General features: G+C 40.8%; 2 protein-coding genes across 4 annotated transcripts; one reads left to right on the forward strand and one right to left on the reverse strand.

Moving 5' to 3' along the window:
• Positions 1 to 32,544: 32,544 nt before the first annotated feature.
• On the reverse strand, positions 32,545 to 83,364 carry LOC124605442. 2 transcript variants are annotated; one of them, XM_047137118.1, is made up of 5 exons: positions 83,154 to 83,364; positions 82,748 to 82,897; positions 49,408 to 49,514; positions 46,856 to 47,102; positions 32,545 to 34,141 (listed from the first exon to the last, which is right to left on the reverse strand). In XM_047137118.1, exons 2-5 carry the CDS (start codon positions 82,869 to 82,871, stop codon positions 34,104 to 34,106), a joined length of 516 nt encoding a protein of 171 aa, XP_046993074.1. In that variant the 5' UTR covers positions 82,872 to 82,897; positions 83,154 to 83,364; the 3' UTR covers positions 32,545 to 34,103. The 2 variants fall into 2 exon arrangements, with proteins under 2 accessions (XP_046993074.1, XP_046993072.1); XM_047137116.1 differs by having other exon boundaries at positions 32,549 to 34,141; positions 46,856 to 47,105; positions 83,154 to 83,355.
• Positions 83,365 to 83,423: 59 nt separating this feature from the next.
• LOC124605441 (RNA polymerase II-associated factor 1 homolog) lies at positions 83,424 to 93,825 on the forward strand. Of its 2 annotated transcripts, none has more exons than XM_047137115.1 (2): positions 83,424 to 83,798; positions 91,620 to 93,825. In XM_047137115.1, exon 2 carries the CDS (start codon positions 91,758 to 91,760, stop codon positions 93,564 to 93,566), a length of 1,809 nt encoding a protein of 602 aa, XP_046993071.1. In that variant the 5' UTR covers positions 83,424 to 83,798; positions 91,620 to 91,757; the 3' UTR covers positions 93,567 to 93,825. The 2 variants fall into 2 exon arrangements, with proteins under 2 accessions (XP_046993071.1, XP_046993070.1); XM_047137114.1 differs by having other exon boundaries at positions 83,424 to 83,787.
• The last annotated feature ends 50,354 nt before the right edge of the window (positions 93,826 to 144,179 follow it).

A 144,179-nucleotide genomic window follows, 5' to 3' on the forward strand; every position in this document is an offset into this window, starting at 1 on the left:
GTGCAAGCTTCTTCATCTCCCAGTACCTACTGCAACCTATACCCTTCTGAATCTGATTAGTGTATTCATCTCTTGGTCTCCCTCTTCGATTTTTACCCTCTACGCTGCCCTCCAATGCTAAACTTGTGATCCCTTGATGCCTCAGAACATGTCCTACCAACCGCTCCCTTCTTCCTGTCAAGTTGTGCCACAAGCTCCTCCTCTCCCTAATTCTATTCAATACCTCCTCATTAGTTATGTGATCTACCCATCTAATCTTCAGCATTCTTCTGTAGCACCACATTTCGAAAGCTTCTATTCTCTTCTTGTCCAAACTATTTATCGTCCATGTTTCACTTCCATACAAATACTTTCAGAAACGACTTCCTGACACTTAAATCTATACTCGATGTTAACAAATTTCTCTACTTCAGAAACGCTTCCCTTGCCATTGCCAGTCTACATTTTATATCCTCTCTACTTCGACCATCATCAGTTATTTTGCTCCCCAAATAGCAAAACTCCTTTAATACTCTAAGTGCCTCATTTCCTAATCTAATTCCCTCAGCATCAGCCGACTTAACTCGACTACATTCCATTATCCTCGTTTTGCTTTTGTTGATGTTCATCTTATATCCTGCTTTCAAGACACTGTCCATTCCGTTCAGCTGCTCTTACAGGTCCTTTGCTGTCTCTAACAGAATTAATCATCGGAGAACCTCAAAGTTTTTATTTCTTCTCCATGGATTTTAATTCCTACTCCGAATTGTTCTTTTGTTTCCTTTACTGCTTGCTCAATATACAGATTGAATAACATCGGGGAGAGGCTACAACACTGTCTCACTCTCTTCCCAACCACTGCTTCCCTTTCATGCCCCTCGACTCTTATAATTGCCATATGGTTTCTGCACAAATTGTAAATAGCCTTTCGCTCCCTGTATTTTACCCCTGCCACCTTCAGAATTTGATAGAGAGTATGCCAGCCAACATTGTCAAAAGCTTTCTCCAAGTCTACAAATGCTAGAAACGTAGGTTTGCCTTTCCTTAATCTATTTTCTAAGATAAGTCGTAGGGTCAGTATTGCCTCACGTGTTCCAACATTTCTACGGAATCCAAACTGATCTTCCCCGAGGTCGGCTTCTACCAGTTTTTCCATTCGTCTGTAAAGAATTCACGTTAGTATTTTGCAGCTGTGACTTATTAAACTGATAGTTCGGTAATTTTCACATCTGTCAACGCCTGCTTTCTTTAGGATTGCAATTATTATATTCTTCTTGACGTCTGAGGGTATTTCGCCTGTCTCATACACCTTGCTCACCAGATGGCAGAGTTTTGTCAGGACTGGCTCTCCGAAGGCCGTCAGTAGTTCTAATGGAATGTTGTCTGATCCCGGGACCTTGTTTCGACTCAGGTCTTTCAGTGCTCTGTCAAACTCTTCACGCAGTATCGTATCTCCCATTTCGTCTTCATCTACATACTATTCCATTTCCATAATATTGCCCTCACTTACATCGCCCTTGTATAGACCCTCTATATACTCCTTCCACCTTTCTGCTTTCCCTTTTTTGCTTAGAACTGGGTTTCCATCTGAGCTCTTGATATTCTCCAAAGGTCTCTTTAATTTTCCTGTAGGCAGTATCTATCTTACCCCTAGTGAGATAAGCCTCTACATCCTTACATTTGTCCTCTAACCATCCCTGCTTAGCCAGTACAGGAGACATTTCCCGGAGGTAAAGGGCTGCCGGGGCGAGGGACTTGCCATTCCTCCCCCTCCTAATGCCACGGTGGATAGGAGGGCTGTACTCTACCTGCAGTCAGGCTGATAGTCCGATCATAGGCTTGTGCCACTAGATTTCACTTTACCGTTTTTTGCCATACATGTTTCACTCAAGTGTATTAGCTATCTTCAATTATCCTCTTCTTTGGACTGACATTAATTGCATTTTACTACCTTACTGCCCTGCACTCCACTTAACTTTATTTGCGATTCCCTGCAAAACAAATTGCTGTTATGTTAATTCACTTTTGTTACTCATATTGCAATGACTGTATGTGATTGCCAGTCGTTTTGTTAGTGTTTCGTTAGCGGTTCCTGGCAACGTCATTGTCCTTATTTCCCTCATCGATGTTCTACAATTACATCTAACCCATACGAAATGTAACTGATAAAATGTTCTTTGTAGATCATTATCCGTTTCGCAGATTATGGATTGTTTGTCAGTAAATAACGCGGTCCAGTCACATTAATGTGACCATCGCCTACGTTCGACGTTAACATGCGGTCACGTACCGTCACCACAGTAAATATCGAAATTTAGGGAATGTCATAGTTTTCATCAAGTACAGTAGATGTAAAGCGCTAAGAACAATGGATAGTGCTCGCTGTTTGTTTGGAAGTAAAATGTGTCCTTAGATTAAAACTGATGACTGTGCTGTATGATGGATATCGATGAGACGAACGATGTGCAGCTTCAGAAACACTAGCACACTGAAGTTCTGATCAAAAAATATCTGATCAATGCCGGATGGAAGTACTTTGCTACAGAAACATTCAAACCTAACCATGTTCAATTATTACTAAAATAGTAGAGCTTATTTTCAGTTTGCTGGGAACTAACGTTTCCACTAACAGAACGTCAGAAACAAAACTGCCCACAAACACCCTAACAGCGACTTACAATATGTCAGCTTTAATTTCTCCTGCATGATAACTTCTACAAAGTAATATGCTGCGACGAGACATACTACTGAACACGTTCATCCATTCGAAAAGTATTAGCTATATTAACTGCAGCCTATTTGGAGAGGCCCCCCATGAACCATGGACCTTGCCGTTGGTGGGGAGGCTTGCGTGCCTCAGTGATACAGATGGCCGTACCGTAGGTGCAACCACAACGGAGGGGTATCTGTTGAGAGGCCAGACAAACATGTGATTCCTGAAGAGGGGCAGCAGCCTTTTCAGTAGTTGCAGGGGCAACAGTCTGGATGATTGACTGATCTGGCCTTGTAACAATAACCAAAACGGACTTGCTGTTCTGGTACTGAGAACGGCTGAAAGCAAGGGGAAACTACAGCCGTAATTTTTCCCGAGGGCATGCAGCTTTACTGTATGGTTAAATGATGATGGCGTCCTCTTGGGTAAAATATTACGGAGGTAAAATAGTCCCCCATTCGGATCTCCGGGCGGGGACTACTCAGGAGGACGTCGTTATCAGAAGAAAGAAAACTGGCGTTCTACGGATCGGAGCGTGGAATGTCAGATCCCTTAATCGGGCAGGTAGGTTAGAAAATTTAAAAAGGGAAATGGATAGGTTAACGTTAGATATAGTGGGAATTAGTGAAGTTCGGTGGCAGGAGGAAGAAGACTTTTGGTCAGGTGAATACAGGGTTATAAATACAAAATCAAATAGGGGTAATGCAGGAGTAGGTTTAATAATGAATAAAAAAATAGGAGTGCGGGTTAGCTACTACGAACAGCATAGTGAACGCATTATTGTGGCCAAGATAGACACAAAGCCCATGCCTACTACAGTAGTACAAGTTTATATGCCAACTAGCTCTGCAGATGATGAAGAAATAGATGAAATGTATGATGAAATAAAAGAAATTATTCAGGTAGTGAAGGGAGACGAAAATTTAATAGTCATGGGTGACTGGAATTCGTCAGTAGGAAAAGGCAGAGAAGGAAACATAGTAGGTGAATATGGATTGGGGGGAAGGAATGAAAGAGGAAGCCGCCTTGTAGAATTTTGCACAGAGCATAACTTAATCATAGCTAACACTTGGTTCAAGAATCATAAAAGAAGGTTGTATACCTGGAAGAATCCTGGAGATACTAGAAGGTATCAGATAGATTATATAATGGTAAGACAGAGATTTAGGAACCAGGTTTTAAATTGTAAGACATTTCCAGGGGCAGATGTGGATTCTGACCACAATCTATTGCTTATGAACTGCAGATTGAAACTGAAGAAACTGCAAAAAGGTGGGAATTTAAGGAGATGGGACCTGGATAAACTGAAAGAACCAGAGGTTGTAGAGAGTTTCAGGGAGAGCATAAGGGAACAATTGACAGGAATGGGGGAAAGAAATACAGTAGAAGAAGAATGGGTAGCTCTGAGGGATGAAGTAGTGAAAGCAGCAGACGATCAAGTAGGTAAAAAGACGAGGGCTAATAGAAATCCTTGGGTAACAGAAGAAATATTGAATTTAATTGATGAAAGGAGAAAATATAAAAATGCAGTATATGAGGGAGGCAAAAAGGAATACAAACGTCTCAAAAATGATATCGACAGGAAGTGCAAAATGGCTAAGCAGGGATGGCTAGAGGACAAATGTAAGGATGTAGAGGCTTGTCTCACTAGGGGTAAGATAGATACTGCCACAGGAAAATTAAAGAGACATTTGGAGAGAAGAGAACCACTTGTATGAATATCAAGAGCTCAGATGGCAACCCAGTTCTAAGCAAAGAAGGGAAGGCAGAAAGGTGGAAGGAGTATATAGAGGGTTTATACAAGGGCGATGTACTTGAGGACAATATTATGGAAATGGAAGAGGATGTAGATGAAGACGAAATGGGAGATAAGATACTGCGTGAAGAGTTTGACAGAGCACTGAAAGACCTGATTCTAAACAAGGCCCCAGGAGTAGACAACGTTCCATTAGAGCTACTGATGGCCTTGGGAGAGCCATTCATGACAAAACTCTACCATCTGGTGAGGAAGATCTATGAGACAGGCGAAATACCCTCAGACTTCAAGAAGAATATAATAATTCCAATCCCAAACAAAGCAGGTGTTGACAGATGTGAAAATTACCGAACTGTCAGTTTAATAAGTCACAGCTGCAAAATTCTAACGCGAATTCTTTACAGACGAATGGAAAAACTGGTAGAAGCGGACCTCGGGGAAGATCAGTTTGGATTCCGTAGAAATGTTGGAACACGTGAGGCAATACTAACCTTAAGACTTATCTTAGAAGAAAGATTAAGAAAAGGCAAACCTACTTTTCTAGCATTTGTAGACTTAGAGAAAGCTTTTGACAATGTTAACTGGAATACTCTCTTTCAAATTCTGAAGGTGGAAGGGGTAAAATACAGGGAGCGAAAGGCTATTCACAATTTGTACAGAAACCAGATGGCAGTTATAAGAGTCGAGGGGCATGAAAGGGAAGCAGTGGTTGGGAAAGGAGTGAGACAGGGTTGTAGCCTCTCCCCGATGTTATTCAAGCTGTATATTGAGCAAGCAGTAAAGGAAACAAAAGAAAAATTCGGAGTAGGTATTAAAATTCATGGAGAAGAAGTAAAAACTTTGAGGTTCGCCGATGACATTGTAATTCTGTCAGAGACAGCAAAGGACTTGGAAGAGCAGTTGAACGGAATGGACAGTGTCTTGAAAGGAGGATATAAGATGAACATCAACAAAAGCAAAACGAGGATAATGGAATGTAGTCGAGTTAAGTCGGCTGATGCTGAGGGAATTAGATTAGGAAATGAGACACCTAGAGTAGTAAAGGAGTTTTGCAATTTAGGGAGCAAAATAACTGATGATGGTCGAAGTAGAGAGGATATAAAATGTAGACTGGCAATGGGAAGGAAAGCGTTTCTGAAGAAGAGAAATTTGTTAACGTCTAGTATAGACTTAAGTGTCAGGAAGTCGTTTCTGAAAGTATTTGTATGGAGTGTAGCCATGTATGGAAGTGAAACATGGACGATTACTAGTTTGGACAAGAAGAGAATAGAAGCTTTCGCAAAGTGGTGCTACAGATGAATGCTGAAGATTAGATGGGTAGATCACATAACTAATAAGGAGGTGTTGAATAGGATTGGGGAGAAGAGAAGTTTGTGGCACAACTTGACTAGAAGAAGGGATCGGTTGGTAGGACATGTTTTGAGGCATCAAGGGATCACAAATTTAGCATTGGAGGGCACCGTGGAGGGTAAAAATCGTAGAGGGAGACCAAGAGATGAATAGACTAAGCAGATTCAGAAGGATGTAGGTTGCAGTAGGTACTGGGAGATGAAGGAGCTTGCACAGGATAGAGTAGCATGGACAGCTGCATCAAACCAGTCTCAGGACTGAAGACCACAACAACAACAACATTTGGAGAGGGCAGACGCAGTGTTACCTAACCAATGAAAGTAACGGTTTTGCGCCCTACTTTACTGACTGCTAATAACATTATGAAAGATTTGAACGACAGCAAGCATACTAAAGGCAACAAAAAGTGTGACAAAATGTCTTCAAACTTACGTTCTGTGATTAAATGCACGCTGAATGTTTTTTGTGTCTTTTTTAATGCTGTATTCTACAGACTTGCATTAATGTATGGAATAACACAAGGTTGCGGCTAATTACTTTTATTTATATACATTCTTTCATTTAAATATTTTTATTGTAAAAACGGTATCTACGTTGTTGCAAGAAGGAAAGGTTTTATTATCTAACATATCTCAATAACAGTCATTAATGTGACGTATTTTTATTGGTCTGTTTAGTATGATCGCTCCATGGATCGTTCAGTGTAGGAATACCTATGACTGAGCATTCAGATGCACAGAACAAGATTTTTGATGCGAAAAGATTTTTATTGTCAACACACATTATCTCCCAGATCGCGTGGCTTTTTGGTACTTACTTACGAAAAATAACCGTTCTTACTTACACGTATTTCGGTTGCATTCGTAGCAGCCCAAATTATTCAGTACTGTCATTACCAATAAATAAAAGCATCAAATGGGACGAATGCGTGTAACATTGAAGGCAAAAAAGTAAATAAAGAGCGTTGTATTTGAATCACGTAACAATTCCGAATTGATGTTGGGAGAATGCTCACTCCATAGACATTCATACTCTAAGAATCCGTATGCCGATTTAAACTAATAAATTCAAAAAGCTGTGTTCAAATTGTATCCTTAGACGCAAGTAAGATTTGATTGACGCCAACATTTTAGAAAGTGCGAGGTGAAATGATCGTCAAAAGCTTATTGTTAATACTGAATTTAAGAAATGTAGAAATTTTCATGTCAGAGATCATTTACAACTAAGAGCGACATTTAAATATTCTACTTAAAAGAACGGCATCACATAGTACCATGTTGTCAAGGCAATATGGCTACAACTAAGTGGCCGTGAATTTCCCAACAAGTGCGTGGCATTTTATGGATACTTAGTCAATTCTGAGCGAGTGAGAGGAGACTGTTACAATAAACTTCGTCCAGGAACAATAGGTAGAACACACATTCTAAATGAGGCGTGCAAGTGAGTCTGGCACGCATGCATTTCTGTGCTCTCAACTGCGTCATTTGTAAAATTCAACTCAACATCGTATATGGAACTTATACCAAGTTAACCTTGTGTTAGTATTTTAAAATTAAGATTTCCATTTTATTAACCAATCTTTGCAACCATGAGTTTTATTTTATTAACCGAGCCTTGCAAAGAGAAGAAGAATTCCTCCTGCAAGTAAAGTCCAAAGAGTGCCTTTCTAAATGAAGTTCCTGTGCATTATGAATGCAGCCGTTCGCTGTTTCACCTGTGGATCACTTAGAACAATAATGGGTCATATGAATACAACGAGAAATGTACTTTGTACTCGAAACTTCGGAGAACATTCTCAGTTTTACATGAATAAAGTGAGTCGGTCAATATATTTCACCCGAGAATGTTTTCAGCGTAAGTAAGAGGGTGAGGGAAGTTACTCAAAAAAAGAATATTCTCCGATTTAGTGTGAGTAAAACTAGAAGAACATCTCACAGCGGATAACATTCTCCGTTTTTTGAAGTGAGCTCTGTAGCATCCTTTGATCTGAGTAAGTTCTGTCGACGTTCCGTTTTATTGACTTTTGGTACTAATGGCGGAATTTATGTTGCTTGGAAGGCAAAAAAAACATACGCAGCCAGAAGAAGTACTGAAGAGAGAAACTTTAAAAATTACAACAAAACAAGTTAACAATAAAAATATTACTCGCTTGGCGAACTTTCTTCTAGAAAATCATGAAAGAAGAGGCGGGGTGAGCTTTCAATCAAAGTGAAAATTAAAATATTTTTGTTGTTATTTAGCAGACCCCAAGTTTTCAGAGTGATGTACGAGAAGACCAAACACCAAACAACTGTGCCAGTGGTATTTCCAGATGTTCATCCTCAGCATGAATCTTATATTTCGTTATGTTAGAAATAAGTAGGCAGATCAGAAAAATAAAATAACTGGTATATTACAAACGTAACGAAACGAAACCCACGGGCGACCGCTTACATATTAAATACTTTACTCGCGAGCAGACCATTAAGCGTAGTATTTAACAAAATTATCTCGTATTAGAAAACAGTCCCGGTTTGGAGTAGATGCAAATGTCATGCAAGCTTAAGATTTTGTTCGCATAATGTGTTTACCTAACTTCAATAACAAAAAAGTTTCCTGCATGACGAAAATTCGGTAACATCGCAAGAAAATGTATTTTCGTTAACTGCCCGTAATCATCTTAACAACTCGTAATCACACATGAAAGTAAAATCGAAACGTAGTGCAACTCTTCCAGAACACACTGACAAGGAGAGATCTCTAGCGGTGCGATCGATTTTTTGAAACTATCTATATGTGATGTAACTTAAAATCCCAGGTATCACACACTGCAGCCAATAACCCTGGCGGGCTCTCGTTTGCGAATAACTGTCGAAAGAAAAATCGCAATTTTATGTGATACTCAATAACGTTAAAAAAGATGCATAACATGTTCTTGTTGAGTGGTATAATGGATAGAAAAGCAGCTTCACATGCAGGAGGTGGTGAGTTCGAATCTCACCTGATGTAAATGTTTTTAAAAGTCTTTATAGAGATCACTTGGATCATTATTTTTATTCAGTTAATTGGTTTATATGTAATTGTTTATTTCTATTCCTTTGTCACATTACTTTAATCACTGCATGAATTTCTTCATTTGTTTCATTTTTTTTACATCATTCTTTTTTCAATCGGAGTTTTTGTGAATATGAATTAAATTATGTTTACTTTTTATAATATTCTATTATTTGAAAATTCCCGATCTATCAGTTAAAAAACAAAAGATGGAATATTCTATTTATATTGAATGTGCAATGATGTGAAAAATGTATTTTTGTTACCAGATGTGTATTTTTTTGCACGATAATCGTCGTACAGACATTTAAAACATAACCTAAATACCTATTGCACTACACGCAAAACGAATTGAATATGGGTTTATAAGTAAATCGAAATTCACGCAAAATGAGAAATAGATATGATGAACGCAATAATGTGGACGAAAAAATAGGGTGATAAAACAAAAGAAATTAAATCGAAATTAATACACAGTACATATCCTTTAGTGTGCAATAAATACGAACTATGTCACGCATCATGAAATTCAATAAAAGGAAATTCCATGGTAACCAGTTCACAAACAAAGCAAGCCACACCGTTGAAAGTGGTCTCTGTATCAGTTCTTCAGTGCAGAAACTCCCACGTGGCACGCTTCCTGGTGATTCAAATTTTTGTGTTAACAATGACGCTGTTTGTAGTGGATTTGTTGTTGATGATGTGGGCATCTTATCTTCTTTGATATAGGAAGTGACGAAATGTAAACAATGTGATGGTGTAGGCTCTCTGGAAATAACTGAACAACAAGGTAGCAGGAAGGGTTTAGCGTCAAAATTAGTTGTTCTGTGTAGATCCTGCAATAAATCTACCTCAAAAAAGACTTCGAACATTGTGCATAATTCACATGATGTGAATTTGAAGTTAGTGTATGCACTGCATGAAATAGGAAAAGGAAAAAAAGGCTGCTCAAACGTTTTGTGGTTTGATGGACCTTCCTCCTCCTCCCAGTAGGTTCAGCAAGTACATAAAAATACTTTTAGGTGCCTTGACGGTTGTGTCTAAAGCATGTATGAAACGTGCAGTAGAAAAAACTGTAAATATTAGTGGAACCAGAGACATTGCTGTTGCACTTGATGGGACATGGCAACGTCGACGACATCATTCCTTGAATGGTGTTGTAAGTGCTACTTCTCTGGAGAATGTAAAAGTTATTGATGTTAAGTGCTTATCTAAATACTGCCACACCTGCCATGGTAACACTGAATGATATATTGAACATCAGTGTTCTAAGAATTATGATGGTTATAGTGGAAGTATGGAGCGTGATTGAGCTTTACAAATATTTCAGGTCGGTACCCGTTTATAACGTTAGATAGTACCTAGGCGCTGGGGACTCTATAGCTTTCAATAAAATTAATGAGTTCAATGATTAACGTGATACCTTGGTAACAAAACTGGAGTGTTGTGGATACGTGCAAAAGAGGATGGGTGCTAGATTGAGGAAGCTACGAAGAGAAATGAAAGGAAAGTTGCTATCTGATAGAAAATCTCTGTCTGGCCGAGGCAGATTGACAGAAACTGAAATAGATCTTCTTCAGAGTTATTATGGACTGCCATTAGGTGAACTGCACCTCTGAATGATGTTACAGCAAAGAGAAAAGCTGTATGGGCCACCTACTTTCATAAGTTGCCGACAGATGACCACCCTGTTCACGGACTTTGCCCTAACGGAACAGATTCTTGCTATGGTTAAAAAAAATTACCAAAAAAAAAGCAAAAGAAAGTGGTCAAATATACCATCATAAGCATTCTCTTCCTGAGCCTGTTATGACTGAAATAAAACCAATTTTTAGAGACCTGAATGACCTTGTTTTGCTTACTAAATGTCTTCATGGGGGCACTCAGAATATAAATGAAAGTTTCAACCATTGCATATGTGAAGGATTACCCACTAATGTTTTTGTAGGACTAAATACATTAAAAGTTGGTGTACTAGATGCAATAATATGTTTCAATGATGGAGTGATAGGAATGTCGGAAGTCCTGAGAAATTTAGGCATAACATGTGGCTCTAATATGGAAGATAAATTGCTTGTGTGTGACAGACAAGGGTGGCATGAAGCTGAAAGATCCGCTCTTCAAGTTACCAAAGAAGCAAGAAGTGCTAAAAGGAATGCCAAAAGGAAGCTTGAAGATGAAGAAATTCTTAGGATGAAGGCTATGCTTCAGGAATGTTCTGAGGCACAGTTTAATTGGACTCGTATCTTCATTTGCAATTTCCTGCAAGTTGTACTTTTCAGAATTCAGGTACAAATATTTTCTAAAGTTTAAAAAACACTGCTCTAATTTTTTCTGTAATTTGCAATAGTCCATACTTATGTAGTAGGCCTACGCTTATAGGAAAAATAACATTTTTATTAGGAAAAAATTATAAAAATTAAAATGTAAGATCTAATATTTTTTATCCTTGTAATATAAATAATAGGTGGAATTAAATAGGTTTAGTACCTCAGCCATCATGTCGTGCATATCTGGTAAAAAATTGGTTTCCTTCAAATGTATAACTTTGGATTAAATAGTACCTCAATTTGAGGAAGCATTTTGAAAAAAAAAAAATGCATCAGTTTCTTTGTAATTTTTTTAATGACCCTAAACAGGGTCAAAAATATTCAAAATATTTCTAATTTGTTTAGGAAGTGTGCTGCATTTCCTGATATCAACAAAATATCTGTAAAACATATACATTATAAACAGTGCCTGAAAGAAATAGGTGTTGATTTTTACATAATATTGAGGCGGAAAAGTAGCCTGTATCTTAAAGTTGCTTCACAGTACTCAAGGAAATAAGGAAAACTTAGTGATTTGAGGGAAAACTGAAGTATTTCACGAACAGTTGCTGCTATTTATGTAAATGAAGTGTCAAAAATTTCATCTCTTCAAGGCCTAGCTATTTTGCACATAAATTAGTGTGATATTCAACTCGCAAAACGGCTTCCTTCGACTCAAGCACTAAATTTTGAGAACAGAACACACCACGAAGGCAAATGAGGTGTCAATAAGATCATGCTTCTTGAATAAAACTTGAAAATTAAAAAGAGAAAGACATCAGTCAAATATTTTGTAAACTGATTCGTCCAAAAGAAATAAAATATGTTAGAGAAACATTTGATGTGCCTTTGAATGATGCATGAAATCATGTACACCAAGTAAGGGGCGTCAAATTTTTATTTTATTTCTTATTTTTAGTCAAATTATTTCACAAAACGTTTGACTTTTTTCAAAACTTTCGTATGCTTTATTTATGCAGACTATTTAGATTAATTGAAACACTTGGCATTAACACTGATTGCTGATGAATTACTTTCCCGACAATCAAATATAAGTAAAATTTCGTGGTTGTTCAGTGTGGTTTATTGCGAATTTAACTTAAAGTGTATGAGCTATTGGGATAAGTATGTAAACATTTAAAGTACTTTGGCAAGACCTTACAAATATACTTTGATGTTCAGTACAAAGACCATAGTTAAAACGGGGTACACAGAACAGGTAATGGGATTTAGAAGACGCAGTCAAAATATAAGTAATTTTCCAGGTACAAATCCACGACTCAAAGACGACTAAGATTAGTGTCCAAAGACGCTACCACTACACCATGGGCACCTCGTACCTCCGGTCAATTAAATTAGTCAGCCATGCTTCAGCATTTATCAGCTGCTGGAAGTTCGTGGTCACTTAAGAAACTCTCGTATTTAATTCACTAATGAGATAGTCGAAACTGTTCAAACTTGTATATTCGAAGAACTTGTCTGGTGAATTTCATAATTGATGATATGAATTATGAGATTCTCCTTGAAGATTCCTCCCTTTGTAAATTTCATGCACAGCGCTCCTTTATCGCCTTATGCCTCTAACAAGGGAACCTCCCCATCGCACCCCCCTCACATTTAGTTATAAGTTGGCACAGTGGATAGGCCTTGAAAAACTGAACACAGATCAATCGAGAAAACAGGAAGAAGTTCTGTGGAACTATGAAAAAATAAGCAAAATATACAAACTGAGTAGTGCACGCGAAGATAGGCAACTTTATGGACATTCCGAGATAAGGAGCGCCGTGGTCCCGTGGTTAGCGTGAGCAGCTGCGGAACGAGAGGTCCCTGGTTCAAGTCTTCCTTCGAGCAAAAAGTTTAATTTTTTATTATCAGACAATTATCAAAGTTCAGGCACTCACACATAATCAACTTCACTCTCCAAAATTCCAGGACCAGATTTGCTTGGACATATGCAGGATTTGACGGTCTACACACGGAAAAATTTGAAAACGTAAAAAACACATGTTTTGACAGAGCACAGGGAAAAGTGTGCGAGTGTGAGACTTTTGGATTCATTTCTTGCAGTTTATGTGACAAACTCTTATGTTTCATCACTTTTTTGGGAGTAATTATCACATCCACAAGAAAACCTAAATCGGGCAACGTAGAAGAATCTTTTTACCCATTCGCCAAGTGTACAAGTTAGGTGTGTCGACAACATATTCCTGTCATGTGACGCACATGCCGTCACCAGTGTCGTATAGAATATATCAGACTTGTTTTCCTGTGGAGGAATCGGTTGACCTATGACCTTGCGACCAAAAGTTTTCGGTTCCCATTGGAGAGGCACGTCCTTTCGTCTACTAATCGCACGGTTTTGCGGTGCTGGCGCAAAACACAGACACTAATCTTATTACAGTGAACAGAGACGTCAATGAACGAATGGATAGATCATAACTTTGCTAAAATAAAGAAAAATTTTTCGCTTGAGGGGAGACTTGAACCAGGGACCTCTCGTTCCGCAGCTGCTCATGCTAACTACGGGACCACGGCGCTCCTTATCTCGGAATGTCAATGATGTTGCCTATCTTCGCGTGCATTGCTCAGTTTGTATATTTTCCTTATTTTTTCATAGTTCCACACAACTTCTTCCTGTTTTCTCGATTGATCTGTGTTCGGTTTTACAAGGCCTATCCACTGTGCCAACTTATAACTAAATCTGAGGGGGGTGCGATGGGGAGGTTCCCTTGTAAGTAAAGCTAATTTTGTTGCCTTACTCTGGAGCTACAATATTCTACGGTTTACCGTCGCCTTCTATTAAAAACAGCTGTTGCGGGAGATTGTCGCTCGCATGCAGGACACTGGAGGATATAGCCCCATGCTACTGTTTGTAACACGAATGTCGCAAAATGTTGCCCGGTGTCGGTCCCTTTTGTCGCTCAAGCAGGACTGGCAATTGGCCTTCTTTTAGCGTTAGCCTTGGCATCCCATAAAGGAAAACGATAGTACTTCCAAATAGCACTGACTCACCACCTTATAGATATATTGTGTTACATATGCAATTAAATTATTTTATACCGGTAGATACGATCTGTTCTTCGTGAGTCCTCTGTCTTTAATACTACAGTTGCTGGCAACAATGAACTGAATCGTCGCTTCTACAAATACCGCCATTTACCGGTATACGCTGCAAGTTAACACCACGTTTTCCGAACTGATCACCTAAAAATCTTCTATGTTTTTCATGCAGATTTAACGTCACAGGTGCCAATAGACGTTTAAATCTTTTAATGCTTATGTAAATTAAGCATTAAAACTGCAAAAATTACCCTTTGAATGGTGCACTTTTTGTTACCTGTCCAGAATATAATACTTCCGACAATTAATGTTGTCTGATAACATGTGCAGTTAGAAGAAACAAGTTGGACAGTAGCATTCACTGCGTCATTGTCGAACAAAGTGCTCGTCAACTAAACCTTCATTTGAGTGTTTCATATGAAATCATGCCATGAAGCAAGCCTCATACAAGGCTCACTCCCGGATAGGCAGTTTCATCTTCGATATCACAGGACATTTAAGGTTAATTGCTCGTCATCTTTCCATGTCAGTTTCACCTTAGCAGGTGCTCGGAAGAAAGGAAGGAAGGAAAATTAGAGTTTAACATCTCGTCAACGAGGAGGTCGTTAGACATAGAGCACAAGGAAGGAGGATACAAAGGCGCCCCTCTAGCATTCTCTTTAAGCTGTAAATCGGTCCCCAGGCGGTCAATAACACTGACAACATTTCCTGAATGCGCAGTAATATTGAGCACCTAGGAGTCAGATGGAGAGGTTCCGCAATAATACTGAGAGCTTCAAGAACTTTGGAGTAATTTGCACTACTTTGAAACATCGGGTCGTCTGTGGGCAGTATTGATAATATCCTTGCCAGTCTCTCTCGTGCTACGCGAAGGAGGTTAGGTTTGTTGTTGTTGTGTGCAAAATAAGTTCAAAACAAAACGAAAGGCCACTTTTTTTGGGGTCACACTGAAAGAGATTGACTGTCGAAGCCATCCCACCACGCTGGGCGAGCTTGGATCGTCGTTCCTTTTGAAACTAAATCCGTTTCCGTTGAGACACTACAAGATGTTATAGCAAATTTCATTGTTCGTTAACGCCAGATCTCTACTGCCAGCGATTGAAAAGATTGTGAGCTGACTGCAAAGTCCACTTGCAGAGGACGATTTTGTTTATGCACGCTGATATGAACTGTACAGCATCATCTGTAAGCAGCTTTTGTTAAATACTTTTTCGAAACTTCTTTATAAAATTCTTACAGGTTTCACAATACACATATAGTTTGATGACTTTTATCGATATTTGTTTTCATGTTATTTACTTTTAAAATCCGTGAGTCTTTTGTTGGAGATCCTGTAGATCTAGAGCCTACATTAATTTGATTGCCAGTGAATGAGAGGCGTCTGAGATGTCAAGACGTATTAAGCTTTTCCCCGAACTCCGCCGCCTAATTGGTAGCAATGGGAGAAAAGATGAGAAGATTGACCGTTCAAAGATAAAGAATAATCCGAATATAACTTAAAAGTGGAACATGAAAAATAAATATTGTACGTGTAAGCACCGATCACGGAATCTGTGAAAAATACAAGAAGAAGGTGCCGCCGACTTGAGTGATTTAAGACACATGTTGTTGAAAAACTGCATTAAAACTGGTGCAACAAGAACTACAATTTTTTTCAGCTGCAGTCGTCTAATATTTACTTACCGAAAGTGTGTTGGAGACCGTGAGTCGATAACCTTGGTCATTTGTGTACTGCGTCTGTTGTTGTGCAGGATGTTTGTCTACAAATATCTAAGGTGGTCTGTAATGAACTCGTTCATGTAATTAGCGAGAAGGTGAGGCAGCACAGAATATCTCATCAGCGCAGCATTTTATCTAAAGCTGCTATCTTGCCCGCATACCGCCAGCAACGTTCTCTAGCTAATGATGGCGTACACGATCTCGTGGAAAGACAGCAACAGCAAAGGGCAACAGTGGATGAGTACAATCTGCAGTGTTCGCGATCTACGAACAATGAAGCGGTTAAGTGAAGTGGGTTGCCTCAGTACTCACCCAAGATCAAAACTTGGTACCAAAATTTAACGCAACATTCGCAAATAGAACATCAGCGACCTTGCACGTCTGCTAACCACCAAGTGTGTGCTAGCACGACGTAGTGGGTGTCGATATGATGCGGTGTGAACCAGTCATAGTGGGAACATTGTACCCATAATCTTAGACGGTATATTTTTTGATGTCCAGGTGGTAGGCAGTTCCACATTTATGAACAATATTTCGATTCCTCAGCATACAGGTATCGACTAAGTATCAGCGATAATCGTTCGAAACTATTGACGAAGGAGATAAAGTAACTATTGAAATAATGTTCGTAAAGCCGCAACCGATCGTATTTCAGTGTAACTGGCCTATCCAGAAAGTAAGGTCCGATCGGTCGCAAAATGGAAATGTTTTATTTGCAACAGTTAACTACACCTTCCAGCTACTTCTCTACATAGTCGTCTCTCTGACTTAGAAATTGTCGTAGCGTTGTACCAACTTTCCAATACCATCGTCATAGATGATGATATTTAGTTTTTGGGGCGCTCAACTGTGCGGTTATCAGCGCCCGTACAAATTCCCAACATTTTTCTCAGCCCAATCTCGCCACTTACATGAATGATGATGAAATGATGAGGACAACACAAACGCCTAGTCGTCTAGAGGCAGATGAAAATCCATGACCCCGCCGGGAATCGAACCCGGGACCCCGTGCTCGGGAATCGAGAACGCGACCGCGAGACCACCAGCTGCGGACCCTCGTCATAGAAGCAAGCCGCTTGTGCTTCCTGCCAATTCTCCAAGCTGGTCTACAGCCAGAACGTTGTCTTTCATAGCTAGCTGTTCATGTGAGCAGAGATGAAACTCAGAGAGAGTCAATTACGAGCTCTATTGTGGGTGATCAAACACTTCCCACTGAAAATGCTACAGGAGCATCCTCATTGCGCCTTCAGAGTGCGGCCGAGAAATGCCGTGCAAAAGGAATCGTATGACAGTTATGTTATGCGGTCTGCATGACATCAGGCGAAATCTCACATCAGGCCCTCGTACTTGGCGGGAGACACTATTGTTGCAAGCATCTTTACGTGCTCACTGTGCGCCCAGAACTGAAAAGAGCGACGTGACGCGATCGACGGGCATACTAGAGACACTGACCAACACACCTGCGCAAAGCTTAATCGGATTTTCACTGAGGCTTCCATTTCGCACCCCATCGAACCTTACTTTCCGAATAGCCCTCGTAATTGCATGGGGCATTTCAGTTTGGAAATATAGAATTCAGTATTTCGATATCCGTAGTGCCAAGAGCGTGTCGAGAATACCAAATTTCAGGCATTACCTCTCACCACGGACAACGCAGTGGGCGACGGCCTTCATTTAACAACTGAGAGCAGCAGCGTTTGCGCAGAGCTGTTAGTGCTAACAGACAAGCAATACTGCGTGAAATAATCGCAGAAATCAATATGGGACGTACGACAAACGTATCCGTTAGGACAGTCCGGCGAAAGTTGGCGTTAATGGGCTATGGCAGCAGACGATCGGCACAAGAGCATTTGCTAACAGCACAACAACGCCTGCACTGCTCTCCTGGGCTCGTGTTCACATCGGTTGGACCCTAGACGATTGGGAAACCACGGTCTGGTCAGATGAGTCCAGGGGTCAGTTGGTAACAGGTGAAGTTAGGGCTCGAGCCTGGAGCAGAGCCCACGAAGTCATGGACCCAATCTGTCAATAAAGCTCTGTGCAAGCTGGTTGTGGCTCCCTAATGGTGTTGGCTTTGTTTACCTGGAAAGTGACAGTGTCCTCCGGTCAAATTGAACCGATCACTGACTGGAAACGTTTATGTTCGGCTACTTGGAGACCATTTGCAGCCGTTCATGACCTTTTATGTTCCCGAACAACGATGCACTGTGTCACCAGACCACAATTGTTCGTGATTGGTTTGAAGAAAATTCTGGTAAATTTGAGCGAATGATCTGGCTACATTAATGGTATATAATGGAGAGGACAGGTCATGCACAAAATACTGCACCGGCTACACTTTCGCAATTATGGACAGCTATAGACACAGCACTGCTGAGTATTTCTGCAGGGGACCGCCAACGACTAGTTGAGTCGATGCCACGTCGAGTCACTTCACTACCCTGGGAAAAAGGAGGTCCGACACGATATTAGGAGGCATCCCATGACTTTTGTCACCTCAGTGTATAAAGCAGTACATACAGTTGGTAAACACGCCAACATACAAGGCGATTCATGCTTCGATTAAACGAAGAATTTAAACGTTAATTCTCTCTGTGTGTTCCCCTCACCTACTCCTACCCATCCCCCCCTCCTCATCCCCCCTCTTCCACCCATTACGGTAAGTTAAAGGTGCTTTCAAGCATTCAAAAAGTAACGAGTCGGAAGTTGTAAAATTAAATCCGCTGATGGGATCGTAATACAATTGCCTACGGAAGAAGAGCAATTTGGTCCTAAACTCTCCGCCATGAGGACAAGGGCGCACATCCACGTGACGACAGAGAGAGCACGTGCATGCGTCGACTGTCCACTGCACTCTGTCGCACTGAAAAGTGTGAATTGGGTGCTTCAAAGATGAATAAGGTGTTTTAGTGAGTTTTCTGACAATTCAAGAAATGCGGGGAACGGAAGTTCATCCAAGAATGGCACAAGGATACAAAGAGCACCGCACGTCTATTGCAACGGTCAAGGCGTGGCAAAGGCGATTCAAGGATGAACGGATGTCGCTGGCCGATGACGCACGATCTGGAACGCCACACCGCATCACCGCCGATACCATTGTCCAGCCGGTGGATGCCCTTATTACTGAAGACCGGCGAGTTACGGTGGTAGCCATTGCCTCAACGATCGGACTGACCGTTGGAATTGCAGTGCTCGCCATACACATGTGCATTCTCTGACGAATTTCCGTTCCCTGCACCCATTCCCCTGTAACGAAACGCACTACGTCCCTTTTCTCTTCCTCTGAAGCCACCATTTCTCTGCTTCCGCACTACTGATTCCAGTGGAAGTTGACGCGTGCATGTGCTCGTTCTGTCGTGACGTGGGTGCGCGCCCGTGACCCTATAGCGACAAGTTTGGGGCCTCAACGCTCAACTAGCGACTACATGATCGTCTGTAAGCGGTGGCATCCATTAGGTTTGGCTCGTTTCTTTTTTAACGCATTTGGTATACGCGAGGTCGCGCAATTTTCTTTCAAGCCACGCACCCTCTAAAATGGTTAAAAAGTACAGGGTCGTCAGAAACAGCCTGAAAAGCTTGTAAGGGTGTTGCAGGCGAGATTGTGCTGAGAAATGACTGATAGGAAAAAATTCGATACGTTGCGCCGTTTCCGTATTATTTAGCTTTGATTTTAGCCAATCAGGTCACTGCTCGCGCAAATTCAAGCGCTTACACACGCTAACATGCGGTAATGCGCAGGCGTTTGTAGGTTCCGTCAGTTACCACTTGTTCAAATGCTCATTACCAGTTAAAATCTGCCTTTTTCGTAAGCGATAAATTTAAGCTAGTTGAGCAAGTGCTACATTTGTTCGGTTTGAGGAAACCAAACTGCTGCAATTTGCGCGCGACGACCTGATTGGCTAACTTCAAAGCTAAATAACTTGGTAACGGGCCAACGTAACGAATTTTTTTTTTTTTAACAATTATTTCACACCACAACCTCCCCTGCAATATTCTTATAAGCTTAGTTTCAGTCCAGCCTGTATGCATAATCGATGTCCAAAAAGGTTTACGGTTATCACCAATCATATAACGCCAAGTACGCCTTTTGGTGCAGAATTTCAATGAAAGGTTGCTTTCTACCAAGTTGACAGCACCCCAGCTCACACCTCTGTCTGGTGTCAGCCGTGGGTTGGTGATCATAAAAAGCATCGGGATGATTCCTCTGAAAGGGAACGGCCTGTTAACTTCCACTTGTGCTCCGTCTCTAATGACCTTGTAGACCAGACGTTAAACCCTTATCTTTCTTCATTTCTTCTGATATGGTGTGGCTTTACTTCACGATCCTTGCTAAGGACACAAAGCGGTGCACAGCAACACAAACGGTATAACACTATGCCTAGCAAGTTACGTTTGACATGAAGTGGTAATGTTGTGCACATCTTTCATGGAATTAAAGTTGAAACTATTTCTTCAACTGGAGAGCACGGATGGCGCCTGTTATCATTAGGAACCAGTTTTACTCAAATACTCGAAAAGAAGCACAATAAATGAATGTCATCGTTCATGCTGTTGCAGCTACTCAGCTCTGGATTGGAAAACATTTGTTCGAAGAGATCTGACTCCTGACAGGTCGGGAGGACGAAGACGAGAGGTAGACGGAATCAGAATAAAGTAGTGTATGGACTGATCGACTTCAACAAGCTCGAGTGTATAATCTGCAAAAGGACGACGACAATGCTGGTACTGAATAAAAACGTCATGTTGGACGACAGGGCTGGTGACGAATAAAAACGTCATGTTGGTCTCCTGGAAAGGGGAATGCAGAAATAGAAAGAGATAGATAGATAGATAGGGGGATGGGGGGAGGGAACTTACAAGAACAGTATTCGACATACACGCTGCATAAATCTCAGTTCTTTGCGATTCTATTGATCTAAATGTATTCCGTCACCTTTGGTCGAATAATGCATATCACCAGGACAGACACTGCGAATCACAGCTTTGGAAGTTTGGTCACAACATTGCCTGGTAAACTTTTGGAGCCTGTTACAGTTTAAATACACTACCTGACCAAAATATCCAGATACAATTAGTGGTCTTTAATATGGCGTGCCAGTCCATTCCAAGAATGTTATTGTCTACAAACCAATGCCCTACGAAGTGCTGCAAGAATACTGCTTTATGACACAGTGCATTGTTTTGCTAATTCAAACTATCACCGTCTCCAAATTGTTCCTGTACTATACGCAGTACACGTGCTTCCGTAGTGTTCTCTTATGCGCAATAAGGATACCTCACCTCAACGACGGAAAATACGCCCATATCGCAATACCACCTCTTCTGTACTTCACTGCCAGCACTACACATGATGCCAGGTAACGTTCCCCGGATATTCGCCCGAGCCCAAACCATTCCATCGGTTTGTCGCAAGGTATGGTGTGACTGATCACTCCAAATCATTAGTTTCCAGTCAACCATATCCCAAGCGTTTATGAGCAATGACTACAGCAATGTATGACTCATGATAGGAGTTGTTCGACCATTGTAACCCTTTTTTTTTAACCTCCTATGCAATATGATAGCTAGACTGCTGGTAGCACTTTGGAACTCTCGAGTAATTCCTGCCACTGATTTCATGCGATTTTTTACAGTCACCCTCCGCAATGCTATATGGTCCCTGTTCGTCAGAACATTAAGTCTGCCTGATATTGGTTTAGCTGTAGTTGTTCCTTTGCTTTTCCACTTCACAGTCATATCACCAAGAGTCGACTTGATCGATTCGTTACTCAGGTGACATCCGATGACTAATCCACATTAAAAGGCACTGAGCTCTCCTGACCGACCCTGTTAGTGCTTCTCTGATAACACAATACTCCTTGCTGCTGGTGGGTTCAAATGGCTCTGAGCACTATGGGACTTAACATCTGAGGTCATCAGCCGCGTAGACGTAGCAACTACTTAAACCTAACTAACCTAAGGACATCACACACATCCATGCCCGAGGCAGGATTCGAACCTGCGACCGTGGCGATCGCACGCTTCCAGACTGTAGCGCCGGCATAGGGGAGTCCCGAAGCTTTGTATCAGACAGTGTACAAACGCCTAATGATAAGATGGGATATTAATATAGAATGAACACGTGAACTCATTAACAGGTAGGGCAAATAGCAGACTTGTTGATAAGGTTCCGGGAAAGTGCGGTGCATCTCTGAAAGAAACCGCATACCAGACGATAGGTGCAAACAGTTATACGAGGTGCAGAAAAAAAGCTGATAATATGCCAAAGAAGTATATGGAGAGTCGACATAGCAAGTTCTTTAAACTAATTTTAAATTGGAAAGGCACCGTTGTGAAATAGCAGCTAATCACAGCTTGGAGGTTAACAATCGCAGAGATGATAGCAAGAATTTTGTGGTCGTGGCCATAATTCTCAACAAAGCAGGAATTTTGGGGAGCGTGCGCCCGTCATTTCTTTGAAGATGTCGGTATTATAGCGATACTGAAATTTGAGCATTTACTATAAAAATATGTGATTTGAGGAAATAAGTGTATTCAAATATTATTTTCCTGTTTTCTTTTTCACTGGTATGTGTTTAGTGTTACTTATCTACTTGTTCGGATAAAAGTGTTGCGGCGTAAAGTCTAGCGCCGGCACGCCAGTCGGAAACGAGAGAGCAGAGAGGGCTGTGAAGAAGACGTCAGCCAATTGCACGCTGACTGACCCCTCTCCAGGACGACAACGCGACGGTAGCGGCCTCTACGCGCAGAGGACGTAAGCGCCGCGCCGACTGGTCGCTGCCCACTTCTACAGCAGCATCAACATTAGGCACTTCCAGGCGAGCAACTTACAAATTGTATATACTGAAGAACATTGTTTATATGCATGTCGCCCTTTGCTTGTGACATTTATGTGTGATTGTCAAAGTTAAGTATTGTCATTGTTCATTTCGTAATAAAACTCATTAATACGATTTGTTTGAATGTTGTCTATCGATCGGAGAAGGCAGGTTTCCTAGACACCCCATATTCGACGAGTAGAGGTGGCAGGATTCAACAGAAAATTCAAGCTCTCCATACATTAACAAAAATTAAAACACGTGGCCTTTAGACTTCATTGTTAAAAATATTCCACCTTAAGAGTACCACATGCCGACTACTTTACTGCCGTGCCGTTTAACTATTGCAGCTTATCTTAACAAGTTAATATCATTCCATTACTTCTAGCGTACTTGATCGATAGTTAAGCTTTACCCTTCAGTGTGTCTGCGAATTTCACTGATTTCTTTTTTATATGACAATACAATGAAGTACCTCTCATATGTTGTTTACAGTATAGTGTGAATAACATATGGCAGTTGCTTCATTGTGATGTCATATAGAAATCAGCAAAATTCACAGGCATGTGTTTCTGGCGTGTTGGCATCACAATGAAGGTCCTTACATAGCAACTGAAGCCCTGATCATATATGCTTCACTTTGTCATGCTAGGGCGGCGATCTACATTAATCCAGAACGGAAGTACTACTTCAAACAGCCAAGATCGCTATTATAGAGCATCTACTGTGATAACTGGTTTCAGCAAACTACTTTGCCGTCATCAGTAGTGCAGATGATCTGAAGATGTAAACAAGTCACCACAATAAAGGCTGTACAATGGCGATCTTGGCTGTTTGATGTAGTCCTTCTATTCCTGAAGCCCTTACGATGAAGCTGTGACTTTCAAATATACATTAACATGCTATCGAAAAGACAGGAGCTGATTTCATTATTACGTTTCCCAAGAGCAAGAACTTGGTCAGTTTTAGTATACTCATAACCGAAAAAAACAGTAGTCCAAAATTTTTTTTTTTCAATTTTAAGAAGAGTAGCTTTCGTAAAAGGAAAGCTAGTGCTTAAATCAATGAAATAAATTTCTTTCAAACATTACATGCGGAAGTAAGACAATAAGTTTTACATAATCTGAATACCTATTGCTGATCGGGGCCCCGCAGTTCATCAGTACTTAAACCAATCGTGAAGCTTTACAAAATTCAGGTGTTTCAGTTTTTTTCAGGTTAGACGTAAAATCGTTCCTATAGAGTATCACATGCTGACTACTTTAGTGCAGTGCAGTTTCACTATTCCAGCTTATTAACTTAACAAATTTATGTCAATTCCTTTACTTGTAGTGTAGTTGATCACTGTTTTATCCTACAGTACATCTGCGAATTTCGCCGATTTTTTTTGTAGATGACAATACAATTAAGTAACTCTGATTTGTTGTTTACCGTACAGTGTAAATAACATATCGCAGTTTCTCAATTGTAATACCATATAGAAATCAACAAAATTCGCAGGTATGTTTTTCTGATGTGTTGGCATAGCAGTGAAAGTCCTTACATAGCACCTGAAGATGATGAAGCTGTGACTTCGAAATGCCGGTTTGGCATAATAAAATAATGCTGTCGAAAAGACAGGAGCTGATTTTATTATTACGTTTTCCAAGGGCAAGAACCCTTGGTCAGTTTCAGGTGTACACATGACCAAAAGATATAATGGTCCAAAAGTCATTTTTTCGATTTTAAGAATGATAACCTTCATAAAAGGAAAGCTAGAGCTTAAGTGAAAGAAATAAATTTCTTTTAGACATTACATTCACACTGTCTGTGGACGTAAAATAATACGTTTGAAATAATATGTGTACATATTGCTGATTGGGGCTTGCAATTCATCAGTACTTAAACCAATAGTGGTGTGTGTCCAAATTCAGGTGTTCCGACTTTTTCAGCTATGACGTAAAATCGTTCCCACATTGTGCCTACGCGTCATCACCGATTTCCCCAAAATTTGTGGTACATGCAGGGCTTGACCAATAACGACAGTGATAGAAGTGGGAGCTCCAGAGGGCCAAGCGTTGTCGGGCGAGGCACGAGCCATTTATGTTATCATAGTTCCCAGAAAGCGGTTAGCGCAGCGGAAAGGGTACAGATTGGTATTCCACAGGACGTTGAGTCGAGTCCCTGTGCGGAAATTTTTTCTTCCAATTTTTACACTGCAAATAAACCGAAATACTTCTTAATATATTTATAATATTTTCGTAACAGGCACGGAAAGGAAAGGCAATGAAAAATTTGCAGCTGCAAATAAATTTCCAGCTAGGCATTGTACGGCGTACACGAAAACTTTGTAGATGAAAACGCCGCTTATTTACATGGTTGTTTTAGTTAATATAGAAAAACTAACATCGTTTCGATTCGTGAAAGGTTTTCTCTCATCACACAGTTTGGCAGCAAACTTGGCGAGCGTAGTTGGTGACATACAATGGAACGTACACTGAGCGATAGAATTAACGGATCACTTTTTCAAAACCCCGTAATTCCCACCGATTGCGAACGCTTTAGTTTGAAATTTGCCTCAAAAGTGCACAGAACCTACCTCTGTAATGGCGCAAAAGCGTGGCGCCCAGCGACGTCACCCTCTGGCTCGACGGCGCTTCAAACAGCAATGTGTCGACATACGAAAAAAAGGTCACACCTCAGAAGTTCATGTGAGGTGCAACGTGGGTTAATGGTGTCACTTTGGCACCAAACTTCATCACAATTCTGCCCAATGCCATCGCGCAGGTGTTACACGATGGGGAGGTCGTCATTTCGGTTGACGTCGGATAATAAGAGTTCTCTATTTACCTGTTTGATCGGACGCTTTAATTATAATCGGTTCTTCGAAAGTTATTTGCACAGTCCTCGTGGACGCTGTAAGTACAATCCTTTCTTGGAAATTTATTTGCAGTCCCAGATGTTCTTTTGCCTTTTAATATGTGTTATAAAATATTAATAAACACAGTATATTGAGGATTATTTTGGTTTATTTGCAATTTAAGTAAACACTGAAAATAAAAAAAAATGTTTCTCTAAATGAACACGACACAACGCCCCTCTGATTACTGTACGTGCTCTTCCCCGGTGCCTGGAAACTACGATAACATAAAACGGCTCATGCCTCACCCGATCCGTGTCCAAAATGCTATTTTTTTCTAAACATCTGGAACTCCCACTTCTAGTTTCTGATCGAGCCCTGCATATATCATAAATGACAACGAAATCGATGATGATGATTAGACGTGGTCTCCTTCTAAACTTCAACCCTAAGGTAAACAAATGTCCGCTCAGCATGCCCTGCCATTAGTCGTCATGTGCAGTGTGCCTACGCCAGATGTAAAGACGCCACTGGAAATAGGCTGTACTTAGTGTGTTTCGTTGTTATTCAGGAGTGAATGACACAATGAGGCACGCCACAGCATTGAAAGTATTGTTGCCAATCACTTTGTTAAATATTTAACCCATGCAGTTCTTGTTTCATATCCCTATCGGCACACTGTGTTTACTTCGGGTTCCCAAAAACCGGTTTTCGTAAACCGATTTTCCTATACCGCTTCTGATTGGTCACGTACACAATCCAAAATCGATTCTGAGAATGCGATTCTAGCTGCTGGATTTCCACCTCTACAGTCGATTTTCGCTCCCATCTAAACGCACAATCGTTTTCAAAATGTACTTTGTTTGTGATGTTACGTCTTGCTTTTAAAAATGTTCGGCTAATCTAAACGGAGTGACTTTTTGTACACTAATGGAAAAGTAGAAATATTAGACTGAGCAGGAAGATGTCAACCTCTATATGTAACTGATGAGAAACAGCCATTTTACTGACTAAATCGGAAATTGGAACAGCTGACTTCCAGTCGCCATTTGTGTAAAACAACTGACGGTCGAAAAACAGCTATTTGACTGGCCTAGCAAAACCGCTTCAAACCGTAACAGGTAAACACGACAGCGAAAAGCGGTCTCCCGATTTCGGATTTCGTCTTCCGGAAGTTGTGCTACACGCAAAGGGTCTTTCTGACCCGCCGGGCGTGCTCTTGAGGTCTTGTTCGTATGCGCTGTAAAAATGTTTATGCTCTATTGAAACACATGTGCGGGAAGCCGCTAAAAGGCAACGAGAAACTGGCGTTGCTAATATCTTCGAGATTTTATATGAAAAAGGCCGCTGGGATAGAAGTGCGGCAGCAGGTTAAATACGCCAGTAAGGCGATATGCGAGGCTGCAGCACAAACGTAAAAACCGTACGCTACTATACTTAATAGGGTGTGATACATTCCACGAGAAGGAGAATCCAGTGTGACAACAAACGCCGAGGTATGCTTTGAGCAATGTTCTCTCCCAACGCACGACGCACGGATCGCTTGTAATCCATCGGTCGCTTCCACCTCGTCACACACGAGCGATTTGCCAAACAGTGTCAACCAGTATTTCGAAAGCCACTGCCATAATGTTCTGCTACGGAAAATGAACTGCTATGTTTAGCAGCAGTGGCAGTTGATCTTCGTATGTCCACTAATGCTCGCACAAATATTGATTAAAAAATGGAACTGTTATTAACTAAACTTGTTTTAAACGCTTTTCTTGGGAAAAATAAGAAATTAGATTTTGCACTGAGGTCAAGAATGGTTGTATTTCGCCAACATGTGCGGCAGCAGGTTAAATACGCCAGTAAGGCGATATGCGAGGCTGCAGCACAAACGTAAAAACCGTACGCTACTATACTTAATAGGGTGTGATACATTCCACGAGAAGGAGAATCCAGGTATGCTTTGAGCAATGTTCTCTCCCAACGCACGACGCACGGATCGCTTGTATTCCATCGGTCGCTTCCACCTCGTCACACACGAGCGATTTGCCAAACAGTGTCAACCAGTATTTCGAAAGCCACTGCCATAATGTTCTGCTACGGAAAATGAACTGCTATGTTTAGCAGCAGTGGCAGTTGATCTTCGTATGTCCACTAATGCTCGCACAAATATTGATTAAAAAATGGAACTGTTATTAACTAAACTTGTTTTAAACGCTTTTCTTGGGAAAAATAAGAAATTAGATTTTGCACTGAGGTCAAGAGTGGTTGTATTTCGCCAACATGTCTGAATGTTGTCAATTCCTTTTTCACTTGTTATTCTTGTACTTCAACTGAAAGTATAGCACATAATGCTTTTGCCATCTCGATCTGTCTACAGAAATATTAACTGCAGCGCTATACAATTTTAATTAAAATGTTCAGTTGATTTCACGTTTACCTCATTCCTGCTCAGAAGTTAAAAACTTAAATAATACATCTAGTGTCTAATAAACAGGACATATCTCAATATCATCAGACGAAGACTTGTGTCACGTGACTATTACTGTGAATTTCTACTTCTACAGCACAAACTTCAAAAAGCTAATCACAGCAAAAACTGAGGGTTGTCAATGATTTTATATTTGTATTTCTTCTTAACGTACGTGGCAACTAGGGTTTCAATTTCACTTTTCTGGGCGTTTTTGTCCAATGAATGACAGTAAATTCTATAGTAAAGTTCTTACTATAGGAAACAAAACTACACAATCACACTTCACTACAGAAACGAGGCGCAGTCGGGCAGCCATACTTCCACACATGTGACGTATCATATTGCACGGTAATTCCGAACGATCAGCGATTGATCGCTGCGGTCTGCGACGGACTGCTGCGATACGTGGCTCCTGGGTGGGGACATTACGATGAACAGGGTTATAGCAGACACAGATGAGGCCGCACTATGGATAACAAGCAGGGTTCAGAGGTGTGCGCAGGTAACAGTGTTAGCGGCTCTATTCATTTCAGTGAGGGCGATTAGAGACAGCGACGCCCACCTGCTGCAGCGCAGCGTACAGTTGCTTTCTCACGTATCCCCGCAGTGGATTCTTTTCACAGCTGTATCCGGTCTTTTGTGAAGAAGCAGGTTGGAGCCGCATCCGGCCACACAAAGCGCGCGCCACGCGGCAATGAGCATACGCGCGGCGGATTATTAAGCCGTTTCCATTCACCAGCGCTCAGTCCACGCCGCCCAACCCGTCTTCCATTATTAGACAGGTAACAGGTGCTATAAAAACACACGTTCCCATTCACTGGCTGTATTGGATTTCTCTGAACAGAGAATAAATACAAACGACCAGCCGATAATTTTGGTCGCATGTGTTCAAAGTTAGTAACCTCTCTTCCGTATGACAATTAAAAACAAACATAATTGGACTCTGTTACCCAGAGTCATACTTATACACGGCTATCTGGGTGCCTGCATCATAAAAATTTAAAACAGGGTACATAGATTTTATTTCAATTCTATGGTGTAGCCTCTCTCATAACAGTAAAAATGTAGAAGTAATTATTTTGTATGGACCTATCTAACTGAATTTTTTGACAGCATTCACTTTTCAAACCATGCATGCCCTCACATCAAATCGCAGTGGCACTAAGCCGGCAAAAATTCTGGTCCTTTAAAAATTAATGGTTAATGCAATATCGCTGGTTTGAAGTTAGTTTAATTTCCCATACAGCTAATTTCTTCCATACCTCACTCATTCATCGAAACAATTTTATTTTTTTACATCTTGTTGCCAGTTGTGCATTCTTGAGACGCTGGAGCTTGACAGAACCATTGTCACATACACTGAAGAGCCAAAGAAACTGGTATATGCATGTGTATTCAAATATAGATATATGTATACAGGCAGAATACTGCACTGCAGTTGGCAATGCCTATATATAACAACAAGTGTCTGGTGCAGTTGTTAGATTGGTTACTGCTGCTACAATGGCAGGTTATCAGGTTTTAAGTGTCCGCCCCTGGTAGCTGAGTGGTCAGCGCGACAGACTGTCAATCCAATTCCCGGCTGGGTCGGAGATTTTCTCCGCTCAGGGACTGGGTGTTGTGTTGTCCTAATCATCATCATCATCATTTCATCCCCATCGACGCACATGTCGCCGAAGTGGTGTCAAATCGAAAGACTTGCACCAGGCGAACGGTCTACCCGACGGGAGGCCCTCGTCACACGACATTTCATTTCATCAGGTTTTAAGTGAGTTCGAATGTGGTGTTATAGTCGGTGCATGAGCAATGAGTCGCAGCATCTCTGAGGTAGCGATGAAGTGGGGATTTCCCCATACTACCATTTCACGAGTGTACCGTGAATATCAGGAATCCAGTAAAACATCAATCTCCGATATCGCTGAGACCGGAAAAGATCCTGCAAGAACAGGACCATTGATGACTGAAGAGAATCGTTCAACGTGACAGAAGTGCAACCCTTCCCCAAGTTGCTGCGATTTCAATGGTGAGCCATCAACAAATACCAGTATGCAAACATTCAATGAAACAGCATCGATATGTGCTTTTGGAGCAGAAGGCCCACTAGTGCACCCTTGATGACTGCATGACACAAAGCTTTACACCTCGCCTGGGCCTGCCAACACCAACTTTGGACTGTCAATGACTGGAAACATGTTGTCTGGTCGGACTAATCTCATTGCAGATTGTATTGAGTGGATGGATCTGTATGGATATAGAGACAACCTCATGAAACCATGGACCCTGCATGTTGGCAGGGGACTGTTCAAGCTGCTAGAGGCTCTGTAATGGTGTGGGGCGTATGCAGTTGGATTACCTGCATCCATTCATGTCCATTGTGCATGCCGATGGACTTGGGAATTCCAGCAGGACAATGCGACAACCCACACGTCCGGAAATGCTAGAGTGTGGCTCCAGGAACACTCTTCTGTGTTTAAACACTTTGCTGGCCACCAAACCCTCCAGACATGAACATTATTGAGCATATCTGGAATCCCTTGCAACATGCTGTTCAGTAGTGATCTCTACCCCCTTGTACTCTTATGAATTTATGGATAGCCCTGCAGAACTCATGGTGTCAGTTCCCTCCAGCACTACTTCAGACATTAGTCAACTTCATGCCACATCGTGACGTGGCACTTCTGTGTGCTCTTGGGGGGCCTACATGATATTAGCAGGTATACCAGTTTTCAGTGTAACTTTATTCGCTAATGAGATACGGCAGGAAACACACACTATGTGTGCGTAACATGTGAGATATACCTTACTGATTTGTGACATCATAGCAAGGTATTGTGAATACTGTGGGAAATCCAAAATTTAAATAAACAAGTGTGTTTTTCTGATATGAATGTATTATTATAAAAATAGACAATAGTTCTTTGTTTATAATAACTATTTTACTAGTTGGAAACAACTCTACAAATTTTTTGACCTCCTTTCAGCAGCATTGTCATGGCTGTATGTATCATTGTAGCATGATACAAAGAATGTCATCAAGTTGACAAAACAGTTATAAATGTAAGTGCCATGGTGGCCGTACCAGTCATCACAGATGAATGATGACATAGTACCAAAGAAAATTTACAACTGTAATAATATGATTTTTTTAAAAAAATTACATGTAATCTGTTATTGTTGACTTCCATAAAATACAAACTAATCCCTATAAAAAGTGGAAGTGCTAAACAAAAGTGTGTGTCATTCTTCTAATCTCATTCATTAGTTAAATCGTGAATTGGATATTAAAAAGATATATAATTTATTTAAAAACCTTCAATTCTGAATTAGAGACTTCTAAAATAACATTTTTAGAGGTTAGTTATAGCAAAATTCTCCCTCGTATGACCAACACCACAGCTGCAGCCTAATGGTCTGTAGATCCTAAATATGTCCCTGACAGTACGTCTAAGATTTTGTATTCACATTTGTTGGCTTCATCAAATCACAATCAAACTGTCACCTTCCAACCTAACCTAGACCTTGAGTACGCTACAAATCAGCTTCTTGCCAAAAGCTAGATTCCGAAAATTTATGGAAATAAAACAGAAATAATGTCAGTTTTCTGTTCTCTTTTTGTCTGCATATGTACAGCACATCACCATTATGTAATGGTACAAAGCCGTTGTCCAATATTGGTAGGTTCAGTTGACTCACTTTCAAAATCAACCAACTTGCATTTGGGAGGGTGGCTGTTCAAATCCCTATCTGCCTATCCATATTTAGGTTTTCATTGTTTCCCTCCATCAGTTAATAAGGAATCATCCTAGCATTTGATTGAAGTACACATCCAATTTTCTGCCACATTTCCCCCCAATCTGTGGGAGTGCTCTGTATCTAACGACTTTATTGTTAATGGCCATTAAACAACAGAATCTACTTCCAGTCTGTCAATTTGTTTATCATTATTCATATCCTGCACATAAGATTAAAAACTAAATAGCTGCACAACAGCTTTTACCATTTTATGAAACCATTGCTGTTAATGGGCCTCACTTATAATGGAATATGTGGTTTGGGACTGTGGTCAAATTTTCCACCATACACAAAAGTGTGTTTCGTCCTGTCATTCAAAATAGTTGTATGTGCATTTCTAAAATGGCGCAAAAATTCCAATGAACCTTAATCACCTGTTATCTAAAAATTGAAGATGCATGAAGTAAATCAGACTCCAAAAACTTAATATCACCAAGCAGTGAAAAATATTCAGTTATATAAAAATGTGGATAATATTATGTATTTGAGAGGAGTGAAGATTAACTATGACCAAGACTATCAACAGAAGTGGTAACGAAAACATTGATATGTGCTTCAGTAAAATTACTACCTCATTACTGACCTTTTCTGTTAAAGTAACAGCATAGCAAAGCCATTTTGTAGTCTTAGATGCGATGGCAGAAATACATTCTAAATCAATAATATTATATTTGCTACTAAATATAGTTTTTATTTATCACTAAACTTCATGGCAACTGCAGTTTGAAACATCAATACACTGCACAAAACAAAATGTAAAAACAAGCAAAGCTCTGTGTGAAATACTTCACACACATATGTTTACAAGTACCAATTAGTCTTGTTGTTCTGAATGTCCCTCATTATGCCTTTTACTGCACACCTCAACAGATACAAGAGTTGGACAAAATAACTCTGTACACCATGCTGGCTTCTAACACATTCTGAGCACCGGATACTGATGTATGGAAACCCTAACAGTAATCAATAATGTTTTCTACCATTACGTGCAAAGAAACTGTTTCAGCTCCTAGACAGATTGTGACAGAAGACAACTGGCTCTTAGTTGTTTTACAACTGAGACCAAGTGGCTCCATAACATTCAAGCCTGTTGATTGTGGAGGCTACGATGTGACTTCATTATTATTCTCATCCAAAAACCTACATGAGTGAAAAATTTATCTTCTTGCAATCCCCTCTGGCAAAAATCATCAACAGAACACATGATGAACATGTATACGGCCATGAACTTTGATGGTGACCAGTTTCTGGTGCATTATGATTTGATTTTAGGTTATGATATGTTCTAAGGTGCTTTGAAACCATCAGAGATGGCACAAAGGCCGAAATCAATTGTGAAATTAACTGGACACAATATACCTTACAGTTATATGGGAAGATGTCATTACATACATACTGTGTAACAGTTGCACCAACCAGAATGAAAATATCTCTCATGCATGTTATGTTTAAGTAGTGTCTGACATACTGTTTTCATTGACACTGTGTTCACCTGATACATACAAAGTTCAGCAGTCACATTGAAGTACCAGTGTTTTTCTTAGACAATAAACATAACCTCCTGTCAATAAGTTTAATTTACCTGAAGTTTACTTTACATCTCGCTATTGCATTTAGTAGATAGTGTTTGCTCAGAAACTCTATTCTGTCTTGACACTAGGTACAGTAACTAGCTAGTAGATTTATGACAATGATCAAGGATGCATCAACTAAACAAGCACTGACAACTTTGTCTTAGCTGAAAGTCTTGTAAGATTCAAGACGTCATCTCAACTATCACATACATACTGATGGCTAAGACATGCCCAGAGGAGATGTAAATGCATTAGAGATGAATCAGAAAACAGGCTCCAAAGTAGAGGTGCTTATATCAGAGTTTTCATATTATTTTGTTAGATTCCTGGCCAAATTTTAGATGATGTTCCCAATGTAATGATTTCTTACACTATTCCATGTACAACGCATTAAATTAATCATCTCGTGACTTTTTCCCCATTGCTATTACCTGCATCTACAGAGAAACACTCATTCCACAGGAGTTCGTTTCTCTGATGCTATAACTAACTTTTCCCTTAGCTCAATCTTACATCCTTTACACACATTTCAATGGTCATGATCACTTGTACTGCTGAGTACATCTTCAAGTTCAACAGCTATAATTTTCATTTTAATATGTCTTCCTAGTTTCCCATAAGTTGATTCACGTTCAAACCTTCTCACAAGTCAGCTGTCTCTTCTCAACTCCAAATTCTGCTCAGCTTCTTTTCTGCAGCCTCAGCGACAACCATTTGTGCTTACACTCTTCTCAGTACCTACACAGGCATGTTGCAAAACAAGAAAGAAATTATTCAAGATACAATCAGGTGTGTGTGTGTGTGTGTGTGTGTGTGTGTGTGTGTGTGTGTGTGTGTTTCTATTAAATTAGCCTTACATGTTTGGTCAGTGAACTCCCACGACTGATACTTTTTCTTCTCTTAAATGCTAACAATATTTCAAAACAGAAAGGTAACAGCATCTACCAACTCTTGTGGCACTTATTAGCTACAGCTTAACGACCCAGTGAGAATAAATTCATTAGGGGTGAGACTCTCACTAAAGGTTGAATGAGGGTTAGGGATAGAAATGGCAGTAGCCTGGTTGGAAGAAATAATGCACCTGTCACATGAAGTGATGTAAGGAACCACAGAAACTCAAACCTGAATGACTATGTGATGGTTCAAATTACACTCCTCCCTAATACGTATACTAAAGCAATAAAACAGTGTGCTAGAAAATGATTAATTGTTTAGTTCTCGCAGTGCTTAGTGGTTAACCTGTTAGACGTGGTGGGTGTTGCGGCGGTAATGTGTATTTGGCTATCTACGTAGTTGTGTGTACTTTCTACCAGAAGAAGGGACAGAAAGCTCAAGAGCTAGTGTTCACTGTTTTCTGTTACATGTGTCTATGTGCTACACATCAGTCAGCTACAGGCGTGTGGTTGGCTTTCTTGATCATATGTACAAATATACTTTTCACCTCGAGATGATGAGAAATATATTTATGATACTGCTACTGTGATTTCTTCAAAGTATTAGTAACAGTTGCAGATAACCCGTGTCCAATAGAAATAAAATACTGATCAAAATTATACAACAATAATGTATCGTTCCCAGTTATTTATTCATCTGCAACCATCATAAATTGGTCAATTTTGAGTCTTCTGTCTGAGGGGCTTTGCACCATCCAGAACAGCCTTTGTATTATGCCAGAAAAGAGTGAGAAATTTGTTTTTACATTAGATAAAAGAATAATTCTTTCAGTGTAAAGGAAAGCAAATTGAAGCCACAATAATTTAGTTCAGGATGGTGGTAGTCATTTGTTATTCCTAGCCTACAGACAAAGTGTAAATATGAATCAAACTACTGTGATACACTTTGTGAATGTTATGAACTTGTCATATAAACACATGAAAGATAGACGGTTTGTTCAAACCTAGTGAGCATTTCTCTGGCTACAGAATTTAAATCTTTATGGTTAATTTGATCTCTCTTATTTGCACATTTGTACTTACACAGTGCTACAAACTATTTTGTAATTATTATTATTATTATTATTATTATTGTTGTTGTTGTTGTTGTTGCTGTTTTCGCAGAATAATGTCTGCTACCCAACATAAAACAGTAGAAATAATTTGTGCCAAACTTCCACTATAAGTATGCTGTTGAACAATGGCTCATTCTTTCAGAAATAAAACACTGTTGACAGCTATAGAACTCTTCCATAACACGAACTAAAGAAAATCTTTATTGTGCAGTTTTTAGTCATCTTGCTTGTGTAGTAATGTATGTATTGTTGCTTTTGTATTCCATTTGCTGCCAACTGTTTCGGGTGCGAAGTTAGCCTGAAACTTTTCAAAACTTTTTGAAATGGCAAATAATCATAAAGATACAATTTTCTCTGACTTCCACATATTTATTAACACTGTTGGCCTGTGCCCTCGGCGGGTGCTCACTTTCAAATAAATTTTTGTACCTGGGCAAATATATTCAGCTTGCCTCATGACACATTTCTTTACCACAGAGAAACCCACTTACTTATAGACAATGATGTTACAAGTATTATAATATGTTGTAAATATTAAGAATAGAAGACTGACAACTTCATGCATACACTGACATAATATAAACACAATTCTGATGCTGCACAATTCATGAGAAAGAAACATGTTGGTCAAAATGTCTTCCATGAAAAATGTGCATATGCACACCCACCTCAGCTACACACACTACTGTGATGTGACAACAAGATATGTTGTGAACATAGTGAAATAAAATTTGGTGAAGTATTTAGCCACATTGGAATGAACCTCGGCAATTTTGCTTCTTACATTAGGGATTAGGTACAATACGCTGAAAAATGTAAGCAGCTAAAAAGTGTGCACAATTACAATGGCTATCCAGAATGAGATTTTCACAGCGGAGTGTGTGGTGATATGAAACTTCCTGGCAGATTAAAACTGTGTGCCCGACCGAGACTCGAACTCGGGACCATTGCCTTTCGCGGGCAAGTGCTCTACCAACTGAGCTACCGAAGCACGACTCACGCCCGGTACCCACAGCTTTACTTCTGCCAGTACCTCGTCTCCTACCTTCCAAACTTTACAGAAGCTCTCCTGCGAACCTTGCAGAACTAGCACTCCTGAAAGAAAGGATATTGCGGAGACATGGCTTAGCCACAGCCTGGGGGATGTTTCCAGAATGAGATTTTCTCTCTGCAGCGGAGTGTGCGCTGATATGAAACTTCCTGGCGGATTAAAACTGTGTGCCCGACCGAGACTCGAACTCGGGACCATTGCTCAGTTGGTAGAGCACTTGCCTGCGAAAGGCTATGGTCCCGAGTTCGAGTCTTCGTCGGGCACACAATTTTAATCTGCCAGGAAGTTTCATATCAGTGCACACTCTGCTGCAGAGTGAAAATCTCATTCTGGAAACATCCCCCAAGCTGTGGCTAAGCCGTGTCTCCGCAATATCCTTTCTTTCAGGAGTGTTAGTTCTGCAAGGTTCGCAGGAGAGCTTCTGTAATGTTTGGAAGGTAGGAGACGAGGTACTGGCAGTAGTAAAGCTGTGGGTACCGGGCGTGAGTCGTGCTTCGGTAGCTCAGTTGGCAGAGCACTTGCCCGCGAAAGGCAATGGTCCCGAGTTCGAGTCTTGGTCGGGCACACAGTTTTAATCTGCCAGGAAGTTTCACAATGGCTATCCTCTACGTACTTTTATCATTCACAAGAAATGTAATGAAGTTATCCATCTAGAAAGTCATGTATGTTACCACACTGCTTCTGGGTTTCAAGCAGGTGCGTCAGCCCCAGACTGAATCTGCCCAGTGGATTAATGATGAGAGCTGGTGTGCCAGCCAGCTTGGGTGTGGTTTTAGGCAGTTTTTCATGTCTATGTGAATACTGGGCTGGTACCCACATTACAAATCAGTTACAAGGTTTGCAAACACACACACACACACACACACACACACACACACACACACACACACACACACACACACACAGAGAGAGAGTTGGGTCACACAAATTCCACCCCGTGGGGTAAAGGGGTGGTGACAGGAAGGGCATCTGGTCACCCTCTAATCCACAGTATCTTCTTGGTCTAAAAAGGCTGTTCCTGCACTGTCTAATAATTAGCTGCTTTATGTGGGAGGGTAAGTTTCAAGAGCAACAGAGTGGCCACAGGAAGTTTGATGATCACCATTTTCCCGTGCAATTGGCACAGCATTTGTCACCGAGGGAATCCTTAAGTTTTGTGCAAGAATGCTGAAGATATATTCATCATCATGAATTACTGTTTAGGAATTCCTGAGTCACCCTATGCTATCCTCCCATGTATGCATTTTGTGATGAAAATGGATGAAGTTTTATGAGCTTTTTTGATGTTCTAAGCTCCCCACTATACAAATAGCTGATTTACTTTGACCACCAACCCTACCAGAACAGGTACAATAAACACTCTCGGATAGCTACATTTATATGCAAGCCTGAATATGAATAGGATACATTGAAGATGGGCAGTCTGTGCCAGATTATTACACAAGCAATGGCAGTTGTGTCAAAATTCAAAATCAGGCAGGGCTTCTCATTATAATCTTTGAACAACAGATAGAATCACATGTATTTTATTGAAATATAATGTAAAACCAATCAGCAAACCAATGAAGAAAATTAGTTCTGTGAGACAGTCTGTCAGTTTTGCTCACTGTGCCAGTCATCATCTACAGATTCACCATAAAAAGAACCAAAACCTTGACCCGTAAAACAATAATATATTCTGTTCACATATGTTTTCATATTTATCTAATCACCATTTCTCATCTAAATTGGAAAAATGATAATTTTCATACCTTTACAGACAGGAAAATTCCAAATAACATTGGTGTTCTTATATTTTATGCCACTAAATGAATTTAGTCTGTAGAAAAATAACTGAAAAACCTATCAGAATGGAAATGACTTTTTTCTGTTGGCAATTCCATTCTGATTTGCTACAGCGTAAATTACTTTCCTAGTGTGTCTCAGGATGAACTATATTAAAATTGATTACAATTGTGCTGAGATGTTTAGTGAGTGATGAAGGAGAAATGAGGTGTAACAGTTCCATACATAAGGGGTGTTCAAAAAGAAACAAGCCCGAGTCTGAAATGCACAAACTGGTGACAGGAGAGTAAAATCGTGGCGTGTGTAATGAGGTGTGGCTCCAACCAGAGCGTGGAAGTTCACAGCCTGTTGTTACAGGCCATGCGTGCATGTCACTTGCCTATACAGAGCTAGCAGCAGCATGTATCAATCACCCAACATTGTCAGTCGCATTGCAAACAGTGACATGGAGGCATCAAAAGACAAGCAAAGAGGCAGTGTTTGTTTTCTGGCAGCAGAAGGAGGAGGAGGAACAGCCATTCGTTGACAAATGTCACAAGTGTACAGTAAACACTGCATGTCCCTTGCAAGGGTCAAGGTGTGACACAAGCACTTCAGGGAAGGATGGGTGTCATTAGCTGATGGTGCTTGGTTTGGAGCACCACACTGCATTACCGAAGACATTGTCCAGCTGGTGGACGCACTCATTACCCAGGACCACCGACTGACAGTGAAAGCCATAGCTGCCGTGGTTGGATTGATTGTCGGAAGTGTTTACACCATCATGAAGGAACAACTGCATGTGCACAAAGTGTATGACCCATGGGTGCCCCAGTCTTCAACCACACCAGGAAGTATGTTGAATGGCTCACTGTCTTGCTCATCTGCAGCGCTATGCTTGGGAAGGGAATGTGTTCCTGGCACGAGTGGTGGCTGGAGATGAGTAATGGTGTCATCACTTCAAACCAAAATCAAAATGACAAAGTCTCCAGTGGAAGCATCCAGGGGCACCACCAACAAAAACAGCCAAGGAAACCCACGAGTGCAGGAAAGGTTATGCTGACATTCTTCTTTGACAAAGATGGCCCCATTCTGATTCAATTCCTGCAGCACGGGACAACAGTGAGTCCGCAACGTTAACCCGCAAACCTCAACCACCCTTCACCAAGCGATCAAATTAGAATGACCAGGCAATCTCATCCGTGGGGTCATTCTGCTCCATGACAATGCAAAGCCTCATATGGCCAACACAGTCACAGCACTCCTGCAGAAATTCAAATGGGAGGTTCTCGGCCACCCTTCATACAGTCTGGACCTCTCCCCTGTGATGATGCCATTTTTGGTCCCCTTAAAAAGGCACCTCGGACGACGACGTCCAGCTGTATGTGTGGAACTGGTTAACATTGAAGCCCCGAGAAATTTATGAGACAGCCATTCACCACCTTGTGTCATAGTGGGACAAATGTCTCAACAGCCAGGGTTAATACTTCTAACAGGTACTGGTTTCTGTAATTATGCCTCCAGCTCATTTCTTTTTGAATGCCCCTTGTAATTTACTTGTACAATATTGAAGAAGGAATTCTCACATTGAACAATTGTCTGGTGATATGTGTTGTTCTTTGAATTATTCTTTATGTTTAATAGCTATATTGTATCATAATAACACTGCTACTTATGATGGTCTCTTTGTTAATAGCCCAGTTGCATCCTCTTCACTCTAGTGTGTATCTGACTTAATAGGCAAAGCATTGGAAGCTGAAGCCTTGGAATGGGGCAATATTCTTGTTCTAAACTGAAATTGCAAGAAACTGTGGAGCACTAGACATTGAATACAGCCTTTGTTCCCGAAATAAGGGCTGGGTTTAAGCATTTTGTTATGTGGTTACAGAGAACTTCATAAATGTCAACTGATTTTACTTGCACATCTGTTATAGGAGAAGGAAAGGAAGTTTGATTGAAATGTGCTACCAACATCAGGGTCTTTAGAGATGAGGACCTCTGTAACATATAATGGCAGAATTATAAACATTTAGGCAATAATGAAATTATTATACACTTACCAGATTAAAATGTTAACTCTGTATGTTAATAATACTGTGACAAAAATATAAACTTGGGAGCATGTGAGAAGAATTCTCCATAAATTCTCGTATTGGAAACTTTTCCCTTCTCACTTCCTGAAAACAGAATGTTGCTAGATGACAATTCTCAAAGACAAAGAGATTGCCAATTTGTCAATTTTGGTCTTCATGGCAAGTAATAGGTTTAAGGGATTTTTAATGGTGAAACCATTCTGACACATTCATTTAAATCAGTTGCACTACCACGAGAACATTTTTATATGTTCTAAAAATATAAAATATGTTGCAGACTGACAGACTGAAAAACTTCAGGTTCAAATGTCCCAAAAAGTAGCAACACATACACCATGCCTACATACCTGCACCATACAATTTTGTACTGTAAATAGATGGAAAAAATATGGATGACTGTAAATGCTTAGACATATCACATAGGAACAGTGGGAAAGAAAATAGATACTGTGTACACCTGCCAAATAATTTGGAGCTGTCAACAATGTTTAATACTGTTATGCCAAGCACATTATTTTTTAGGTGCAATGAATTCAGCACATAATTTTATGCTTCCTTCCAATGTATAAACGAAATATGTATCACAAATTTCAAAATTATTTTCTCTTCCCAGACACATTTATTCTATTACAGTATGACAATAAGTCCATGTAGCACTTCCAACTGCACTAAAAGATGACAAAAAGAAGTTCAGAGTTTCATGCTATACCAGTGGTGGGGGTCCTTAGGAGAAACAGTGCTACTCCACTGTGGTCATTCCAAAAGAAATGCCATTCGACATATCGGGGCAACCATCCCAGCATTTGCCTGAAGTAGTTTATACAAACTACACTCCTGGAAATTGAAATAAGAACACCGTGAATTCATTGTCCCAGGAAGGGGAAACTTTATTGACACATTCCTGGGGTCAGATACATTACATGATCACACTGACAAAACCACAGGCACATAGACACAGGCAACAGAGCATGCACAATGTCGGCACTAGTACAGTGTATATCCACCTTTCGCAGCAATGCAGGCTGCTATTCTCCCATGGAGACGATCGTAGAGATGCTGGATGTAGTCCTGTGGAACGGCTTGCCATGCCATTTCCATCTGGCGCCTCAGTTGGACCAGCGTTCGTGCTGGACGTGCAGACCGCGTGAGACGACGCTTCATCCAGTCCCAAACATGCTCAATGGGGGACAGATCCGGAGATCTTGCTGGCCTGGGTAGTTGACTTACACCTTCTAGAGCACGTTGGGTGGCACGGGATACATGCGGACGTGCATTGTCCTGTTGGAACAGCAAGTTCCCTTGCCGGTCTAGGAATGGTAGAACGATGGGTTCGATGACGGTTTGGATGTACCGTGCACTATTCAGTGTCCCCTCGATGATCACCAGTGGTGTACGGCCAGTGTAGGAGATCGCTCCCCACACCATGATGCCGGGTGTTGGCCCTGTGTGCCTCGGTCGTATGCAGTCCTGATTGTGGCGCTCACCTGCACGACGCCAAACACGCATACGACCATCATTGGCACCAAGGCAGAAGCGACTCTCATCGCTGAAGACGACACGTCTCCAATCGTCCCTCCATTCACGCCTGTCGCGACACCACTGGAGGCGGGCTGCACGATGTTGGGGCGTGAGCGGAAGACGGCCTAACGGTGTGCGGGACAGTAGCCCAGCTTCATGGAGACGGTTGTGAATGGTCCTCGCCGATACCCCAGGAGCAACAGTGTCCCTAATTTGCTTGGAAGTGGCGGTGCGGTCCCCTACGGCACTGCGTAGGATCCTACGGTCTTGGCGTGCATCCGTGCGTCGCAGCGGTCCGGTCCCAGGTCGACGGGCACGTGCACCTTCCGCCGACCACTGGCGACAACATCGATGTACTGTGGAGACCTCACGCCCCACGTGTTGAGCAATTCGGCGGTACGTCCACCCGGCCTCCCGCATGCCCACTATATGCCCTCGCTCAAAGTCCGTCAACTGCACATACGGTTCACGTCCACGCTGTCGCGGCATGCTACCAGTGTTAAAGACTGCGATGGAGCTCCGTATGCCACGGCAAACTGGCTGACACTGACGGCGGCGGTGCACAAATGCTGCGCAGCTAGCGCCATTCGACGGCCAACACCGCGGTTCCTGGTGTGTCCGCTGTGCCGTGCGTGTGATCATTGCTTGTACAGCCCTCTCGCAGTGTCCGGAGCAAGTATAGTGGGTCTGACACACCGGTGTCAATGTGTTCTTTTTTCCATTTCCAGGAGTGTATATAAAACCTAAATCAACAACAAGAGAAGGATAGGGTGCTATTCCCGTATAGAGGTGGTGTTGAATGGCCTTCATTGGAAGTTGGCAAAACCAAACAGACACATATTCACACATGCATAGCTCATGCACACATGGACACTGTTGTCTCTGGGGAAGCCCTGACTGTGAAGTGTCTGTGGTGAGCAACACATATTTGCTGTGGTGAGTATTGGGGATACAGAAGTGACCTGGGGCAGGGAGGGGGAGTGAAAGCACAGAGACATGAGATAACATGCTAGTGCTGCCTATGGGAGTAAGCAGAGATGTGGTGGCGCACCTCTTAAGTTATTTGTGTAATCATCAGCGGAAAATTTCCAGATTGGCTAAAATATGCTGAACTTAAGCCTCTTTACAATAAGAAAGATAAAGAGATACCTTGAAACTATCAACCAATTTCACTTTCGCCGGTTTTTCCAAAAAAAATTTGAAAAGGTTGTGTTCAAGCATCTCCTTAAGCATCTGACTGCAAATAACATATTGTCCAAGTCACAGTTTGGGTTCCATAATGGTTCTGATATAGAGAAAGCTATTTACATGAATAGTGAAAACGTATTTAATTCATTAGACAACAAGTTAGGGATTACTGGCATTTTCTGTGAGCTGTCAGAAGCGTCTGACTGTACGAATCACAATATTCTCTTAAGTAAATTAGAATATTATGGTGTCACCGACAGCACTGTGAAATGGTTCGAGTCTTACCTAACAGGAAACAAAAGTTGTCATCATGAATTACTCGTGCAGTATGCAATTGGTCTTCATCTGATTGGGAATTAATTACATGTGGTGTTCCTCAATGTTCCATATTGGGTCCATTGTTTTTTCTTGTGTGCATTAACAACCTCTCGTCTCTTACATCACCAGATGCTAAGTTTGTTTTGTTTGCAGATGTTACAAACACTGCAATAAGTTGCAAGCCAGGTAAAGATTTAGAAATGTCTGCTAGTAATGTCTGCTAGTGCAATTTTCACTGACATTAAGTGGTTTAAAGCTAATTCACAGTCATTTAACTTTGAAAAGACTCACTGTATGCACTTCAGAACCTGTACAAAATTTTCTCCCAGCATGTGTATAACATATGAAGACATGCAGATCGAAGAGGTTGATAGTGTTAAATTTCTGGGATTCCAACTCGAAGATAATTTCAGTTGGGAAGGGCATACCACAAATCTGTATTTGCAGTGAGAATGATGTCGGATGTAGGAAATATAAATATAAAAAAAAAAACTTGCATACTTTGCTTACTTTCATTCTACGTGTCATACAGGATCATATTTTCGGGTAACTTGTCAAACTGAGCAAAAGTTCTTAGTGTGCAAAAGCGTGTAATAAGACTAATTTGTGGTGTAAATTCAAGAACATCATGTAGAAACCAATCCAAGGAATCTAACCAATGCTCAGTATATTTATTCCTTAATGAAATCTGTTGCAAGTAGTATATTTCTACTTTCAGGCAATAGTTCAATACATAAAATCAATACTAGGAATAAGAATAATTCACATAAAGACCTAAAATCACTTACCTCGGTCCAAAAAGGGGTCCAATATTCAGGAACACACATTTTCAATAAACTGTCAGCAACCATTAAAAACTTGGTTTCAGATAAAACACAATTTAAAAAGAGTTTGAAAGTCTTTATGATAGGCAATTCCTTCTACTCTACAGATGAATCTCTTAACAGAGACTGTTAGATCAGCTTAAGTAAAAATGTCTGTTAGATTTCAGTTCTGACAGCACTTGGTCACAACAGTCAAGATTAGGTATTTTGTATATGATAAATGTATTAAAAGTGCATAACTAAGTTTCATTCTGATGGTGTACTAATTCTGTAAATATTAGCAGTTTCAGTTTACTGTAATGTATTCGCCTATTTTGACAATCTCCAGACAAATGGTCAGGGTAGTGATTATTATATTCCAATGTTTTACGTTTTCCATGTTAAACTTTCTGACTTGTTCCACACAAGTGAGAATCCCCTCAATTTTGGGTCTACAGAATCAAAACTGAATCTAATCTAATCTAATCCTCTTCTATAGCCCCAGCATCCACCTCAGCAAAGGCTGCTGCTCACCTCAGACACAGTCACTATTGGGCCTTAGTATCTGGAAACGACAGTGGTCATGCGTGGGATAGTTTTGCATGTCTGAATATGTGTGTGTGTGTGTGTGTGTGTGTGTGTGTGTGTGTGTGTGTGTGTTCTAACTTTGATATATGATCTAGTCCAACAGGTAAAAATATCTAGCAGCCTTTTTTCATTGTGCCTGTCTGTCATTCAACACCTCCTCAATATGGTGAGTAGCAATTTATCTTTTCCATATTTTTGTTATTCCATCCTGGATTTTCCACTGTTTGATAAAATGTAAATCACGATAATAGGAGATGAAAGGGAGTCCTAGTCTTCCTGAAAATTACAAAATATCATCTAAACTTAAACAAAAGTAAATTTCTGGAAATGTGGGTTTGCTGTCACAAACCGACTGATTTTCTTATGTGTGACCACAACATCCCTACACCTAAAATAATTGAAGAAGCCATTGCCTTTATTATAATAAGCCTACTACAAATTATATATCTAGAATGAAATTTTCACTTTGCAACGGAGTGTGTGTTGATATGAAACTTCCTGGCACATTAAAACTGTGTGCCGGACCGAGACTCGAACTCGGGACCTTTGCCTTTCGTGGGCAAGTGCTCTACCATCTGAGGTACCAAGCACGACTCACGCCCCGTCCTCACCGCTTTACTTCTGCCAGTATCTTGTCTCCTAACTTCCAAACTTTACAGAAGCTCTCCTGTGAACTTTACAGAACTAGCACTCCCAAAAGAAAGGATATAGAAGAGACATGGCTTAGCCACAGCCTAGCAGATGTATCCAGAATGAGCTTTTCCCTCTGCAACGGGGTGTGCGAAAGGCAAAGGTCCCGAGTTTGAGTCTCGATCAGACACACAGTTTCAATCTGCCAGGAAGTTTCAAATATTATATAGTTATTCTAATACTGATTGAGCAACCCGGGGGTAAACCAGGTTGCAGGAATCAGCAGGTGGCAGAGGCCACTACGTGACAGTAGCAAGTGTTCAATCATACTTCACGCCATAGTCCACCACAGCACACAGCCCTTCAAATACTGCATTTGAGAAAACGATGCACTTCAAGGACATAATTTTATAATGTTGTACTGTTACTTTAATGTTGAGTTTGATCTGATGTTTTGAATCTGAGCTACAACTCTGACTTGCAAAAATCACTCAAAAACTGTATAAAATCTGTGTAGTTATATTTGTACAGTAAAACAAACCTGAAGATTACTGAATGTAACAATTCTTTATTCAGAAAAAAATATCCAGCGATATCCTAACTAATTTATTTTGGTGAAGATGGAATTATTGTTTAAATACTTTATAAAGTGTGAAAACTCCAAAGGTAAGGAAACAAAATTAAGGAAAAGATGCACACTGGAGGGTGAGTACCAATAGCCATGGTTGTATATACACATATAAATAGAAGAGAAAGTTGTATACAATGGAGGATCTCGATCAAATTAAAATTCATTAAAGTAGATGATGATTTTCAGCATGGGCCATCCCAATAGGCCCAAAATTTCCATTAAAATTGAAAGTAATATCTTATGAGAATTCATGCAGTACACTGCTAACAATGTTCTGTCTCGGATAAATTTGATACAATATTTTTATGTAATCACACTTAATCTTGATGAACGCTCAATGAAAAATTACTAAGAAGGAAAGCTTTATACAGGGTGATTGCGATCTCAGAAAATTTAACTTACAGTTCAAACTTAGCTAATCATGTGCTTATTTCAATAAATACATCCAATTATTTTGCTGAAATATTCTGAAGATATGGTAAATGGATATGACAATAATAGTTCACACAGCCCCTGTTCTGACTAGAAAAGTAACTTTGCTGTATTTTGATCCATAGTTTTTATCCAATCCAAATGCTAATTTCTTACTTCTCAGTTTTATGGTACTTAGGCTCCATATAAATATATGGCACTTAGTTGTAAATTAGTTTCACTAACAGTGTAAACACAAAAAAGTAATATAAAAACGAAGTAATGTACAATACTACAAATTTACAAAATTTTCTTCAAAGTTACATGCACTTAATAGTGAACTAATCAGAAACTGTGCAAAAATGAAAGAAAATACTTTACAAACAAAACAAATACAGTACTTTTTAAGAACAGAAAAATTAATGTTGGTATAGTGAAAAATCACTCACCAACACAGCACAAGGCAATCCAGTCATTAGGATTCGTGGCTTCCTGGATGTTCCACTGAAGGTGAAACCTGCCATTGCTGCATCCCAATACACTTAGTCTACTACTGGATGTGGATTGGTTGGTAGACTGTGACAGCCACTGGCTGCGGATGTGACGCGTCCTGTCTGCTGAGAGGGGTCTGTGTCTGGCTCTGACAACCTCCCTTGTAGCTGGTGCTACAACCGTGGCTTCATCTGGTGCAGCCGCCTGCTACAGCATCATGTGGAAGTCTTCATTACAAACAGATTAGTTTTGCAAATTAAAATTTCAAGAACACCATAATCACATGGCTAAGTCAGTGCTGATCATGTTAGTCATTAAATGTTTATAATATGGTGAGCACCACCTACATACAATTTATTACTTTAAAAACTTACACTATATATTCACTCCACACAAAGACAAAAGTACAAAACCTCTACATGGCCATTCATTTCACACAAATTTTCACTCAGAGTGAATCACAGACCATTCTACTCTGATGAGTCCATACATTATGACCACCTGCTTAACAGAGTGATGGTCCACCTTTGGAACATAATATAGCAGCAATTTTGCATGGTGTGAATTTTACATGCCGCTGGTAGGTTTCAGGAGGTATACGGACCAGACGTCTACGCACATTTCACCCAATTCATGCAAATTACGGGTCGGTGGTTTGCGGGTGCTGAGCTGGCATTCAATAGTGTCCAAGATCTGTTCCATTGGGTTCAGATAAAGTGAATTAGGTAGTCAAGACATAAAAGTGAGTTCACCATACTGCTGCTCAAATCAATGATGCCACTGCCACTGGGTAAGGCATCAAACATGAAATGATGCAGGTGGTCTGCAATAATGTTCATATAGTCCACAGTTATCTTGGTGCCTATGATTACTACCACAAGCTTCCATTTGAGGATATGCGATGTGGTACGGAAACAATATAAGTGGAGCATAGATGAATAAGGAAATGGAGTATAGCAACAATATGAGCCATAAATGGGGAAACCCAAGTGGAAGTGGAAGCTAAGGTGAGTGTCCCCCATGGCATAATACTGGCCCCCCACCACTTTCTGTCCACAGCACAGTGCACTTTTCATGCCTGGATGACTGTTATTCTGGACATGACATCAAGATGGTGTAACATGAAATGTGATTCAGCTGACCAGATGACACGTTTCCATTGACACTCAGTCCAAACTCAATGATATCATGTCCAGTGCAATTACAACTGACAATTTCATTGGATCAACAAGGGAACAAGTACAGGTCATCTTCTGCAGAGCATCAAGTTCAGCAACATGTGCCGAAAGGAGCACTCCAAAACACATGTGCTTGCGATCACTGCCTATCCTGCTTTACAGAGTGGTCAGACCTCCAAGTTACACAGTTTACGAACAGGTGTGGACATCTGAACCTTGCTTCTTTCTTATGGTTTCATCATCTTCCAACTACTTTCCATAAATGCTCACAGCAGTAGCATGTGAACAGCCAATCACCTTCACCATTTTTTAGATGCCTGTAGCCACTGGATTATAACAGGCTGCCTCTTGTCACAGTCATTTTTGACTGGATTTCCCCCTTTATGGCTCACATTGTTGCTAGGGTGATTCCTTATTCATCTCTGCTCCACTTGTATAATTTCCTTCACACATCACATGCCCTCAACGCCACCAGGTGGAATTCATTCTCCTGTTGGGCAGTGGTGATAATGTTTTGGCTCTTAAGTGTATGCTGTTTCATTAACGTAACACACACACACACACACACACACACACACACACACACACACAAACAAAGTCTCTGTCAGCAGAAGGCACATTGTGTGGCTTCAGCTGCTAGAGACTGTGGTACTGTGTGTGTGTGTGTGTGTGTGTTATCTATTTTTGACAAAGGTATTGTAGGTTGAAAGCTTATTTTGTGACAGTCTTTTTGTTGTGCCTATCTGCGACTCAGCATGTCCATTATATGGTGAGTAGCAACTATCCTCTTCATAATACTGTTAGTTTGAAAATGGATGCTCAACTATGGAAACCAAATTTACATCATCTGTCTTAAAATACAAATGGAGTATACAGCTGCATGTTAAGAGTGACAAGCACTGATTGCCAGTTTGTCAGAGTGACTTTATCAGCTGTACCTGAAAACCAATTAATATTTTTTTATCAATTTTAAGCCTTAAATTTTTTGAGTTGTTTCCACTGCATTGTGAAAAGAGAAATAGTTAATTTTGAAACTTTTGTGATATCTGGAAACTGTTGCTGCAAACTGACACCCTGGAGGCCTCAATCACCTAATTACACAGCAAGTTCATAAGCTTTCACTGTTTTGTTGTGATTGCAGATAGCAACTAGTTTTGATGTCAGTGTGTAAGATCGTACTTCTTGGGTAGTATCGTGACACTTTCGATCACATGGTTTTTTGGAGAATAAAAGATTTTTGAATATTTTAGCTATGAGTATGACATTTCAGAATTTTATGAATTTTTATTGGGACGTGTTTTTAAAGAAAGCAGATGGGCTAGAAACTTTACCTGTGCATCATTCGATGCGTCAGCTGATGCACCACTGATGTCAGCCACAACAGCCTCAGCTCTTGTTCCAGACTCTTCAGGAACTGGTGATGCTGAGGTAGAATTCGCTGAAATGAGAAAGCGGTAAATCTAACGAGCTTATAAGCATCACTGTTTAGTTCCCTAGATAATTCATTTTAGTGCCACTGAAGCAACTATGAAAAGTTTGAATAAGAGTCTCTTATGAAGACGGACCATAAAAGCTATCATTTCTAAGTGTGGATTGGTGGTAGTTGTTAATTTCCATGAAATGGCAAGAAATGTTGTTGAGAGGTATGGCTATTGGAAGATGTGAGGATACAAACAGTTTTAATAGGTGCAGATAGTAGTGTCTTCAATGATATTTGGTATGTTTTGTACAAATGGATAGAGGCAGAAGCATCATGCAATGGTAAAACGTTTTTATTTAAAAAGTGGACTACGGCCAAGATGTGTTGCAGGAAGTTCAAAGGGTTGTATGACAACACTTGCGAGCATTTTTTATCATATAAATAAACTACTTTTTCCCCTATGGCTATGTCCATGTGTGTGTTTGACATTTATATTGGACACACATCCTCCTCCCTCCCTCTCTCCGTGTCCACCTCTTCCTACTCCATCTCTCTGTATGTCTCATTCTCCCAACTCTACCTGCCTATCTCCCCCCCCCCCCCCCCAAATCACTCTTAATCAAATCATCTCCCCTCTCTTCTTTGTCCATCTCCTCCATTCCCTTTTTCAGACCCCATCTCCCCTCCTCTGTTCACCCCCTCCATTATTAATTTCCTCCTCCCCCTCTTCGTTTGCCACCTGTCCACTACCTCACAATACTTACACCTGCCTCAGGTCACTCCATGTCAGATCAACACAGAAATAGATCATTTTCTACCTCACCATCTAAGATTTTCTTGAAATTTGAGACAGGTGTACTGTTGGTATAGACTTAGAAAAATATAAAGTTTTACTCAGATATGATAACTTGTTTCTGAATTACAGAGCTGTAAAGTTATCATAAACGGGCACAAAAACAGGGAACAGCAGTTTTTGAAACTGCTGTAGAAGCTTTCCTAATTGAGCTACAGACCTGGGATGAATACTATTTTACAACATTTTCCACGCCCTTTTCTGTAGACACAGGTTTATGTAAAAATTCTTCTCAAAACAAAATTAAAAATTTTGATTTTTTTTTCCAAACAGTCCATGCTTTAAAAAATCCAAATTTACTCCATGAGTTACTAGCATTGTAAGTCACAGGCCAAATTATAAATTTGGGTTGATGATTTCTCTGTTAATTAAAAAAAAAATGAAGACTGAAGCTCTATTTCCAATACTTTGAATGTGTACTCGTGTTATTTATTACCACATTACAAATATTGATACTTTCATGAAAACAAATATGTACACTGTTGTGATAAAAGATTCAAGTAAATAGACCACAGTAAAACTAACTATTAAGTAACAGGATCTGTTTATCATTTTAAGTTTGAAAAGACTTCATTCGTTTGGTAAACACCACTTTCAAGTAAGTTAGTAGTTCTTTCAATAGGAGCAATGGGATTCACTTTCACCTGAACATCCCATTACTGACACCCACAGAACATTAGCATTTCTTGGATATAAGAAAGATGTAAATGGGCCAGCTGGACGAAGAAAATTTATTTTTACCTCATCAAGTTCATTTATCTGTAAGACATACTTCACCCACCAGTTTGCTTGATAGACAACAGTGATGTAACCTGAAATATCTGCTTATTTTAGTTTATCAGGAGATTTTGACACTTCCTTTTCACAGACTTCTGGAAAAAAAAAGAAGGTTTTTCACCACCTTTTTTGATCTAGTTTACAGAATGAATGCACGGTGCTGATGTTTTCCTTTGATAGTCAACGCTTGCTGAAAGTGATTTTTCAACAAACATTCTGATTCAACATAGTCTTTTTGAGCTCAATATGCCAAGCCTACATTGGTAATGTTTTCTACTGCCCATTCAAAAAGTTGCAGTGTTGATGGTATTTGGTTTCCAAAGGGTCTTTGCCAGCTGGTGCGAGCTGCCAGTCTCTTTACATATCCTCAAAAACTGTCACAAGCCCCTTTGATATGTGCTGTGGAAAAAAGTGTCACTCTGCTTCCACTTTAAAATCTTCCTCATGGAAACAGATGTTTAAGAAGCTCTTTTTGTTTCTGTATTGGGCAGCAGAGCAATCTGAAAAATAGAATAACATTTTTGGAAGGTTTTGAAATTTGGCTGCCAGAAAAGTTAAGAGTGTTTTTTTATTTTTTATATATATTTTTTAGTATATACAGCAATTGTGTTTTGCACTAGTGAATCAGAAACAATTACATAATTAAGAGGTTCCACTTTGTTTTCCTTTTTGAAATGTATAATGAGTTGGATTGTGATCTGTTGGTTTGTCCAGTGGTAACTCTGAGCTTCATGTTGTAGAATTATGCTGTTATTTTCAGAAAAATCACACACGAGAACAATCCTGATTCTTTCAGATTTTATTTTGTGCACTTAAGAAAATATCCTTGCTGGTTTGCAATGAAGTCATACTGAACCCCAGAGGACAACTTTCTGCAGAATAAACCAATAAATTATTTTGAATCTTTCTCCAAAATCTCTAGATTACAAGGGTCAACTGAAACCCACACGTGTAATTACACTTTTTCAATTGAATTTTCAGCAAAGGATTCTTCCAAAATTTTATACATCTCAGTTCCACCTGGACAGTACGCAACGTTTCCCAATGTTGCAATCAATAGATGATGGGTTACAAAGCACTTATGCAAGGCACTGCTTGTAATTTTGAATTTTACCTTTTGTTGCAGTTTTCAATTTGGTATTTTATATCATTAGTCTCATGTTTTGGTTATGTGTGTGTGACTTTGAACAGCCAACATACAATGTTTAGGTCTCAATTCAGCAAATTTAAAGAAACATATTTTTATGCCAGAAAACTTGTCTTTAAAATTTTTGTATGCTTATTTATGGTTACATAATACGTCTTTTCAGATCTTTGATTTACTTCTGTCTCATTCAGAAACTGTCACAGTCTTTAACATCTGGTGTTGCCCTCCTACTACATCATCTTCAAAAAATGAATGTATAATTCTCACGGTCACCATTGGCGAGCTTTCCCCTGATTTTAAATCTGGACCTTCTCAAATGCCTTTTTGTTTAAGATTCTTTTTAACTGGCTAGCCATATAGTTCAGCCCATTATATTCATGCATGATCATTCTTATGCTCCAATTATCTGGTAAACACATTTGATGCATTAACCTTTTCATCCTACTTGTATAATTTACTTTTCACAGCTTCAGATTCCTCAACATCACTATTGCTTTCTGATGACAAACTTTCAGTAGAAGCAGAAAATAGTTTAATGTTCATAGTTGAGGAAATTTTTCTTACCTTAAATGTGCAATACTTCTTGTATTTCATTTTTCTCTTAACAATAGGAGACTTACCCAACAGTTCAAGATATATATCAAGTGACTGGACAATGTCTGAAGCAGTTATGAATTCTATATCACTGTGCAATAATGTTTCTGTTTGAGAATGATCATGTTCAACACTTTTGTCACTCAGGATTGTGCAGTTTTTTAAAATAGTAATTTCCTTCTGACATTTATCACAGATTTTTGAACCACTGACTGGATACAATTCAGGCATCCATGATGTGACATTTCTGAGCTTTCTGCTGTCTCTAACAAAGTGATTTGTTTTCTGTAACAGATTGCAACACTGTATTCTCAATGTATGTTTCCATCTTGAGGGACAATGTGTCAGTTTCCATCTCAATGGGGAGAAAAAAAAACAATGACACACTTATTGTTAAAGCAGAAACTAACTGGTTAAAAATTAGTTGATAATTTTTACATTTTCATGATAGATTTTAAGTCAGTTTATAGCTTCCAATAACACTTTGTTTTACTGAAGCACTAAATATTTGGCCAAAACACTAAGTGATTTTAATACCAGTTCACAAGTAACTAACTTATTACACACAACCACTCAGGAAGGGTTGCACTCACTCTATAACAGTGAGTATTATTTTAACAGTCAACATAAGTCCACAGCCAAATTATTGGACATAGAGCTTCAGTTTTCTTTTTTTTATTCATTAAGAAATTATCATCCCAAATTTATGTTTTGGCCTGTGGCTTACAACAATACTAGCTACTCATGGAATAAATTTGGAAATTTTAAAATATGAACTTTTTGAAAAAAAAAAATTAATTAAATTTTAAATTTTGTTTTCAAAACGATTTTTTATATTAACCTATATATTATTGTATACTATGGAAAAGGGCATGAAAAATGCTTTAAAATGGTATTGAACCCAGGTCTGTTGCTCAATTAGGAAGGCTTCTACAGCAACATTAAAAACTGCCGTTCCCTGTTTTGGGCCCTTTTATAACTTTGCAGCTCTGTAATTCAGAAACGAGTTGACATATCTCAGTAAAATTTCATATATTTCTAAGTCTATATCTACAGTACATCTGTGCCAAATTTCAAGAAAATCTGAGATGGTGAGTTTTAGACTCTGTGTTGATTGACATGGAATAATGTCCTCCTGCAGCTCCCTCTCTTCTTCCTTCTCTCCCTGTCTCTGTCCATCTTCTCATCCACCCTCTTCAAGCATATCCTCCTCCCCTTTCTCTGTCCATCACCTGCTGTCCATTCTCTCCCCATCTAGCCCCCTCCCTCTGTCCATCCCCTCCGCTACCCACTTCAACCTTCTCCCACCTATGCTCATCGACACATTGCAAAATAATCAATAAACCAGGCCAATACTATTTGGACAAAATGACTGTCATACAGGGCAACCTACATATCAGGGATCTGAAAACTGTTTCTTCACTATAATATGTACAATACCACCACCACACAAGATGCCTGTCGTGCAAGGCCCCCCACACTTCAGGAACTAGTAAACAGTGCCTTCCCCCTGACGTGTGGGCTGCCCAGTAAAGCAAGATGATAAGGTGCATATATATGTTCAACACATATACTGCACACACCTTCCCCCTCTCCCATCCCACTTTGCTCATTTCTTACTCCTCTGTCAAATTCCTTCTCCCCCTCTTTCCATCTACTCCTTGTCCCCCTCTCTGAACCATCTCCTCCTCACCCTCTGTCTGTCCGACTCCCTTTCTCTGCCCATCTCCTCCTTCCTTCTCTCTCTGTCCATTGAATCCTGCTCCCCATCCCTCTCTGTCCATCTCCTACTTCCCCTCATCTCGCTGTCCATTTCACCCTCCCCCTCTCCCTGTCAACCTGCTCCACCCGTTTCTCTCTCTGTCCATCTACTCTTGCCCCCAATCTTCCTGTCTGTCTACTCCTGCCACAATATCCCTGTACATTTGCTCCTGCCTGCTCTCCCTACACCTCATCCTCACCATCTTCCCTATTCATCTCCCTCTCCCCATAACTCTCCTCTTCCCTCCTCTTCATACCAATCTTCTCCCCCTCCTCCACTTTCCCTGTACCACTGCCACCTCTCTCCTTCCATCTCTCCCCACCTGTCTCTGTCTACCAATTCCTGCCCATCTATCTCTAACAATCCCCTCCTGCCCCCTCTCTTTATCCATCCCTCCTGCCCCCTCTCTTTATCCATCCCGTCCTTTACCAATTTCAAACTTCCACAGACAGTCTCATCCACACATATACCCCTGCCAGAAAGATCGATCAAGCAGGCTGATACTAATGCCACAACATGCCTGTTCCGCCAGGCAGCCTACACATCAGGCGGTTGGAAAAAAGGTTTTTAGCCCCTGATGTGTAGACTGCCCTGCAAAACAGTCTGATATGACACACCTGCAGTACAACATAACATGCCCATCATGCAGAGCAGCCTACATGGCAGGGGCTGAAAAATGCACAAATCTGCCCATATCTTCACTCCCATTGGAGCTAGGAGGTCATAAGTCCCGAAGTGCCAATACTCATGAAATTTGCTATTTATGTGCCTAATTTGACTGAAATTGACAATGGTTTAGGAGGAGATCAGAGACATACATACACACTTTATGTATACAGGGTGTCTCTTTCAAGAGTCATCAGGCAAATTTTCTGTGGTATTTTGGCAGATATATGCAATTTTGTTTTTGAAATATCTAGATGGAAAAAGCCCAAACAAATACAGTTCATCATGTCTTTCATCTGATGTCCAGTGTCGATGGAAAGTTTATTTTTTTCTCATTACAAAAAAAATTATTTTCAAAGTGAAATGTTACATGCGCATCCTACAGAGTGGTCCAAACTAGTCTAGTGTGATATTTGTTTTATCAATGTGTGATAACAGGGACAGTAAAACAAGAAGAACAAGCAGTAAGCCAGCAGCGACAGCCACACCCTGGACCCCGCAGATTGCTACAGCCTTGCAGAAGAGCTCCTATGCCACTGCTGGAGTACTTATTATTCTTTATGTTTTAGTGTTCCTGTTAATACATATCAATAAAACAAATTATGCACTAGACTAATTTGGGAGCACTCTATCGAATGGATGAGCAAAATTACTATTTTTAAATAATTTTGTTTGTAATGCAAAACAAACCAACACTTTCCATCAATGCTGTGCATTGTATGTGAGACACGATGAGCAGAATTTGTCTGGTCTGACTCCAGCTAGATGTTGCAAACACAAAATTGCAATTATCTGCCAAAACACCAGAGAAAATGTGCCTGACAACCCATACAAGATACACCCACTAGATATAGATTTAAATGTGGTTGTGTCAACACTCTGGACTGGAATGTAGGTATCCTATTGGGGTTTGTTCTGAAGAAAACCGACACATTAAAATTTAAAACATTGTTGAGATGATACACATCTTACATGAATGAAGTTCTGCATTCAGAGAAGCAATGGGTGTGACGTTTGTTGAATCCATGGCAAAAATAGGTGAGGAAGAGCATTTTGAAAGCTTGTTGGAAAATGTAACATAATCTGAAGAATTGTGAACACTTCTGCATGACATAGACAAAACCACTGCTAGAACAATATGTAGGGAAAAAATGAGAATGCAATAAAACCACAAAAACTGCTTTATTGGCAAGAAAAACTTTCATAGTGACTTTTTTTCTTTGCAGAAGGGAAAGGGGGTGAACAGACTCACTCAGTAGCTTCAATGTTCACTATTTTGAAATGTGACACTGAGACTGGTGGCAGTATAAAAGTTATTTACAATGTTTCTTTTTAATTTAATAATGAATTCGCCATCTTACACATAAAACAAAAGTTCAAATTTGCTTAATATGTGGATCTCAAAAACTTCTGACATGAAAAGCAACGGCATTTTTTAAAAAGAAACTGTCACTGTTACTTGCCTGGTAAAATAGAGCTTGATGCCGAAGAGGTAATGCAAGGTTCTTGAAAGGATCAAATAAATTTGGCTTATGAAATTGAATAAAGTAGTGTGGACAATATGAGTAAGACAGTTTCTGTGGTCAGTTCAAACTGCAAGTACACAAGTACTGTATAGATAGCCCAACCAGTATGATGTCTCATCAGCTTCAAATACCACCTGTATTTCTCTGAATTTTTTTTCTGAAATCTGTGATGACTGAACATAGTTTCAGGCATGGGAGTGTGTGTGTGTGTGTGTGTGTGTGTGTGTGTGTGTGTGTGTGTGTGTTTCTTCATCTGAATATTTTTATAACTGAAGCAAAATAAGTTCACAAATATTTTAGACAAAAGTTATAGCAAAGACAAGTGTCAACATCTAGCCGGTGAATTAAAAAATTTTGGACAGCTGTGAACAGAATGAACTTATAAAAAAACTTTTGGGCCTGTAAGCTTCAATGTGAGTATGGCAGCATCACAATAATACTTTGTCAAAGGGCAGTTCAATTAAGGAAACAAATTATGAGACAGAATTGCTGCCCAGTACTTACATTCAGGAGGTGAATGTGTAGTGATGCCTATAGATATGTTTAAAAATAAAAGTGGTACACGCTCTAGCTTTCAGAACTAATAGTTCCTTGCTCAGAGAGGTGAGAAGGATATGTTGGTAAAAACTGACAAGGAGGGCAGGTCAATTAGGGGAGGGGCCCACATGTAACAAGAATGAGGGAAGACAAAGATGAAGAAGGGAGGCACCAGAGTGTCAGAGAATGTGGTACGAGTAATCTGCAGTGGGGCCACAGTGTGCAGAAACAACAACGGCCATGTGTGTGTGAGTTGTGTGTGTTTCTTTATCTGAATCTTTTTATAACTGAATAATATCCAACACTGTAATTTTAAATGTGTCTGTTTGCCACTCAATACTTCCTGTATGTGGTTAGCAGCAATACAGAAATCGTAAACCAGATGTGAATGTCATTCCCTCATAAAGATATTTATGGAGACCAATATGCATATTTCTTAGTACTAAGAACTGCAGAATCACTGTAACTCTTGCTGCAACCAATATTCATCAACCATAACAATGTAGAATCAGCACTCACCACAAATTTTACATTATTACATCCAAAATAAGAAACACAGGCCTATATATTTACCAGACAAAGTACAATATCCACTAGCTGCATTAGAAAAAGGTGCTGTTGAGGCAATACCCCAAACAGAAGCTATTCTCCATTCAAGAGAATTACACTCTTTTATGGTGACGTAGTGAATACTTAGGTGTCATCAATGAATTTAAGGAAACTTTGACAAATATAAGAAACAAAGCACCCAACAAAATAACACCAACTTACAGAAAATACAAGCAGATATAGAAATGAATAAGGCAGCATAAGAGAGGACTTATACAATTTGTTAACCAAGAATATTACAGATTGAAAGGTGTGGAAGAAGCTTCAACAAATCCTAAACATCTTGCAACTTCTACAAGCATTTGCATTATAAAACAGATGTTAGAGAAGATGATACTATTCGTAGTCATACTTCTTCCAAACACAGAGGACCCAGGTATAGTGGACAATGTGAGCCAATAGTATACTCTTTGAATTGTGCCATTTGTTACTCACATGACTTTTGCAAATTGTTTTTGTTTCTATGCTTAATTGTAGTTGTCACTCGTGTGTTTGGTTTGCAATATGTCATTTAGTTCTTTTGAGTAGCGGCTTAGATAGCGCCATTTGTTAGATCTACAAAGGTTTAGTGGAGATAGCGATCCACTGAGGATGATGACTGACTGCACAGTGTTATACAGTACACATATATAGGCCTCCTGAAGATGATGAGTGCACTGAAGATTGTGATACTGTCATTCTGCTTTGACCAGTGATGTCAACATTTATTTATTTAAATTTCCTGGGACCATCTCACAATCATATAGGACATTTCGTCATAATACAATGAAAATAAATAGTTCAAAATAGACTTTTTTTTTTTAAAAAAAAAAAGCAAGAAAAAGCTGACTACATCAGGTGGGCCAGAAAGAGCAAACTGCATCTTCCTGATTAAGAGATCAGCGTCTTAACACCCACCCTGCCCAATGCTGTTGGTAGCTTTTGTACAATGTTCTTTAATTTACATGATTTGCTGCAGATGACTTATAAAGTAAAATGCAGTATTGCCCTTCACTGCTGTACACACTTAAAGACACTGCCTGGTGATTCCTGGACCACGAACATGTTGCTATGCCCCTTGCATTAACTCCAGTCTGTTTGAAAAACTGACTGCAGGCCTCTAAAGATGCATCTATATCCTGTGCACATCTTCATGTTCTCCCATCAGTCTGCCTGAAAAACTGAGTCAGCAGATCCCCCCGCCCCCACCCCCTTGTGATGAGCTTGGGAGAATGACAAGATACTAAACGTTCCAGTCACATTAATGTAACCACTGCCTTTGTTTGCAACCACTCATAGATGGCAGGTGGGTATCAAAGTTGTCCAGGGGACATGGAGGACAGTGCAGCTGCTATCATAATTTGGAAAAAGAGGATTTACCGGGTGTCAAAAAGGGCATGATCATTGACTTTTACAACACAGAATGGCTAAGTTTGTAAACTGTTCGCATACTGCCTTGGTTGAAGCATACTATGGCAATTGTGGTGGACCACGAACTATAGATGACAGGTAGGACTGATGGCTGTGGAAATGAATATAGTTGGATAGACATATATCTGTCAATCGGCTGAACAGCCAGATGAGCCAAGGGGCTACTGACAGTGTCTCTTCTATGGCTGTCCAGCGACGTTACTGCAAATGAGCCTCCGTAGTAGGCACCTGGTTCATGCTCCCTTACTGACTGCTGTTCATTGCCAACAAAAGGTGATAGTGGCATGGCAATATGACAACTGGACACCTTCTGAGTGGTGATTGATGCCCTTTCAAGGTGAATCCTATTTTATGGTTCATAGGCATGAAATGTCTAAAAGCAAACACCCTGCAATAATCAATGGAAGGGTCCAGGCCAGAAGGAGGAGCATTATGGTCTGGGGAACATTTTTGTGGCATTCCCTGAGTGAACTCATCATTCTGGGAGGGAACAGGGGATCAACACAAGTCTGCATCTTTCCTTAGGACCAAGCCTACCCCTACATACAGTTTGTTTTTCCTCGGCATGTGGCATCTACCAGCAGGACAATGCAACACGTCACACAACTCGCAATCTACATCTGTGGTTCGAAGAGTAATAGGAAGAGTTTACCACACTTCCCTGGCCACCAAACTCCCTGGATTTAAACCCAATCAGGAATCTGTGAGACCACTTCAACTGGGCTGCTTGTGTCATGGCTCCTCAATCGAGAAACCTAGCGCAGTTGGCCAAGGCACTGGAGTCGGCATGGCTCCACATCCCTATCAGTACGTTCCAGAACCTCACTGACACTCTTATTGCAATCTCGCAGTGGTCCCCACAGCAAAAGGATGTTATCCAGGCTTTACACAGGTGGTCACTTTAATGTGACTTGACAAATACACACTGTAGGCATTGGCATCTGATTCTCTTGTAAAAGCATTAACTGTGACCATGTACTGTATGTGACAGTGTCATGTAGTTATCCTCTTTCACTATTAACCACAACTCAGAGTCCTCTAACTAACTTTTCTTTTAAATTCAGTTTCTGGTGTGACACTTTTTCTGCTGCATGGACTAAGCATAAGGTGAAGCTGCAAGGTGACAGTTTGGCTGTGATTGGTCGAAGCCAGTGTCATTGGCCTACCAATGCAGTAACATGTTATTTATTAATCCTGAGGATCGAAATACAATGTATTCAGTGTCTTCTATGGCTACTCTCAATGATAGAGTTGTAGAGAGCTCTCAACTTTAGTAAGTACCACTCTTTAACAATACCTGCAATATCATGCCTTCATTTACGCCTGACAAATGAAAGTATTTACAACATATTTATAGTACAATGTTGATCAAAGATTGTAATATTAAGATTCTGAAAACAGATAGAGTAATACATGTGGTCACACCAGGAAAGGCACCATAGGTTGCTGTGTCAAGCTGAGTGTAATGAGCTTTTCTTTAGTAATCAGATCTATGAAATACAACATCGTTTCAGCAGAAACGTCTATCTTAGCAGTCCTTCTGTAGCCTAGCCTGTATCTTCTATCTATCTATATATTAAATGTACTAACAGTATTATGGAAAGTATAGAGTGCTGCTCAAAATACAGTGGAGATGATGAGTCACAGACAGACAGAACATCACCAGTGTATGGTGAGTAGCAATCTATCCTTTTCATAATATTGTCATTATTCCAAACTGTATTTTTCATTACATGTTATATTATATACATTGTTGTTGTTGTGGTCTTGAGACTGGTTTGATGCAGCTCTCCATGCTACTCTATCCTGTGCAAGCTTCTTCATCTCCCAGTATCTACTGCAACCTACATCCTTCTGAATCTGTTTAGTGTACTCATCTCTTGGTCTCCCTCTACAATTTTTACCATCCATGCTGCCCTCCAATACTAAATTGGTGATTCCTTGATGCCTCGGAACATGTCCTACCAACTGACCCCTTCTTCTAGTCAAGTTGTGCCACAAACTTCTCTTCTCCCCAATCCTATTCAATACCTCCTCATCAGTTATATGATCTACCCATTTAATCTTCAGCATTCTTCTGTAGCACCACATTTCGAAAGCTTCTATGCTCTTCTTGTCCAAACTAGTTATTGTCCATGTTTCACTTCCATACATGGCTACGCTCCATACAAATACTTTCAGGAACGACTTCCTGACACTTAAATCAATACTCGATGTTAACAAATTTCTCTTCTTCAGAAATGCTTTCCTCGCCATTGCCAGTCTATATTTTATATCCTCTCTACTTCGACCATTATCAGTTATTTTGCTCCCCAAATAGCAAAACTCCTTTACTATTTTAAGTGTCTCATTTCCTAATCTAATTCCCTCAGCATCACCGGATTTAATTCGACTACATTCCATTATCCTCGTTTTGCTTTTGTTGATGTTCATCTTGTATCCTCCTTTCAAGACACTATCCATTCCGTTCAACTGCTCTTCCAAGTCCATTGCTGTCTCTGACAGAATTACAATGTCATCGGCGAACCTCAAAGTTTTTATTTCTTCTTCATGGATTTTAATACCTACTCCGAATTTTTCTTTTGTTTCCTTCACTGCTTGCTCAATATACAGATTGAATAACATCGGGGAGAGACTACAACCCTGTCTCACTTCCTTCCCAACCACTGCTTCCCTTTCATGTCCCTCGACTCTTATAAGTGCCATCTGGTTTCCGTACAAATTGTAAATAGCCTTTCGCTCCCTGTATTTTACCCCTGCCACCTTCACAATTTGAAAGAGAGTATTCCAGTCAACATTGTAAAAAGCTTTCTCTAAGTCTACAAATGCTAGAAACGTAGGTTTGCCATTCCTTAATCTAGCTTCTAAGATAAGTCGTAGGGTCAGTACTGCCTCGCGTGTTCATTACACACATATAAAAATTGAAAATGCTGTAAGTGAAGCAGGCAAAACGGAATACAAATGTCTCAAAATGATATCGACAGGAAGTGCAAAATGGCTAAGCAGGGATGGCTAGAGGACAAATGTAAGGATGTAGAGGCTTATCTCATGAGGGGTAAGATAGATACTGCCTACAGGAAAATTAAAGAGACCTTTGGAGAAAAGAAAACCACTTGCCTGAATATCAAGAGCTCAGATGGAAACCCAGTTCTAAGCAAAGAAGGGAAAGCAGAAAGGTGGAAGGAGTATAAAGAGGGTCTATACAGGGGCGATGTTCTTGAGGACAATATTATGGAAATGGAAGAGGAAGTAGATGAAGATGAAATGGGAGATACGATACTGCGTGAAGAGATTGACAGAGCACTGAAAGACCTAAGTTGAAACAGGACCCTGGGAGTAGACAACATTCCATTAGAGCTACTGACAGCCTTGGGAGAACCAGTCCTGACAAAACTCTACCATCTGGTGAGCAAGATGTATGAGACAGGCGAAATTCCCTCAGACTTCAAGAAGAATATAATAATTCCAATCCCAAAGAGAGCAGGTGTTGACAGATGTGAAAATTACCGAATTATCAGTTTAATAAGTCACAGCTGCAAAATACTAACGCAAATTCTTTACAGACAAATGGAAAAACTGGTAGAAGCCGACCTCGGGGAAGATCAGTTTGGATTCCGTAGAAATGTTGGGACACGTGAGACAATACTGACCCTACGACTTGTCTTAGAAGAAAGATTCAGGAAAGGCAAACCTACGTTTCTAGCATTTGTAGACTTAGAGAAAGCTTTTGACAATGTTGAGTGGAATACTCTCTTTCAAATTCTCAAGGTGTCAGGGGTAAAATACAGGGAGCAAAAGGCTATTTACAATTTGTACAGAAAGCAGATGGCACTTATAAAGTGTCGAGGGACATGAAAGGGAAGCAGTGGTTGGGAAGGGAGTGAGGCACGGTTGTAGCCTCTCCCCGATGTTATTCAATCTGTATATTGAGCAAGCAGTAAAGGAAACAAAAGAAAAGTTCAGAGTAGGTATTAAAATCCATGGAGAAGAAATAAAAACTTTGAGGTTCGCCGATGACATTGTAATTCTGTCAGAGACAGCAAAGTACTTGGAAGAGCAGTTGAACAGAATGGACAGTGTCTTGAAAGGAGGGTATAAGATGAACATCAACAAAAGCAAAACAAGGATAATGGAATGTAGTTGAATTAAGTCGGGTGATGTTGAGGGAATTAGATTAGGAAATGAGATGCTTAAAGTAGTAAAGGAGTTTTGCTATTTGGGGAGCAAAATAACTGATGATAGTCAAAGTAGAGAGGATATAAAATGTAGACTGGCAATGGAAAGGAAAGCGTTTCTGAAGAAGAGGAATTTGTTAACATCGAGTATAGATTTAAGTGTCAGGAAGTTGTTTCTGAAAGTACTAGCACTAACAGGCAGCCTGGGTGGCTGACTAGAGGTATAAGAATATCTTGTAGAACAAAGTGGCAATTATATCAAAACGTTAGAAACAGGCCAAATCTAAATGCAGCAGCCTATTACAAACAGTATTGTAAGGTGCTTAAAAAAGTTATTAGGAAGGCAAAAAGTATGTGGTATGCAGGTAGAATAGCTAAAAACCATATGGTCAGTCATAAAGGAAGTGGCTGGTCTGCAGAGACAGGTCGAGGATATAGAATCAGTGCGTACTGGGAATGTCCATGTTACTGATAAGTCGCATATATGTACAGTATTTAATAATCACTTTCTGAATATAGCAGGTGAACTAAATAGAAACCTAGTCCCAACAGGGAATCATATAGCGCTCTTAGAAAAAAGTGTTCCGAGACTGTTACCTGAATGCTCCTCCGTGATACTGACAAGAGGGAGATTGAGTTAATAATTAAATCACTAATGACCAAGAACTCTCATGGATATGATGGGGTATCTAGCAGAATACTGAAGTATTGTTCTATGTATGTTAGCCCAGTACTTAGCCATATCTGTAACTTTTCCTTTAGGAGTGGTCGGTTTCCTGACCGATTAAAGTACTCGGTAGTGAAGGCACTTTATAAAAAGGGAGACAGGGATAATGTTGACAATTTTAGACCTATTTCTATGCCATCGGTGTTTGCTAAAGTTATCGAGAAGGTTGTATATACAAGGTTATTGGAGCATTTAAATTCACATAATTTGCTGTCAAATGTACAGTTTGGTTTTAGTAATGGTTTAACAACTGAAAATGCTATATTCTCTTTTCACTGTGAGGTTTTGGATGGATTAAATAAAAGGTTGTGAATGCTAGGTGTTTTCTTTGATTTAACGAAGGCTTTTGACTGTGTTGACCACAAAATATTACTGCAGAAGTTGGACCATTATGGAGTAAGGGGATTAGCTTACAATTGGTTCGCCTCTTACTTCAAGAACAGAAAGCAGAAGGTAATTCTCTGCAATATTGAGAGTGGTAGTGATGTTCAGTCCCAATGGGGCACTGTTAAGTGGGGCGTTCCCCAAGGGTCGGTGCTGGGGCCACTGCTGTTTCTTATTTATATAAATGATATGCCTTCTAGTATTACAGGTGATTCAAAATATTTCTGTTTGCTGATGACACCAACTTGGCAGTGAAGGATCTTGTGTGTAATATTGATACAGTATCAAATAATGTAGTTCATGAAATAAGTTCATGGCTTGTGGAAAATAATTTGATGCTAAATCACAGTAAGACTCAGTTTTTACAGTTTCTAACTCACAATTCAACAAGAACCAATATTTTGATCAGACAGAATGGGCATATTATAAGTGAGACGGAACAGTTTCAAGTTCCTAGGCTTTCGGATAGATAGTAAGCTGTTGTGGAAAGCCCATGTCCAGGATCTTGTTCAGAAACTAAATGCTGCTTTATTTACCATCAGAACAGTATCTGAAATAAGTGACAGTTCAACACGAAAAGTAGTCTACTTCGCATATTTTCATACACTTATGTCATATGGTATTATTTTTTTGGGTAATTCTTCTGATTCAAAAAAAGGTATTTTTGGTTCAAAAACGGGCTGTTCGAGCTATATGTGGTGTCAATAGTCTAGGAATTCAATAGTCTAGGAATTTTGACATTGCCCTCTCAGTATATATTTTCTTTAATGTCGTTTGTTGTTAGCAATATTCGCCTATTCCCAAGAGTTAGCAGCTTTCACTCAGTTAATACTAGGCAGAAATCAAATCTGCATGTAGAATGCACTTCCTTGACTCTTGTGCAGAAAGATTGCAGTATTCTGTTGCATCCATTTTCAATAAGCTACCACAAGAACTCAAAAATCGTAGCAGTAGCTCAAACTCTTTTTAAGTCTAAACTGAAGAGTTTCCTCATGGCTCACTCCTTCTATTCTGTCGAGGAGCTCCTGGAAGAGCTAAAAAATTAAGCAAATTCTAGTGTTACATTGTTGATTTTCTTTATTTAAACTTACGACTTGTTGCCTGAATATGTTTTTTGTATTTCATTTTATCTGTTTCTACTATCGTGTTATAATTTCATGTATTGACTCGTTCCATGACCATGGAGACTTCTCCTTAATTTGGTCCCACAGAACAATAAATAAATAAATAAATAAATAAATTTGTATGGAGTGTAGCCATGTATGGAAGTGAAACATGGACGATAAATAGGTTAGACAAGAAGAGAATAGAAGCTTTCGAAATGTGGTGCTACAGAAGAATGCTGAAGATTAGATGGGTAGATCACTTAACTAATGAGGAGGTATTGAATAGAATTGGGGAGAAGAGAAGTATGTGGCACAACTTGACTAGAAGAAGGGATCGGTTGGTAGGACATGTTCTGAGGCATCAAGGCATCACCAATTTAGTACTGGAGGGTAACGTGGAGGGTAAAATCATAGAGGGTGACCAGGAGCTGAATACACTAAGCAGATTCAGAAGGATGTAGGCTGCAGTAGGTACTGGGAGATGAAGAAGCGTGCACAGGATAGAGTAGCACGGAGAGCTGCATCAAACCAGTCTCAGAACTGAAGACCATAACAACAACAACAAATTGAAGTCCCCAGCCACACTTTTGCATGTAAAGATATGTTCAAGCTAATGTCAGGAACTACTGTAGGGATTTTGATACGTTTTTTCACTAACAGATAGACTGGCTTATGAGGAAGGTTTATGTACATGACTTATAAATAGTTTGACTGGCTGAACTATAATAAATGAAAGTCTTCCGCTATTGTGAAAACAATCCTATTGCCATCTATCGGTGAATGATAGAACTACTTGGAATCACAGTAGCTGACACAGAGCTCCATACCAATGTTACATGGCACAGGGTGCTTCATGCTAATGTTACGGGGCTGAGAATGGTTTGTATCAATGTTAAGTGGCGAAGGATGCTTTTTACTGCTGTTGTATGGCTGAGAGTCGTTGGTACTAATAATGTGTGGCAGAGGTCACTTTGTGCCAATGTTGCGTGGTGTTGAGTGCTTCACACCAATCTGGTGTTGCTGAGCGTATTTAGTACTGATGTTGCAAGGTAGAGGGTGCATCCTACCAATGGTGGGTGACAGAGGGTGCTTTGTACCACTGCTCCATGGCAGAAGGTGCTTCCTAGTGATTTTACATTAAAGAGGGTAATATGTACCAACGATGCATGGTGGGAGATGCTTTGTGCCAACATTATGTGGTAGCAGGTGTTCCATATCAATGTTGCATGGGACAGGGTGCTCCATGCCAATGTTGTGTGGCAGACTGTGCTTCATGCCAATGTTGCATGGGAGACGATGCTTTATACTGATGATGCATGGAAGAGGGTGCTCCATACCAGTGATGCAAGGCACAGGGTACAGTGTAACAATGTTTTGTGGCAGAGTGTGCTTCATACCCATGTTGAGTGGCACAGGGCACTTGATAGTGATATTACGTTCAGAAAAGCAGGCAAAGGCTTTACAGAAAATATCTCTTGCACCAGACTGGTACTAGAGTTGGGTAGGTCCAAGTGGCCACAGCTCATGCCAAATTGCCGCTGCAGTTGAGACGACTGGGCGGTGTGGTAGCCTGCAGCTCCCATAATTAGCAGATGTCACGCCAAACACCACTTACATATGGAACAGGTAACATTTGTGCTTACTGATTTATTTTCTAGTATGTACAGCTTAAACTGTTTAAGTCTGACCATGTATATTTAGTGACATCCATGCAAAGCTGTGGTGGGTCAGTAGCAGCATACAGCTAGAGAAGGCGAATGTTCTGCAATACTCAGATAATTTGCACAGAGCGTGTGTACAAGAGATCAGAAAGTAATGCACAATAATAATTATATTACCAAATAGTTTAAGAGGAAACAAAAAATCACAAATGAACTTACATCTTTGCCTAATTTTCTACATAATCACCAAAGTTTTCAACACATTTCTCCCATTGTGGTACAAGTTTCAATGTGCCCTATTCACAGAAGTCATTTTGGCTGGTATAGCCTTCAATGGACAGCTGATTTCACTTCTGCATATGTTGCAAACTGTTGATCCACCAGGAATTTCTTCATGGAACCGAACAGGTGAAATCCCAAAGGTGCAAGGTACAGGCTGTGTGGTGGATGCCGAGTATCTCCCACCCAAATTTGACAATTTTCTCATGAACAGGAGTAGCAACATGGGGGTGAGCATTATCACGAAGAAGTTTGACACCAACTGCATTAATGATGCGGCGTTTGTCACGAAGGGCACAATGCAACTTAACCAATGTTTTAATGTAGGCTGCAGTATTCACAGTGGTCCCATGTTCAGCACACCACCCATATCCCAGAACACTGCCACAAGCACTTTCCTAGCAGACTGAGTCACTTTGATTTATTTATTTATTTTTTTTTTTTTTTTTTTTTTTTTTTTTTTTTTTTTTTTTTTTTTTTTTTTTGTGCTATGGAACTCCAAAGAGGCCTGCTGGGTTTTGGGCATGTAGCACTACATCCACGATTCATCAGCAGTGACAATTACTCTCAAAAAGTCACGCCATTCTGTGGTGTAACGCGGTAAGTGAGCAAGCTTCTCATCATTTTCTGGCTTTTGTGGTTGTCTGTCATGTTCTTCAGTACCCAGTAAACACAAACTTTACAAAATTTCAATGTGTCAAGAAGTATATCGTACACTGCACCATAAACAATGTTAAACTTCCGTGATAATGTTTGCAGTTTCACATGCCAGTTGTTCAAAACTGCTGCCTCAATGGCTCCGACAATCTGTTGGGTTGCAGCTGTTACTAGCTGCTCGGAGCATTGCGGATCACTAAGGTTCAAATTGCCTGCAAGGGCTCTGTAGAGCTGCAGCAGCGTACAGCAATCTGCACCCCTAATGGTGTTTCTCAGGCAACGGAGGGCATTGAGGTGCTGCCAGCACTTCTGCTTAAGCTGACGAAGATGAGGGAGCCAAGTCAATCGAGCATTGAAAACCAGTCCTAGGAATTGATACGTGTACACTACAGTGAGTGGATCGTCATAAGGTAAAGTGTGGGTTCCTGATGAACGGTATGACGCTGACAGAAGTGCATGAAACACAACTTTGCAGCTGAAACTGGAAGCCATGGGCTAGAGCCTATGGCTGCGCCTTGTGGACGGCTCCCTGGAGGTGCCGCTCAGCAACAACAGTACTGGAGCAGCAGTACGAAATGCAGAAGTCGTCTGCATACAGAGAAGGTGAGACGGAGGGCCCGACAGCTGCTGCTAGACCGTTAATGGCCTCTAAAAATAGAGAGACACTCAATACAGAGCTCTGTGGAACTCCATTCTCCTGGATATGGATGGAAATATGGGAGTCACCATCTTGGACACGGAAAGTACGGAGCAACTGGAAGTTTTGGATAAAAATTGGGAGTGTTCCCCTGAGACCCCACCCATACGATGTGGCGAGGATATGACGTCGCCAAGTCGTGTCGTATGCTTTACGTAAGTCAAAAAAGACGGCAATCAGGTGTTGCCATCTGGAAAAGGCTGTTCGGATGGCAGACTCGATGGACACAAAATTATCAGTGGTAGAGCAACCCTGGCAGAAGCTGCCCTGATATGGAGCCAGCAAGCCACGTGACTCCAGGACCCAACCCAACCGCTGACATACCAAACATTCCAGCAGTGTACAATGAACGTTGGTGAGGCTGATGGGCTGAAAGCTATCCACATCAAGCGGGTTTTTACCGGGTTTGAGCACCAGAATGATGGTGCTCTCCAGCCATTGCGAGGGAAAGATGCCATCACACCAGATCCGGTTGAAGATGACAAGAAGATGTCGCTTGTAGTCAGATGTTTAATTATCTGGCTGTGGATGCGATCAGGCCCAGGACCTGTGTCAGGGCAATGTGAAAGGGCACCGAGGTTTTTTTTTTTTTTTGTGGTTTTAGGGCACACAACTTCAACGGTCATTAGGCCCAGACTACGTTAGGAATGCACCGCGAGTCACAAGTTTAAAACAGCAACGAAACGGAAAACATGATAAAAGACAGACTGACAGGCATAGGATAAAAAAAACGCATAATCAAATGTCCTTAGAGAGGGTTGTCAAGTTGATAAAATGAAGAACGCGAGCAGCTGCTCGTGGGTCATCCGCTAAAATGGCATCTAGAGTACATGGCAGGCCAAGATCAAGACGCAGTGTGTTAAAATCCGGACAGGACGTTAAAATGTGGCGGACCGTCAGCAATTGCCCACATGGGCAGAACGGCGCCAGCGCAGCCGTCAGCAGATGGCGATGGCTGAACCGGCAGTGTCCAATTTGTAACCAGGCCAAAACTACCTCCTCCCCCCGATAAGGGCGTGAGGAGGACGTCCAAGCCGCGGGAAGAGGTTTCAAGGCCCGAAGCCTGTTGTCTGTAAGTGCAGCCCAATCGGCATGCCACAGCGATAAAATGCGCCGACAAATGACCCTGCCACAATCTGACGAAGGGACACAACAAGAAGCTGTCCGAGGCTGGAGGACCGCAGCCTTGGCCGCGGCATCTGCAGCTTCATTCCCAGGGATACCGACATGGCCAGGAACCCACATAAAGCTAACCGGAGAACCGACGTCCGCCAGCTGCTGAAGAGAGCGTTGGATCCAGTGCACGAAAGGGTGAACCGGGTACGGATCACTGAGGCTCTGGATGGCGCTCAGGGAATTGGAGCAGATGACATAAGCAGAATGTCGGTGGCGGCAGATGTAAAGAACAGCCTGGTAGAGGGCAAAGAGCTCAGCTGTGAAGACCGTACAATGGCCATGGAGCCGGTATTTGAAACTTTGTGCCCCGCCAATAAAAGAACACCTGACCCCGTCATTGGTCTTAGAGCCATCTGTATAAATGAAGGTCATATTAATGAACTTCGAACGAAGTTCGACAAAACGGGAGAGGTAGACGGAACCAGGGGTAACCTCCTTTGGGAGCGAGCTGAGGTCAAGGTGAACGCGAACCTGAGCCCGGAGCCAAGGTGGCGTGTGGCTCTCGCCCACTCGAAAGGTTGCAGGGAGTGAAAAATTAAGGTGTTGAAGGAGGCGACGAAAGCGAACTCCAGGGGGTAGCAGGGCAGAGACATACAACCCGTATTGACAGTCGAGAGAGTCGTCAAAAAGGAACGATAAGACGGGTGGTCGGGCATTGCCAGTAGCCGACAGGCATACCGACAAAGCAGTATATCGCGCCGGTAGGTGAGTGGCAATTCACCAGCGTCAGCATGAAGACTCTCGACGGGACTAGTATAAACCGCTTCGATCGCAAGTCGTAAACCCCGATGTTGTATGGAGTTGAGGCGGCATAAGATGGATGGCCGTGCAGAGGAGTATACGAAGCTCCCATAATCCAGCTTGGAGCGGACGATCGACTGATATAGGCAAAGTAGGACGGTTCGATCCGCTCCTCACGACATACCACTGAGAACACGGAGGACATTTAGAGAACGGGTACAACGGGCAGCCAAATATGACACATGTGGAGACCAGCTAAGTTTCCTGTCAAATGTAAGACCTAAAAATATTGTTGTCTCCACGAATGGGAGAGCAACGGGACCGAGTCGTAAGGACGGTGGGAGAAACTCTTTGTAGCGCCAGAAGTTAATACAGACCGTCTTCTCGGCAGAAAAACGGAAGCCATTGGCGACACTCCAGGAGTAAAGACGGTCAAGAGAATGCTGAAGACAGCGCTCCAGGAAACATGTATGCTGCGCGCTGCAATAGATGGTAAAATCGTCCACGAAAAGGGAGCCTGATACATCAGCTGGGAGGCAATCCATTATTGGATTGATCGCTATGGCGAAGACAGCGACGCTCAAAACTGAGCCTTGTGGCACCCCATTCTCCTGGCGAAAGGTGTCTGACAGGACAGAACCCACACGTACCCTGAACTGTCGATCCATTAAAAAGGAACAAATAAAAAGAGGGAGGCGACCGCGAAGGCCCCATGTATGCATGGTGCGGAGAATGCCCGCCCTCCAACAGGTGTCGTAAGCCTTCTCCAAATCAAAGAACACAGCTGTGGTCGGGCGCTTCCGCAAGAAGTTATTCTTAATGAAGGTCGACAAGGTAACCAGATGGTCAACAGCAGAGCGGCGCCTACGAAATCCACATTGTACATTGGTAAGTAGGCGTCGAGACTCGAGAAGCCAAACCAAACGAGAGTTAACCATTCGCTCCATCACTTTACAGACACAGCTGGTAAGCGAGATGGGTCGATAACTGGAAGGCAAGTGCTTGTCCTTCCCCGGCTTAGGGATCGGGACAACAATAGACTCGCGCCAGCATGCGGGAACATGTCCCTCAATCCAGATGCGATTGTAAGTATGAAGAAGAAAACCTTTACCCGCAGGAGAAAGGTTCTTCAGCATCTGAATATGAATAGAATCAGTCCCTGGAGTGGAGGACCGTGACCGGCCAAGTGCGTTTTCGAGTTCCTGTATGGTGAATGGGGCATTATAACTTTCACGATTCGAGGAGCGGAAGTTAGGTGGCCTAGCCTCCTCTGCTTGTTTGCAGGGGAGGAAGGCAGGGTGGTAATGAGTGGAGCTCGAAACCTCTGCGAAAAAGCGGCTGAAGGCATTGGAGACATCCTCAGGGGCCACAAGGACGTCATTCGCGACCGTCAAGCCAGAAACTGGTGAGTGGACCTTAGTGCCAGATAGCCGGCGCAAGCTACCCCAGACAACAGAAGAAGGAGTAAAACTGTTGAAGGTGCTTGTGAAAGCAGCCCAGCTGGCTTTCTTGCTTTCTTTAATAATACGACGACACTGTGCACGTAATCGTTTATAATTGATACAATTCGCCACTGTAGGGTGGCATTTAAAGGTGCGTAAAGCACGTCGACGAGCACATAAAGCGTCTCTACATGCTGCGGTCCACCAGGGGACCGGTACGCGACGTGGAGAAGAAGTAGGATGAGGGATGGAATATTCAGCAGCAGTGAGAATGACTTCCGTGTGGTGTGCGACCTGACGATCGCAGCTTGTGAAGGTTTGATCCTGAAAGGTCGCACTGGAAGAGAAGAGCCCCCAGTCTGCTTTGGAGATGGTCCAACTAGATGAGCACGGAGAGGGGGTATGCTGCAGGAGATGGATAACACACGGGAAGTGGTCGCTCGAATATGTATCAGAAAGTGCATACCACTCAAACCGACGTGCAAGTTGGGTAGTACATATAGAGAGGTCTAAATGGGAATAGGTGTGAGATGTGTCCGAAAGAAAAGTAGGGGCGCCAGTATTGAGGCAGACAAGATTGAGCTGGTTGAAAACGTCTGCTAACAGGGAGCCCCTCGGGCAGGATGCTGGAGAGCCCCAAAGGGGATGGTGGGCATTGAAGTCTCCAGTTAACAAAAATGGTGCAGGTAGCTGAGCAATAATTTGCATCATGTCTGCCCTGGTAACGGCAGATGACGATGGAGTGTAAACGGTACAAATGGAAAATGTAAAAGTGGGGGGAGTAATTCGGATGGCAACTGCCTGCAGGCCGGTGTGCAACGTGATGGGATCGTAGTAAATATCATCCCGGACCAGCAACATAACCCCTCCATGAGCTGGGATACCTACCACAGGGGGTAGGTCAAAACGCACAGAGGTGTAGTGTGCCAAGGCAATTTGATCGCATGGGCATAGCTTCGTTTCCTGGAGGGCTACGACGAGCGGATGGTGCAAGCGGAGCAGCAACTTCAAGTCCTCTCGGTTGGAGCGAATGCTGCGAATATTCCAGTGAATAAGTGCCATCGTAAGAAGAGAAGGAAGATGAAAGAAGGGGTCACCTCAAAGGCCGCTGAGGGCCTGGCTTCGAGCGAGCACTGTCGCCGCTATCAGTAGGCAGACAGTCATCGTCCATTGGTTCTATAGGTTCATCGGCCATCTCGGTAAGATGGCCGGTGAACGGCCAGATGTTAGGCTACCAGCGGTGCAGCCAGGCGAAATGGGTGACGGCCTGGGGCGGCAACCGCTGGGTGGCGCAGGAGAAGAAATGTGCCGTGGCGGAGAAGGAAAACTGTACTTCCTATGAGCCTTCTTGGAAGGTCGTTTGGTGGAAGTACCGGTCAATGGCTGGGGGGTCGAGGTACGTAGGAAGTCTGCACGGGACGGTTCCTTCTTGAAGGCTCGTGCATCTGACTTCTGGGTCTTCGTCTTAGCAGAAGCTGATGAAGGGGCTGGTGTCTGTGGGGTGATGGGAGGAAGAGGAGACGTCGACCGCGCGATCTCAGCACTGGCCGAACGGATGACCATGGTGCTGAAGGTCAGTTCGCATGTCTGGGTTGCCACCTCCCTGGTAGTCCGAGGAGAGGCGAGGACAGTACTGTATTTCCCCGCTGGGAGCAGCATGGGCTTCCTACTAGCCAATAGCTTGCGAGCAGCCGAGGTGGACACTTTCTCTTTGACCCGAATTTCTTGGATACAGCGTTCTTCCTTATAAACGGGACAGTTGCGGGAGGATGCTGCTTGGTCACCCTGACAGTTCACACAACGAGGAGACGGAGGTGGACAGTCACCCTCATGGGCATCCCAGCCACAAGTGACACATTTAGCCGCATTGGAACAAGACTGTCGAGTGTGATTGAAATGCTGACACTGGTAGCAGCGCGTAGGTGTCGGGACATAGGGGCGAACAGAAATAACCTTGTAGCCCGCTTTGATGCACGATGGCAGCTTAACACTATCAAAGGTCAAGAAAAGTGTCCGGGTGAGTACAAGGTCATTGTTGACCTTTTTCACGACCCTATGGACAGCCGTCACGCCCTGCTCAGCGAGGAAAGACTGAATCTCCTCGTCAGTCAATCCGTCGAGGGATCTAGTATAGACCACACCACGAGACGAATTCAAAGTTTGGTGAGCCTCCACCCGGACAGGGAATGTGTACAGGAGTGTGGCTCGAAGCAGTTTCTGTGCCTGAAAGGCGCTCTCAGTTTCTAGTAACAAGGTACCATTACGCAACCTCGTACAAGGCTTAACAGTACCGGCTATGGCATCTACGCTCTTCTGGATAACGAAAGGGTTGACAGAGGAAAAATCCTTTCTGTCCTCAGATCGAGAAATGACGAGAAACTGTGGGGTAAGCGGTAGTACTTTTGTCACTGGGGGCTGGTCATGTTTCCGTTTGTGGGCAGAAGTCGAGAGAGAAGAAGAGAAATCCATTGCGGAGGAATCCCCCATGACTGCCAGCGTCTCCGACGGCGCGCTCCTTCCTTATGGGGACCCTCTCAGAGGGCACTCCCGTCTTAGGTGAATGTTTACACCTCAGGTCACACCTCCCGAGAAACAGACGGAGGGACCAATCGGCATGGTCAGAAGGTATCAGCTCAGGCAATCACCCCTCCCTGGGCCTGGCCTTTACCAGGGGGTACGTGCGTGCCTTACTTGTCTACCCAGGGCGGGGAATTACGCGTTACCCCGTCACCGAATATGCGTGCGAACGCGTGGGTCGGCCTTCAGGCGCGCACAGGGAGGAAGGAAGAAGAGGAAAAGGAAGAGAGAGAGGACAGACTGACTCAAACGCCGAAGCGGAGACCAGAGAAGGCAAGGAGAAGAAGGCAAGGAGAAGAAGCCAAGGGAAAGAGTAAGGAAGACAGTGAGATGGAGAAGAACAAAGAAAGGAACCAACCAAAGAAGGAAGAAACAAGAAGTGAAAAACCAAAAAGACCACAAATATAGGTCGTAGGACCGTCCGTCTCCGGACGCAGGCGCTAACTACCCCCTTGAGGAGGATGGACTCCTTTTAGTCGCCTCTTACGACAGGCAAGAAGACCTTGGGCCTGTTCTAACCCCCGGACCCGCAGGGGGGGGGGGGGGGGGGGGCACCAAGGAGCTCACACTCTGTAAATGGGGCATTATAGGATTCACTGCAGCGTATAGTGAATGAGAGGACATTCCCTTCCAGCTGCTGTCTGAGTGTGCAAAAGGCTGGGGGGTAATTCTCCAACACAGAGGCTCGAGTAAAGTGCTCGGTGATTGCGTCGGTACATAACTTGCCATTCATGGCAACACGGGGGACAGCTGTTGAGGCCTGGTAGCCGAAAAGACATTTGATCTTTGCCCAGACTTGGGAAGGTGATGTGTGGCACTCAATGGTGCAGACATATCTCTCCCAACATTCCTTCTTCCATTGTTTGATAAGGTAAGGTAGCGAACATAGGCACATAGCCGTTTAAAGGCTATGAGGTGCTCCAGGGTAGGGTGCCACTTATGCCGCTGTAGAGCTCGCCGACGCTTCTTAATTGCTTCAGCGACTTCCGGTGACCACCAAGGGACTGCCTTATGCCTCGGGCACCCTACGAGGGATCGTGTTTTCTGCTGCAGAAACAATTGTTATATTCACATGCTCAACCATCACATCGATGTTACCTTGTGGGGGAGATTCAGTGGTGACATCAGAGATGAAAGTTCCCCAGTCCATCTTGTTAAAAGCCCATCTGGGCAGGTGTCCGTGTGCCTGACACTGGGGCAGTGACAGAAAGATGGGGAAGTGGTCTCTACCACACAAGTCGTCATGAGCTCTCCAGTGAACAGATGGGAGAAGTCTTGGGCTGCAAATTGATAGATCAACAGCTGAGTAACTCCCATGAGCAACACTGAAATGTGTGCCCCCCCCCCCAGTATTTAAGAGGCAGAGGTTGAATTGCGACAGTAAAGTTTCAACATCTCTGCCTCGGCCAGTAAGCATGGTACCACCCCACAACGGGTTATGTGCATTAAGATCTCCCAGAAGTAGGAAAGGTTTAGGGAGTTGTTCAGCCAGTGCAGCTAATACATTCAGGGGTACTGCACCATCTGGAGGAATATATACATTGCAGACAGTTATTTCCTGCGTTCTCCTTATTCTGACAGCCACAGCTTCAAGAGGGGTTTGAAGGGGCACATGTTCACTACTGACCGAGTTTAGGATATAAACGCAAACTCCAACTGACACTCAATTATAGTCGCTACGGTTCCTGTAATATCCCTTATAGCCGTGGAGGGCAGGGGTCCACACTGCTGGGAACCAGGTTTCCTGGAGGGCAATTCAGATAGCAGGTGTAAAGCGTAACAGTTGCCGTAGCTCAGCCAGGCGGTGTAAAAAACTGCCGCAATTTCACTGTAGGATGGCATCGTGAGACTGGGAAGGCATGGAACATTAATGAGGCAGTTTACGCCTCAGAGTCACCTGCTGCCACCGATTTATTGCCTGAGCAGTCTATACCCATTGTGTCTGAGGGTCTGGCGAGATCTAGGTCCTCAGCGGACACCAAAATCTCCACCCCATCCTCAGCGCAGACCTTGTAGGTAGCGGTGGTGTGGGTGCCAGTGCAAATTCCTTGGTCTTAGGGGTTTTCTGTTTGGATTTCTCTTGCTGATCCTTGGGTTTCCCTGGCTGGGAGGACTTCACTGGCTCAGTCTCCGGGCCTCAGGATGAGTGGGAAACCCTACAACCAGCTGCTTTTGGGCTCTTTAGCCACTGGCAGGCGTTGTCTTTCCCAGTAGAAGAAACCTGGGAAAGGAGTGACCCAAGAGACCCCTTTCTAGCGAGAGAAGCCAAAGAAGACTTACGCTTCTCTGGCTTAGAATTTGGGATGGACGTCCCCGATGGTTGAGGGGGTGTTGCTCCCGAAGTAGGTGATGCAGGAGCAACAGGGAGGGAAATGCCCCCCACCATCAAGGGGGCATGTGTAGTCTTCCGGCTCTGAGAGGTGACCAGGGTTGACGAAGCTGATGGTGCCAGAACTGTTGTAGCAGCGGGGAATGACAATGTCATACGCAGAGGATGCAGGTGTTCAAATTTTCTCTTAGCCTCAGCGTAGGTCAGTCTGTCCAGGGTCTTGTACTCCATGATTTTCCTTTCTTTCTGAAGAATCCTGCAGTCAGGCAAACAAGGTGAATGGTGCTCTCCGCAGTTGACACAGATGGGAGGCGGGGCACATGGAGTATTGGGATGTGATGGGCGTCCGCAATCTCGGCATGTGACGCTAGAAGTACAGCGGGAAGGCATATGGCCGAACTTCCAGCACTTAAAACACCACATCGGGGGAGGGATATAGAGCTTTACATTACACTGGTAGACCATCACCTTGACCTTCTTGGGCCATGCATCACCCTCAAAGGCCAAGATAAAGGCACCGGTGAGAACTTGATTGTCCTTCGGACCCCAGTGGACATGCTGGACAAAATGTATACCTCGCCGCTCTAAATTGGCGCGCAGCTCACTATCAGATTGCAAAAGAAGGTCTCTGTGAAATATGATACCCTGAACCATATTTAAGCTCTTATGGGGCGTGTTGGTTACAGAAACATCCCTCAGCTTGTCACAAGTGAGTAACTCCCGTGACTGGACAGAGAATGCTGTTTTCATCAAGACTGACCCAGATTTCATTTTGGACAAGCCCTCCACCTCCCCAAACTTGTCCTCTAAATGCTCAACAAAAAACTGAGGCTTCATCATCATGAAAGATACCCCATCAGTAACATACAAGGTACCGGGGCGAATAAGATCCACTGAAATCCTTAGCCTGACGTTCCTCCCATGGTGTGGCCAGGGAGGGGAATGATTTGGGGTCGTACTTCTGTGTGTTAAATTGAGCTGGTGATCGCTTAGAGATTGCTGGTGTTTCACCACCAGCAAGAGATAATGGACTACGCTTCATTGCGTGTAATCCGCCCTGATGCCACCCACTCCGACCAGGGGCCCTCCCCACGGCCGCCACCCAGTCGCAGTACAGGCCACCTGGCAGGATTGCCATTGGCGGGAGTCCCGATGCCCCAGGGGGATGGGAATCTATCCCTTGGCATATGTGGGGAGTTAATGGCGCAGGCATCAGCAGAGCAATCCCTTTTGGTCAGGAGGCTACAACCAACAGGGTTCATGGTGGCCCCACCACAACAGACTGGCTACCGTGCTGGATATCAGGTGCAAAGAAGTCCACGGTTATCGACGGCGCGGACATCAACACTGCATAGTGCATGGTGGAAAATGCACCCAGGAAGGTGTCCTCGTCCAAGAGATGGAGAATGGGCAGGACAATGAGAAAGTGGGCTAAAGATCTCAATGCACAATGGACACGATGCACCTTGTAAGGTGCCCTTCCACAACTGGCTCACTCTTGAGGAAAATTTTTAAGGTCAAACCCTACAGGGACCATCACAAGGCCGAAACTTGTGAAACTCCTTTTAGTCGCCTCATATGACAGGCAGGAATACCTCGGGCCTATTCTAACCCCCGGACCCGCAGGGGGTTACGGCGAGTATGTGTGACTTCACATTCCTATGCAGTCCAACCTCAGGCCACTGTCACATGCAAATGCCCCACAAATCTCATTGCAACTCTAATCATTTACATACCCACCAATGATGCATGTATGTACTAACATCTGACCATCTCAGGCAGTCTAAATGGTTTGCAAGTATCACCAGAAAAATCATTTGTGGCAATGTTCTCTAGCCACAGGGTGACAACCTCATATAATCACGCTTACCCCATACCACTTCTCATGAAGTATGTAAATGTATGTAAACTCTGTCCATGGGCCTTGGTGGGATTATCGGTACCAACTGATTCCAAATGCATCATTGAATGTGCTATGGATTGGTATGGGGTCAGCACACTACTCTCCCAGCCGCTGTCAGTATTCGTGACTTGGAGCCGCTACTACTTGGTCAAGCGGCTCCACAGCTGATCTCATGAGGCTGAATGCACCCCAGTTCAGCACTCACACAAAGGAAGAATCTCTGGCAGTACTGGGAAATGAACACTGATACCCTGCATGGCAGTCAGCTGCACTAACCACTTAGCTATGGAGGCACACTCTCCATCTATATAAACAATTTGGGAGACAATCTAAGCAGCCATCTTAGGTTGTTTGCGGATGACGCAGTCATTTATTGACTAATAAAGTCACGAGAAGATCAAAACAAGTTGCACAACGATTTAGAAAAGATACCTGAATGGTGTGAAAATTGGCAGTTGACCCTGAATAACGAAAAGTGTGAGGTCGTCCACATGAGTGCTAAAAGGAATTTGTTGAACTTCAGTTACATGATAAATCAGTCTAATCTAAAAGCTGTAAATTCAACTAAATACCTAGGTATTACAATTACAAACAACTTAAACTGGAAGGAACACACAGAAAATGTTGTGGGGAAGGCTAACCAAAGACTGTGTTTTATTGGCAGGACACATAGAAAATGTAACAGATCTACTAAGGAGACTGCCTACACTACACTTGTCCATCCTCTTTCAAAATACTGCTGCGGAATGTGGGATCCTTACCAGATAGGACTGACGGAGCACATCAAAAAAGTTCAAAGAAGGGCAGCACATTTTGTATTACTGCATAATATGGGAGAGAGTGTCACAGAAATGATACAGCACTTGGGCTGGACATCATTAAAAGAATGGCTTTTTCGTTGCAACGGAATATTCTCAAAATTCCAATCACCAACTTTCTCCTCCGAATGCGAAAATATTTTGTTGACATTGACCTACATTGGGAGAAACGATCACTACAATAAAATAAGGGAAATCAGAGCTCGTATGGAAAGATATAGGTGTTCATTCTTTCTGCACGCTATACGAGATTGCAATAATAGAGAATTGTGAAGGTGATTCGATGAACCCTCTGCCAGGCACTTAAATGTGATTTGCAGAGTATCCATGTACATGTAGATAGAAGTAAGTTGTGAAATATCTGGGACTCTTCATCAAGTAAAGATTAACAGTCACTTTCTAAATGTGGTTCATAAACTCAGTTCACACATCTCAAAAGATGTATGCAGTATACGCAACAATCAGTACCACAAGCAATCAATTCAACTTCTTTCAGGGAAATCTGAAAATATTAACTACCTTAAAAGTAATAATTCTTATGGGGCTGATAACACTTTGGCCAAAATATTGAAAGAAGGTTATTCTGATACAGTTACTATACTCAGCCACATATTTAACCCATCCCTTTCAAGAGATACCTTTTCAGAGAGTCTCCAGTATGCCATTGTTCAATCTCTCCAGGTGGCATATGCCATCAATGGATCAAAATTGATGTTGTCTTTCTAGGTGTACTAGTTTTTTCTGACAGTGTATTATTAAAGTAAATGGCCTCTCGCTTAAAAAGGGGAGGGGGGGGGGGGGGATGGCAGTTCATTCAACTCTGTACAAAGAATAATAATAATTAGCAATACTTGAAACTAGTTGTTCAATATTTTTGGGGGAGCATACAGATCAGAACTTTAATTGGAAATATTACAAATCTTCTCAAACGACTGACTTCAGCAACATTTGCTCTACATGTAATTGCAGATTTTGGTGATGAAAAGAATCAAAAATTATTTTACGTAGCATTCCTTAATGCCATACAGAATAATTTTCTGGTGCAATTCCATGCATAGAGACAAAGCATTCATTGCAGAGATATGTGATAAAGATAATATCTGGTCTCCATGCTATTCATAAACATAAAATTACTCTTATATGAAAAGGAGCAAAGTATACAGCTGGGAAAAAAAAAAAAGTTTTTGGAACAAGTTGAAATCATTTCTGCTTGACAACTCCATCTACTTCATCGATGTATTTCTGAGTAGCTAGTATGTATGTAGTTGGGTTACATCTATCTAATTTGTTTGTACATAAAGATAAAAACAGAAAATCCAGTTATGTAAATGACCAGTTTGTGGCAATGTTTTCACAGAGAAATTATATCTCATGGTTACATTCTGCATCATGGCGAGTATATGCAGACAGGATCCATGGAATATGCAAAACTTACGAAATATTTTTGTCCTCCTCTGAAGACTAGTGATCAGTGTATCTGAATGTAATGTGATGGACCCAGGCTCTATTTTCAATACTATTACAGATTTTTCTTGTTGGCAAGAACAGACCAGTGTGCAAATGAACTCTGTGAGGGCAATTGTGAAGCTGCTAGAGAGGTAGTGGCTCCATTGTTCAAAAAGCAGACAATACAGCTGGAGTTATGTTGTGCTAAACACATGCACCTCCATATTGAATTCAAATGGTGCCACAGACAGTGGAGGACAAAGCAACCATTCGGAGCCTTCTGGTCTGATGGTGGAGTTTTTTTTTTTTTTTTTTTTTTTTTTTTTTTTTTTTTTTTTTTTTTTTTTAACTAGTGTGGCTCTTAGAGAAATTTCAATGTGTGCACCTATATGTATTTATATACAAGTAGGCCTAAGAAAGAAAAACATACTGAAATAAATATCATGCAGTAACAATAAAGTGAAATATTATTATTCTAAACAGCATCCCAAGCTCACCTCAAGTACGCAAGAGACTAATTAACCAACATTAAATACCTGAGCTTTTTAAATAACCATTAAGAAAATGTGTGTGTCTCAACTTTTGCGTTTAGTGCTAATTACTGAACCTGCAGGACTATGATGCATTATTTAGCAATCTATTCAACCCAGAAATATAATTACTATGACTGACAGGTAAATACTAATTATATACAGCTGAAAATGGCATATTCTGGAAGTAAAACTAAACAAGAATTCAAAGAATTTTTCCACAATAACTATAAATGGTATCCATCTGCCCAATAGGCCTATGTTGCTTGACTGTAAAAGTGGTACCCCTCTTTAAATCGTGGCTATGGTGACAGACTGAACTATAGCGTAACCCCGAGGTCCCGTTTAGGTTAGACGATGCATATTACATAAATGTCATATACAAACTATGAAATATGCAAGGGTGGCTACTATGTAACTTTATCCAACATATTATGGGTGGTGCACTCATTGCAAATGAATTAAATTTTCATTGTTGTTTTTATCTAAGTGCAAGAGGTCTGTCAGTTTTGTAAGTAACATTGAGAAATGTGAGCAATGCAGATGATTGTTTTCAATCAATCTAGAACTTAGAGATTTACATAGTTTACAGTAGCCTAACTGACTGATCACTAAACAAGTACACTGACATTCTTCGTAGCCATTTGAACTGGGATAAAGGGAACATACATAACCACCACGCGATGATAAACGAAACATTTACAATCAAATCGTTGGCGTACATTTACTTGAACCGTCATGGTCGTTTCTCGTTTGATCTGGTGAAGGTGGTGTGGATGCTGGAGTCTGAGAATCTTCAGATTGTTCTCCTTGAAGTGATATCGCGCCACCTCCCGCAACATGCATGAGCTCGAGGACAAACCTGGTGAACTCTGCAAATTTAAATGTCATCTTAATAGCGTGAAATACCTTGACAACAAGCAAAGTTTTTACTTGAACTGTGATGGAAGCAGTGAACTGAAGCTTCCAGGTACGAATGTAACATAAGAATGAAATCTAGAAAATTATAATCGAATGCTATTACATTGAAACGTCGACAAAGCAAATCGAACATAACTGTAACTAATGAGCAGCCTACATACGATGACAGCTACTTCGTAAACAAAGAAAGGTACAAACGCAACTCACATTTCCTTCAGAAAGGAGACTCAGTTGACTCCATGATCAATATAAAACTTCTAGTAAACTAAATCTATTAAAGAAAATATCACTGTATATCACAGACACAACAAATTGCACATTTATCACGTTCAGGTGCTCTTTACGCTTCTCTGTTGACAGTTACACATATCGCAGGGATCCCATAACAACTCTCTGCATTGCATTGCATTTGTTATTTTTTGCGCATGCGTCTTGCGCAAAATCAAAATAATTCGTATTTTGATCTCTGAACGAACTTCACTTGTCTAAGCTAAAGATTAACTCTGGTTCCACCCGTAAAACAAATCGGGAAGCAGAGAGAGAGATTTCGTTTATACAGTGAGTTCGCTAGTGTTTATTGTGTTTGATAAACCGGCGTCGCCGGTTTCGAGTGTTACGAAGCAAGTGTAGTTTCGTACTATTGCAACGGGAATATGGTCTTCAGAACAAATAACAGGCTCACACATGTATGCAGCGAATGTTTTTGTTGACCAGTACTACCAGACTGTTATAAACTGCCATGTGGTTTGCTGCATATAACAGGTTTTGGGACGATTGATGGATACCTGCCACAGTGCGGATATCTGTGGGTGACGCGTACTATTCCAGCGGAACATTTTTGGTAAGAATTAGGTATGAGCAAGTTGTTTCGTTTAGAATGCTACACATCATATCCTGATGTACTTGTTGGGTACCGAAAACTGTAATTAAGCTCGTAAGATACAGTGGCATATGCTGTTTGTTCTTAGTCTTATGTGGGACTAACACATTGTACCTTTAATTTTCTGTAGAAAAAGAAAATGAACTGGACTTCATAATTTATGGTAGTAGCCTGGAAAATTGTAGGAGTGCATATTTATGAGTTCCTAGTTCCCCCCCCCCCCCCCCCCCCCCCCGCCCGATTTCTGACGTGGAGATTCCAGTTTTATCACTACATTTCGGGAAATCGTATCCGCCTATTAATTCAGTATGCTATGTAGGACAGATATAACAATACTGCTTAACTTCAGAGTATTACGTTAGGCCCTAAAGCGTGGCAGTTTGTTTTGTGTGTGGCGAGATTAAGAAGCTCCTTGTAACGCAGTTTGTTGTAATTAATGGGTGTGTTTGTAATTGTACATGGCAGTATGCTGTACGGCTTACTTTAATTAATGTGGTCTGTTAAGAAGTCAATGAATATGCATGAAGTACATGATAAATAAATCTAGAAATATAGCATATAAATTTATTTAAAATGTGTTTTCTGGGAACATGAATGACACGTGTGATAGGCCTATGTATTTACAGAACCTCCCTTTCACCTGTTTGTTCTATTTTATTTAGTATTTAATAGCTCTGCTTTAAATTTTCTGAAATTCAGAGCCTTCTATTCCACCACCAATGCTCCTGCTGTCATTTTACTTTGCTCCCTTTCTGTCCCCCCCCCCCCCCTCCCCCACCCCTGGTCTAACCTCCCAAGTGCACCTAGCTGCCCTTCCCTGTCCCCATCCCATCCCTGTGTGCTCCATGCTCCCACAAACAACACTTAACCATCACCTACCCCTACCTCTGTCCCTACCCCTACCTCCACCCCTACACTGCTCTCCCTCCCCACCCCAGCCACCTCGTTATACCCACCACCCAGACTGTTTCTCCCATCATCCATAGTTGCTCACAGTCTGGTCCCAGCAGCCAGAGACAGTGGTCATGTTTGTGTGTGTGTGTGTGTGTGTGTGTGTGTGTGTGTGTGTGTGTGTGTGTGTGTGTGTTTTGTCTACCATAGGAGAAGGCATTTTGGCTAAAAGCTTGCTTGTTGAGCAGTCTTTTTGTTGTGCTTGTCTTTGTCTCAATATCTCCTCTGTATGGTGATTATTATTATTAATAATAATAATATTGCTACCATCATTATTAGTGAAAACTGCCTTAAGGAATAAGTATTTCCTTAAGTCAAATGTCATACAGTAAAAATGTTTTTACTTTACCTTTCATACTTTCTTTGCCAGTGCTTAAGAGTCTAAGCTTATCAGAATTTTGAATATTTGTTTGTGTCTTACGGCTGAAGGAACAGTGAGAACGAAGTTGAAAGGCATATGAACCACAGTAAAGTGTGGGGGCCAGAGTAAAGTAGTGAGAATTAAAAGGCTGATGAGAAAAAGGGAAGTGAGGTAAAGGAAACTGGGGGGGGGGGGGGGGGGGAGTAGTGGTTGAGGTGGATGAGAGAGAGTGATTGCTGAGGCCATGGGGTTATTGGACTAAATGATGTGTTGCAAGAACAGTTTATAGCTCTACAGGATCTGGCATTAGAGGGAAGGAGCAAGGCTGCATGGCTTAAAAGCAGTCATGCAAGTTGACCATGTTATGATTAGTATCATATTATTGAGGTTAAAGTTACACTCGGTAGCAGTTTGGCATTAGCCATGGCTGTGAGAAGATGCTTTCAACCGTCATGCCAACTTAAGGGGAGCTGGAACGAATCATCTCCTACATGTTAATTTTAGCAATTAGAAGGAACATTTTTTCTAAAACCATTTAACATATTGCTCTGATATTTGGGCTATATGTTCAGTTAATAATTCTCTACAAAATTATAATGCCATGTTAAGAACTATTTATTGGTTTTTGTTTTACAATTTTTGTAAACAGATGCTTATTTTTTTCTCTAAAATTTTGCACTTTTTCTTCTATAACTCTTGAATTGTATAATATTTTTTTTGACAATTTGTTATAAAAATGAAAAAAAAGAAGTAAACATTATTATATATAAATTTCATTGATATACTGTTAGCAGTTTTTGAGAAAATGTTCCTCAAAAGTGAAAATTTTAAAGTTACGGGAAATGGCTTCCAAAGTTTTTAAATACATTCCTGTGCCCTATATGATGGATTATCAGCATCCTCTTCTTTTTCCAGTGTTAGTTTCCTTTTCACTGGTCTTTTCTTCCCTTTTGCTACATGTTGTAGGCTTTTCACTCTTCTTCCTGTACGTCTTAGTCTTTCTTCATCAATTAGCACATTGTGCAAATGGTGTTGTGTCGTAGTTGGAAACCTAAACGTTTCAGCACATCACATTTGATAATGTTTCCATCATTGTGTGTTGCCACTGCATCATACACTCCAAACTGCAATGTTTTTATCTGTACAAACACTTTTTTGGAAATCCTAATCCAAATTAAATTATGTACACTTTTATTTGGATTTTGTGTTTTCCCATGTAAACACTTCTCCAATAAACTTGGCTGTGATAAATCTCAGAATATGGGCTTAATTACAGCATTTGGCAAACTGTTTTTATGGTCATATTCCTTTCCTGATTGGTACTTACACCATGAGTCATCACCTGTGGGACACAGTGCATGTTGTGGGTGCTCATTTGTTGATGCAGTATGAAAAAATAATGCCCAAACTGCTCTCCTCATGTGCTCAATGCTTCTTGTATTTTGCCTAATTGCACACCCATAATACCTCTGCAATCTATCAATTGCTTCATCTGTCAGTCTTCCTCTTCCTCCAAGGATCTTACCATCACTAAGCTTCTATGATCCTAATGTCTGCTTTAGTTTGTGCAAGCAAGCCCCCTTGCGCTTCTGCACAAGTCCAATGTACTCCTGTTTTTTAATGTGAATTTCATTGTCATAAGGTTTGAGTTCCTCTACAGCTTTATATCCCTTAGAATCACCATCTCCTAGATAGTTAGTGTATCGTACATTATACCACTCCTGTGATCTGGAAAAAATTGCTTTCACTCCCTCTACTTCCATCGCTCCACTCGTGTCATGAAAATTTGCTTCACAACTTTCACTATGTTCGTCCTTGGTATTGCCCTTACATCTACAATGTTTTGAGAGAATAGCAACATCAATTACGTTGCAACTGTCTCCATTGGTAGCTGTCACAACTCCATTTAGAGATTTATGACCTCTACATTGCCATGATCCATCCAAAGCAACAGTTAAATCTCTACAATTCCCATTGTCTGTCACAGCTTCTTCAACTGCTTTCTTCATTGCTGCTTGAGCAATATCTTCAGCAGAAGATCACACCAATTCATTATAAAATCCAAACTTAGTTGGTGGTTTTGGCGAGTTCACAATTCCAGGTAACATTGTCCCTGCAGCACTGCCCTTGCCAATGCAACGCAAACCATACACTGGCCTAACATTTACATCATACACCTTCATTCCACTATTACCACTATGAGGAATATTGTTAGAATTACGAAACAAAACTTCTGCCGCACATTTGTTACACTTCAATAACATTTTACATGCCAAACCAATATGTGAAGTTACTTTCATTTCCAGTCCTCTTTCTTTGCAAACTTGGCATAATACATTATGTTTCAAAATATTAGAGTGCAAGGAAATGTTAATTATTTCATTCACATCATTACTGTCACACTCATAGGTTTCAAATTTTTCTTTGCTGTCACAAAGTTTCTTGCTGGAAGAAGTTACATTACATTCATTTGGAATAGTCGGTGAAGCAGTCTGAGCAGCATCTCCCTTCGAAACAATGAAAGATTTCTTCTTCCACTCATTGTGCCTTTTCTTAAACACTCGATTGCTGAAACGGGGCATATTGATATCCACAAACCAAATATGCAAAACAGGTTTGAGCAAAATTCATCAATGCAAAATTGAACAGCTAAACAACACAAAGCAAACTCCACAAGTAAACACACATGGTATAGCATTTATGTTTACCGATATGTACAGTCACTTGTCACAGAGATAAAGCCATACAACATTGGAAAACAAAACCCTGTCTAATTCCGCAAAGATAGCCTGCTTGCAGCCAGCAAGCAGTGTCATCAGAGGTGACACACCAAGTCGCTACAACTGTTTACGTGGTGCGTCAACTTTGCAGCAATAAAAAACACACTTAGAATTCACTTAGAAGGGTGAAACTTAATTTGTTTTATTCAGAACTCTCCAAATAATTTGATAATGAAAAAAACCAAAAAACGTTAATTTCGTCTTTTTCATCGTTCCGGCTCTCCTTAAACAGTGAAGCTATATTTTCAACAAAGTTGGTATATGATATGACTGACTTTATGGTGGGATACAGTATACCAGGGTTCGCTATGGATTTTATATATGTTTGAGGGACAGATTTTGCATCTTTTCTACATGTGTATGATCTGTATGGCAAAGGATTGTGAGAAGGAATGGAATAATGATGAAGCTATATATTTTGTATTTTTGATGGGTACCAGAATACCACTTCAGTGGGGGGAGAATAATTTTTGGGAACAATATTTTTTCCTCATTTCAGGGTGCAATGATTGATAGTCAAAGTAGTGGGGGAGAATGTGGCCAGGCTGCTTGAGACAGCATTAGTTTTAGGTAATAAGAAGCATGCTCCGTTGGTTGTTGTTGGAGTATCAGGAGTACAGTACCATGTTTGTTGAGTGACGCCCTTGGCAAAATGAGGCATACAGAGAAAGGGAATGTTCATCATTCTACATCTACATCTACATTGGTACTCCGCAAGCCACCCAACGGTGTGTGGCGGAGGGCACTTTACGTGCCACTGTCATTACCTCCCTTTCCTGTTCCAGTCGCGTATGGTTCGCGGGAAGAACGACTGTCTGAAAGCCTCCGTGCGCGCTCTAATCTCTCTAATTTTACATTCGTGATCTCCTCCGGAGGTATAAGTAGGGGGAAGCAATATATTCGATACCTCATCCAGAAACGCACCCTCTCGAAACCTGGCGAGCAAGCTACACCGCGATGCAGAGCGCCTCTCTTGCAGAGTCTGCCACTTGAGTTTATTAACCATCTCCGTAACGCTATAACGGTTACCAAATAACCCGGTGACGAAATGCGCCGCTCTTCTTTGGATCTTTTCTATCTCCTCCGTCAACCCGACCTGGTACGGATCCCACACTGATGAGCAATACTCAAGTATAGGTCGAACGAGTGTTTTGTAAGCCACCTCCTTTGTTGATGGACTACATTTTCTAAGCACTCTCCCAATGAATCTCAACCTGGTACCCGCCTTACCAACAATTAATTTTATATGATCATTCCACTTCAAATCGTTCCGTACGCATACTCCCAGATATTTTACAGAAGTAACTGCTACCAGTGTTTGTTCCGCTATCATATAATCATACAATAAAGGATCCTTCTTTCTATGTATTCGCAATACATTACATTTGTCTAGGTTAAGGGTCAGTTGCCACTCCCTGCACCAAGTGCCTATCCGCTGCAGATCTTCCTGTATTTCGCTACAATTTTCTAATGCAGCAACTTCTCTGTATACTACAGCATCATCCGCGAAAAGCCGCATGGAACTTCCGACACTATCTACTAAGTCATTTATATATATTGTGAAAAGCAATGGTCCCATAACACTCCCCTGTGGCACGCCAGAGGTTACTTTAACGTCTGTAGACGTCTCTCCATTGATAACAACATGCTGTGTTCTGTTTGCTAAAAACTCTTCAATCCAGCCACACAGCTGGTCTGATATTCCGTAGGCTCTTACTTTGTTTATCAGGCGACAGTGCGGAACTGTATCGAACGCCTTCCGGAAGTCAAGAAAAATAGCATCTACCTGGGAGCCTGTATCTAATATTTTCTGGGTCTCATGAACAAATAACGCGAGTTGGGTCTCACACGATCGCTGTTTCCGGAATCCATGTTGATTCCTACATAGTAGATTCTGGGTTTCCAGAAATGACATGATACGCGAGCAAAAAACATGTTCTAAAATTCTACAAGAGATCGACGTAAGAGATATAGGTCTATAGTTTTGCGCATCTGCAGGTTCATGCATGTGGCAAGACTGTACTGGGGAAACATTTTGGTATAGAAGGGACATAATTGATGACTGATATTAGTATTATATAAGAGATTTTTTGTGGAGAGAGCAGAGAAGTGGAAGTCAATATCCAGGATGGTGGTTTGCTGAGCTGAAGAGGTTAAAGAGCACTGCTTAAGTGAATAGCAGTTGCAGGCCATTATGTAATTGTTCATCTGTATAAGGAATAAGCAGTAGGTCTAGGGTTGACAGGGACGGTGGTAGGGATACTGTTTGATGGTGACAAGGCCTTTAGGTTGAATGATGTTGGTGATAAGCACAACTAGAGGGAGTCAGGAGTGAATGGATAGGAACTATGGAGAGGTGATGGAGGAAGTGGTGAATCTATAATGTGGGAAGCTAGATTGTGACCATTGGACTGGAGATGTTAGTTAATTTTGGTGGAATGTTTTTTCAAGGAAGTATGGTACCCACCTTCAGCACTGGAAAATACAGATATTGTGTGTGTGTGTGTGTGTGTGTGTGTGTGTGTGGGGAGGGGGGGGGGGGTTTGGTTGGTTGAAGGGATGGATGAACGGCAGAGACAAGGTTCAGTGTGTGCTTTGGATGAATATGCAGTATGATAAAACGGTGTTTTCTTTGTAATGAGTAGATAAAGAATAACAGGTCTTTGACTAGTCTGGCATTTGGTGTGGAACTGACAGTTAAGCTTTTAGATAGGAATGAAACTTAGTCAGTCAAAGAGTTCTCGAGAGGATATGTTGAAAGTAGTGCTAAGCTTGTGCTTGGGTTTTGAATTCTTTGTGATGAGAAGTTTCTGTGAGTATTCAACATGGGAAAGACTAGTGATATAGGATCGGCTGCTATTAGGTGTTGACAAAGCAGTTATAGTGTATTTAATACATACTGTAATTTTGATGTGGGTTCTTGCAAAGCTGCTTCAGTGATACCTGTGCCATAGTGGCCTGCTTAGGTAGAATCACATTTTTTAGTGACAGGGATTGGTGAAATCTTAAGACTTGCAGATCTTTCTGGAAGCAAGAGACATCCAGAATGGGAAATTTTCATTGTCTAACCATTTGGAGAGGAGGAGTGAGGGTTGTGTTAACAGTGTGTCTGGAAGACATGTAATTGACCTAGGTAGGTGGAGTGAAGATCTATGGTCAGATTTAAAATGATATGTAGTTATAAGAGGAAAAAGAAAAAATATATATTTTCAGAAAATTAACTCTGGGGATATTGTGGTAACACTAGGCAGTAAGTGTTAACACCTTCATCATTATTATCGTAATCATCATCATTTTCTTCTTTTTCATCACCACACATCCAATGATGTTAGGAAAATACTACTCTTGTGTTTCAGAGGATGTGCTCGGATTCATCTATGTTTGCACATAAAAGTGAAATATCTACATCTATACACCATAAACAACCTTACAATGTTTAGCAATGGCAGCAGTTTTTTTGTTTTTCATACATGAGCCATGTCAAGTGTTTTACATATTCATGAAAGTTATTGTTACTCATGTTATGTAACTTATTCATTTGCAAATTAGGAGCTGCATTTCTGTCACAGTATTCATTTACACTCTGAATTTTTAATGTTTGGTATACAATCTAATTTTCAGCAATAGTAGGGAGTAGTGCCAAAACATAACAATAATATGGAAATAATGTCATTAAAATGATTTTCTTTTGCCTTTTACAGGGGTCAGCATACTTCAGAATAAAGCAGATATCCATGTGCTGATTTCCAAGTGTGATAACTTGACTTCCTGGAAGCCTCTGCAGGAGAAAATGATTCTTAGATGACTTCTGTATAAATAGCAAGCAGGAAGCTTTGACAATGGCACCAACAATCCAATCCAATATTAATACTGAGCGGGATCAGCGCCCAGTAAGGCCAGGAGAGAAACGATCTGAGTTAGTATGCAGGGTAAAATATTGTAATACTTTGCCAGATATTCCATTTGATCCCAAATTTATAACATATCCATTTGAATCAATTCGATTTATTCAGTACAACCCCACATCTTTAGAAAGAAATTATAAATATGAAGTTCTTACAGAACATGACCTTGGAGTCCATATTGATTTAATTAATAAAGATACATATGCTGGTGATCCTGGAGCAGTCTTGGATCCTGCAGATGAGAAGTTATTGGAAGAAGATGTTTTAACACCACAAGACTCAAAACGCTCTCGTCATCATGCACGAAGTGTCTCCTGGTTGAGGAGAACAGAATATATTTCTACTGAACAAACAAGATTTCAGCCTCAGACTATGGACAAAGTAGAAGCGAAGGTTGGTTACAGCATTAAGAAAAATTTCAAGGATGAAACACTTATTATGGACCGGGATAGTCAAATTAAAGCAATTGAGAAGACATTTGAGGATTCTAAGAAGCCCATTGAGAAGCATTATAGTAAACCAAATGTTGTTCCTGTAGAAATACAGCCAGTATATCCAGACTTTAAGATATGGAAGTATCCTTGTGCCCAAGTTATTTTTGATTCTGATCCTGCACCAACTGGTAGATCTTTCCCAGCTCAGATTGAAGAAATGTCACAGGCAATGATACGAGGTGTCATGGATGAGAGTGGAGAACAGTTTGTAGCATACTTTTTGCCTACTCAAGAAACTCTAGAGAAAAGACGCAAAGATTTTACAAATTGTGTTGAATATGAGGATGAAGAAGAGTATGACTACAAAATGGCTCGTGAATACAATTGGAATGTGAAAAGCAAAGCATCCAAAGGTTATGAAGAAAACTACTTCCTTGTTGTACGTGAGGATGGTGTTTATTATAATGAACTAGAAACGAGAGTTAGACTCAGTAAGCGGCGTCAAAAAGTGGGACAACAGCCGAATAATACAAGATTGATTGTACGTCATCGCCCATTGAAAGCTCAAGAATATCGTATGCAGAGGTACAGGGAACGTCAGCTTGAACCTCCTGGTGAGGAGGAGGAAGAAGAAGATGAAGAGGATGAGGAAGAGGAGGAAGAAACACAGGAACAGCAGCAGCAAGAAGATGGAGAAGAAACACAACAGGATGATAAAACAGAACAGAGAGAAGAAGATGGTGAAGCTGATGGGGAGGACTCTGATGGTGAAAAGGCAACAGAGGATGGTGAGACACAGAATGGCGAAGCTGCTGAGGAAGATGATGACCAGGAGAACAGTGGCAATGACAGTGCTATTGCCAGTGAGAGTGAGAAGGAAGGAAGTGACAAAGATGAGAGTGACAAGGAAGCAAGTGATAAGGATGGTAGTGATAAAGAAGCAAGTGAGAGGGATGATAGCGATAAAGAAGCAAGTGACAGGGAAGCTAGTGACAGGGAAGCGAGTGATAAAGAAGAGAGCCAAGAAGAAAATGAGGAAGAAGGCGAAGAGGCAGAGGGCGAAAGACAAGAAACAGAGATGGAAGTAGAAGGAGAGGAAGAAGAAACAGGCACAGAGAAAGAGGCAGAAGAAGATCAAGAGGCTGCAGCTAGTGCCAAGGAAGATGGCAGAAGTGACAGTGAGGAAGAGGGCAGTGCTAGTGAGGGGAGCACATCATCAGGAAGTAACAAATCACAGTCGGGCAGTGGAAGCGGAAGTGGAAGTGGTAGTGATAGCAGTAGCGCCAGTGACAGTGATAGCGGTGTGTGATATTTCATTTTTTGTTGCTTGCGATGTAAATATTTGTTTTATAGATTTTCATTGTGTGTGAGTATATACACTGTGTAAATCTGATCATGAATGACAGTTCTGTAATGAAATAGTCATTAATTCTCTTATATTTTGTGATTTATTGTAATAAATAGTGAACTTGATATTCACTTTGATGACAAGGAAATGCTTGCCAGGTGGTTATACCTGTCATGTGATGTTCTCTGATCAGAATATAATAAAATCCATGTTCATTGAACCCCTACTGCCTTTTGAAACTTCTGTCACTTTTACGTGGTTTCCATAATAATTGTCATTTTCCTGCCGAGGTAAAAACTTTTCATGGTGTGTTTTTCAGTTTTCATTTTTGGTTCATAATTTGAAACATTATAAAAAATAATTGTAATAATGGAAACTCCAGATTGGAATGTCAACACTCTCCCAGTTCATACTACCATCCAACTGTCATGCTCCTCCTCCCTTTTCACATAACTACCCACTGGTCACCTTCCAGGAATTCCTTACCTACAACTTGGCCTCACCATCCTTCCTCAGGTCCATTCCTCAGAAGACCAACATTTCAGCATAAGAAAGACTAGCCATACACAATCTCTAAACAAATCCTGACCTAATCATCCTACCTGCAGAAAAATGTTCCACCACTGTTGTTATGAATAACAGTGACTACCTGGTGGAATCTGTGTGCCAATTATCTGACTCCTCTACATTAACTGTGCCAAAATGTCCCATTACAGAAGTCCAACACAACCTCCAATCCCTGCTTCAAGCCTTAGGCCCTTCCCAGAACCTCTCCACTGAATCTATTTCCCTCGTCACCCCTGTGACACCCTGCACACCCACCTTCTACATGCTCCCCAAAATCCACAAACGCAACAATCCTGGGCACCCTGTTGTGGCGGTATTGTGCCACCACTGAAAGAATTTTGCCCTCATTGACCAACGCCTACAACCAATTGTCCATAATCTAGCCTCTCTTGTCAAAGGCCCCAACCAGTTCCTTCACTGACGATTCACCATCCCCACCCCTTTACCTCCTGGGACCCCACTCATCCTTGTTGACACCACCTCCCTGTACACCAACATTCGTCATGCTCACGGTCTTACCACTGCTGAACACTACCTTTCCCAATGTCCTTTGAACTCCAAAGCCACTACCTAATTCCTCATGCACCTTATTAATTTTATCCTATGTAGTTGTTGTTGTTGTTGTTGCTGTTGTTGTGGTCTTCAGTCCTGAGACTGGTTTGATGCAGCTCTCCATGCTACCCTATCCTGTCCAAGCTTCTTCATCTCCCAGTACTTACTGCAACCTACATCCTTCTGAATCTGCTTAGTGTATTCATCTCTTGGTCTCCCTCTACGATTTTTACCCTCCACGCTGCCCTCCAATGCTAAATTTGTGATCCCTTGATGCCTCAGAACATGTCCTAACAACCGGTCCCTTCTTTTTGTCAAGTTGTGCCACAAACTCCGTCTCCGCAATTCTGTTCAATACTTCATCATTAGTTATGTGATCTACCCATCTAATCTTCAGCATTCTTCTGTAGCACCACATTTCGAAACCTTCTATTCTCTTCTTGTCTAAACTATTTATTGTCCCTGTTTCACTTCCATACATGGCTACACTCTATACAAATACTTTAAGAAAAGACTTCCTGAAACTTAAATCAATACTCGATGTTAACAAATTTCTCTTTTTCAGAAACACTTTCATTGCCATTGCCAATCTACATTTTATATCCTCTCTACTTCGATCATCATCAGTTATTTTGCTCCCCAAATAGCAAAACTCCTTTACTATTTTAAGTGTCTCATTTCGTAATCTAATTCCCTCGGCATCGCCAGACTTAATTCGACTACGTTCCGTTATCCTCGTTTTGCTTTTGTTGATGTTCATCTTATATCCTCCTTTCAAAACACTGTCCATTCCGTTCAACTGCTCTTCTGAGTCCTTTGCTGTCTCTGATAGAATTACAATGTCATCGGCGAACCTCAAAGTTTTTATTTCTTCTCCATGGATTTTAATACCTACTCCAAATTTTTCTTTTGTTTCCTTTACTGCTTGCTCAATATACAGATTGAATAACATCGGGGAGAGGCTACAACCCTGTCTCACTCCCTTCCCAACCACTACTTCCCTTTCATGCCCTCGACTCTTATAACTGCCATCTGGCTTGTGTACAAATTGTAAATAGCCTTTCGCTCCCTGAATTTTACCCCTGCCACCTTCAGAATTTGAAAGAGAGTATTCCAGTCAACATTGTCGAAAGCTTTCTCTAAGTCTCCAAATGCTAGAAACGTAGGTTTGCCTTTCCTTAATCTTTCTTTTAAGATAAGTCGTAAGGTCAGTATTGCCTTACGTGTTCCAATATTTCTACGGAATCCAAACTGATCTTCCCCGAGGTAATCTGTAAAGAATTCGTGTTAGTATTTTGCAGCTGTGACTTATTAAACTGATAGTTCAGTAATTTTCACATCTGTCAACACTTGCTTTCTTTGGGATTGGAATTATTATATTCTTCTTGAAGTCTGAGGGTATTTCGCCTGTCTCATACATCTTACTCACCAGATGGTAGAGTTTTTTCAGGACTGGCTCTCCCAAGGCTGTCAGTAGTTCTAATGGAATGTTGTCTACTCCTGGGGCCTTGTTTCGACTCAAGTCTTTCAGCGTTCTGTCAAACTTGACGCAGTATTGTATCTTCCATTTCATCTTCATCTACATCCTCTTCCATTTCCATAATATTGTCCTCAAGTACATCGCCCCTGTATAGACCCTCTTTATACTCCTTCCACCTTTCTGCTTTCCCTTCTTTGCTTAGAACTGGGTTTCCACCTGAGCTCTTGACATTCATACAAGTGGTTCTCTTTTCTCCAAAGGTCTCTAATTTTCCTGTAGGCAGTATCTATCTTACCCCTAGTGAGATAAGCATCTACATCCTTACATCTGTCCTCTAGTCATCCCTGCATAGCCATTTTACACTTCCTGTTGATCTCATTTTTGAGACGTTTGTATTCCTTTTTGCCTGCTTCATTTACTGCATTTTTATATTTTCTCCTTTCATCAATTAAATTCAATATTTCTTCTGTTACCCAAGGATTTCTACTAGCCCTTGTCTTTTTACCTATTTGATCCTCTGCTGCCTTCACTACTTCATCTCTCAGAGCTACCCATTCTTCTTCTACTATACTTCTTTCCCCCATTCCTGTCGGTTGTTCCCTTATGCTCTCTCTGAAACTCTGTACAACCTCTGGTTTAGTCAGTTTATCCAGGTCCTATCTCCTTAAATTCCCACCTTTTTGCAGTGTCTTCAGTTTTAATCTACAGTTCATAACCAATAGATTGTGGTCAGAGTCCACATCTGCCCCTGGAAATGTCTTACAATTTAAAACCTGGTTCCTAAATCTCTGTCTTACCATTATATAATCTGTCTGATACCTTCTAGTATCTCCAGGATTCTTCCATGTATACAACTTTTTTATGATGAACCAAGTGTTAGCTATGATTAAGTTATGCTCTGTGCAAAACTTTACCAGGTGCCTTCCTCTTTCATTTCTTAGCCTCAATCCATATTCACCTACTATGTTTCCTTCTCTCCCTTTTCCTACTCTCGAATTCCAGTCACCCATGACTATTAAATTTTCATCTCCCTTCTAACTCACATCTAATTCTCTTTTGAGCAGAGGGTGTACAAACAAATCTGTGGGAGAGCCATGGGCATCTGCATGCCATCCTCCTGTGTCAATCTGTATACGTGCCATCTAGAGGAGGTCTCCTTAGCCTCCCAAAACGCCAAACCCCTCGTCTGGTTCATGTTAATTGATGATATCTTCATGCTCTGGACTCAGGGCCAGGACACCCTATTTTCATCCCTTCACAACCTCAACCCCTTTGCCCCCATCCGCTTCACCTGGTCTTCCTCGATCCAGCGTTCCATCTTCCTGGACATTGATGCCCTCCCCTGTTATGACTCCATCTGCACCTCTGTGCACATAAAACCAGCAACCAACTGTCATCTCTTTTAACCCCCCCTACCCCCCCAAAAAAAGTCCCTCTCACACAGCCTGGTCAGCCAGATACGGCATATCTGCACTGATGAGAACTCCCTTGCCCAGGGTGGTGAGGCTCTCACCAAGGCCTTCACAGACATGCACTATCCCCCGAACCTAGTCTTCTAACAGATATCCCATGTCATTTCCACTCACATCCCCAATCCTCCTACTACCCCCAAGAACCAGCCACAAAGGAGGACCTGTTTCATCAATCAGTACCACCTTGGGCCGGAACAACTGAACCACATCCTCGACAGGGCTTTGCTTATCTGTTGTCATGTCCCGAAGGACAGTCTGCCGGAGATCCTTCCCAGCCCTTCTAAAGTGGCGTTCTGTCACCCGCCCAACTTCCACAACATCCCAGTCCATCCATAGCAGCCATGTTATATACCAGCTCCACTGCAATCACAGCACAGCTTTTTATATTGGTATGACTACCTGTTAGCTGTCCACCAGGATAAGCGGCCACCCTGTGGCATGACATGCTTGATTTCAATGGCTGCCTCACTACCCGAGCATCTGGATCCTTCCCTCCCACAACTAACTTTTCTAAACTCTATAGATGGAAGTTATCCTTAAAACACATTCTCCGCTCCTGAACTTATCCTGACCTGAACCTACAGTAACATACTACTCCCACACATTCCAGCCAACAGTTTCCACCCACCTGTCCTGTCACCTTCTCCGTATTCTTGTCTCCCAGCCTCTTTGTGTGCTGCCCTCTGCCAAAGCACCTGCATTTCTTTCCTCACTCCTCTCTTTTTTTTCGCTCAATTTTTCCCTCCTTCCAGCCCCACAACCTCCTGATGCAATGCGTATTGGCATTTTAGTCCCTTCACATTCTGCCACACAACATTCCTCTCTCCCCCCACTTGTACACTGCTATCCCTTCCACTTCCCTGCTCCCTCTAGATTGCTGCTGGAAGTGTTCTGGTCCAAGCTGCCAGAGTTGAGGGTCATGTGTGCGTGAGGTGAGATTGCTTGTGTGAATGAATGGTATGTTTCTTTTTCTGATGAAGTCATTGTCCAAAAGCAGTGTAGAAGTGTCTTTTAAATTGTGCGTGTCTGCAACTTAATGTGTCATCTTTACGGTAAGTGAAATTATTAAAAATAATTGTAATAAATATGTCACATGTTGCATATTCAGCAAAGAATAACCTATATATTTTTATGTGGAAAATGAAACATGTACCCTGCTTTCCTTGTTTCCATTTTAGTGACATTACAAGTACAATCTGTAAAATAATTGAAACAGATTAAGCACCAGTTACATCAGCAAAATATTTGGTTTTGGTTTAAAAGATGATGTGATTTCCTTTCTAATGAGTTTCCTTGTTTTAAATATGCATAGGGGAAGACTTGTTTTACTTTACTTGTTGTTATTGTGATGCTGACAAAACATAATTCTAACATCTACAACAGTTGTTTTACTTTTGTGTAAGATATTGTGCAACATTTTACACACTGAAAAATAATTGTATTTCATACAAATGAAATCTGAAACAGTGAAATCACTGTCAAGTTGTCCCTTCAATTTTTACCAATGACATTCCTTCTTGAGGTATTTTGCAAGTGCAGTTACAACAGTAGACAAAATGGGTCCGAAGTTAATGTAAATGCTGATCTCCCATTTATCCAACAAAATATGTAAATGGTGATAATGAAGGTGGGTTAGCAGGATGTGTTGAAGTGGAAAGGAAATGGTTACTGATTACTCAAATACTTTGGAGCAATAATTAGCAACATAACTTTCATAAGAAATAAAATTATTGTTAATATCTTTGCTGATAGTAATTTTTGCAGATTAACCAGAGACCAGTTGTGATACAAAACAATACCACTGAAGTAAAAGTGTCATGAACTATAAATATGTATGCATCAGTATTACCACTTGTGAATGAGATGTAGTGCACTTACAATGCTATAGTGGCAACAGATGGAAAATTTTCAGGGTCAAAGTCAGGAAGACAGAATGGATAGTGTGTTGAATGTAATAGTAATAATGATTGATTTGGCTCATCCTAGAATGTTACAAATCACAAGAGCAATATTTAAAATATTTTGAATATGTATTAAAGGGTTTAAGCAAATATTTCATTATGTATGAAAGTCACATTTATCATGTAGACGGAAGGGATTGACAGGCTGGCAACTCTGGAGATAAAGAGAAATAAATTCAAAAAACTGTTTTTCTCAGTGATAGTGTATTCCTTTTTCTGGAGACAAACTATTCCCTATGAGAGTTATATTATGATGTCATAACATGAAACTGTATATCAGACTTAAATAATTCTGTTCAGGACTTCCATAGCCAGACGCACTAGCAAGTATTGTTGCATGTTCTGGAAATATTTCCCGAAGCTATTATGTTGGCAGTTTGAATTAATGGATAATACCTTTGACTTTTTGAACATACAAGGTTTGTTTGTTAATACTTTCCCTTTAGTCAGTCTTCTGAGAAAGTAGTTAATGTGTATCAGATCAGGAGATCTGGGTAGAGGAATGATTTCTGTGATATGCCTGTGTTTGAAGAGGGCTTCTATTTAGCTCAACTGTTAATGGATTAGTGAATTTGTTGAATTTGTGCTTGTGTACAACACATGCAACAGCCCTGAGAGGAACTTCATGCACTGTATTCCTTTGCATTCTGTGTGAATTTCAAAAGAATATGTACGTATTTTAAGATGAAACTATGCTTCACCCATAAAACAACAGAGTTTCTATTCTTATTGAGCAATAAGAAAATAAAATGTTGTCGCATAGGCATAAGAGGAGTAATTTTTTAATAGATTATACTTGACAAATACACAACTTTATCATCACACCTCTTCAGTATAGAAAATTAAGGGTAATTAGTCTGTTGTGAAAGTGTTCATAATGGTTCCCATTAAAACAATGATTATTGTTTTGTTGAACAGTGTCTTATTTACCTAAATTCAAAAATTTTTTGCCACTCTGCTCAGTGGTGTTGGAGGCTTACAATTTTATTACATTTTTTAGTTAAAATTCTGGGTGCAGCTCTAATGATGTAAATCTTTTACCAAATTATGTGTAACATGCTTGGAAGAACTGTAGATTCTTAGGAAAATTATACTTAACTAATATCTGACAAGTTGCAGAAATACTGCTCAGATATATAAAACTATAGTCATCATGGGTAATGGAGAGGGTGTAGGAGGGGACCACTAAGCTTTAAGTAATTATTTGTTGTTGTTGTTGTTGTTGTGGTCTTCAGTCCTGAGACTGGTTTGATGCAGCTCTCCATGCTACTCTATCCTGTGCAAGCTTCTTCATCTCCCAGTACCTACTGCAACCTACATCCTTCTGAATCTGCTTAGTGTATTCATCTCTTGGTCTCCCTCTACGATTTTTACCCTCCACGCTGCCCTCCAATACTAAATTGGTGATCCCTTGATGCCTCAACACATGTCCTACCAACCGATCCCTTCTTCTAGTCAAGTTGTGCCACAAACTTCTCTTCTCCCCAATCCTATTCAATACTTCCTCATTAGTTATGTGATCTACCCATCTAATCTTCAGCATTCTTCTGTATTTGTATAAACACTTAAATATTCCTGCTGTGGTCGGAAATTCACATACATTGTTTTTGATGGCAGCTTCTGATAAGACAAGACGTCTCATAGAAGCAGAGGGTACGAGTTGGACACACATGCATTAATGTGGCACACAGTAAGGTAAAATAATATTGCTGGTAAATTGTAAGTAGCCCTCTTCTACAGCTGAGTGGGTAGGATGTCTGACTACCAAGCAGTGGACCTAGATTCAATTCCATATTCCCAAGGATTTTCCTGGTGAGAGGACTGGACCAGCATCTTCTCAGCCTTATGGTGCCAATTAAGGAGCTTCTTGGATGAGAACTAGAGGTTCTGAGATCTCGCAAGCTGAAGCCATGCCCCTTCATACCATGCTCAGATGACACCATCACAGCAGGCGTAACACGGCCTGGACATAGTCACAGAGTTTGTTTGTTTGGTTTGTAGATTGTAAGTAGGCAATACGATGTAAATACAGCAAAGCAAATACACAAGAATGACAACTTCCTGTTAAATTTTAACTTTTTGCTAACTTTAGTTACTGGTGCCACCTCCTGTGTGTGGCAAAAATTATTCGGATAAGGTTACGTGTGGAAGGAAATAAGTTACTTATTTACAAATGTGGAAGCTTATTTAATTAAGTACTTCATGGCAAAAGCTCATACACTGAATAAAATTTAATACTGTTCACAAATGATATGTGGTCATCCATACACAGCAAATACGAAGTTAAAAAAACTGTAATAAAGTAAGAAAACTTGTAAGGTGTGCACCCAACAGTTCTTTTTATACAACTTGCCGTACCTCCACTTTTAGTTTGAATAACATATGGCCATCTTTGTGATAATGAAAACTGCTGCATAATTCAATCAAATAGTGAGTTTCTCATTGATTTTTTCCACTAAACATTTATTGTCCTGTGCTTTCAACACTTTCGTCTTTGTGTGTTTAACAGTGTTACGGCTCAGTGATGAGGAAGTATGGGCTATAGACCTTGTCCGTTGGTATACTTCTGCGACTATACCCTTTTATTGTTCTTTGATTCATTGCACTGGATTTTGGCCTATATCATAACAATAACAGAGATACAGTAGCTGTCTCAGAACAGTATAGCTACAAAAACAAGGACATTTTCAGCATAAAGAAGCAACTGTGTTTTTTTTTCCTCCCAAATCTTGAGATCCAAATAATTTGACTTTCTACAATTTTATTGTACAGATATGTATCGTTAATAATGTAATGTAAGAGGTTCATTCAAATGAAACCTGGTCAGCGTGTCTACTTTTGCCTTACATGTAAGGTGGAACATTGTAACTGCAGATATACTGGCACCGTCTATTGGTAGAGTGTCTGACATGTGCACACTGTTTGATGTTGCATATCGCCAGTGTGGTTTCACGCTGAACAGAAGGTGGTCATACGAGTTATCGTCCACTACCAAACATCCAGGCAAGTAAGGACGTACAATGAGGAGTGATTCGAATTTTGGCAGCAGGGGGAGTTGGAGACCGTGAAATGTATTGGTGGATGAAAGCTGTGTACGGTAGTAGTCTAAGTTGTTCAAGTGTTGTGGAATGTCGTGAACGATTCCTTGAGGGGTGCGAGTGACTGGAAGACGATGCTCATCCTGGACAGGCTCATCGTGTCATCACACTGGAAATTGTTGTGCAAGTGAATGCTTTAGTCGTGGACAACCGCAGAATCACTGGGTATTAGCGTGTGCACCACCCACACCATAATGCATCAACATTTGAACTTTCGAAAAATCTGTGCACAGTGGGTTCCCCACCAACTGACTGCCCAACAGTGCAATACTCGAATGGCGCTATCTTTGAGTCGTCTGTAATGTTATCATGAGTACGTGTACTGTGCATAACTACATTTTTGAGTTAATAAAATCGTTACCGTTACTTTACGCTAGTGACAGAGTTTCATTTGAATGCCCCTTATATTGTGGAGGCACCATATCAAAGATTGGCGAATGAAATGAGATTTCCCATTAAATGATGAAAGATTGAGTTTTTCTACAGAGTTCTCAAGCTGCTGCTGACACCAATTTCTGTTCATTTCTTCATGGCATCTGGCAACGTAATTTTATTTGAACAACATATAGCAGACCCTCATTATTTCAGAAACTGGATAAACCAAAAACTCAGTTAACTTGTACTATCTGTTTTGTTCCTGCCGAATTACAACAAAAAATCTACCGTTTAAATTGAATTTCAGATAATTTGTACAACAAACTAAATTTGGTACCCATATTATATATTCCAAATCTTATTCTTTGTCAAAACTGAATAAGTATGTGCATATGTAGTACTGTGCACTATAGTATTTTCTGTTTCACATTTCAGATAATTTTTCTCTATAATGTACTATACTATAATTTTGCAACAATGGACTGCTTGCTTGCTTGCTTGCTGCTCACATATCACTTCTGCAGCACAAGATACAAGGGTAGAGGGAAGAGAGGGGTTTGTCAGCAGACTGCACACAGCGTGGGACATGCAATAATCCAGAGAGCTCTCTGTCCGTGTTTGTGATCAGTGAATGTGTGTTTTCTCTTTCGCTCCATCACTTGCAAATCCCGCCAAAACAGAAATGAGCTGATAATGCCCTGATGCTAAAACAAAAGCAGCAAATTCTACATTTTGATGATAGTGGAGAGAAGACTAAAATACACAAAATAGTGGAAAGTTTGGAAGGCTCTTCTTCTATCAGTAAAAACAAATGCATGCAACCAGCCAAACATGAAATGGAGGATTTGCTATTTGAATGGTTCCAACACCATGCGCTCCCAGCGAATTCCTGTGTCCAGCTTCATGCTTCAAGAAAAGACTTGTGGAATTGCCCAGAAAAAGGGAATTTCTAGTTTTGTAAGTTCTAAGTACCGGCTATTGTATATTCAGAAGAGGCATAAAATCAGTGCTGTCAGTGTCTGTGGAGAGGCATATAGAGTAAACAAGAAAGATGCCAATAGTGGGTGTGGGACTATCAGTCCAAGCTCTCTTATTTTGAAATACGAGAGATGTGTTAAATATGGATGATTTTCTGTAACTTGATGGCTGAAAAAGAACAATGTGTGATAGGCAAAAAATGTCATGCAGAAAATGCAGGAAGGAGAGACCAATGGTGATCTTGTATCATAATTCGTATGGTTCTGAGAAGATCAGACCAATAGTGGTCGGAAAATAAGAAAATCCATGTTTTAAAAATGGCTATTTAGTCTGCCATGCCAATATGAGAATAACAATAAAGCTAGAATGACCAAATCTCTCTCTCTCTCTCTCTCTCTCTCTCTCTCTCTCTCTCTCTCTCTCTCTCTCTCTTTCTTTCTCTCTCTTTAAGAGGTCTTGACACATCAATTTCATGGCCTGGAACTTCTGAATGTAGAAGTTGTATTCTCACAAGCCATTAGGACAGTTCAAAGAATGATCGCCTTGGTCGAGCACATTACAGATGCCAACTCGTTAAAGCTGCCATCATTTCAATTACTAAAGACACAGTTCCACATTGGAATGTATTGCAATCTATCCACCACATACTGCTCACTCTCTCTATGTAACCACTGTGATGTCTATGTGGGCACCTGATCATGTTGGTCTCACAGGAAACGAGGCCACTGACGCTGCTGCCAAGGCTGCAGTCCTCATACCTCAGCCTGATGGTTCTTACATTCCCTCCGATGATCTCTGTGTTGCTGTCTCTTGGCAGGTGGTGTCACTTTGGCATCACCGCTGGTCCTCCCTTCATGGGAACAAGCACTAGTTTATTAAGTCACTCCCAGCAACTTGGACGACTTCCTCTCGGCTCTATTGCCATGAGGAGACCACTTCAGCTAGGTTGTGTATAAGGCACTGTCCTTTTAGCCGTCAACATTTGTTAAGTTGTGCTTCCCCACTACTTTGTGCTTATTGCGCTCAACCTTCGACAATCTTTTGCCCTTTTTTTAAACACTTATGTTCTCGTTTGTGTTTGCCGTCTGAGTTATCTACCATTTTAGCGAACAAGGTGTGGGCTGTCGCCCGTATTTTATTTTATATCTGTTGTAGCAATATGGCGAATGACATTTAATTTTTAGTTCAGGATCTCCGTTTCTCTGTAGGATATTTTATAGACATTTCTCTATGTCCCTGTTTTTAGCTGTCTTCTCTTCTGTCGATTAGGATTAACGTGTAGCAGTTTTTTAACTCCTCTCTTTGTCTTTGTGTTCTCTAGTTCTGACATGGGTGTGTATGGCCATTGTTGTTTTTATGCCCTAAAACAAAGTAAACAATATCCACCACATATAAGGTAGACACTATAAATAACTGTTTCAAGGAGGCCTCGACGACCATTGATAATGCTGCTAAAACTGAAGAGGAAACTGATGACCCAGCATCTGAATTTACTCATAATGTGGATGCAACTTCAGATTCTGGCGCTGCTCTTGTAAGGTTTACACCTAGTTGGTGCCCTATTGACCATCATTATGGAAGAATGGACACTGACAGGCAATATCTGTGCTGCTGGAGAACCAATCATCAATTCTGCTGATGATACAGAAGAAAATGGTAATGCTTCACTATCTTCTTCTGAGGAGGAATATGAAGATCTGACACCACAACCTTGCACTTGAGTTGCAGTTGCTGTTCTCGAGAGATTTGCTACCACATATTTAGAGGGTGCCGTGATATTACGACCAACTGCCTGACCAATATAAATTGATTATTTTCCAAATTAATGTATAGAATTCTAATGTGTAATGAATGAGGATTGTTGTAAATGAAAATTTGTTCTGATTAAAGCTTAATGTGTGAAAGAATAGTACATTAAAATGTTTCTTAAGATATTTATTTGTCATGTTAACTGAATCTAGGTGAGATATCACTGATTGTACCCAAAGCACTGAAAGCCTGCAAGTGACAGGCTTTCCTACTATGTTAAAAACACAACAGTCCACTGTATTTTCAATAGCTAAGATAAGGTCCAATTATTAGCCAACAGTGGGGTATGCAAAATTACATGTTCTAATTGTGACAAGTTTTACATTGGTGAAATGGGCAGACACATAGCAACTAGGCTGGCTGAACATGAACATAGCTGGGGGTTGCAGAATTCGGACTCTGCATTTGCTGAGCATGTACTGTGTGAGGGTCACAACTACCAGCCAGTGTCTCATGTACTTCACTCAGTAAACAAAGGCCATACACTCAACCTGCTGGAAGCCCTGGAAATTAACAAACATCTAGCCCACAGTCCAGATCTGATCCTAAATGACCAGACACAGCTCAACACTTCACCTCTCCTAAACTTCTTATAATCATTTCTGTTGTTCATTACTTCCCACACTGCCTGTTCCTACAAATTCCCACATTTCTGTATTCATTAAGTTCTTTTATTTTATTGAAGTTGTCTATGTGTCCTATACAGATTGTAGTTTCAATTGTTAAGGCTTTCTTTTAATTTGTACTTGTGTTACTATTCATGTTTAATGCCTCTTGCAGTTGTCTCATCAGATATTGTCTATATTTTATCAGATATTGTTTATATTTTACTTGGTTTGTTTATTTAAGGCAAACTGTTACATAGCCATAGTTTTGAATATAATGTTAATGTTTTTCCTGTGTGCTGCTTTTGTATTTATGTATTTGTCCAGCCTTTTTACCTTTCAAAGTGCACACACTCAAAGATTGCATTTACTGTATGTTCCCTCAAACTCCTCCATTTTCCTGCATTTATTTATTTCTGTTTATCTTAATGATATTGCTTAAGTTCCTTGCGAATTGTGTAGTTACATTGATAATTGTTTCTTCGTTTAGTTTGTTTTTGAAAACTGAACACCAGTTAACACAATAAAAGTAATACTGTAGAACAAAAGCAAACTGGTGCTTTTCATGTATTATTTTAATTTTTTGTATTACATGACATGCTAATTCAATGGGTGCAATATTGTTCCACAATATATATTTAATTGTGTTGTTTGGAAAAAAGGATTACAAGCATCTGACAATATGTACATATACTTTCTCATTAAACACATGCCAGAAATACTGTTGTACATATACAGTGAAGCTAGTTTTATTTTTTTCTTAGAAGTCTTGAAAATAAGGCACCCTCATTTGTTGGGACACATAACAAGAGAGGACGTGAACTCAGCAGTTACAATTTTTACAAAGACATTTGTTAATGCAGACTTCGTTAAACTGAACCAGCTGTTTTTTCAGTCCCTTAAAATTCAGTTAAATGATGCTCTACTGACCATCTTTTCAAAGATCCCATTGCACAGCACACAACTGCTGAGCTCACTTGATGGACGTCAGCTAGAATCCAACGTGCAGCTGGAGGAGTACTGGCTGAGGCTGATGCAGAAGGATGATGACTTGTAAACACTGAATAAATAGCTGAACTCTGATAATTTTTTACTAGCATCAAGATACTTCACAGATTCCCAATGGCTATCCTGACATCACGCCTCTGCTCAGCCCTCTGTACTAAACTCCATCCAACCAGGCCTTGGAAGGTCCAGTTGTACTGACTGACCGCTGTGTCATCCTCAGCTGATAGGTGTCACTGGATGCAGATGTGGAGGGGCAAGTGTCAGCACACCAGTCACCTGGCCTTTGTCAGTTTTCGTGACCAGAGCTTCTGCTTCTAAATCAAGTAGCTCCTCAGTTGACCTCACAAGGGCTGAGTGCTCCCCACTTGCAATAGTGCTCAGCAAATCTGGACAGTCACCCATCCAAGTGCAAGTCGAGCCCGACAGCACTTAATTTTCGTGATCTGATGGGAACTGATGTTACTGCTGCAGAAAGGCCACTGGCCCCTCTGTACCAGCATCTTTTATTTCATTTTACTGCTCTTTCCAAAGTTATCTATTAAATTCAGTTTGAAATCTCAAACTAATTATCAAATGGTAGGAGTGTTATTATGAGTGACCGGATTATATGCATCAAAAAAACCTTCAAATATGCATGAAAAATGCTTGCATGAAAAGTGTCGTAATATGCAAGATCAAATATTAAAAAAACATGGTAGTTACTGCATGCATTATATCAAAGTTGGACTTGCGCTTATCAATTATAAGGAAGAGCACCTGCCACGTGAAAAATCAGTACATTTAGAACACTGATATCATTTTCTAAATACTTTCTGGTAGAGGTTAGGAAGGGGGCCTTCCTGAGTTTGTTTTCTAAAAATTTACAAAATGGGGATGCATACCATATTTCAAGACTTGTTCCTTCTTTGCTATTATTGTCAGTAACAAGAGGATGCGATGTGAGTAAGTTGTAGCGAAACAGTCGATGCGTACAGGACCAACTTCGAGATGTATCGTATGCAGAGGGGTGCTGATAACCACACAGTTGAGCGCCTCACAATCCAATCATCATCATCATCATCATCATCATCATCATATGCAGAGGGGCACGCTCAAAAACTCCGCAATATTTTATTCAAAAAAACAATATACAATTATGAATTTTTTTGAACAGTATTAACTTTTAATTAATACTATCGAACCAAAGCATCATTTACAATTTGTTTTAAATTTTTCTGCTATTGTAAACATAAACGACCAAGTACTGTTCCGAATGTTCAGTAGTAAGATTGTGTCTTTGATCACTGAAAACTTTTTTATAAGCAGAAAAAGACCATTCTAAATCAACTGAGGTAACTGGACACTATTTGAATTTGGGTGATATATTGGCACTTAATGTTTCTGGAAAAAGTTCACCCCTCCCATTAATAAAACTATTGATTTGGCACAAGCGTTCAAAACCTATGTTATTGTTTACAATGTTTTCAAACTTTTCTTTAAGTGTTCTTGGCAATACCTCTGGCAGTGAGGAGTTCACTAGAATAATTTTATTCGTTAACTGAATAGATTCATTCAACGCCAAACCTTGAGTTTCAAGCTTTTTAATACTTGCAGGTATATGGGAATGAGTGCTAATCACAGCAATGTCTTTTTTTAATACCGGATTTGTTAAAAGCTTCATTGCACTGGCAAACTGCTAAAGCCTTTGCACTATCTAAGTCGTTTAATACCCCTCTAATGGCCTCAAAATGTTCATTGTAAAACAACACAGCTTCAAACCATGTACCCCAACAAGTTACCTTTGGTTTGGGAGATAAAGGCATATTTGGTAGTTTTTCTTTGTAGGTCTTGATGCGAGCAGGAGCCTTTTAAAACACTTTCTTTCTGGATGAAATCAGTTTATTTACATTTGCAAACATGGAATGTACTTCTTCAGCAAAGTTATATACCCTATGAGAAAAGCTTGTCACATGAATCAAAGTGAGATAAAATAATCGGAGGGGTTTTTCTGCTTTGATCTTATAGGGTGCAGCATCTGAATTAAACACAAACACCCTTTCACCTGCAGAAGATTCTGGAAATATTTTTCTAATAGCCTCATTCACAAATCTGGCAATTGTTGAATGATTTACTTTGTCAAGTTCTTTGAAGGTCACTGAATAGAAAGAAGAAGGCTTTTCTTTTAAAGCCCCAACATTTAAATTTGCAATGTAATGGCCACATGTGTCCGTAGTTTCTTCAAGTAAAATCCAAATAATGCTGTCCTTGAGTTCATTGTGTATTTCTTCCAGAACATTTAAGTAAATTGTCAGTATGAAATTTTTATGAAATGTTGATTCATCTGATATATTTTGATTTAAGTAATATTTGCACAGGAAGCCTTTGAGGATAGGGCTTGTAAGTTTGTGAAGAGGAATATTGCTTGCAATGAAAGCTTCACATAGATCCATGTTAAACTGACATTTTTGGTTACCTTTGGACAATGCCCTGCTACTGCAACTTGCTGTTGTCAGAAGAAGTTGTCGTGGTCCTTTCTTCTGCATTTCTGTGATATGTAGTCTTGTCTTGACATGCTGGTCTGTTTGAAACTTTTTTTTGCATGAAACGTTTGTCTCACAAACATTACAATATAAAACAATTCCGTCATATGTAAATGTTCTAGGATGGTCAGCTATCCCAGAAACGATGCTTCTTTTTCTGTACAACATGGTGCACAACATTTTACACACTACACATCATGAACATGTTCAGCTGTGTACACGTAAATAGAAAGCTAAACTGAAACAATGGACATGCAACTAAAAGCTTGTGTAGTTTAATTTAATTGTTGCTGAAGCAACAGGGGATTAATGGGGGCATGGGCGCAGGAGCTGCCTGCCTGTTCCTGTTCCTCTTCTGTAATGATTTCTCTAGGCAGTGGCCTCTCAGATAGCGATTACATGCAGTTCTAGGTCACGATCAGTCGAGAGACATCAAAACTAGATCGAGCTAGAGATCGCCTGTCTAAATTATTAAAATATTGTAAACATGAAGCAAAAATATGCATTGTCACTAGTTTTTAGCTGTTGTCATTGTTGTTGTTGTGGTCTTCAGTCCTGAGAGTGGTTTGATGCAGCTCTCCATGCTACTCTATCCTGTGCAAGCTTCTTCATCTCCCAGTACCTATTGCAACCTACATCCTTCTGAATCTGTTTATTGTATTCATCTCTTGGTGTCCCTCTACGATTTTTACCCTCCACGCTGCCCTCCAGTACTAAATTGGTGATCCCTTGATGCCTCGGAACATGTCCTACCAACCGATCCCTTCTTCTAGTCAAGTTGTACCACAAACTTCTCTTCTCCCCAATCCTATTCAGTACCTCCTCATTAGTTATATGATCTACCCATCTAATCTTCAGCATTCTTCTGTAGCACCACATTTTGAAAGCTTCTACTCTCTTCTTGTCCAAACTAGTTATTGTCCATGTTTCACTTCCATACATGGCTACACTCCATACAAATACTTTCAGAAAAGACTTCCTGACACTTAAATCTATACTCGATGTTAACAAATTTCTCTTCTTCAGAATTGCATTCCTTGCCATTGCCAGTCTACATTTTAAATCCCCTCTACTTCTACCATCTTCAGTTACTTTGCTCCCCAAATAGCAAAACTCCTTTACTACTTTAAGTGTCTCATTTCCTAATCTAATTCCCTCAGCATCACCCAACTTAATTCGACTACATTCCACTATCCTCGTTTTGCTTTTGTTGATGTTCATCTTATATCCTCCTTTCAAGACACTACTGGTATCCATTCCATTCAACTGCTCTTCCAAGTCCTTTGTTGTCTCTGACAGAATTACAATGTCATCGGCGAACCTCAAAGTTTTTATTTCTTCTCCATGGATTTTAATACCTACTCCGAATTTTTCTTTTGTTTCCTTCATTGCTTGCTCAATATACCGATTGAATAACATTGGTCATGATTATTATGATGCTTCAAAAGAAAACAACATACTGCACCTAATTTAGAAAATTTGCAGGAAAAGAATGTACACACACAGAGGAAGTAAACAGTTACAAACACTAATTACAGAAATGGCCTTGTTCTATTTACATAAAAATACCCGTTTGACAAGCATAATATATGATTTTAAAAAAATCTGTGTGTTGGGCGCTTTCCTTTTCACCTCCAACAGCCAATCACATTTGACAGAGCACTGCATATACATGCTAAGCTGACAAGTGAGCATGAGGTCCTTGAGAAAGAACAGTAGCTGACTGTTGGTTGGCCTCTACCACTCTACCAACAGAAATATCAACCACAAAGCTATTTTAATCAAATTATAGTACAGAGTATGTTAGGATACTCAAAAGCTCCACTTGTAGCCAACTAGTTACTTTTCCTCATTAAAATAGAATACATTTTATATGAGGTTGGTTAATACCAAATGTGTTATGAATGAGAGGTTTACTGTCTTTTTTTCTTCTTAGAATATATTTTCTATGAGTTTGGTTAATATCAAATACTTTATGAGTAGGAGGTCTTTTTTTCCTTTCTTGTCAAGTAAAACAACTGCAGAATTGTTCCAGTTTTGGAAGATTGTTTTATCAGCAGAAATTGCATAAAAAAATTGCAAGATTTTCCACAACTTTCATTATTTCTGCTACAGACACCATCTTCTCAAGGCACCTTCCTTTTATTCATACTTTGAATAAGATGATGTAACCACCAGACATATGTCTGCTTGTGTCTGTATATGTGCGGATAGATGTGTGTGTGTGTGTGTGTGTGTGTGTGTGTGTGTGTGTGCGCGAGTGTATACCTGTCCCTTTTCCCCCCTAAGGTAAGTCTTTCTTCTCGTGGGATTGGAATGACTCCTTACCCTCTCCTTTAAAACCCACATCCTTTCGTCTTTCCCTCTCCTTCCCTCTTTCCTGATGAAGCAACCGTGGGTTGCGAAAGCTGGAATTTTGTGTTTGTGTTTGTTAGTGTCTCTATCAACATACCAATGCTTTCGTTTGGTAAGTTACATCAACCAGAATGAGATTAATCTGCCAGGAAGTTTCATATCAGCGCACACTCCGCTGCAGAGTGAAAATCTCATTCTGGAAACGTCCCCCAGGCTGTGGCTAAGCCTTGTCTCCGCTATATCCTTTCTTTCAGGAGTGCTAGCTCTGCAAGGTTCGCAGGAGAGCTTCTGTAAAGTTTGGAAGGTAGGAGACGAGATACTGGCAGAAGTAAAGCTGTGAGTACCGGGCGTGAGTCGTGCTTCGGTAGCTCAGATGGTAGAGCAGTTGCCCGCGAAAGGCAAAGGTCCCGAGTTCGAGTCTCGGTCGGGCACACAGTTTTAATCTGCCAGGAAGTTTCATATCAGTGCACACTCCGCTGCAGAGTGAAAATCTCATTCTGGAAACATCCCCCAGGCTGTGGCTAAGCCTTGTCTCTGCTGTATCCTTTCTTTCAGGAGTGCTAGTTCTGCAAGGTTCGCAGGAGAGCTTCTGTAAAGTTTGGAAGGTAGGAGACGAGATACTGGCAGAAGTAAAGCTGCGAGTACCGGGCGTGAGTCGTGCTTCGGTAGCTCAGATGGTAGAGCACTTGCCCGCGAAAGGCAAAGGTCCTGAGTTCGATTCTCGGTCGGGCACACAGTTTTAATCTGCCAGGAAGTTTCAAGTTACATCATCTTTGTTTTTAGATATATTTTTCCCATGTGGAATGTTTCCCTATACAGTACCTCCATTATGACAGCTGCCATCCATTCCATATCAAACAGTCCCTTCCCTACAGCCTAGGTCTTCGTGGCAAACGAATCTGCTCCAGTCCTGAATCCCTGAACCATTACACCAACAACCTGAAAACAGCTTTCGCATCCCGCAGCTACCCTCCCGACCTGGTACAGAAGCAAATAACCAGAGCCACTTCCTCATCCCCCCAAACCCAGAACCTCCCACAGAAGAACCACAAAAGTGCCCCACTTGTGACAGGATACTTTCCGGGATTGGATCAGACTTTGAATGTGGCTCTCCAGCAGGGATACGACTTCCTCAAATCCTGCCCTGAAATGAGATCCATCCTTCATGAAATCCTCCCCACTCCACCAAGAGTGTCTTTCCACTGTCCACCTAACCTTCGTAACCTCTTGGTTCATCACTATGAAATCCCCCAAACCACCTTCCCTACCCTCTGGCTCCTACCCTTGTAACTGCCCCGGTGTAAAACCTGTCCCATGCACCCTCCCACCACCACCTACTCCAGTCCTGTAACCCAGAAGGTGTACACGACCAAAGGCAGAGCCACGTGTGAAAGCACCCACGTGATTTACCAACTGACCTGCCTACACTGTGAAGCTTTCTATGTGGGAATGACAAGCAACAAACTGTCCATTCACATGAACGGATACAGGCAGACAGTGTTTGTTGGTAATGAGGATCACCCTGTGGCTAAACATGCCTTGGTGCACGGCCAGCACATCTTGGCACAGTGTTACACTGTCCGGGTTATCTGGATACTTCCCACTGACACCAACCTATCAGAACTCCGCAGATGGGAACTTGCCCTTCAATATATCCTCTCTTCCCGTTACCCACCAGGCCTCAACCTCCACTAATTTCAAGCTGCCGCTGCTCATACCTCACAAGTCATTCAATAACATCTTTGCCTCTGTACTTCTGCCTCGACTGACATCTCTACCCAAACTCTTTGCCTTTACTTATGTCTGCTTGTGTCTGTATACGTGCGGTTTCTCCCTTAAAACCCACATCCTTTCATCTTTCCCTCTCCTTCCTGATGAAGCAACCATGGGTTGCAAAAGCTTGAAATTTGTGTATTTTTTATTGTGTCTATCTACCAGCGTTTTCTCGTTTGGTAAATCACAGCATCTTAGTTTTTTAATATATTTTTCCCATGTGGAATGTTTCTTTCTATTTTATTCATATCTTTTATATACAGGGTGTTACAAAAAGGTGCAGCCAAACTTTCAGGAAACATTCCTCATACACAAATAAAGAAAAGATGTTATGTGGACATGAGTCCGGAAATGCTTAATTTCCATATTAGAGCTCATTTTAGTTTCGTCAGTATGTACTGTACTTCCTCGATTCACTGCCATGATTTCATATGGGATACTCTACCTGTGCCACTAGAACATGTGCCTTTACAAGTATGACACAACATGTGGTTCATGCACGATGGAGCTCCTGCACATTTCAGTCGAAGTGTTCGTACGCTTCTCAACAACAGATTCGGTGACCGATGGACTGGTAGAGGCGGACCAATTTCATGGCCTCCACGCTCTCCTGACCTCAACCCTCTTGACTTTCATTTATGGGGGCATTTGAAAGCTCTTGTCTATGCAACCCCGGTACCAAATGTAGAGACTCTTCGTGTTCGTATTGTGGACAGCTGTGATACAGGGCTGCATCAGCGCATCAGGGATTCCATGCGACGGAGGGTGGATGCATGTATCCTCCCTAACGGAGGACATTTTGAACATTTCCTGTAACAAAGTGTTTGAAGTCACACTGGTACGTTCTGTTGCTGTGTGTTTCCATTCCATGATTAATGTGATTTGAAGAGAAGTAATAAAATGAGCTCTAACATGGAAAGTAAGCGTTTCCGGATACATGTCCACATAACATATTTTGTTTCTTTGTGTGTGAGGAATGTTTCCTGAAAGTTTGGCCGTACCTTTTTGTAACACCCTGTATATATATCATCTGACATTACTGCCATGATGTCATTATTTTCAATGTTAACTTTGTGCTTCCTGTTCATCTTTTAAACTATACAATAATTAAAGGGATCTTTTAATGTGTGTACAATTTCCTTTCAGTTATTTATTACTGTGATGTCTGTCATCACAGCCAATGAAATGTCATGTCTTCCTAAATAGGCTTCTATTTGGTTTTTTTCATACAATCATATTGTTGTTTTCTGGTCTTCAGTCCAGTGACTGGTTTGATGCAGCTCTTCATGCTACTCTATCCTGTGCAAGATTCTTCATCTCCCAGTACCTACTGCAACCTACATTCTTCTGAATCTACTTAGTGTATTCATCTCTTGGTCTCCCTGTACGATTTTTACCCTTGTGCTGCCCTCCAATACTAAATTGGTGATCCCTTGATGCGTCAGAACATGTCCTACCAACCGATCCCTTCTTCTAGTTGTGCCACGAATTTCTCTTCTGCCCATTTCTATTCAATACCTCCTCATTAGTTATGTGATCTACCCATATAATCTTTAGCATTCTTCTGTAGCACCACATTTCGAATGCTTCTATTCCCTTCTTGTCCAAACTATTTATCGTCTATGTTTCACTTCCATACATGGCTACACTCCATACAAATACTTTCAGTAAAGTCTTCCTGACACTTAAATCTATACTCGATGTTAACAAATTTCTCTTCTTCAGAAATTCTTTCCTTGCCATAGCCAGACTGCATTTTATATCCTCTCTACTCCGAACATCCCCAAATAGCAAAACTCATATACTACTTCATGTGTCTCATTTCCTAATCTAATTCCCTCAGCGTCACCCGACTTAATTTGACTACACTCCATTATCCACGTTTTGCTGTTGGTGATGTTCATCTTATATCCTCCTTTCAAGACACTGTCCATTCCATTCAACTGGTCTTCCAGGTTCTTTGCTATCTCCGATAGAATTACAATGTGATCGGCGAACCTCAAAGTTTTTATTTCTTCTCCATGGACTTTGATACCTACTCCAATTTTTCTTTTGTTTCATTTACTGCTTGCTCAATATACAGATTGAATAACATTGGGGATAGGCTGCAACCTTGTCTCACTCCCTTCCCAACCACTGATTCCCTTTCATGCTCCTCGATTCTTGTAACTTCCCTCTGGGTTCTGTACAAATTGTATACGGCCTTTCACTCCCTCTATTTGACCTCTGCCACCCTCAGAATTTGAAAGAGAGTATTCCAGCCAACATTGTCGAAACTTTCTCCAAGTCTGCAAATGCTAGAAATGTAGGTTTGCCTTTCCTGAATCTTCTTCTAAGATAAGTCGTAGGGTCAGTATTGTCTCACGTGTTCCAACATTTCTACGGAATCCAAACTGATCTTCCTCGAGGTCGGCTTCTACCAGTTTTTCCATTCATCTGTAAAGAATTCGCGTTAGTATTTTGCAGCTGTGACTTATTAAACTGATAGTTCAGTAATTTTCACATCTGTCAACACCTGCTCTCTTTGGGATTGGAATTATTATATTCTTCTTGAAGTCTGAAGGAATTTCGCCTGTCTCATACATCTTGCTCACCAGATAGTAGAGTTTTGTCAGGACTGGTTCTCCCAAGGCTGTCAGTAGCTCTAATGGTATGTTGTCTACTCCCAGGGCCCTGTTTCAACTTCGGTCTTTCAGTGCTCTGTCAAACTCTTCACACAGTATCATATCTCCCATTTCATCTTCATCTACTTCCTCTTCCATTTCCATAATATTGTCCTCAAGAACATCGCCCCTGTATAGACCCTCTATATACTCCTTCCACCTTTCTGCTTTCCCTTCTTTGCTTAGAACTGGGTTTCCATCTGAGCTCTTGATATTCATACAAGTGGTTCTCTTTTCTCCAAAGGTCTCTTTAATTTTCCTGTAGGCAGTATCTATCTTACCCCTAGTGAGATAAGCCTCTACATCCGTACATTTGTCCTCTAGCCATCCCTGCTTAGCCATTTTGCACTTCCTGTTGATCTCATTTTTGAGACGTTTGTATTCCTTTTTGCCTGCTTCATTTACTGCATTTTTATATATCCTTCTTTCATCAATTAAATTTAATATATCTTCTGTTATGCAAGGATTTCTACTAGCTCTCATCTTTTAACCTACTTAATCCTCTGCTGCCTTCACTATTTCATCCCTAAAAGCAACCCATTCTTCTTCTACTGTATTTCTTTCCCCCATTCTTGTCAATTGTTCCCTAATGCTCTCTCTACAATCTATGGTTCTTTAAGTTTACCCAGGTCCTATCTCCTTAAATTCCCACCTTTTTGCAGTTTCTTCAGTTTTAATCTATAGTTCATAACCAATAGATTGTGGCCAGAGTCCACATCTGCCCATGGGATTGTCTTACAATTTAAAATCTGATTCCTAAATCTCTGTCTTACCATTATATGATCAATCTGAAACACTCTAGTATCTCCAGGCTTCTTCAATGTATACAACCTTCTTTCATGATTCTTGAACCAAGTGTCAGCTATGATTAAGTTATGCTCTGTGCAAAATTCTACCAGACGGCTTCCTCTTTCATTTATTACCCCCAATCCATATTCACCTACTACATTTCCTTCTCTTCCTTTTCCTCCTATTGAATTCCAGTCACCCATGACTATTAAATTTTCATCTCCCTTCGCTATCTGAATAATTTCTTTTACCTCACCATACATTTCATCAATCTCTTCATCATCTGTGGAGCTAGTTGGCATATAAACTTGTACTACTGTGGTAGGTGTGGGTTCCGTGTCTATCTTGACCACAATAATGCTTTCACTATGCTATTTGTAGTAGTTTACCCGCACTAATTTTTTTACTCATTATTAAACCTACTCCTGCAATACCCCTATTTGATTTTGTATTTGTAACTCTGTATTCACCTGACCAGAAGTCTTGTTCCTCCTGCCACCGAACTTCAGTAATTCCCACTATATCTAACATTAACCTATCAATTTCCCTTTTTAAATTTTCTAACCTACCTGCCCAATTAAGGGATCTGACATTCCATGCTCCGATCCTTAGAATGCCAGTTTTCTTTCTCCTGATAAAGATGTCCTCTTGAGTAGTCCTCCCCCAGAGATTCAAATGGGGGACTATTTTATCTCTGGAATATTTTACCCAAGTTGATGCCATCATCATTTAACCATACAGTAAAGCTGCATGCCCTCGGGAAAAATTATGGCTTTCAGCCGTTCGCAGTACCAGCACAGCAAGGACATTTTGGTTAGTGTTACAAGGCCAGATCAGTCAATCATCCTGACTGTTGCCCCTGAAACTACTGAAATGGCTGCTGCCCCTCTTCAGGAACCACACATTTGTCTGGTTTCTCAACAGATACCCCTCTGTTGTGGTTGCACCTACGGTACAGCTATCTGTGTTGTGCTGAGGCACGCAAGCCTTCCCACCAACAGCAAGGTCCATGGTTCGTGTGTGTGTGTGGGGGGGGGGGGGGGGGGGCACACAGTCATGTATCTTGGAAAAAAAAAGAGGAGGGTTCCTTCCTCAGGAAGGAGAGAGGGATTGACAGGGGAAGGTTTAAAATTAAGGGCAGTCTTCAGGATGAGAGGGATCCATCTGCTGTGAGAACGAGTAGTACTAAGAATTCAAAATGTTTGACCTCACCAACTATTACTGTTTGCTGGAAACTCTCACTGTCTCTCTAACAGCTGCCTTGTTATTTTAGTGCCCCCTCTCTTCTGATTGCAATATCTTGTGTTCCTTCTGTAAATACCTTTGTTAAATAATCATCCCTTTTACCTAAGATACTGAATTTCCTGTTTTTAATAAGTCTCATATACCTCCTTACATTGAAAGAAATTCTCAGACTCCACATGTTTGACTTCCAATTTGGTGAATGTTCTTTCTAGCTATCCACTGCTTAACTGAGTAGTAACGTGTTTGCCTAACATGTAGAAATACCCAGGTTCGATTCCTGACTGGGTTGGAGATTTTTCTCTGCTTGTGGACTGGGTATTGTGTTGTCATCACCATCATCATCATCATCATCATCATCATCATCACTGACATGCAAGTCACCCAATGTGGTATCACCTGAAATATGACTTGCAACCCAGCAGCCGAACTTTCCCAGATGGGGTCTCCCGGCTTTCTAGCTCTGAATCTATTTTTGCTGTGCATCTTATTAGACTGTTGTCACATGCAATTTTTAAAATGTCATGGGACTGTTACACCCTGCTCAAATTGTTTATTATTTCCAGAATGATTTTTCACTCTGCAGTGGTATGTGCACTGATTTGAAACTTCCTGACAGATTAAAAATGTGTGTTGGACCAGGACTTGAAACTGGGACCTTTGCCTTATGTGGGCAAGTGCTCTACCGACTGAGCTATTGAAGCAAAATTCACAACCTATCCTCATAGCTTTACTTCCTTCAGTACCTCATCTCCTATCTTCCAAATATTACAGAAGTTCTCTTGCATACCTTGCAGGACTTTGTTATTTGATTAAATATACTCACTCTGTGTTGTTGTTGTTGTTGTTGTTGCTATTGGCAAATTCAACTAGCAAATGAGTTTTGTCACTTCTGCTATCTCAAAACCAATGAAGAACTGTTCTTAAGTTTTCATTGTACTTTTGAATTAAACTTCCCCACATTATCATGTAGTGTGATTTGCTGCTGTCTTATCAGGTTCTACAACTCTTCGTTGTTTTTATTTTTTTATTTTTCTTATTTAAAGTAAAACCTGCAATGAACTTCCTCTCTACACGGTTCCTCTGCTATAAAATAAATGTTTTAATTTAGATTCTATTTGTTATAGCATATCTAATAATTCTACTATATTACATCTGAAGTTATTTAATTCTTCTTCCAATTTGCAATAACATGCCTTTGGATTCTAAAGTTTTACCATCTATTGTGCATAAAAGAATGTACTAGTAGCAGACCTTTGCTCATAGCAGCCTCAGACCAGGCCTGCTAGATCCGTGTCATGATCAGTTTGCATGCAGTCACATACCATCTGTTCCCTTAAACCCCCCAGTCTCTGTTGTCAATTATCAATGTGTGTGTGTGTGTGTGTGTGTGTGTGTGAGAGAGAGAGAGAGAGAGAGAGAGAGAGAGAGAGAGAGAGAGAGAGAGAGAGACTAGTAATAAACTTACTCTAAATTATTGCTGTCTGCAGCACAGGCTGGTGACCTAGCCATCCATGCTCATTTCCCTCAAAGTTGTTCATAAAGATGGGTATCTATTGATTACTAACATATGCACACATTAATGTCTGCATTGAACAGTAATATATTCCTGGGTTGGTTCCCATAATACTCCCCAAGAAGAAATTAAAAGCTTCTTATAAGACTTGCCTTTTGCTGCAAGGTAATCTTCTTTTCTTTAATTCAGTTAGTTTTATTGTTCTTGGCTTTTAAGGGACTATGTGAGCCAAAAGTCATTAGAGGTAAAATGAATCTGATCACTACATAATTTACAGAATGCCCAAAAAAGACATTAAAAAATTAGAATGTTAAAAACAAGACTGGTACTGGTAGTGGCATAAACAAATAAGGAAGGTGTCAGTGCAAAAGGCTCTAAGCAACTTTGAGGAACTTCTGTACAGAATGAAATGATTGTACCACAGGGAGAATGACATTTTTAATTTCTGCTGAAAAGCAGATTGAAACTGATGCCTGCCAAGTAGTGCACAAATGCCCATGTGGTGGCTAATGGTATATTGTCCACATATTCATTTCTGTGCCTTATTGTCCTCTGAGTGAACACAGCACTTTGTTGTGAGTCAGTCCATGTAATTAAATTCTATGGCATGGTAGTCTTAGAATTCTGAGTTTACTAATACACAGACTTGCCCTGTTTGGTGAAGCCAACAGCCACCAGTAGAATATGGTACTACTGAGTGAACTATAAAAGTGTGAGACAGAACTGCTGGCCAGCACTTACCTTCAGGAGAAATATTGGTATTGTTGACAGATGCATATAAAGTATTTAAACTGTCAGTACTGTTGATAGATGTGTATGAAAGTATTTAGAGTGTCCTAACTTTTGAACTAATAGTTCCTTCCTCAGGAAGAGAGAGGGATTTAGGGGAAGGTTAAAAATGAAGGGCAGTCTTCAGGATGAGAGGGATCCATCTGTTGTGAGAATGAGTGGTACTAAGAATCCAATATGTTTGATCTCACCACCTATTTGGTCAGCTTGTGACAGTAAAAATTCAGCTTTACTTACCACTGTATCTGAACTGCATGCACTGTGGTTTGTAAAGTCGAGTGACGGCAAATGACACAGGCTTCTGTTACCCACAGTTATATTTGCTAAGTGATTTATATTGCATATCACTTTTCTCAAAACGACCCCTGTCATCAGAAAACAGAAAAAAACTATATTGTATTACCCATCATTGTTGCAGGTTGTTAGTATGTATCATATAAGTAAATGCAGTGGAACTAGAACAGGACCCTGTGATATCCACACTTTACAGCATCCCAGTCACATTCAAATTTGTGCCATTTTTGCAAAAGATTTACACTGCATTTTAGTTTTAAAACTGTAACATGCAAAGATGTTGTGCTAATTCCAGTATCAGAGTTATAGTAGGGATGGAAGAGGGAGAAATTTCAAAGGTTAGGAAATATTTCAGAAATGTCTAACAATATGAAAAGTCAATGCAGATTTTGAAAGAAATAAGTCTGCTTTCACTCTTTTCTTTGACAATGTGTGAAATATAAATATATCAATTAAAATGAGATCTTTACATTTAAAATCCAATGATTTGCTGTAATTTTCAGAAGACAATATACATGGAGATACAACGAAAAGTGGCAAGTAGGCATCCATCGCTCAAGTAATCAGCTGACTTGAATTACATAGCCATCCTTATAGACAGGAGAGTATGCATCAAAGTCATACCAGCATAAAACAAACCCCCAGAAGTGAATAATAAATACCAGCATGAAAGAACTGTAAAGTTCTGATAACTATTGCCTATCATATTAGGTGTACCTTCAACAAAGCTACCTTTGTTAGCTTTAGAAACAAACAAATCAGTGAGCTTGTAGTGATTTGAGAATTTTGGTGTAAATTCTAGAACCACACAGCTTTCTTCTGTCTCGAACACATGATATTTTAGAAGTGAGTGTGGGATGATAGAATCTACCTTCTCTGTTCACATGTCTGTGTGTGCAGGTTTGAAATTCAGTCGCGAGAAGAATGTAGACATGGCAGTCGAACGGCAATGACTAGTACTTGTCGGGTGATCCATGGAACTTTTAGAGAAAGTGTACAGAAGAACCATGGAGCTTCTATGTTATTCTGTGCTAGTTGTGTCAGTGACCATTGTTATAATAATGAGAAAAGTTGAGAAGGTACTCTTGAGAAAAACTCTTGTTTTAGCCTTGTTGAAGGAAAGATGTGTATTCTGATTCGTGTTGAGAATGGACAGGGTGTTTAAGCCAACTTTCTTGTATATGTAAATTAGTTTGTTTCTAACATTTGGAGACACAAGAGGCTTACAAAAAAATGTAGAATGTATATATATATGAAGAGTGGGATTTGAAACATGTCTGAAGTTAAAATATACATCGATAATTGAAGCAAACGAAAATTAGTATTCTACTTATTTTTATTAGTAGAAAGAGTCTTAAGAAATTCCTGTACCTAGCAGCATACTTCAGAGAAGAAGAGAAAGAGAGTTTGCAGCAACAGGCTAGCCAGCAAAGAAGGTTGGCCGAGCATCTCAAGTAAGTCATCTCATAAAAGAAGTGGAAGTTTGTGTATCTACTTCACACTTAAATTGCCATCCAAAGCTGTTAGAATGTGGAGACTAGTGAGAAAGGACTGCAAAAACAGGAATTCTAAGACCAAAATACCAGTGAATAAGCTCTTGTGTGTTGACATAGCAACTAAACCAAATACGACAAGGAATTACTCCATGACAATGGAACATGATCAAGTATTTAAAGGAGCAAAATTTGGAATTGAGAAATAGAGAAGAAGAAATATGCCTAGAACACTATGATTAAGAAGATCCAGTGTGGGAGTAGAGTGCTCTCATACACATATCGCGGGGACGCAGATGCGGAAACCAACATCCGATGCTGCCGGCACCAGCTGATGTTCACCAGTGCTGACCTGCCTCCACATCCACTCACCAATGTAGCACAGATTCTCTGCCAGGTGAGTGTAAAACAGAACTTTATTGTTTTAGTACAAAGTGGTACAAACTGTTGAGTGAACTTTATTAGTGTAGTTATCATACTTAAAGTTAGTTAGATGCTTACAAGATCTAAAGCTTACAAGCATGTGGATAACATACGACAAGTCGAGGAAACTCAAGAACCAGCTATGACTATGAAAGTTAGTAAAGAGTCTGGTCTGAGTTAGTAAATTTAATCAAAACTCAAAATGCGGCTCTGAGTACTCAATTAAATGCTCAATTAAATGCTCAAAATGTGACTTTAAGTGAAAAACTAATTACACACCCAGAATGAAACTTTAAATAGTCAGCCAACAACTCTAGGTTTGTTAAATTCCAAAGTTGACTCACAAAGCAGAGAATTTAGTAATTTATGCAATGGCATGAGTGCTCTAAAGACTGAATTCGACACCTTAAATAGTAAAGTAGAAAATTTGAAATTAGATTTAAAAAATGAATTGACTATTACCTTGACCATTCATGTAAATCAAATGTTTACTGACTTCAGCCAGAAACAGAATGATAATTTTCAGAATTTGACAAAAAGGTTAGAACTGAATATTGAAGACAAATGTAATAGTGTAGAATCAGAACTTGATGAAAAGTTAGGATACTTTGAAACTGTGTGCAATGTTAAATTTAATGCTGTAAAGCAAGGGTTGAGTACTTTGAAAGAGAGTGTTGATAAGCAGGATCATTTAATGCCAGTAATTCAATCGCAAATTACAGGTGTTAATACATGAGTAGATAATGTGGAAAGGAACTTCAAAGAGAAATTAGCGAACTGAAGAAATTATAGATCGAAAAGTTACCAAGAGAGTAATATCCAGAAACGTATCTCCTATTCTGTCTTCTGAACTTAATGATACCAGGAAAAGTATAGATGACATGTGGAAAGAATTCAAGCTTATCCAGGATAAAGTAGACAAAAAGGGTAACTTCACCTAATGTAGTTTTAACTAGTGAAGTGATGACTGATCTGCAATGGGGGGCTAATTCAGGTTTATCCAGGCAATTCCCCAAATTTAAGCCCAATGGAGATGTACATCCAACACATTTCTTGAAAAGGTTTAACCAAGCTTTGCCAAAAAATTGGGAAGACTCTAAAAATATTGTATTTGCTGTGGGTTACCTTCTAGGAGAAGCCTCAGTATGGGGAACCATGAATATTGAGAATTTTTCTCCTTGAGGAGACTTTCAAAAGAAGTTTAAAGAGAAATACTGGCCTGCCAGTGCACAAGAAAAGTTAATATCAGATCCTCGGGACCCATGTGGACATTAACATTCTGAGTTAATGGGCAGAGTGATGACCGTTGGATCCCAAGTTGTTTTCGGTGTTTCTTCCAAAACAGTTTTTCTGCACTGAATTCCTTTAAAATCTTAAAACTGTTCTGTCATATCTTCCTAACATCTTAAACTATCCTATAATCATAGTGCTTAGAAAACAGGATATACTACAAGATAAAGAAAACTTTGGAGAATCACACAATAAGAAAGTAAGCAATATTGACATAAAATAAAATAAATAGAGTATTATATTTATGGATAATATAATATGAGGTGAATAATTAAAGAACTGTGATACCATAGTGTATAAATTTTCTATTTTGTATAGCGTCTTTTATACCTTTTATGAGATGTGATGTAAATAGGAGGGGTTGTATAGATTTTGAAATGGGTGGGTATTATAAATAAAAGCATGGTTTACAAGGGCAAATAAATCATGGCTAACACACATCACACCTTTCAGACAACCCTTGCAAACAAGTGTGCCTGGTTCTTCACCATTTGCCATTTCCATAGGGTTGCTAAGATTTCATTCGGTGACCTCCAGGGTGAAGGTGGGAATGTCCGTTTTGTAGGAGACGATTTAACACCAAACCTCCTCCGGCATCTCACGCAAGTGCCTGAGGGGTAGGGATCCTGGTGAAGGGGGTGGGAAGGGTTTCCTGTCTTTGGGGCTATCTTAATTGTCTTCTTAGATCTTAGCAACCATATCTATTTTTTTTTCCTTTCTTACTTTTCATTTGAGGACCTGTCTATTTTTTCCCCTCTTTCCATATTCACAAACTCCTCTCACTGAAGTCCTTCCTTGTTTATTTTTACACACACACACACACACACACACACACACACACACACACGGTGATCCATTCACACACACACACACACACACACACACACACACAGGGTGATCCATTGATCATGACCAGGCCAAATATCTCTCACGAAAAGAAGGATCAAGGATCAAACAAAAAAATTACAAAGAACAAAACTTGTCTAGCTTGAAGGGGGAAACCAGATGGCACTATGGTTGGCCCACTAGATGGCACTGCCATAGGTCAAATGGATATCAACTGCATTTTTTTTTTAAATAGGACCTCCCATTTTTTTATTACATATTCGTGTAGTACTTAAAGAAATATGAATATTTTAGTTGGACCACTTTTTTCACTTTGTGATACATGGTGCTATAATAGTCACAAATTTATAAGTACATGGCATCATGTAACATTCCACCAGTGCGGACAGTATTTGCTTCGTGATACATTACCCATGTTAAAATGGACCATTTACCAATTGTGGAAAAGGTCGATATCATGTTGATGTATGACTATTGTGATCAAAATGCCCAATGGGCACAAATTTTATATGGATTATTCTGGAAAGTTTGAATTCTATGCACAACTAGCATTATTACGTTTTGTGTAAGTTTACAAGTGTCAAAAAGAACATTTTCGTTTTGCCCAGTGTTCCTCCAAGCTACAAAAAGAGTCGAAATAGTATATACTAAGGAAAAATAGTACAAAAAATGAGAAGGGAAAATAGATTACTCATATGTCATGAACACCTGGAGTGTACTGTAGGAAGTGTAGAAAAAAAAAGAGTCCACACAATTCTTAAATATTAGAAGAGCTGATTAGAACCTCAAGTGACTGTGCATATCTTAATATCAAAGTAAAGTAAGAAAAGAATAAAGAAACGCTGAGCTAAAAATTGTTCCAGAGAGAAAAAAGATGGTTGTTGAAGTGACAGATGTATGTATAAACATGTATAAGAAAAGTATATTGTTATGATATGAAATGTTGTTACGAGTGATGTTATTTACATAATGATATATCTAAAAACAAAGATGATGTGACTTACCAAACGAAAGCGCTGGCACGTTGATAGACACACAAACAAACACAAACACACACACAAAATTCAAGCTTTCGCAACAAACTGTTGCCTCATCAAGAAAGAGGGAAGGAGAAGGAAGGACGAAAGGATGTGGGTTTTAAGGGAGAGGGTAAGGAGTCATTCCAATCCCGGGAGCGGAAAGACTTACCTTAGGGGGAAAAAAGGACGGGTATACACTCGCACACACACACATATCCATCCACACATATACAGTAATTCATATTTACATAATGATTATGTATAAAATATTGCGTGTCTGATCTGAGAGGGGGGGCTATGTAGTGATTCGAGAATTTGGGTGTAAATTCTAGAACCACTCCGCCTTCTACTGTCTCAAACACATGATATTTTAGAAGTGAATGTGGGATGATAGAATCCTACCTACTCTATGTCACATGTCTGTGTGTGCAGGTTTGAAATTCAGTCACGAGAAGAATGTAGACTTGGCAGGTCGAACGGCAATGATGAGTACTTGTCGGGCGATCCATGGAAGTTTTAGTGAAAGTGTACAGAAGAACTTTGGAGCTTCTGTGTTATATCGTGGTAATTGTGTCAGTGTCCATTTTTATAATAATGAGAACAGTTGAGAAGGTACTCTTGAGAAAAACTCTTGTCTTAGCCTTGTTGAAGGGAAGATGTGTATCCTGATTCATGTTGAGAATGGACAGGGTGTTTAAGCCAACTTTCTCGTATTTGTAAATTAGTTTGTTTCTAACATTTGGAGACTTACGAAGGCTTATGAAGCAGTATATATTTATATGAAGAGTGGGATTTGTAACATATCTTAAGTTTAAATATACATCGATAACTGAAGCAAATGAAAATTAATATGTCTACTTACTTTTATAAGTAAAAAAAGTCTTAAGAAATTCCTGTACCTAGCAGCATACTTCAGAGAAGAAGAGAAAGAGAGTTTGCAGCAGCAGGCTAGCCAGCAAAGAAGGTCAACTGAGCATCTCAAGTAAGTCATCTCGTAAAAGAAGTGAAAGTTCCTGTATCTATTTCACACTTAAATTGTTGTCCAAAGCTGTTAGAAGCTAACAAATGTAGCATGTATTCATTTTTTGATTAGCAATTGAATACAAAAACAGAAAACTGTCAGAGGTAGTTTTAAAAAAACAAACACCTTCAGTCACAGTTTTTTTTAATGTTTTATTAAATTACTCTGTGTGTCCATTGTCTATGTATGATTTATATTTATATTTGCCCTTGAGAGAAATGAAATGCATTTTCCTATTATGAGAAAGTTAGATGTTATGTTTCATGTTTCTGGAATCAAGTGCAGAAATATGTGAGAAACAATTGGAAAAAAACAGTAAAAAACTTACTGAACAAACAAGGAATGACATTTTTAACCTCTTGAGGTCAACATCCATTGGTTTATATGTGCTGTCATTGCATAATCATATCACACAAGGTGCACATTTGCTTACAACTGTTAAAAAACATTTCACAAATGTAGTTTAACAGGATGTGATCAAAGGCAAAGTTTATATCAAAGTGTCAGAGATCTGTGTCTTAAGAAGGTGAATTATGCGAGGAAGAAAGTTAAAATAAGCCTTTAAAATTACTGAAATAACTATGACCAGCAAAGTCTGTTTGTTCATTTAACTTAGATTCAGGTTTTTTGATTCTGTGGAGGTATATTGCCTTTTGTGCCAAATTTTGGTCAACACAACCACCTGCTTGAATGCAAGGCTCAGAGATTACAATGTTGAGCTTTATATTTAAGCCCTTCTCATGATGAGAATAACTATAGTAGTGCCACACAGCATGAAATGCAGATGCATTATCAAATCTTCTTATGGGTATGATGCATCATTCGATAATGAACAGCTTCCACATGAACAGCAGCTCTGACAAACTTTTGATGATTTTCCAGCCACTATTGCCAGAGATATGCAGGCTGTACCCCCTTCTATCAATAGTCCTATATACAGTTTGGATAGCCAGCATGCATGCCATCATTGTCATTTATACATGTTCTTCATCATTCAACATTGTTGTTCAACACTTTGAGGCATTTGCCTTTTCATCACTGCAAAGGCATTAATTCATGGAGTGGTTCCTACAGTGCTCCAGCCAAAAGTTCTGCAGCTTTTAGATCAAGACCACTGGGGCATTGTGTGTACTCAATAACTGGTCCTCTGTCATGCCTGCTATCCTGGCTTCATTAAGGATATCAAAGCTACAGCCCGTAACTGCCCCCAATGCACAGCATATTGGGCTGCAGCTTCTCAGTCCCTCATATTGTGTGGCACACTATCATTCATGAGAACTTATTCATTTTGACTTTGCGGGTTTTTTCCTCAAATATGTTTGCCTGATCATCAGTGCCCTCTCAAGTCCTGAACATCCTGAAGTCATCTAAAAACACCAAAGTTATGTTGAAACTTAGCTTATCTGCTTTCCTATTTTCTTATTCATTATCAGGCCTATTTCGGCATTACTCCTATTTGATCTTTTGTTGATAACCCTGTATTGACCTGACCAGATGTCATGATCCTTCTGCCACTGCATTTCACTGACTTCCAATATATCTACCTTCCACCTGACCATTTCTCTTTTTAAATTCTCCAACCTACCTATCTAATTAAGTGATCTAGCTTTCCACACTTCAACCAGTAGAATGGCAGTTTTGTTTCTGCAGATGATGACATCCTCGTGAGTTGTCCTCACCCAAAGTTCCAGGACTATTTTACATCTGGAATATTTTTACCAAGAGGGTATCATCATCACTTAACCATATAGTAGAACTGCAGGTGTTCAGGGAAAAACAAATTGGCCATAGTTTCCCTTAACTTTCAACCATTTGCAGCACCAGCACAGCTGGCTATTGTTACAAGGCCAGAATAGTGAATCAGCTATACTGTTGCCCCTGCAACTACTGAAAAGGCTGCTGCCCCCCTTCAGGCACTATGAGCTAGTTTGGTCCCTCCACAGACACCTCTCCATTGTGGTTGCAACATTTAGGTGTTCATTTTGCCCATGTGCTGTTTGGGAGTTAAATAGTCAAGAAATAGTCTGAAAGTTGTTCTGTGAACCTTCTGCCAAGCACTCAAGTGTGAATTGCAGTGTAGCCATGTAGATGTAGATGGGTCTGGACAAAGTACAACCCACTGATAATCATTGCCTCACACAGTGGACCACAATTTACCTAAACAAAATCTAGAATTTCTGCCAAAACAATTGCATCAGGCATTTTAATTTGGCCCCATCATGTCTTCAAAGTAATTTGGTGATCACATTTAAGAGCCATATTGTTAAATCTCTTTTTACATTACCGACAGAATAAATATTCCTGTTATTTGTCATCACCTACAGAGCAATGACAATAAATGAATGCAGCTGTAGTAGAAACTAGTTATGGCTGCCAACTATGCATACGCTTACACCTTCTTCATCCTGAGCCTGCATCACCTACAAGCCACCACTATACCCATTCTCATCTGATGAAAATGGGTCGGGTTGCTTACCTTGTTGGATGCCAACCTCACTTACTCATAAACAACGTAAACATATCTACATGGTGGCAACTGGATTTGCAAGTGGAATCAACTTTCCCCACATGTTACAATAGGTTTGTTCACAGTGTCCATGAGAATGCAATAGCCTACAGGATGAGGACCACCAACATTTCTGAGCTTGCCCCTTAATTTGTCCAATGGTACACAGAATAGGCAGTACCCATCCATCCACCAATGGAAATATTTCCATTGGCCTTGCTTGAGGAGCAGGTCATCCCTGATGCACCACCTCCACTAGTGCCTTTGGAGGCCAGTCAGCATGGAGACATGTCAACAACCACGCCCCCCAGGGCCCAACTTAAATAGACCTGTCCTGCCAAAGGTCAGTAATTTGGCCTGCTCTATGGATAACAACCTGACTATGCTTACAAATGGGTTATAGATGATGATTCAGTTTCTCTTCAGGACTCTGATGAGGTGGGTACTTGGATTTACCATGCATTTTGTTCATGGACTCTGGCTGTGGACAGGAAGTGAATCATTGTCTGGTACTGCAAATCCAGTCATTATCTGTTAAGTGATTGTCAGAGACAGAATTGTGTATGCATAGAGTTCTCTGATAAAGTTCTAGTTTCTGACGTAAAAAAGAAACTGTGGCCTTGTTGACTGCACTTTTAGGATTTGCTGGGAGAACATATGGACCTACGTCATTGTCACCAACAATTCTGGCCCACACATTTATCCTAAGCTACTGCTGGCATCTGGCCTGAACTGTACCACGATGATATTTATTGACCAATAAATGTTGTGGGAATGCTTGCCTATCCAGAAATAAGCAGATGGAAATCTGAACATCCATTATGAGTCCCTTATTTGAGAACTCTGTAAAATGTTCATTCTTTAGTAAATCAAAAATAAATGATTTTCATGGACTATTTCTGTTTACTTTCACCCACAAAACTTTAGTTTTCAAATGACACACCTAATGCATATGCAGTGATAAAAAAAGTACACTAATGACATGAATTGGATAGAAATTTTTATATGATGTGCTGTGCACTGTTTTCTCTTGTGTATGGGATGAGATATGTAAATATGGTTGACGCAAGGACTATGTACACTTGACAGGAATGAATATACAATGATGCACTTCACAGTGAGCTTTAACTTGATGATGCTACCACAGCCAAAATCACAATCATAAAAGAATAAAATTAATAATGGACCAGGTGGAAAATGTTATCATTTCACACATTTTTAATGGTGCTTTTGTGGCAGCATCCACTCTGAAAGTTTGTGATACAAATTGCCCAAACAAGAGAATGGTTCTGTGATTTGAGGATATTTTGCACATTTAAAACAACCATCCTACAACCCACAGAACAATTTCCTCCTGCATTCTTGTTTCTCAAACCCTCAAACTGTTAATCATCCTGGCCTCAATCTCTGCTGTCCCCTGCTCCCACAAACCCTGCCCCAGACCCTAACTTCATGGATCCTGCAACCACACCCACTCCCCCAAACCTCCTCTTCCTCTGTTCTGTCTCCCCATGCTGCTCCACTCCTCCACATAATTGCCACTGTGAGCTGCACAAACTCTGTGGTGCTGATGCTGATGTCATAGTCCTATTCTGTGCACCTGTTACCTCCATCACAGCCATTAACCAAGCTTATCAAAAACTAGCCTGCCAATGACTCAGTGTTTCTACTGTCTTCAATATTTACTTTGTTATCAAATCCCCTGTCCTTTCTATGGTGAAATTCATGAACCAGAGGGATGGGAAGAAGGTGAAAGAGGAACCTGCCATTAGATTTCATCTGCCATATGTGACACACAAGGCACTATGCTGAATGAGGACAGGAGTGTCACAAGGCAAGATGAACCTTAGGAGTTGGGACTTCATTAATGAACATGAGTTCTATGAGTTCTGCAGCACCCACAACACGTCCTGGTCTGCAGAAAACTGCCTGATCCTTGCACACAGAAGACCTATATGCAGTAAGCGATAGTGTCATCAAGATAGCAGAATTCTGCAGCTTATGGTCAATCTAATAGAAAATCAGTAGTGTCTTTCAGAATTTTGTTGTAATTTTTATTATTTTGTATTACTGTATTATTTTGCATTATCTAAGACCTGGAAACTTAAAATAAATGGATTAAATAAATTATTTCTATTGGATTATGGGCTGTTCTTGGATAGATCACCTTGAAATACAAGCAGGGATGTAGTACTGACAACAAATGGTGCTTTAAAATTATTTGTTCATCAGATGTTCCAAAACCTCTGCTGCCAAAAAACCTTTCACAAGAGTTTGACTAGCACAAAAACCACAGTGATTGCTGAAGTCTAGTCAGTAGTAATTGTCAGTGTAGAATGTATCTTGCAGCCAATTTTGGGATCACATGTTTGATGTTGTTAAGATCATATGGATCTTGAGGTATCTTTTGTTTTTCCTAGTTTAAGGAAGCCATATCTCTTGGATGAACCATGGACCTTGTAGTTGGTGGGGAGGCTTGCGTGCCTCAGCGATACAGATAGCTGTACTGTAGGTGCAACCACAACGGATGGGTATCTGTTGAGAGGCCAGACAAACGTGTGGTTCCTGAAGAGGGGCAGCAGCCTTTTCAGTAGTTGCAGGGGCAACAGTCTGGACAATTGACTGATCTGGCCTTGTAACACTAACCAAAACGGCCTTGCTGTTCTGGTGCTGCGAACGGTTGAAAGCAAGGGGAAACTACAGCCATAATTTTTCCCGAGGGCATGTAGCTTTACTGTATGGTTAATGATGATGGGGTCCTCTTGGGTAAAATATTCTGGAGGTAAAATAGTCCCCCATTCAGATCTCCGGGCGGGGACTACTCAAGAGGACGTCATTATCAGGAGAAAGAAAACTGGCGTTCTACGGATAGGAGCGTGGAATGTCAGATCCCGTAATCTGGCAGGTAGGTTAGAAAATTTAAAAAGAGAAATGGATAGGTTAAAGTTAGATATAGTGGGAATTAGTGAAGTTCGGTGGGAGGAGAACAAGACTTTTGGTCAGGCGAATACAGGGTTATAAATACAAAGTCAAATAGGGGTAATGCAGGAGTAGGTTTAATAATGAATAAAAGAAATAGGAATGCGGGTAAGCTACTACAAACAGCATTGTGAATGCATTATTGTGGCCAAGATAGACACGAAGTCCACGCCTACTACAGTAGTACAAGTTTATATGCCAACTAGCTCTGCAGATGACGAAGAAACTGATGAAATGTATGATGAGATAACAGAAATTATTCAGATAGTGAAGGGAGATGAAAATTTAATAGTCATGGGTGACTGGTATTCAAGAGTAGGAAAAGGGAGAGAAGGAAACATAGTGGGTGAATATGTATTAGGGCTAAGAAATGAAAGAGGAAGCCGCCTGGTAGAATTTTGCGCAGAGCATAACTTAATCATAGCTGACACTTGGTTCAAGAATCATGAAAGAAGGTTGTATACATGGAAGAATCCCGGAGATACTAAAAGGTATCAGATAGATTATATAATGGTAAGACAGAGATTTAGGAATCAGGTTTTAAATTGTAAGACATTTCCAGGGGCAGATGTGGACTCTGACCACAATCTATTGGTTATGAACTGTAGATTAAAACTGAAGAAACTGCAAAAAGGTGGGAATTTGAGGAGATGGGACCTGGACAACTGAAAGAACCAGAGGTTGTACAGAGTTTCAGGGAGAGCATAAGGGAACAACTGACAGGAATGGGGGAAAGAAATACAGTAGAAGAAGAATGGGTAGCTTTGAGGGATGAAGTAGTGAAGGCAGCAGAGGATCAAATAGGTAAAAAGACAAGGGCTAGTAGAAATCCTTGGGTAACAGAAGAAATATTGAATTTAATTAATGAAAGGAGAAAATATAAAAACGCAGTAAATGAAGCAGCCAAAAAGGAATACAAATGTCTCAAAAATGAGATTGACAGGAAGTGCAAAATGGCTAAGCAGGGATGGCTAGAGGACAAATGTAAGGATGTAGAGGCTTATCTCACTAGGGGTAAGGTAGATACTGCCTACAGGAAAATTAAAGAGACCTTTGGAGAAAAGAGAGCCACTTGTATGAATATCAAGAGCTCAGATGGAAACCCAGTTCTAAGCAAAGAAGGGAAAGCAGAAAGGTGGAAATAGAATATAGAGGGTCTATACAAGGGCGATGTACTTGAGGACAATATTATGGAAATGGAAGAGGATGTAGATGAAGATGAAATGTGAGATATGATACTGCATGTAGAGTTTGACAGAGTACTGAAAGACCTGAGTTGAAACAAGGCCCCAGGAGTAGACAACATTCCATTAGAACTACTGACAGCCTTGGGAGAGCCAGTCCTGACAAAACTCTACCATCTGGTGAGCAAAATGTATGAGACACACGAAATACCCTCAGACTTTAAGAAGAATATAATAATTCCAATCCCAAAGAAAGCAGGTGTTGACAGATGTGAAAATTACCGAACTGTCAGTTTAATAAGTCACGGCTGCCAAATACTAACGCGAATTCTTCACAGGCGAATGGAAAAACTAGTAGAAGCTGACCTCGGGGAAGATCAGTTCGGATTCCGTAGAAATATTGGAACACTCGAGGCAATACTGACCCTACAACTTATCTTAGAAGCTAGATTAAGGAAAGGCAAACCTACATTTCTAGCATTTGTAGACTTAGAGAAAGCTTTTGACAATGTTGACTGGAATACTCTCTTTCAAATTCTGAAGGTGGCAGGGGCAAAATACAGAGAGCAAAAGGCTATTCACAATTTGTATAGAAACCAAATGGCAGTTATAAGAGTTGAGGGGCATGAAAGGGAAGCAGTGGTTGGGAAGGGAGTGAGACAGGGTTGTAGCCTCTCCCCGATTGTATTCAATCTGTATATTGAGCAAGCAGTAAAGGAAACAAAAGAAAAATTTGGAGTAGGTATTTAAATCCATAGAGAAGAAATAAAAACTTTGACATTTGCCAATGACATTGTAATTCTGTCAGAGACAGCAAAGGACTTGGAAAAGCAGTGAATGGAATGGATAGTGTCTTGAAAGGAGGATATAAGATGAACATCAACAAAAGCAAAATGAGGATAATGGAATGTAGTCGAATTAAGGTGGGTGATGCTGAGGATATTAGATTAGGAAATGAGACACTTAAAGTAGTAAAGGAGTTTTGCTATTTGGGGAGCAAAATAACTGATGATGGTCGAAGTAGAGAGCATATAAAATGTAGACTGGCAATGGCAAGGAAAGCGTTTCTGAAGAAGGAAATTTGTTAACATTGAGTATAGATTTAAGTGTCAGGAAGTCGTTTCTGAAAGTATTTGTATGGAGTGTAGGTATGGAAGTGAAACATGGACGATAAATAGTTTAGACAAGAAGAGAATGGAAGCTTTCGAAATGTGGTGCTACAGAAGAATGCTGAAGATTAGATGGGTAGATCACATAACTAATGAGGAGGTACTGAATAGGTTTGGGGAGAAGAGAAGTTTGTGGCACAACTTGACTAGAAGAAGGAATTGATTGGTAGGGCATTTTCTGAGGCATCAAGGGATCACCAATTTAATATTGGAAGGCAGTGTGGAGGGTAAAAATCGTAGAGGGAGACCAAGAGATGAATACACCAAACAGATTCAGAAGGATGTAGGCTGCAGTAGGTACTGGGAGATGAAGAAGCTTGCACAGGATGGAGTAGCATGGAGAGCTGCATCAAACCAGTCTCAGGACTATAGACCACAACAACAACAACATCTCTTGGATTTGCAGTGATTCACTATACCTCCAACCAAGATTGCTTCAATAAATTTATGGGCCTGTAACTTTTAATAGACCAAGATTTTGGATTCTTGAATATCAGTGTTGTCATCCTCTCTGTGAATGCTACTGGTAGTTCAATCCCCAACATGGGTGTTTAATTCATTGCAACAAGCTGTGTGACTAAGATGTGCCAAAAATATTTCACAAAGATTTGTTTGGAAGCCATCCATAGCAGGAAATGTATTATTTAGGTTCACTTTAAAGAATGTCTACAGCCATATGATGTAAACAGGTTATCCCTTCCATACTAGGCAGTGTGAATTCCAAAAATGACAGTCATGCTAAAGCCAATGTGAAAATTTCTCTTGTTCCAAAAGCTACGGTTAAAGGCAATCAGGCAGTGCAGCACTTAATGACTTTCAGAAAGTATTTGACACAGTACATCAGTGATACTTAACCAAAGAACAATCATGCAGGGATTTCTTGCTACACAGGGTGCAGCATGTTATCTTGGATGGAGACTTGTTAATAGATGTAGAAGAAACTTCATCAAGGAGTATTGATAATAATTTCACACTTGCTGCAGATGGTGCAGTAGTCTACAATGAGCTACTACCTGAAAAAAAGGTGCACAAATGTTCAAGAAGGTCTTGATAAAGACGATATAAATCTTGGGTGAACAGCCTGGTATGAGTGTACAAAGGACACTATATTTCAGTGGTTTTCTCAATCAATTTCCAGCCGATGAGTTCCAGAGATTCAGGTAGCAGAACCTCAATCTGTTCAGACATGTTCTAATGTCAACATGTTTTCTATTTGATGGTGACTACTACGAGCAGACTGAAGGTGTTACTATGGGGAGTCCTCTCTCTCCCATCGTTGCTAACATGTACATGGAACATTTCAAGGAAGAAGCCTTGGAGTCAGCACATCTAAAACCTACCTGTTTCTTCAGATTCATGGATGACACATTTGTTATTTGGCCACATGGAAGATACAAGCTGACGGAATTTCTCACACATCTCAACTCAAGACACAAGAATATCAAGTTCACCATGGAGGCTGAATCGGATGGGATGCTCCCCTTCTCAGATGTTCTCGTCAAAAGACAAGATGATGGCAGTTTGGGGCACAGCGTGTATAGAAAGAAAACTCACACTGACTTACACCTACATGTGGATGGCTGCCACCACCCTGTTCAGAAGAACAGCATGATAAAAACTCTTGTACACAGAGCTCGTGCCCTCTCTGATGAGGACAGTCTCCAACAAGAATTGGCCCATCTGAAGTCTGTATTTCTGAGGAATGGTTATAAGGAAAGGCAAATCTGGGATGCTCTACGTCAAATACTTGCAACACAATCAGCAGAAAATAATGAAGAACCTGAGGAAAATACAGCCATGGCATTCATACCATTTTGTGGGGCCTTATCAGGAAAAGTTGGCTGCATTTTACGCAAATATCAAGTAAAAACTGTCTTTTGCCCTCCAACTAAAACCAAAGCACTTTTTGACAGTGTTAAGGATGACCTTGGTTTATGTAAATCATGGGTTTACAAAATCCTGTGCCAATGCAGTAAGGAATACATAGGTAAGACAATTCGCACCATTGAGGACCGATGCCATGAACATAAATGGCAAATGAGAATGCAACAGCCTACTCAGTCTGCAATTGCTGAGCATTGCCTGTCAGAACTTAATGGCATTGAGTATGACAAGACCAAGGCCCTAACACAGACTTCAAAATATTGGAACTGTATCATCAAAGAAATTGTAGAGATCAGAGTAAGAAAACCTAAACTGAATTGTGACAGTGGCTATTCCCTTAACTAAGCTTGGGAACCAGCTATTACCTGGATTAAGGAGAAGATAGAAATAGCCAAGAATGTACTGACTTCGAGGGCAGGGGAGGAACCTCCAAAACGCCACTGGCAAATCTCCCTGGCGCGGACCTAAGAGGGAACAACCACATGCTGGGCCACAAGCCGGGTGTTGAACCCCGGCACAGAGGGAGTGCCTGAGGGAGCGGGAGGGGGAATCTGATATATACCTAATGCCTGCCATCCCTTGGCAGTACATCAGCCACACCTGATAATGGCAGCAAGGTCAACTGCCAAAATATTGTGTCCTTTGTACACTCACACCAGGCTGTTCACCTGAAATTTATTTCATCATGAAATATGCCTGGAGAAATTGAAGAATCACACGTCTTGATAAAATTTAAAAGTGGTGCAAAGATTAGCCACTTACAGTAAATATTGAGAAATGTTAAATTATATACTTCACAAAATGCAAAAATATAGTAACTATAACTACAATATCAGTGAGTTACAATTGCAGTCAGTCAACACATTCAAATACTTTGGTGTAATGATTTTGGGCATATATACTAGTAATGGAATAATGACATAGGTTCAGCTGTAGATTAGGCAAGTACTAGATTTTGGTAGGATATAGGGAAAATGCAATCACAAAGGAAATTGCTTACAAAACACTTGTATGACCCATCCCACAATATTGCTGAAGTGTGTGGGATGCATACCAAATAAAACTAACAGGGGACAGTTTTCCCTAAATGTAGAAAAATGTGAGTTAATGCAGATGAGCAGGAGAAACTATCCTATAATATTTTAATACAGCTTTAGTAGTGTACTGCTTGACACAGTCATGTTGATGAAATATCTTGACAGAACATTGCAAAGTGATATTTAATGGAACAAGCATATCAGGATGGTGGCAGGGAAGGCAAATGGTCAACTTCAATTTATTATGAGAATTTTAAGAAAGGGGACCATGTATAGAAGACTAGTGCAACCCCTTCTTGAGTACTACTTGAGGATTTGGGATCCACACCAGATTAAATTAAAGGAGGACACTAAAGAAGTTCAGAGGTGGACTGCTAGATCTGTTGCTGGTAGGTTCTGTCAACATGTTAGTATTATAGAAATGCTTCATGAACTCAAAAGCAAATCCCCCGAGGGAAAACGATATTATTTTTGTGAAATGCTATTGAGAAAATTCAGAGAACTGTCATTAGAGGGTAACTGCAGAATGATTCTACAGCCACCAATGAACATTTCGTGCAAGGACCATGAAGATAAGAGATATAAGGACTCATACAGATGCATATAGACAGTTGTTTTTGCCTTGCACTGTTTGCAAGTCGAACAGGAAAGGAAATGACTATTTGTGGTAAGAGGTACCCTCCACCATACACCATATGGTGGCTTGCAGAGTATGTGTGTAGATGTAGATATAGATCTTGATACTGCGTGTATGCTGTCTGGCCTGGTGGCATAGTAGCAAAGCATGTGCCTATGCGCCTGGAAACTGAATGGTCACAGGTTTGAATCCTGGTCAAAGGATGGAATTTTCAGTTCCCCTTTATTTTAGGCTTCACCTCTCAGTTACAAGATGATTTGCAAGGAATGACAAATGGCTTGAATTCTACATTAAACTGCAAGTCACATTTTCCTGGTAGAATTGCATTGGTAGGTACTTGCCGTGGCAAGTGGTGCCTTCAGCTATCTACTTCACAGTGATGTGCAGAGTATGGATGTAGATGTATATAAGATCCCTATTTTGCTATTCTGAAATTGTAGACAGGCCAACCCTGGAATTTTATCAAGGGAAACCTGTTATGTCTGGTGTCAAGAGGAGGCAAACACAAGAGGGTAGGGTTTGTTAATTGCCAAAAGTTGAAATGTATGGCAAATGGTGGTACCTCTTAGGAAAATGGCAGCAAGAGACAAGAAGGGACACCAGGTACACTCAGTGTGTATACCAGGGGGGCTCATTTAACTTGTCATAGAGAGCTGTTCTGGCAGCCATTGAGGGAACAGGGTGCAACCACCTCCAGATTGTGGCACATTTTGGAAAAAATGATGCCTGTCATCTCAGCTCTGAGGTCACACTTGGATCATTCCAGTGACTGGCAGAGAAGGTTGAGAAGACCAGCCTTGCTCACAGAGTTTCAACAAAGCTCACAATTTGCAGAATTGTCCCCAAAATTGATCATGACTGCTTGGTTCTGAGTTGAAAGGAAGGACTGAGCCCGAGACTGGAGGTTCTGTGACAAGCTAGGTAACGACTTCCTGGACTTGCACCATAGAACTGAGAACTTTTGGGTCCTCCTAAATGAGTCAGATGTACACTATACATCAGAGGCTGCTACCCAGGTAGCTGACTGTGTGTGGGGTTCAGACAAGGGCTTTTAGATTGGGCAACACCCATCCAATCCAGATAATGATAGTTGTAGGGGACATAGAAGTATCAGTGTAAGATTGAAAGAAATGCCTCCCACAGGTGGGAGTACTGAATCCTAGTGGTTGACAACAAAGTTCCAGAGTATGCAGTGCTACTAAAAAGCAGTGAAGCTCACACAATACTAGGTGCAGAAAGCTGAAATTGATAGCAGTGAGATTTTTGGGAAAAACTTAATTGTATGAAAAGGATAGGCTAATGGTAAATGGAGGTGGTGTATTTGTCACAGTAGACAAGAAACCCAAATCCACCAAGATGTAAATTGAAACTGCATGCGAAATTGTTTGGGCAAGACTCAGTATTGGGGGTGGGCATAAAACGGCAAATGGATCCTTCTATTGCCCACAAAACTCATCTCCTGATGTAACAAAAAATTTAAAGAAAACCTCAGTTCACTTGTATGTATGTTATCAAATCATACTATAATCACAAATGGAGACTTTAACCATCCAGCAATCAATTGAGAAAATTAGTTTTGTTAGTGATGCAAGTGATAAGACATCCGATGATGTTGTGACTCGCCGATCTTTCAAAGTGACGCTGCGCAGTTACACGCGTCCTCTACATGCGGCGCTGTCTGCCAGCCATGCAGCAGCAGTGCCACCTAAGCAGCCAGCCAGCCAGCGGCCGCTAGACTTGGACTCAGTTATGATTTGACTGTTAAAGTGTACACACGTCTTACTCTGTTTACTTGATCTGTGACTTTCATGTATTGCATCTTCCTTGAAATATATTTGTTCAACTTGAAGTTATAACAATTGGTGACGAGGTAGTGATTTTTCTTTTCCATTGTTGACCCACATGTTTCCATGGCTACTTTAGAGCAACTATTGCGAGGTCTCATAGAACAGCAAATGCTTCTCACAAATGCGATTCGGGGCATCTCTCGTCGTTGTCTCTATCTCCTTTTCCTCCTTACGGTGAGACAGTGGAAGACTGGTCTGATTACGAAAAACGTTTTCGACAGCACTTCCTGGCATTTCATGTCGGGGACGAACAAACATGTAAGTCTCTGTTCCTTTCATGGATTTCACCTCAAATGTGTCGGTTGTCGTCGCAATTGGCTCCTTTGAAAGATCCTGCATCTTTGTCCTTTGCTGAAATGTGCTCACTTCTGTCCATCTATTTTCAAAAGCAAATGCATGTGGTAGCCTCTCGTGTTGCCTTTTATCGTTGTCAAAAACAACCAAATCAATCCTATCGCACTTGGGCTGCTGAACTTCACAGCCTCAGTAGAAAGTGTCAATTTGTTACTGAAGTTCACAAAGAATCCTATGCCGATTCCATGGGACAGGATGCTATTATCCGATCGGCGCCTGACAAAGAAGTTAGGCAATGTGCCCTTTAGTTGGCAAATCCGACTCTAGATGAAGTCCTATCCTTCGCTCAGTCTTTTGAAATTTCTCACGCTGCTGGAGTGCAAATGGAGGCATGGGGTGACGTCGGGGAAATACAACCTCTGTGCGATGTTGACGAAGCGTGTGGTGTGTCCCCGCCAGCTGACGTGGTTGCAGTAGACTCCCAAGCGCAGCCTCGGCCTAACCGTAAACAAACCTCTAAGAAACTGCAGCAGAAACCACGGCAACTCCTTCATGCCCACGGTGCTTTACGAAACATTCATGAGAAGATTGTCCACAACGTTGGGCCATGTGCCACAAATGCAAAAAAAAGAGTCATGTGTCATCTGTTTGCACATCTGACCGCATACATGATGTTCATGAACATGACGCTGATTCTGATTCTGTGTTGTCTGTCAATTGTATTTCTTCCCTTTCAGAGAAGGTATTCCTCACTGTCCAAATACTTGGTCGAGATGTTCGCAAGCAGGTGGATACTGGTTCTGCTGCCACTATCATCAATTCTCAGACATATCTTCAGTTGGGTTCTCCAATCCTGTCACCTGTCACTAGGCAATTACGGACTTACAATAAACAGAAGATTTCTCTCTTGGGACAATTTGATGCTGAGGTGTCTTACAAATCTGTCATTTGCACTGTTCCCATATTTGTGGTTGACCATAGTAATGTGGAGAATCTTTTTGGTTTCGATGCCTATCGCGTTTTTGGGTTCTTCGTAGATGACTCTGTCAATATCGTCTCTGATGCTATTCCTTATGCTCAATTGGGTTCCTTGTCGACGACATTTTCGTCCCTTTTTTCTCCTGGGTTAGGCTGTGCAAATGATTTTGAAGCTCATATCATGCTCAAACCCACTGTTCGGCCTAAGTTTTTTTGGGCTCGGTCCATTTCTGTGGCCCTTCGTGATTGGGTCAAATGGGAGCTGGATCGTCTCACTGCTTCAGGGGTCTTGCTTCCTGTCACTTCCAGTGAGTGGTCCTCTCCTGTCATTGTCGTTGCTAAGCCAAATGGTGATATTCATCTCTGTGGCGATTTCAAAGCCACTGTAAATGCTCAATGCCTTATTGACACTTACCCTATGCCTCGACCTGAAGAATTGTTCACTAAACTTGCTGGAGGTCAGTATTTTTCTAAACTTGACCTGTCAGAAGCTTATCATCAACTTCCTCTCGATGCTGCTTCCCAGCAGTTTCTGGTCCTTAACATACCTTTCAGCCTCTATCAATACCAACAATTGCCATTCGGGGTTGCCAGCACCCCTGCTCTCTTTCAGCGATTCTTGGAACAATTATTGCTCACTGTCCCTGGGTGTATAAATTACCAGGACAACACTGTTGTCACTGGCTCCACCACTGATGAACATCTTCAAAACCTCTGCACACTTTTTCATGTCTTACAGACTGCCGGTCTTAAGTGTAATCTTCAGAAATCAAATTGTTTTCAGGCATCTATCACGTACTTGGGGTTTCAACTCTCTCGGGATGGTATTTGTCTGCTTCAGCAAACTGTTGCTGCGATTGATGCCCTTCCTCACCCTACATTTGTTCAGGAACTGCAGGCCTTCTTGGGGAAAATAACATACTATCACAAGTTTTTACCATCTGCTGCTTCAGTGGCTCAGCCGTTGCATCGCCTGTTGCATAAAAACGTGCCTTTTCACTGGTCTGCATCATGCGATGTGGCTTTCCAGAAATTGAAGACTATGCTGAATCAGGCCCCATGCCTGGCTACTTATCGGCATGGCCAACATCTTGTTCTTGCCATGGACGCCTCTCAATACGGGGTTGGTGCAGTCCTTGTGCACCGTTTTTCTGATGGTTCTGAACAACCCATTGCTTATGCCTCCAAAACACTCACGGATGCCCAACAAAAGTATTCCCAAATTGAAAAAGAAGCTTTGGCCATTATTTATGCTCTTCATAAGTTTGGTGTTTTTCTCTATGAATCCAAATTCCATCTTGTTACGGATCACAAACCACTTGTTTCCTTGTTTCATCCATCAGCGTCACTTCCCGACAAGGCTGCACACCGCCTCCAGCGTTGGGCTCTTTACTTGTCTCGTTTCAATTATGAGATTTATTTCTGGCTGATGGCTCAACATGCGAATGCTGATGCAGTGTCTTGCCTTCCCATGGGTCATGATCTGGCATTCGATAGGGACGAACATTTGTGTTTCCACCTGGAGGTTGCCGAGCAGCGGGTTGTTGATGGGTTCCCCATCACCGGGGATCGGCTGGTAGCTGGTACGGGTTCTGACCCTACCCTCTCCTGGGTTTTATGCTGTATTCAGAAGGGCTGGCCAGATCGTCTGTCCGCTAAGACTTCTGATCCATTAAGGAACTACTACGCTTTGCGTTACTGCCTCATGGCTAGGGATGGTGTTATCCTCCTTTCCACAGAAAATGCTTCACAATGTGTTGTGGTACCTGTGTCTTTCCTGCTTTGGTCTTGTGCCTCCTTCACCAAGGGCACTAGGGTGTCTCTTGCACAAAATCTCTAGCGTGCCGTCATGTGTACTGGCCTGGTATCGACTCTGAAATTGCACTCATGGTCGCTGCCTGCGGGCCTTGTGCGTCACAGGTCACCACCCGAAAGTCATCTTTGTCACCGTTGCCTTTGCCTGAGAAGCCCTGGGAATGTATTCATGCTGACTTCGTGGGACCTTTTTTAGCTACTTATTGGCTCGTTATGAACGCCTACTATAACTTTCCTTTCATTGTCCGTTGCACGTCGCCTACCACCGTGGCAACCACCAATGCTCTAGCTCGCATTTTCTCTTTGG

Source organism: Schistocerca americana, chromosome 3, assembly GCF_021461395.2.
Source record: "Schistocerca americana isolate TAMUIC-IGC-003095 chromosome 3, iqSchAmer2.1, whole genome shotgun sequence".
NCBI classification, from domain to species: Eukaryota; Metazoa; Arthropoda; class Insecta; order Orthoptera; family Acrididae; genus Schistocerca; species Schistocerca americana.

Excerpts from the sequence above, each read along its gene's own strand:
- LOC124605441 (XM_047137115.1), top strand. The coding sequence starts at position 91,758 with ATGGCACCAACAATCCAATCCAATATTAATACTGAGCGGGATCAGCGC.
- LOC124605442 (XM_047137116.1), bottom strand. The coding sequence starts at position 82,871 with ATGCATGTTGCGGGAGGTGGCGCGATATCACTTCAAGGAGAACAATCT. Across the intron at positions 47,106-49,407 it reads ACGCATCGAATGATGCACAG|CAGGCGGCTGCACCAGATGA; the intron begins GTAAAGTTTCTA and ends ATGATGCTGTAG. Across the intron at positions 34,142-46,855 it reads GATTGCCTTGTGCTGTGTTG|GTACTGAGAAGAGTGTAAGC; the intron begins GTGAGTGATTTT and ends ATGCCTGTGTAG.